The 144,179-nt window shown below is 40.6% G+C and overlaps 2 protein-coding genes across 2 annotated transcripts in view; both read right to left on the bottom strand.

Moving 5' to 3' along the window:
• Positions 1 to 14,744: 14,744 nt before the first annotated feature.
• LOC128686573 (lactosylceramide 4-alpha-galactosyltransferase-like) lies at positions 14,745 to 63,861 on the bottom strand. Its single transcript, XM_070084363.1, has 8 exons — positions 63,773 to 63,861; positions 62,016 to 62,212; positions 52,419 to 52,642; positions 50,739 to 50,891; positions 50,306 to 50,483; positions 22,128 to 22,417; positions 15,614 to 15,673; positions 14,745 to 15,300 (listed from the first exon to the last, which is right to left on the bottom strand). Exons 1-8 carry the CDS (start codon positions 63,832 to 63,834, stop codon positions 15,148 to 15,150), a joined length of 1,317 nt encoding a protein of 438 aa, XP_069940464.1. The 5' UTR covers positions 63,835 to 63,861; the 3' UTR covers positions 14,745 to 15,147.
• A 63,808-nt stretch (positions 63,862 to 127,669) lies between these two features.
• Positions 127,670 to 144,179, bottom strand: part of LOC128686574 (lactosylceramide 4-alpha-galactosyltransferase-like) — a 21,938-nt gene continuing 5,428 nt past the window's right edge. Inside the window, exons 3-4 of the mRNA XM_070084364.1 lie at positions 130,009 to 130,212; positions 127,670 to 127,830 (exon numbers count right to left, since the gene is read on the bottom strand). Of these exons, the coding sequence (XP_069940465.1) occupies positions 127,678 to 127,830; positions 130,009 to 130,212 (357 nt within the window). The 3' untranslated portion in view covers positions 127,670 to 127,677. The remainder of the gene's footprint in view (positions 127,831 to 130,008; positions 130,213 to 144,179) is intronic.

Genomic DNA, 144,179 nt, shown 5'->3' on the forward strand with positions numbered 1-144,179 from the left:
GAAGTTGAGTAATTGGTGACCAAGTTGGTTGTTACTGGTGTGATGAAAGACGGTGTGTTTGGCATTCATGTCAGCTAGTAGGTATGTTGGTGTGTTGGTGTAGTTGAAGACTAAGGAAAGGTCGTGTATGTTGAGAATAGTGTTTGGGCGAGCATAGGTGGTGAAAAAGATAAAGGGGCCAAGGTGGGTGTGTATTCTGACTGTAAGACAGTGTTGGTGAATAAAAGGGATTGGGAGAGATTCGTGTTTTATGTTGGATTTGACAAGGATGGCAACCCCATCGTGGGGATCATAGGGGGACTGTAGTGCAGTATAACCATAATGGCGGATACGTTGAGGGGCTTTGAGGCAGGTACTGTTTAGCAAAACAATATCTGGTCTCTCTTCTTCAAGGAGCTCGGCCAGGTGTCTAATTGTGAAGTAAGAACGTACGTTGAACTGAATCACTTTAAACATGATTTAATGGTTTCGTCATAGCAAAATTAATGTCGGAGGAGTTTGGATTAAAACCCGTGATAGTGGTGCCATCAGTGGATGCGAGTTTGTAGGTGTTACGGACCCGTTTCCTGGAGGGGGAGGAAGAGATGGATCTGTTTTTATGTTCTTTTGTATGTCTGTCAGAAGTTGGGGCAGGTTTGGGTTTGAGTGGATTTTGTCTGGAGGAGGTGGAGTTGGACCTGGATGAAGTTTTGGTTGTGGTGGAGGAGTGGGCGAAGGTAGATGCAGAGGAAGTGGAAGCTTTGGTAGGGGATGAGGAAGTGGAAGCTGTGGTACTGGGTAAGGAAGCGGAAGCTTTGGTTGGGGATGAGGAAGTGGGTAAGGAGGTCGGGGGAGGTGTGGTCGTAGCAGTAGCAGTAGGGGTGTTGGTGGGATGGGTGGAAGTAGTGAAGAGGGGTAGGGGCAGAGGAGAGCTGGTGGGTGTAGGAAGTGGGGGGTGGGAGAGAGGGAGGAGGTAGAGGCTGTAGGGGGCTTAGAAGAGAAGCAGGAAGGAGGGATAATTAAAGAAGGAAGATTGTTAGCAGACAAGATTAGGTTAAGGACATGTGAGTAGTCTGATTGGTAGCCTTGAGAGATTACCATCGCAGAGTGGGCAGCAGTGGCGAGTTGGCAATTAGTTTTGTAGTCTAGTGTGGGTGTAGGTGTAGAAGGAGAGGTGATTGTAGTCTGTGTGTTGGTGTTTGAAGTGTGTAGAGTAGGAGGGGTAGACCAAGTGCGTGGGGTAACCCAGGCATTAGGGGTAGGGGTGGAAGGTATTATAGGAGGGGGAGGTGCAGGGAAGGGGTTGGGGAGGGAGGGAGGTTGGCTTTCTCTGAGGGTGGAGAGAATGTCTTTTCTAGTAGGGCAGGAATTTGCAACTGCAGTGTGTGACCCACCGCAGTTAGAACATTTAAGGGGGAGGTTGCAAGTGTTCCAGAAGTGGCCAGTTGCTGAACATCTGGAGCAGGTTTGTGTGGAAGTGCATGAGATTTTGTCGTGGCCGAATTTGTAGCATTTCAGACATTGTGTGATGGGGTGAAAGTTTGGAGTGAAGAGGGTGTTTGGAGGAATGCGGATGGTCTTGGCAAGGATTCCTTGATTGAAGAGTGTAGAGGCGTCAGAAGGAGTTGAACAGCGTATTTTGAGGATGGTAGAGTTTTCAGGTCTATAAATATCGTCAACAGAGACTTTGTTCTTAGTACTAATGTCTTTAATTAAGTCTTCTTTGTCTGTGTCATGGGCAGTCAGGAGAGAATAGTCTACGTGTTTTGCGATCACTGTGCATTTGACGCGGTGCTCAGGAGTCCAAATAATAGTGAAGCCTGCATTGAGAAGTTTTTGTCTGGTCTCGTTTGAGGTGTACGTTTCGTAAGAATGTCTGTCAAGAAGTAGTTTGAATCCAGAGTTGGTTTTAAAGACTTTATGCTGAGGAGCGCCAGTGATCTGGTACAGTAAATTTTCTGGACAGATAGTGGCATGATCAGATTTAGAGTATTTGAGGTTAAGCGAGAAAGAATTGGGCTTGGAAGAGGTGGGGGCAGGGTAGGCCTTAGAAGCAGGAGTAGACAGAGTAGAGGCAGGTGTTGGCAGTAGAGGAGTGGTAAGGGGGAAAGGAGGTGGAAGGCATTGCAGGCATTGTAAATTAGATGTGGGGATCAATCCTGTGAGAAAAATTGGCTAGGCAAGTACGTGTGAAGTAGACACACGTACTTGCCTGGTTATAACTTTAAAGTTTCTTGTGGAGTCCGTCTCTGGAGGCACAGGACACTGAGGAGGTGAGCTGTAGCTTGGAGCACTGTATGCCCTGAGCAAAGACAAGAAGACTGGCGGTTATATAGGCGTCAGTGGATAGGGACGGGCAGCAGACGAGGGCAAAGTCACTGGTAGGCGGGATTCCCCAGTGGAAGTAAGTCCTTCCCAAAGAGATGGGTTAGTTGCAGTCAAACACTGCAACATCATGGAATCTTGGTTCAGAGGACATCTACAAGACCTTCTTCACGGCTGCTGCAACTAACCCATCTCTTTGGGAAGGACCTACTTCCACTGGGGAATCCCGCCTACCAGTGACTTTGCCCTCGTCTGCTGCCCGTCCCTATCCACTGACGCCTATATAACCGCCAGTCTTCTTGTCTTTGCTCCAGATTCTCCTCCACCACGATGCTGTGAACACTAACTCCAAGGCCGAGGGACTGATTACCTCATATTTTGTATATAGTTCTACTGTCTTCCTATTATGTCCTGAATCTGTATTCATAAAGCCACTGGATGGCGAAACGTCTACAATAAAGATATCCAGATGTTGCACATGTGTCTTAACTTTCATATTGTCGGTATTTTATACCTTTCTTGCACAACTTGTCAGACACTGCAACATCATGGAATCTTGGTTCAGAGGACATCTACAAGACCTTCTTCACGGCTGCTGCAACTAACCCATCTCTTTGGGAAGGACCTACTTCCACTGGGGATTCCCGCCTACCAGTGACTTTCTCCTCGTCTGCTGCCCGTCCCTATCCACTGACGCCTATATAACCGCCAGTCTTCTTGTCTTTGCTCCAGATTCTCCTCCACCACGATGCTGTGAACACTAACTCCAAGGCCGAGGGACTGATTACCTCATCTTTTGTATATAGTTCTACTGTCTTCCTAGTATGTCCTAGAATCTGTATTGATAAAGCCACTGGATGGCGAAACGTCTACAATAAAGATATCCAGATGTTGCACATGTGTCTTAACTTTCAGATCATCAGATGCAGCATTCTCCACCTGACCTCAACATTCTGAACATGACTATAAATACTCCCGTACCTTCCACCCCAGGTAGATCTGTGTGTGACTTGAAAAAGCCCACTGTGTGGGTGAAACGTTGTCAATAAAGGATCACATTAAACTGCAAATGTGTTCATATTTCAATATGGTATAAACCTTGGTAATAAATACCGACAAGTTGTTAGGTAAGACACATATGCAACAGTTAGGTATCTTTATTTCGAAACGTTTCGCCTACACAGTAGGCTTCTTCAGTCGAGTACAGAAAAGTTGATAGGAGCAGAAGAGACTTGAAGACGATGTAATCAGTCCATCACCCTTAAAGTTTTGAGGTGGACTGATTACATCGTCTTCAAGTCTCTTCTGCTCCTATCAACTTTTCTGTACTCGACTGAAGAAGCCTACTGTGTAGGCGAAACGTTTCGAAATAAAGATACCTAACTGTTGCATATGTGTCTTACCTAACAACCTGTCGGTATTTTATACCATTTTAATGTTCAAATACCGACAAGTTGGTTTAGAAAGACACGTAAGCAAACACTATGACATATTTATTAGAAAACATTTCGGTCCTGGGACCTTGATCACTTCTAGAAGTGATCAAGGTCCCAGGACCGAAACGTTTTCTAATAAATATGTCATAGTGTTTGCTTTCGTGTCTTTCTAAGCCATATTTCAATATATCCATACTCATTATTTATCATTTCTAAACCCATACCTCTAACTAATCCTAGTTTAAAGTCCTAACAACCCCCTCAACTGAGTTAGCAAGAAAACCCACACTTGCCCTGGATATGTGAACCCCATCCCTGGCATACATGTCATTTCGGCCATAGAAGTTGTCCCAGTTGTCAATGAATGGTACTGCATTATCCTTACAGTGTTTATCCAGCCAACAATTAATACCAATTGCTCTGGACAACCATTCATTACCAACACCTCTTCTTGGCAAAATGCCACATATAACAGGGTGCCCCCCCTTCTTCCTAATTATGTCTATAGCTGTCCTGAACTTTCTAACTAAATCCTCACTTCTGCACTTGCCTACATCATTGCCTCCAGCACTGAGGCAAATAATAGGATTGATCCCATTACTGTTCATGATGCTGTCAAGCCAGCTAACAATGTCCTCCATCCCAGCCCCAGGAAAGCAAACCCTCTGTCTCCTACTCCTGTCCTTCAAGCAGAATGCCCTATCCATGTATCTAACCTGGCTATCCCCAACAACTACAATATTCTTACCTTCCTTGTCGTTCGTCGTGACGATCCCAGTAGTCGACTCACATTCGTCGGGTAGCACCGAGAATGCGTTGGAGGTTTCCACAAGAGTTTCTACAGCAGTCTCTTTCTTCTTCATCGTTTCTGGCTTTCCATTCGTCTTCTTGATCGTCAACTTCGTCCCCTGCTGTCCAGCCACTGACCACGATCCCTTCTTGACCTGAGGACTCGAAACAGGAGGACTACTTCGAATCCTCTTGTTCTCCTCGGTCAATCGCCGTATCTCCATCTTCGCTACCGTCAATTCTTCCTTAAGCTGCTGGTAAAGTTGCTCGATGGAGGGCATCTTGGTTCAGTCCACTGGAGCACACAAGACACTTCTTCACAGAGTTAAGTACAGGTCACCACTGAGTTAAGTACAGGTCACCACTGAGTTAAGTACAGGTCACCACAGTTAAGTACAGGTCACCACTGATCTGTAACAAGTGGCGTACCACAGGGATCAGTTTTAGGCCCGTTGTTGTTTATAATATATATCAATGACCTTGATGAGGGTATTACCAGTGACATGAGTAAATTCGCCGATGACACAAAGATAGGTAGGATAATTGATTTAAACGTAGATGTTAGGGAACTCCAGGATGATTTAGACAAACTCTATTCTTGGTCAGAAAAGTGGCAGATGCAGTTCAATGTTCTTATGTTCTTATGAGTGGAATAGTCTACCTGTTGGGTTATTGAGGCTAGGACTTTGGGTAGTTTCAAATTTAGGTTGGATAAATATATTAGTGAGAGGGGTTGGATTTGAGTGGGACTTGCATATGAGCGGATAGAGTTATCAGAGCTTATTTATTGGGTATTATTGAAAATTGGGTTGGGCAAATGTTTTGTTAGTCGATGGATTGTGAAGGACCTGCCTAGTATGGGCCAACAGGCCTGCTGCAGCGTTCCTCCTTTCTTATGTTCTTATTGTAGATCAATGATTTTTTTTTTTTTTTTTATTCGCCGGTATTCTCCCGGCCCGGGTCTTTTCCAAGTAGTGGTGACCCGGCTTTGGCTCCCTATCTGGGGAGTGTCTCGAGACTTAAGTCTTCCATGAGAGGAGGTACAATTACCTCCTCATCTTTGGGACTAAGTGTCCCCAGGCCTAGCCACATTCCCCGCCCTCACGGGGCTCGTAGGGAGAAGCTAGGCCTCTGGTCTGCCATCTGCCCCGCCCCAAAGGGGCTCGTGGGGATGGCAGTCTTATGGTTCAGAGAACCGACACATTGATAAATTAGACACATGTGCAACTCTTGGGTATGAGAAGTAAAAGGACACAAGTTCAACTAATGTGACATTTTATTGTGGCAACGTATTGTCGGTAATTCTACCAACTTTATTACAACTTTTGTAGATGAATGGTTCAGAGAACCGACATGTTGATAAATTAGGCACATGTGCAACTCCTGGGTATCTTTATTGAGGAAAAGTTTCGCCACACAGTGGCTTCATCAGTCCATACAAAGTCAGATTGATAACAAATTCCCACTCCAGACAGCAAACTCCACCAATATTCAAAAGTCTAAAACTACTCACCGTAAAGAACATCCACACGTATTCTTGCGCCTACTACATACATAGAACACTATTGTAGACGAATGGTTCAAAGAACCGACACGTTGTTAAATTAGACACAAGGGCTGCACATGTGTCTAATTTAACATAGAACACTACACTCAAACATAAACCCTCCACTCAAACTTCTCATCAACCTTAACAGGACACACGACCATAGCACAAGACACGTATCACTTTCTGATGCACCCCGCATCCATATCACACTGTATAAGAACTAGATGCACATAAAGGGCCCCAAAATTTGGAATACATTACCAGTAAATACTAAAGTCACCCGGTCTGAACATCAATTTAAGACTCTTCTCAAAAACCACCTACTCACCCTAAACTAAATGCTTAATCCTTAACTTTACCAAAAAATCTCCCAATTACCTAAATATAAACACTTCAAAATTAGATACCCAAAGTTCATACATTACTTAATACTTACTACATTGTAGTATAAATACCTGCCCAAAACAAAACTACTTTACACCAGATTGAAGCATTCTCACACTGTAAACTGCTTTCAGCAACGTTCAGTGCTATTTTCCCTTAATATAATTTAAATATTTATTATTGATTTACACAGCCTACAAAATTCTTTCAACTTGTCCCAATGTAATATCCCCAGATTCAAATTTGAGTAAACTTACTGTCTGCTATAAATAAAAACAGATGTGTAAAGTAAAAGGACACAAGTGCAACTAATGTGACATTTATTGTGGCAACGTTTCGCTCTCCAGGAGCTTTATAAAGCTCCTGGAGAGCGAAACGTTGCCACAATAAATGTCACATTAGTTGCACTTGTGTCCTTTTACTTTACATATTGTCGGTAATTCTACCAACTTTATTACAAAAACAGATGTACAACTTTAAAAACCTATGATCAATTTCTCTAGTATTAAGTAGTCAGTAAGCCATTAAATTTAGTCTGCCCATAATGCCATGGAATGACAGTGGCTCTCTGTGCACTGCAACTCATTATTATAATTACATAACCTCAATGTAAACCTTCAAGGAAATAAAAATTTGTATTTGTATTTTGTATTTGTATACATGAGGCTGTATGTGTCTCACGGGTTTAAGACGGGGACGCGCCTGACGGGTGCAAGAGGGAGGGACATGCCTCACAGGTTCAAGGTACTTTCATCTCTGAGGAAATGGTATGGTGATACCGACAAGATGTGGAAAAAGACACTTATGTACAGTTCAGGACATTTATTAAAGGAAACGTTTCGCCACGAGTGGCTTCTTCAGAGAAAACTAAGAAAACATATATTTATATATATATATATATATATATATATATATATATATATATATATATATATATATATATTTATATATATATATGTCGTGCCGAATATGTAAAACTGGTCAATTAGCAAGAACTCATTTAAAATTAAGTCCTTTCTGAAATTTTCTCTTATAAGTTTAAAGATATATTTTTTTTCATTAATGTTAATGTAAAAATTTTTAATTTTGCACCAAAAGAATCTTAGAAAACTTACCTAACCTTATTATAACAAGAACAATTTATTTTAGCCTAACCCAACTAAATATATTTTAAATACGTTTACAATAATTTAGTACTAAACAAACACAATCAAATATATTTTTTTCGTTAGGTTCAGAATGATTTTGGCGAAATTATTGCATACACAAATTTTCACTAGTCCCATATGGCAAGATGAGCGTTGCTATTTAAGCCAAGATCGCAAATTCTGCCTATTCGGCACGACATATATATATATATATATATATATATATATATATATATATATATATATATATATATATATATATATATATATATATATATATATATATATATATATATAGTAGTAATGGAACTAAGGAGGTGAGGCAAGAGAGGGACCTGCTGGCATCAAGTAACACCAGTTCCCAGGATGGGTAATATCCTCTTGCTTAGTAATTTTGAAATACTGTAACTACCGGATTTTTTCTTTATTGTGTTACTGACAGAAATTTGTGCAGCTTCAATGCATTTTCTCCGTCTTAAGTCGTCTTCTTTAATAACTAGTTTAGCTTCGTTGAATTTCATGAGGTGTCCAACATCGTCTCTATGTTGAACACATGCGTTTTTGCGGTCATCATTTCTGCAAGCATTTTTGTGTTCTGCTATCCTAATGTCCAGAGTTCTGGCTGTTTCCCCTACATATTCTTTGTCACACCCCCCACATGGTATAGTGTAGATTCCTGCACTAAAGTCTACCGGAAGCCTACCTACAAGAACGATCTTCTACATTTCTTCTCTCACCATGACACAAGAACTAAAAGAAAGGTAGTTATTGGCTTCTTTCTGAGAGCCTACAGAATTTCCAGTCCGCAGTTCCTCGAAGAAGAATGTACATGGAATAAGCCTTGGTAATAAATACCGACAAGTTGATTTAGAAAGACACGTAAGCAAACACTATAACATATTATTATAAAAAGTTTCGGTCCTTGGACCTTGATCAAGGTCCCAGGACTGAAACGTTTTCTAATAAATATGTTATAGTGTTTGCTTACGTGTCTTTCTAAACCAAGAAGATGTAAATGAGATTCCAGTAATTAACAATTATTTAGTTCCTGATGAATTTAATTTAACTAATATTACTGTCACGAGGGACAAGGTTATTAAACAGATAGACAAACTGAAGCAAAATAAATCCCCGGGACCCGATGAGCTGTTTTCCAGGGTTCTTAAGGAATGCAAGATGGAGCTTAGTCAGCCTTTAACGAGTGTATTCAATGCGTCCATCCTTACCGGTGTTGTGCCAGAGTTGTGGAAGATGGCTAATGTGGTTCCTATATTCAAATCAGGGGATAAGTCCACTCCTTTAAATTACCGTCCAATAAGCCTGACATCTATAGTGGGCAAGTTATTAGAATCAATTATAGCTGACATTATCAGAAGTCACCTTGAAGAGCATAACTTGATAAATGAATCTCAGCATGGATTCACGAGAGGTCGTTCCTGCCTGACAAACTTACTGACGTTCTTCAATAGAACATTTGAGGCAGTTGACAGTGATAAGGAACATGATATTGTTTATTTGGATTTTAGTAAAGCCTTCGATAGAGTACCTCACAAGAGACTCTTAAGAAAAGTGGCAGCTCATGGTATAGGAGGTAAAGTTCTAGCATGGATTGAGGCATGGCTTACCAATAGAAAGCAGAGAGTTACCATTAATGGAGTGAAATCTGAATGGGGATTAGTCACTAGTGGCTTTCCACAAGGATCAGTTTTAGGCCCTCTCTTGTTCATAATTTACATTAATGACCTTGATGAAGGGATTACGAGTGACATGAGTAAGTTTGCTGATGATACAAAGACAGGCCGTATAGAAGTTAACACACATGTGCAACATCTAGATATCTTTATTGTAGACGTTTCGCCATCCAGTGGCTTTATCAATACAGATTCTAGGACATAATAGGAAGACAGTAGAACTATATACAAAAGATGAGGTAATCAGTCCCTCGGCCTTGGAGTTAGTGTTCACAGCATCGTGGTGGAGGAGAATATGGAGCAAAGACAAGAAGACTGGCGGTTATATATACCTCATCTTTTGTATATAGTTCTACTGTCTTCCTATTATGTCCTAGAATCTGTATTGATAAAGCCACTGGATGGCGAAACGTCTACAATAAAGATATCCAGATGTTGCACATGTGTCTTAACTTCCATATTGTCGGTATTTTATACCTTTCTTGCACAACTTGTCAGACACTGCAACATCATGGAATCTTGGGCCAAATGGAAGGTGTTCCAGGATTATCTTCATGACTGGTGGTCCACATACTCTCTATCTGAAGACTGTGATACGGCTGAACAGGAGCTAATCACTGTTCTCATCCAGGCAGCAGAGTGCGCAATTCCAAAGAAGTCCGCAGGACGCACTCACAAAAGAGACTGGTGGTTCTACAATGACGAGGTGCGGGAGCAGAACCACCGCATCAACTCTTTTAGGAAGCTATACAGGCGTAACCCTACGGCAGAGAACAGGAATACTCTGAGAGCCATTGTGCAGCATGCCCGCAGAGTCTCTCTCAGAGTAAAAACTGAGAAATGGCTGGAGTGGTGCTCAACATTCGGGCATCACACCACCTTATCTGAGATATGGGGCAAACTCAACATAGCAAATGGCAAAAGCAAGCCGAGGCCACCAGCACACCCGAACCCATCCCAGGAAGCTGAGAAACTAGTGGAGCTTTTCACTTCCAGGGGAGCATCCACTCAGCTCCCACAGGACATCCGGAATATACAGACGGATCTTCTGCCACAGCGCCAGCTAACGATACAAGCTGCATGTGAGTCGGAAGATGTGACTGATGAAGACCTCACGGACTTGGAACTCCGACGTGCCATTAAGAACACAGGTGACACTGCCCCGGGCATCGATGGTGTTACATACTCCATGATTGCACGGGCTGGGCAGAGTGGATGGGAGGCCATACTAGACATCATTAACAAGTCGTGGAGGGCCAGGACACTCCCAGCAGCTTGGAAGAAAGCTACCATCGTACCAATTCCAAAGCCCAAGGACCCAGGCAGCATGAGACCCATATCGCTGACCAGCTGCTTAGCCAAGACTGCTGAGAGGATGGTGTTAAACCGCCTCCTATGGAAACTTGGACCCTCTCATCATCACATATTTGGCTTCACCAAAGGAGTGGGTACAGCAGAGTGCATAACCACTCTACTAAGCCAGATTGCTGACAGTAACAAAAAACCTAGTATTGTCGTCTACCTCGACCTAGAAAAGGCATTTGAGCTAGCCAGCCCCACAGCAATTCTGGCAATACTAGCTCGGAAGGGAATCAAAGGACGCCTCCTGGCCTGGATAGAGTCCTACCTTAGGGGCAGGCAGGCCTGTGTCAGCTTTCAGGGACACTACTCTTCCTTTAAATCCCTGGAAAACGGTACACCACAAGGAGGTGTGCTCAGTCCTACCCTGTTTAACATCCTTATGCAGGAACTTGTGAGCCTTCCCTTTCATAGTGGTACACAGCTCCTCAGCTATGCTGATGATCTTGCACTCGTAGTGAATGGGAAAGGCAATTTAGAACGACAGGCTCAGAGAGCTTTGGACCTAATTACGCAGTCTTGCAAGGAACTAGGCCTCAAGATCTCGGCCGAGAAATCTCTTGCAATGATGTTCAAGGGACCAGATCCTGTGAATAGATTATGTATTCAGGATATAGAACTTGAGTGGACAGGTTCCTACCTGTACTTGGGAATCTACATTGATAAAAAGCTGACCTTTCAGAAACAGGCCGAGTATGTCAGGTCACGTGCTCTACTCAGACTCAACGCCATGAGAGCCATGACGAGGCACCATGCAGGGGCAAGCAAAGATGTACTTCGCTTGTACTATATACAAGCTATACGCTCGCTCATTGACTACGGTGCACCGGCGTTAGCTCATCTCTTCCCGCAGAGCAGGCAAAGAGTGGAGGTCGTACAAAATCAGGCGATAAGAACTATGCTTGGGGCCCCCATCTGGACCAACACAGTATGTCTCAGATCTGAGGCCCGGCTTCCTTCCTTGGCTGACAGAATAAGATACATAAACGCCTGCAAAGTGGCCACGATTCTGCACAGGCAGCAAGGTACCCCACTAAGGAGACGGATATTGACAACCATGGCACAAGATCCCACACTCTTCACGGACTACTCCTGGATTCGTTCGTTTTGTGCTGCTGGGCGAAAGCTGCTGCCTATGCAACTACTCCTTGAGAAGAGTTGTGACCTTCCTGTTGCTGGGTACCATCCACCACCTCCCTGGCGCCCAGATCCAGCCGATGTTTGCATCATGCAGCTACCCATCTCTAAGCGTCTCTGCAGTCAAAACACCCTCAGCAATCATGCTGAGACAAGCATGGCACTGGCAGAGGGAGGCACATGTGCAGTGTATTTCACAGATGGTTCTGTCGACCCTGACAGGAAGAGAGCAGCAGCTGGACTGTACCACAATGGTCACACACAAGGCTGGCGACTCCCTGACCACTGCACGATCCTTCAAGCTGAGCTGGTGGCGATTCAGCAGGCATTGTCACATGCCCTACGACATCGACTCCGACCTGTCATACATGTTGATTCCACCTCTGCAATCAATGCCCTCTCCCATCCTCAACCACAGGACAATGTTCACCTCATCACATCGATCCTGAGCATAATGACAGCCTTAGAAGTTCAGGGTAACAGATCGACATTGAACTGGATCCCCAGCCATGCTGGCATCCGGGGAAATGAGGCGGCAGATGATGCAGCCAAGGCAGCAACAGACTATCCACATGTTGGGATTACTGTCCCAATCAGCCTACGACAGACCAAACTGGTGGCTGCCAGAACCATGAAACTTATGGGGGAGGTCTTAGGTGATACCCCATCTCAACAGTGGTACCGAGCAGCGACTCAGGGAGAACCCCCTCCATATGATAGAAGCTGGTCCAGAGCGCAGTGTACCGCCATCCATCGGCTTCGTTTGGGCTTTCCCACAGCCAAGATGATGGTAGACAAGGCTGAGGAAGAGATGTGCCAGTACTGTCAGCACGTTGTCCAGCGGCCCCTAACACACTATCTTCTGGAGTGCGAAGTTACTGAGACACTCCGCAGGCAACTAGGAGTGATATTCCCTCCCGAAGAGGAACCAGAGATGACTGCGGCCACACTAGTGTACCATGGAGTCAACGAACCAGACAAGCTGTTACCTGTGATAACGACATATCCTCCTCCTCGCTAGTGTCCATAGTTTAGGAGTACATACGGTGTTGTCGCTTATGAGATGCACCAGTTGAACTGACCAGAAGAGTGCTTGAACAGCATATGTCGCATCATTGTAGAAACCTTTCTCCCTCGGGAGCCAGAGACGGGTCATCGCAAGATTGAGACCCGTGCCAGGACTACGGTCTTGGCGAACATTATACATACACCTGTATTGTTTGTAATGGCTTGATAAAGCTCCTGGAGAGCGAAACGTTGCCACAATAAAAAATCACATTAGTTGCATTTGTGTCCTTTTACTTTACAAAGTATATGTGGGGGAAACAGCCAGAACTCTGGACATTAGGATAGCAGAACACAAAAATGCTTGCAGAAATGATGACCGCAAAAACGCATGTGTTCAACATAGAGACGATGTTGGACACCTCATGAAATTCAACGAAGCTAAACTAGTTATTAAAGAAGACGACTTAAGACGGAGAAAATGCATTGAAGCTGCACTAATTTCTGTCAGTAACACTATAAAGCAAAAATCCGGTAGTTACAGTATTTCAAAATTACTAATCAAGAGGATATTACCCATCCTGGGAACTGTGTTACTTGATGCCAGCAGGTCCCTCTCTAGCCTCACCTCTGCAAGAATGGTATATAATACCGACAAGATGAAATTAAGACACATGTGCAACATCTGGGTATCTTTATTGTAGACGTTTCGCCATCCAGTGGCTTTATCAATACAAATTCTAGGACATAACTTGAAGACAGTAGAACTATGTACAGAAGATGAGGTAATCAGTCCCTCAACCTAGGAGTAGGTGCGAAGAGCACCATAGTCGTGGAGATTCTGAAATCTCCACGACTATGGTGCTCTTCGCACCTACTCCTAGGTTGAGGGACTGATTACCTCATCTTCTGTACATAGTTCTACTGTCTTCAAGTTATGTCCTAGAATTTGTATTGATAAAGCCACTGGATGGCGAAACGTCTACAATAAAGATACCCAGATGTTGCACATGTGTCTTAATTTCACCTAGCCTCACCTCCTTAGTTCCATTACTAATACTACCACCTCTACCCATGCGTCACCTCACCTGACTCCTGCCACTACATATATATATATATATATATATATATATATATATATATATATATATATATATATATATATATATATATATATATATATATATATATATATATATATATATATATATATATATATATATATATATATATATATATATATATATATATATATATATTTATATATGTTGTTAGGTAAGACACATATGCAACAGTTAGGTATCTTTATTTCGAAACGTTTCGAAAAGTTGATAGAAGCAGAAGAGACTTGAAGACTTGGGACTTAAAGTTTTGAGGTGGTCAGTCCCTCAGTCTGGAGAAGAGCATTGTTTCATAGTCTGAAACAATATATGTTTTCTTAGAATTCTTTGTATTAGGACTGAAGAAGCCACTCGTGGCGAAACGTTTCCTTTAATAAATGTCCTGAACTGTACATAAGTGTCTTTTTCCACACTTTCATCTCTCTTGAACGAGTGGCAGTCGTTCATTAGTTTTTTTTTCTAAAACATTGACATGGCTCGTGTGAAGCTACAGCTATATCTATTCTATCAGACTGTTGGTTGCGAGACAATATCGATGGAGAGCTAAAAAGACTGTTGCTAGCTTAGTACAAATTGGTAAAGCATCGGAATTACCTGGTAATAACTCAGTACAGGATAGTACAAATTCACTACAGGCTGATAAAAGCTCATTACAAGCTAGTGTTAGCTCAGAACAAATAGGTTAAGGTAAGACACTTGTGCAACATCTAGTTATCTTTATTGTAGACGTTTCGCCATCCAGTGGCTTCATCAATACAGATTCTTGGACATAATAAGAAAACAGAAGAACTATATACAGAAGATGAGGTAATCAGTCCCTCAGCCTTGGAGGTGGTGTTTACAGCACCGTGGTTGTAGAGATTCTCTACAACCATGTCCAAGAATCTGTATTGATAAAGCTACTGGATGGCGAAACGTCTACAATAAAGATATCCAGATGTTGCACATGTGTCTTAACTTTCATCTTGTCGGTATTGTATACCTGTCTTTCACAAACGGGTTAAGGCTCAGTACAGTCTGGTGTGAGCTTAGATCGGGCTGGTGTAAGCTAAGTACAGATATCTAAAGTCTCTGAACAATACTGACTACTGAAGGTTCATGACAGGCAGGTAAACTTTACAGGCTATCTGAGGCTCAGTGCGGGCTTGTGAAAGCTCAGTAAAGAATGGTGCAGCTGAAGGCTCAAAACAGGCTGGTGGAGGCTTAGTATTGGGTTGTGCATGTTTAGTACAGGCTGGAGTGCGCAGTAGCGACGGCTCTGGTGACTGGACAGAAGGTTTTGGCTGCGACGTCGTAGATGCTCCCCGACTCCTTGAAGACTGGCTCCAGGTGACTCAGCTTATTCCACATGTGAATCATGTAAGAATCTGAGAAAACCTGTAACAGGAGGTGATTATAACAATGTTAACGAACTGCAAGAAATAATCTAATACAAGAAAATCTCTGGATGCATATACTATGTCATTCATAAAAAGAAAGACATATCTCGGACACCCACTGTAGATATTTTCAAGTTGCAGATATATGACATCATATTAACTACATGTGACGTTACGTTCCCCTGCATCCTAACCGAACCTGACAGTACAGAGGCTGAATCTAGAGAAGTTGCCTTCTGATACATCTCTCCAACTAGACTACAATCTGCCTAGGACTCGTATGTGAGTGGAATGACTAGAAATGTACTGACACTGCCTTTACTAGTGCTGACGCAGTTGTATTCGTCATCCAACTCGGTGTACTGAGAGATCTGTTACACGTAAGGGAAATTTAGTTACAGTTTGTTACAATTTATCATCTTACTGGGACATTTTTTCATGTTTCGGTTCTGATTTTTCCTCATACTTTATTAAAATGTTGCAAATGCTAAGAAGAAACCTTTGAACCTCTCACTATGCAAATTGTCGAAGGCAGATCTTCCCTTAAAAGGACCAAGATAGTGTTTACACAGGATCCTTGAAAGATAAGGCCGAGGTAACATATATCTTTGAAGATCATAACGTAATTCAGCTCTCAGGGCTTGTAAATAGTCATGAATTATTAAATGTATTTCTTATCACACGGACTCTGAGATCTCTCCAATACTTAAGGTTTAAATAAAAATAAACTCTAATATCAATATATTAAATATGTTTATCTAAAGTTTTATTCTAAATAAACAAGTTAGTCATCTAATACTATGACATCATCGGACATATAATGGGACACATGGAACATCGAAATTGTGGGGCACAAAGGAGTTATTGATACATATTACTTAACAAACCACATATCTGATCCCTTGGCTTTGTGGGGTATGAGAATAGATATACCAAGAGAGCTGCTGTGTTGGAGTGGGATGATACCTGGCAGACTGTGGCAGCTAGTACAACCACGTGACAGAAATGCTGGTCGTAAAAATCAGCCGAATGTAAACTCTGTGACTGGTGCAGCGTAGGGCCTGATACACGAATGGACCACGGTTCGAGTCCCCGTCCATTCTTCCGCTTATTCATCGACAGTTGTTTATTATGATTTTTCTATGGCCTGAGAGGTAGAAGAAAAGATGTACCAGGAAAGTTCTGGAGGGGGGAGAGGGGGGCTTGTAAGATGAGATGGTGGTAGCTGGTACAGTCATGTCACAGACGCTGTAATGTAATGACTGTCAACGAATAAAGGGAAGAATGTTCGGGGACACGCATGGACCAGGGTTGGAGTCCCCATTCATTCTTCTGTTGATTCACAGACAGTCGTTCATGACGACCTATTTGGGGTTTATAAATTTATTTATTTGTAAGGACATATTAATAAAGAGAAAATGTATTTTACGGAAAATATAACATTTTGCGCATCCTACTCCGACTGTTCCTCGTGCAGTCACAAGTCATGGCATTAATCAGTATTTTGTTTATAAGGAACGAGAGAGCTGCTGGGAAACAGGAACAGGACAGGGTGTCCTGTTTCTGTGTTTGCGAAAATAGGAATGTTGGTTGCTCATTTTCATACGTTAGTTCTGCTAGGAGATCATATGATGACTTTTCCCATGGAAGCTGATCTCTAGCCAGAAGTTATAGGGAAGGGGGATATGGAGGCCTTTATAAGCTCAGGGAAAGTAGCTCAAAGAGGACATTGAGAAAAGTTTTGGTCAGATTCAGAGCTGGGACTCTATGTGAGGATTCGGTGGCCAGACTCTCTTAGGAAGATAGTTGAGGCCCCTGTGTGAGGTCTTAGGACCTGTGGCTAGCAGCTTTGGTCTCCTGGGAGTGATCTACTAAGAATGCTATTTTGCTCTGTAAGTGTATTTTTAATTTCGTCAGTTTATTATATTCTCTTATTTCAATTATCAAATCCTTCCTCTTTCTCCAAGTGCATTGTTGTAATAAATAATTAAGTATTAATATATTATAATTGAACGTAATAATGTATTCACTTTCCCATCTTTAATTACATATTCTGAATAAATACTGATTTGTGTGTTTAGTTAAGTGGGAGTAAGGAGTCTAGAATAGTATGTAGTGAGGTGAGATGGTGTCTACCTGGAGTCTATCTGGAGGGCATTCCGGGGATCAACGCCCCCAGCGGCCCGGTCCACGACCAGGCCTCCCGGTGGATCAGGGCCTGATCAACGAGGCTGTTACTGTTGGCCGCAAGTAGTCCAACGTACGGTGTTGGATCAGCTCGGCGGATCCGGCACCGACTTTAGGTATCTGTCCAGCTCCCTCTTGAAGACAACCAGGGGACTATTGGTAATGCCCCTTATAGCTGGTGGGAGGCTGTTGAAGAGTCTTGGGCCCCGGGCACTTACTGTGTTTTCTCTTAGTGTACTAGTGGCGCCACTACTTTTCACTGGGGGTATGTTGCATCGCCTACCAAGTCTTTTGCTTTCGTAGGGAGTGATTTCTGTGTGCAGATTAGGAACCAGTCCTTCCAGAATTTTCCAGGTGTAGATTATATCTCTCTCGCCTGCGCTCCAGTGAGTACAAGTGAAGTGCTTCCAGGCGCTCCCAGTAGTTAAGGTGTTTGATGGAACTTATACGTGCAGTAAAGGTTCTCTGTACATTCTCCAGATCTGCAATTTCACCTGCCTTGAATGGGGATGTTAATGTACAGCAGTATTCCATCCTGGATAGTACAAGTGATTTAAAAAGGATCATCGTTGGCTTAGCATCTCTTGTCTTGAATGTTCTCATTATTCATCCTATCAGTTTCCTCGCAGATGTGATAGTGGCATTGTTGTGGTGTTTGAAGGTGAGATCTTCGGACATTACCACACCCAGGTCCTTCGCATTACTTTTCCGCTCTTTTGTGTAATTAGAGTTTGTAGTATACTCAGTCCTAGCCAGGGCCGGATTACCGCATAGGCAAACTAGGCATTTGCCTAGGGCCCCGCGCATTTGGGGGCCCCACGGTCCAAGGGGTTCAGGGGCTCATCCAAGACTGCGCACATGGTGCAAGTGCAAAGGGGTCCCTACCTAAAAAGTTCAAGTGTTTGGAGAGTAAAATTGATTTTTAAAAATTAATCAAAACAAAAATAAATAATGAAATAAAATAAAATAAAAATAAATAAACCTAACCATAGATGGCAACACTCAACACGCCTTTGTTTACATCAGAACAGCTGTGTTTTCCCGCTAATGGGTGAGTATGGGAGATTCCTCTCCAATTTTCTGTAGTAATTACACGTTATCTAGACTTGTACTGTGACAAATTAACTGAAGTGTTGTTGATAGACATTGATGTGTATGGATAAATGTTTGTTTTCGCCTCTAAATGTTAAGGGAGGTACCTGATAGGGTTACTTGACCAGTAAAGATGCATGGACCAGTAAAGACGCATTTTTGGTAAAAATACTATAAAGAAAAACCTAAAAACGCAAACTGACTTCCGTTTGTAGGTTTTAAAAGCACTTTGTCCTGCCTTTAAGTCTTTATCATTTCAATAACAGATCTCAATTGATTGATGTTCTACATCACTTCCGTCGCAAATGCTTAGTTTTCAAGTTGCGACGGAAGTGATGTAGAACATCAATTAATTTACTACATATTTCCCCAGAAACACATAAGCCACATCAGAAAATCGTTGGTTGGGTGAAACTGAAAATTGTCCCTGCATTCTTTAATTCTCATGTCCTTATCTATGGTGGTAGGCCATATATCATGCAAAACATAATGATTAGTTTAGTTATGAAAATGGTAATATAAATACCATTGTGCATTGTTCTTGGACTCAGTATGATTTCTGTTTAAGTAAATTGGAGATCAAGGAGGATGAATTAGTAAAATATTCGTAGCCCAAATCACTAACCTAATCTATGGTAAAAGTTCTGTATATGACTCCTTTCTGGTAACGTTTTGAATTTTTAGATGCGCAGCCAGAGGAAAGGGGGCTACAAGGGCCATATCCCCCAATTGACAGAAAAAAAAATTAATAATAATTAAAAAATTAATAATAATTGATAATGAAAAATTTGTATTTGCATGATTACAGACAGTGATACATCCTCATTATGGCATCTCGTGAACGTGATGTTGGACGTTCTTATGCGAGTGGGTCACAGAAAAGAAAGAAGAAAATTCAAGAAGAAGAACAGAAAAAGAAAGATGTAGGAAGCTGCAGAAAGATCACAGACATGCTCACGAAAACAGTTTCTGATGTTACCAGTACAGTTGAATCTGCAGATACGTCAAATCATACAGGAAGCCCTCCCTCCATTATTTCTCAGCCAGCATCTACTTCTTTTGTGTCTCCTCTCAATGTCTCAACGGACATTTCATCCACAGGATTTGTCTTAAAAGATCCTGCCTCATGGCCAAATGTAATCCCAGATTCTCTACGTAATGCTTTCATTGCAGAAAACTTCAGTCAAACTCTGAACATTGACTTTAGGAAATCAGCAAGGATTTATGATGATGGAAGTCGTCGTTGTTTAAAGTCATCTATGATTGCCGTGGCCAGAGCTACGACAATGCAAGTAACATGTCGGGTAAATATAATGGATTGCAAGCCCGTATCAAGCAAATCAACCCACTTGCTGAATATGTGCCCTGCTCAGCACATTCTCTTAATCTTGTTGGGTCATGTGCTGCGGAGTGTTGTGTCGCTGAAGTTTCATTTTTTGGACTTTTACAAGCACTCTTTAACTTTTTCTCTGCTTCAACGCATCGGTGGAGTATACTCAAGTTAACCATTCATGGAGATGTCATCAAATCATTATCAACAACAAGGTGGTCAGCGCAGCATGATGCAACACATGCTTTGAAAGACAGCTTTGCTGAAATACGTTCTGCTTTGATCCAAATAGCAGAGGATGAAGACCAGACAGCAACTACAAGAAGCGAAGCAGCCAGCTTAGCATCAAAATTGGAAGATTTTGAATTGGCCTTACTCTGTGTGCTTTGGGACTGTATACTGGAACGGTTAAATGCCACGAACAAGACACTTCAGAAAATTGAAATTGAAATGGCTACTTGTGCTAACCTCTATGCAGGCTTAGTGGAATTTGTAAGCTCACTTCGCAGTGATGAAGCTTTTGAAATGTTTGAAGAGAAAGCTAAACTGCTGGTGAAAGACTACAGTTACCGGGCTGATCATCAGCGGTCAAGGAAGAGGGAACGCAATTTTGCAGAGCCAGACAATGAAATTGTGTTGCTACCAAGGCAGAAATGTAAGACAGCTACATACTTCGTCATTCTGGATTCACTGATTGCAGAATTGGTGAAAAGAAAAGAAATCTACCAGAATCTCAATGACAAGTTTGGATTTCTGTTCAAAATTACTACTATGCCAGATGCAGAATTGAGAGAAGCTGCATTAAAGTTGCAACAACACCTTTCAGCAGATGTTCAGGACACATTGTTCAAGAAATAGTTCATTTTTCTGGGTATATGAATCAGATTAAAGCTCCACATGAAAAATGTGCGCCCTCAGCTGCTTTGAAACATTTAATAAATGCAGGTATCTCAGAAACCTTCCCTAATGTTGACATAGTGTATCGCCTTTACCTAACACTTCCAGCTACTAACTGTGAAGGAGAACGTTCATTTTCTGTTTTGAAAAGAGTGAAAAACCAGCTCCGTTCAACAATGAGCCAAGACAAATTGTGTAACCTAGCCTTGTTGACCATTGAGTCTGATCTAACAAGAAATATTGATTTTCAGAATATAATTGATGATTTTGCCAATATGAAATCCAGAAAAAAGTTTATTTAAGAAGTGCCTGTGAATATAAACAATTCTTTACTTTCTTGAGTTTATATGATTTGATAGTCTTATGCATGATGCAATGATAACAATAATGGTCAGTGATTTATAAAGGGAATAATAGTGCTGTATTGGTTATGCTGAATATAATAGGTACATGATGTCACTACTTTAATAGCCTAATCTAGTAATACTATGCTGTCTTGAGTTTATTCTCTTTAAAATGCATGATTTAACAAGATAGTTATAATGGCTGTTGGTAAATGGTTTTGGTTGTCTTGATGTACTTTCCCTATTAAATTTAATCTAAATAGCCAGAATGTATTTAATTAGACCTTAAACAGGCTCCCACCGAACCCCCCCCCCCACCCCCAAGCTGGAAGGGGTCGCTTCGCTTACCCGTAACTCAAAGGGGCCCCGCCAATCTGAATAGCCTAGGGCCCGGAGACTTCTTAATCCGGCCCTGGTCCTAGCTATAATTTCCTCCAGTTTTCCGTAACGGAGTAGTTGGAATTTGTCTTCATTGAACATCATATTGGTGTCTGTTGCCCATTGGAAAACTTGGTTTATATCTTCTCGGAGATTTGTCGTGTCCTCAATGGATGACACTCTCATGCAGATCCTAGTATCGTCTGCTAAGGATGATACAGTGCTATGGTTTACATCTCTGTCTTTGTCTGATATGAGAATGAGGAACGGGATAGGGGCGAGTACTGTGCCTTGTGGAACAGAGCCCTTCACTGTGGCAGCTTCCGATTTAACTCTGTTTACCACTACTCTGTGTGTACGATTGGTTAGAAAGTTGAAGATCCATCTGCCTACTTTGCCAGTTATCCCTTTAGCACGCGTTTTGTGCTCACGATCTCATTACTCATACCTCACATCTACTATGCTATGTTGAATGGCATGAAGAAAGTGACCTTTCCCGCCTGTGTTATGACAACTGGATATGAACCATCCCTCTCCCCCCTTTTTCAGTGCACATCAACCACTGGATCCCACAAGAGCAAGAAAGGGGTCACACACCGATAAAACAGGCCTAGTGTCTAATCGACATGTGCCTGGGACTAAATGGTAACTAACACTCACCTCGGTAAAGTTGATTGATCTCTTGGAAGGTAGGAACGCAAATTCCCATTTTCTGTATGGTATTGGATAAAAGGCCTTCGGGGAAAGAAGGCTCACCCCTCCACAGTGGTCTCCTGGAGTCAGACTGGGCTTCCCACACACCTCTTTCATCACTTGTGTGAACAACATAGGGCCATTCTTACCCCAGACATTGCCCTGGTCCAGGTGAAGTAAGCAAGTATCACACACTGTAATAAGCTCCAGGAAAGAGTGAAACAATGCGCCATTTTGAATAAAAATCATAGAGGAAAATGGAAGTTACAATGTGAATAACCCTTGAAAGATGTGACAGGCTCGTGATCAACGGAACTGGAGCTACTAACATAACTTGAACCTGATTACCTCCCCAAGGACTGAATGCCTTCAGTGAATTTAATGAAGTCATCACTTCCTCATAAAGATAATAACAATAATGTTATGCGACTGCAATGCTTACACTTTATTTAATAAGAAATACATAAAAAATTAGCAGAACTTCTAATACAAAATTGAAACGAGTACTGAAGGGAAATGCTAATGTGATCATACAATTTACAGCCAGTTCTACAAGTCGCACATATTTATATAGCAGGACAAAAATTCCAAAGTGCTTCATCCCTCTGAGACCAATTGTTATTAGTTTTGTGAGATCAGCATATGTAGAGTTTCAAAAAGATTAGTTAAGATATTGATGCCTACAGATCGGAAGATATATATTTTTATTCATATCAAGAAAATGTTGATGATACAGAAAAATTATAAGCCTTAAACATTGGTTTAGCACTTCAACCTCATTAAAAGCATTAAATATTGACAATTTCAGATTTTCAACGATGATGCAACTCTCTTGTTTACTAAACTACGTTACTGGAAATCAAATGTCCTGGGCCTCTACCCGGAGTGCTTCTACACTCTTTTTTACATTTTCCCTTTGTTTAAATATATATAAATAAATAAATATATATATATATATATATATATATATATATATATATATATATATATATATATATATATACATATATATATATATATATATATATATATATATATATATATATATATATATATATATATATATATATATATATATATATATATATGTCGTGCCGAATAGGCAGAACTTGCGATTTTGGCTTACATAGCAACGCTCATCTTGCCATATATATATATATATATATATATATATATATATATATATATATATATATATATATATATATATATATATGTCGTGCCGAATAGGCAGAACTTGCGATCTAGGCTTAAAAAGCAACGCTCATCTTGCCATATATATATATATATATATATATATATATATATATATATTACATATATATATATATATATATATATATATATATTTTTTTTATTTTTTTTTTATTATCACACCGGCCGATTCCCACCAAGGCAGGGTGGCCCGAAAAAGAAAAACTTTCACCATCATTCACTCCATCACTGTCTTGCCAGAAGGGTGCTTTACACTACAGTTTTTAAACTGCAACATTAACACCCCTCCTTCAGAGTGCAGGCACTGTACTTCCCATCTCCAGGACTCAAGTCCGGCCTGCCGGTTTCCCTGAATCCCTTCATAAATGTTACTTTGCTCACACTCCAACAGCACGTCAAGTATTAAAAACCATTTGTCTCCATTCACTCCTATCAAACACGCTCACGCATGCCTGCTGGAAGTCCAGGCCCCTCGCACACAAAACCTCCTTTACCCCCTCCCTCCAACCCTTCCTAGGCCGACCCCTACCCCGCCTTCCTTCCACTACAGACTGACACACTCTTGAAGTCATTCTGTTTCGCTCCATTCTCTCTACATGTCCGAACCACCTCAACAACCCTTCCTCAGCCCTCTGGACAACAGTTTTGGTAATCCCGCACCTCCTCCTAACTTCCAAACTACGAATTCTCTGCATTATATTCACACCACACATTGCCCTCAGACATGACATCTCCACTGCCTCCAGCCTTCTCCTCGCTGCAACATTCATCACCCACGCTTCACACCCATATAAGAGCGTTGGTAAAACTATACTCTCATACATTCCCCTCTTTGCCTCCAAGGACAAAGTTCTTTGTCTCCACAGACTCCTAAGTGCACCACTCACTCTTTTTCCCTCATCAATTCTATGATTCACCTCATCTTTCATAGACCCATCCGCTGACACGTCCACTCCCAAATATCTGAATACGTTCACCTCCTCCATACTCTCTCCCTCCAATCTGATATTCAATCTTTCATCACCTAATCTTTTTGTTATCCTCATAACCTTACTCTTTCCTGTATTCACCTTTAATTTTCTTCTTTTGCACACCCTACCAAATTCATCCACCAATCTCTGCAACTTCTCTTCAGAATCTCCCAAGAGCACAGTGTCATCAGCAAAGAGCAGCTGTGACAACTCCCACTTTGTGTGTGATTCTTTATCTTTTAACTCCACGCCTCTTGCCAAGACCCTCGCATTTACTTCTCTTACAACCCCATCTATAAATATATTAAACAACCATGGTGACATCACACATCCTTGTCTAAGGCCTACTTTTACTGGGAAAAAATTTCCCTCTTTCCTACATACTCTAACTTGAGCCTCACTATCCTCGTAAAAACTCTTCACTGCTTTCAGTAACCTACCTCCTACACCATACACTTGCAACATCTGCCACATTGCCCCCCCTATCCACCCTGTCATACGCCTTTTCCAAATCCATAAATGCCACAAAGACCTCTTTAGCCTTATCTAAATACTGTTCACTTATATGTTTCACTGTAAACACCTGGTCCACACACCCCCTACCTTTCCTAAAGCCTCCTTGTTCATCTGCTATCCTATTCTCTGTCTTACTCTTAATTCTTTCAATTATAACTCTACCATACACTTTACCAGGTACACTCAACAGACTTATCCCCCTATAATTTTTGCACTCTCTTTTATCCCCTTTGCCTTTATACAAAGGAACTATGCATGCTCTCTGCCAATCCCTAGGTACCTTACCCTCTTCCATACATTTATTAAATAATTGCACCAACCACTCCAAAACTATATCCCCACCTGCTTTTAACATTTCTATCTTTATCCCATCAATCCCGGCTGCCTTACCCCCTTTCATTTTACCTACTGCCTCACGAACTTCCCCCACACTCACAACTGGCTCTTCCTCACTCCGACAAGATGTTATTCTTCCTTGCCCTATACACGAAATCACAGATTCCCTATCTTCATCAACATTTAACAATTCCTCAAAATATTCCCTCCATCTTCCCAATACCTCTAACTCTCCATTTAATAACTCTCCTCTCCTATTTTTAACTGACAAATCCATTTGTTCTCTAGGCTTTCTTAACTTGTTAATCTCACTCCAAAACTTTTTCTTATTTTCAACAAAATTTGTTGATAACATCTCACCCACTCTCTCATTTGCTCTCTTTTTACATTGCTTCACCACTCTCTTAACCTCTCTCTTTTATTATATATATATATATATATATATATATATATATATATATATATATATATATATATATATATATATATATATATATATATATATATATATATATATATATATATATATATATATATATATATATATATATATATATATATATATATATATATATATATGTCGTAATATATAACTTGCGATCTTGGCTTATAGCAACGCTCATCTATATATATATATATATATATATATATATATATATATATATATATATATATATATATATATATATATATATGTCGTGCCGAATAGGCAGAACTTGCGATCTAGGCTTAAAAAGCAACGCTCATCTTGCCATATAAGACAAGTGAAAATTTGTGTATGCAATAATTTCGCCAAAATCATTCTGAACCTAACGAAAAAAATATATTTGATTGTGTTTGTTTAGTATTAAATTATTGTAAACAAATCTAAAATATATTTAGTTGGGTTAGGCTAAAATAAATTGCGCTTGTTATAATAAGGTTAGGTAAGTTTTCTAAGTTCCTTTTGGTGCAAAATTATAAAATTTTACATCAACATTAATGAAAAAAATATATCTTTAAGCGTATCAAAGAAAGTTTTAGAAAGGACTTAATTTTAAATGAGTTCTTGCTAATTGACCACTTTTACATATTCGGCACGACATATATATATATATATATATATATATATATATATATATATATATATATATATATATATATATATATATATATATATATATATATATATATATATATATATATATATATATATATACAACAAATCACATTCAACCATCAGTACGATCTTGGCGAATCAAGGAAGCTGTTGTAGCGAAAGGTTCAAGCATGTTTTCGAAACGGAGACCACAAATAGTATGTATATATATATACATATATATATATATATATATATATATAGATATATATATATATATATATATATATATATATATATATATATATATATATATATATATATATATATATATATATATATATATATATATATATATATATAAGTAGTGAAGTTTTCTACAGGGGGGTGTATCCGGTTTAGGGCCTTCCACTGAGCGAGGAATTTCCGGTTTAGGCCTTCCACTGGGCGGTGTATCCGGTCTAGGACCAGCGGCTGGAGGGTCACCTTTTCACACCTAGGTGTTACTTCCGGTTTTGACCATGACCTCGCCCTCGAGACTACCTCACCCTTGACCCCCCCAACCAATACCCCCGCCCACGACCCCCTTCGCGACCCCGCCGTCGCGCCGCGCGCCCACCCGCGCGCCCGCCCGCCGCCCGCCCGCGCGCCCGTCCGCGCGCCCCGCCCGCGCGCCTTCTGCTGCGCCTTCTGCAGCGTCGTCCGGATCGCCCCCGCGCCCCGATTTTTTTCCGATTTTTTTCGAATTTTTTTTGAATTTAATTTTCTTGTGCTCTCCATCTCCTCGGATCAAGTTTTTTTTTGGATTCCCCCCCCTATGGGAGGTTTCGAAATTTTTTTGATCTCCTTGGATTGCCCCTCCCACTTTCACCCCCAACCCCAAAAATTTCTCGAAATCAAAGTCTCCAATTCCTCGGATCAAACTCTTCTCGAAATCAAAGTCTCCATCTCCTTGGATCAAGGGTTTTGAATTTCTCCATCTCCTCGGATCAAATTTTTGAGGTTCCCCCTCTCACTTTCACCCCCATCCCAAAATTTCTCGAAATCAAAGTCTCCATCTCCTCGAATCAAGTTTTTTGGATCCTCCCTATGGGGTTTTCGAAATTCTCCATCTCCTTGGATCAAGGTTTTTTGGATTATCCCTCCTTCCACCCCACCCCCCAATCCCAAAAATTTCTCAATATTACCAAGTTTTTTGGATTCCCCCCTCTGGGGGTTTTTTCGAAATTCTCCATCTCCTTGGATCAAGGTTTTCTGGATTGTCCGTCCTTCCACCCCTCCCAACCCCAAAAATTTCTCAATATTACAAGTTTTTGCATTCCCCCCTATGGGGGTTTTCGAAATTCTCCATCTCCTTGGATCAAATTTTTAAGGTTCCCCCCTCCCACTTTCACCCCCCCCAACCCCAAAATTTCTCGATAATACAAGTTTTGGATTCCCCCCTATGGGGGTTTCGAAATTCTTATGATCTCCTCGGATCAAGTTTTTCTCGAAATCAAAGTCTCCATCTCCTTGGATCAAATTTTTGGATTACCCCTCTCACTTTCACTCCCACCCCAAAATTTCTCGATAATACCAAGACTCCATCTCCTTGGATCAAGGTTTTTTGGATTCCCCCCTCTGGGGGTAAGCATTCAAATGAACTCCTCCTATGGGGCATGGTGCTCTCTCTTACTACAGGTCTAAACAAGTGTGACGTCATTATTCCTCTCATTAATGTGTTTACTCGACGGTCAGTGACGTCACGCGATGACCCCCACACACACAGGCTGAATCTTGTCGACCCTTTTAGTTCAATAAAGTTAATAAGGGGACATAGTAGTGACGTCACACACACAGGTTGAATCATGACGACCCTTTTAGTTCATTAAAGTTAATAAGGGGATATAGTACCTACATCATAGGGAAAACATTTTCACTCTTAACCCAGGTTAATCCAAATAATTTCACATTTTTTTTCGTTAATACCCACAACAATCCAACAATTTCTTTACAACACAAGTCTAGACATTTTTCTCGTTTAACTATTTCATCTCAGGTCACTCCCCCACGAAGTAACCTCCTCCCCACCCTCCCGAACCCTCACACTCCAACCAACACCTCACAATTTTCACTCATAACCCCCAATTTTTCTCGTTTTAACCCTTTTAGTTCATTAAAGTTAATAAGGGGACACAGTACATCAGAAAGTCACCACAACACTTATAACCACTTTTCGATAAATTCACTAGTCACAATTTTACATATTACGAAGTTAATACGCACACACACCTCACTTTGAACACCTTCAAAACACTCTCATAAATCATTTGAATACTCACAAAAATACCTTTATACATTTCCAAACAACACTGAAATACTCCAAAAACATCATTCGAACACCCCCAAATCACCTCTGAATACTCCCAGAACACCTTCATAAGTACTCTTGCACATCATTTGAACACCTTCATAAGTACTCTCATAATCATTTGTACACCTTCAAAAAACACCTTTGAATACTCACATAAACACCCTTGAACACCTTCAAAACACCTTCAAAGCACTCTCATAATCATTTGAACACACTCAAAACACCTTTGAATAACCTCAAAACACCTTTGAACACCTTCAAAACACCCTTGAACACCTTCAAAAAAAACAACATTTGAACACACTCAAAACACCTTTGAACATTTTCAATCAACACCGAAACACTCTCATAAACATTTGAATGCACACATAAAACACCCTTGAACACCTTCAAAACACCTTTGAATATCTTTTTTAAACTAATTTCATCACAACCCACTTATATCATCTTTTTTCGGTAACTCTAATTCGACTACACTACCCTCATCAATTACCAACAAATTTTACTCGTTTTAACTAATGTCAGTCATCACTGTAACCAAGATTTTCACAAAAAAAAACTCTATGACACCTAACACACACGCACACACACACACCCCACAACACCCACAATTTTTCTCGTTTTAACTAATTTCATCAGAAAGTCACAACAACAACATCCACAACCCACAATTTTTTCTCGTTTTAACCCTTTTAGTTCATTAAAGTTAATAAGGGGACACAGTACATCAGAAAAAGTCCCAACAACAACCCACTTATAACATCTTTTTTCGGTATCTCTAGTTCGACAACAACACCCACAACCCACAACACCCACAACCCACAACACCCACATCCCACAACACCCACAACCCACAACACCCCCACAACACACAATTTTTCTCGTTTTAACTAATTTCATCAGAAAAAGTCACAACACCCACAACCCACTTCACCCACACCCCACAACACCCCACATCACCCACATCCCACAATTTTTTTTCTCGTTTTAACCCTTTTAGTTCATTAAAGTTAATAAGGGGACACACTACATCAGAAAAAGTCACAAAAACAACCCACTTATATCATCTTTTTCGGTATCTCTAATTCGACTACATTACCCACAACCCTCATCAATTACCAATTTATTCACATTTTTTTCCCCTTCTTTTTACTACTAAAATTCTAATAAAATCCTCTCCATACCCATCTCCTTGTATCCACATAAATTAATATTATACTCGCATCAACTACCCAACTATTGCGACATGTTTTCAACACCCCTCCATTCTTTTTCCAATATATCATAACTTTTCAATTCTATAATTTCTTTTTAAAATATTCACACATTACCTTTATATTCAGTAAAATCTTCCCCATATTTCTAATTACAACCCTCCCCATACCCCTCTCCATCTCACCCGCATTTCTTCACATCCACTCACCCATCTCTCAACACACCTCTTCTGAACACACACAAAAAAATCACATTTCACATCCACAAATGCATCTCAAATCCACTAAAATCACTGTAACCAAGATATTCACAAAACTCTATGACCACCTAACACACACACACACACACACACACACACACACACACACGCACCTAACCTAACCTAACCTAACCTAACCTAACCTAGCCTAACCTAACCGAACCTATCCTAACCTTACCTAACTTATCCTAACCTAACCTAACTTATCCTAACCTAGCCTAACCTAACCGAACCTATCCTAACCTTACCTAACTTATCCTAACCTAACCTAACTTATCCTAACCTAACCTAACCGAACCTAGCCTAACCTAACCCTACCTAACTTATCCTAACCTAACCTAACCTAACCTAGCTTAACCTAACCTAACTTAACCTAACCTAACCTAACCTAACCGAACCTACCCTAACCTAACATAACCTAACCTAGCCTAACCTAACCTAACCTAACTTAACCTAACCTAACCTAACCTAACCTAACATAGCCTAACCTAACTTAACCTAACCTAACCTAACCTACCCTAACCTAACTTATCCTAACCTAACCTAACCTATCTTAACCTAACCTAACCTAACCTAGCCGAACCTATCCTAACCGTTCCTAACTTAACTAACTTAACCTAACCTTTACCTAACCTTTACCTAACTTAACCTAACCTAACCTAACCTTTACCTAACCTTTACCTAACCTAATCTAACCTTGCCTAACCATTACCTAACCTAACCTAACCTATCTTAACCTAACCCAACCTAACCTAGCCGAACCTATCCTAACCTAACCTAAAATATATTGGAACACTTCCAAAATACATTAGAGTACTCCAGAATTACTTTGAACGACTCCATTTTTGGATATTTCCAAATTAGTTTTGAAAACTTTATCGTAAAATCGAACATTATTTTCTTGTTGGTAAACACACTCAATGGTAGAAATATTTACTCGATTTCCGAATAGAAACACTTTCCTCGCTCTGAGAGACTCATTGTGGGTCACCCCTTCCCCCCAACACCACTGGGTAATGCGGTTCACACCCAAGGTAGATTTAACACCTGCGTCAACTCAGGACAGACACGCCATGAAATGCGGGTAACATCCAAGGTAGAAAATCATCTCTTTCCAGACCAGACTGTCCATGAAATAACCTAACCTAACCTAATTCCTAACCTAACCTAACCTCACCTAACCGAACCTAACCTAACTCCATCAATCACCTCTATCCTAACCTAACCTAACCTAACCTAACCCAACCTAACTCCATCAAACACCTCTATCCTAACCTAACCTAACCTAACCTAACCTAACCTAACTCCATCAAACACCTCGAATACTACCTAACTTAACCTAACCTAACCTTACCTAACCTACCGAACCTAACCTAACCTAACCTAACCTATCCTAACCTGTCCTAACCTAACCTAACCTATCCTAACCTAACCTAACCTAACCTAACCTAACTTATCCTAAGCTAACCTAACCTAACTTATCCTAACCTAACCTAACCTAACTTATCCTAACCTAACCTAACCTAAAATAACGAACCTAACCTAACTTATCCTAATCTAATCTAACCTAACCTAACTTATCCTAACCTAACCTAACTTATCCTAACCTAACCTAACCTAACCTAAAATAACCTAACCTAACTTATCCTAACCTACTCACTTTACTTTGAACACCTTCAAAACACTCTCATACATCATTTGAGACCCCCTTTTCTCAATATCTCTCATCCACAACCTTTATCATCTCACTACAGAACAACCCCAAGATTACTTCGAACACTCTCATAAAGCATTTGAGTACTCACATAAACACTTTTGAACATTTCCAAACAACACTGAAGCACTTCCAAAATATCATTTTGATTACTCCCAAATAAGATTTGACAGCTCTAATTTATCTACACTTACACATTTCATTAAATTACATCTCATCCCCCCAAACTCCTCCCTCATTCTCCAGACTTTACAACATTAGCACAAAAAAAAAACTAACTCATACACTTATGGCATGAGACATTACCATATCTAACACACTGACTAACTTTGAACCAACTCTGAACACCACTGATCTTCTTCAAAAAATGCTCTGCACATCATTTGAACACCTTCAAAAAAACACCATCAAACACCTCCGAATACTCCCAAAAAACACTACTGATTACTACCAAATCACCACTGAATACTACCAATCACCGTCAAAATCACCAGAAACTAAGTTTAACATCACCATCTAACATCCTTTTTATAGAAATCCCCTCAAATCACTATAACCAAGAACTCCCTCCCCATTTGGCGCATAAAAAAAAAGCATGAACACAAACCTAATACGCAAACACTTAGTACATGATCACCATCAACTGAAAACATATCTTGTACACACACATAATATAAGACAATCACCAACTACAATCACCCATGTTCACTTACCTCAAAATCACTAATATCACAGAAAACAATCATTTTTATAAACATTTCACACACACAAAAAAAAAAAAAAAAAAAAAAAAAAAAAAAAAAAAAAAAAATTTGACAATATCTAAGCGCACTCACCTCACTACCACCAACACACGATGTCTCACCTCACAGGACCGACGAGCTCACCTCCAGTGACGTCACACTCCCATTGTGTTACTTGGTGGTTGGTAACATCACACCTAACCCCCCCCCCCCCTTGTTTCAACCTGTTGTACCCTACATTATCTAAGAACACTATATCCAAGACGATTACCAGATTTTATGATCCCCAACACCAAGATCACAGAAAACACACATTTTTATAATTATTCACACAAAAATCACGATCACCAATTCCATATCATGTTTACCGTCATCTATCAACACTAATCACCAAGATCACCAAAAAATCTAAGATCATGCATCTCAAAACTACTATGATCACTGAAAACACTTATTTTTTAAACATTCGCACAAAAATAAGACATACACAAAAATACCACAACACTTCCACCAACATCTATAACATAACATGAGCACTATAACATATCACTATCACAAAAAAAAAAATAATACACAGACACCCACATATTATACATTTCAATTGCAAATTTAAGACATGAGACATACACACCAAATCTAAGACATTCACCTCCAACTAAGACATACACATCACCCCTAAAACTTCCTTCCTTATTCATTCCGTATATCTCCTAGAGCTGTTTTAACCCCGACGGATCCATCACGACGTAGGAGCCAGAGTGTAGTAGGTGGTGTTGGAGTGGTGATGGTTCCTCTGGCTCCTACGTCGTGATGGATCCGTCGGGGTTAAAACAGCTCTAGGAGATATACGGAATGAATAAGGAAGGAAGTTTTAGGGGTGATGTGTATGTCTTAGTTGGAGGTGAATGTCTTAGATTTGGTGTGTATGTCTCATGTCTTAAATTTGCAATTGAAATGTATAATATGTGGGTGTCTGTGTATTATTTTTTTTTTTGTGATAGTGATATGTTATAGTGCTCATGTTATGTTATAGATGTTGGTGGAAGTGTTGTGGTATTTTTGTGTATGTCTTATTTTTGTGCGAATGTTTAAAAAATAAGTGTTTTCAGTGATCATAGTAGTTTTGAGATGCATGATCTTAGATTTTTTGGTGATCTTGGTGATTAGTGTTGATAGATGACGGTAAACATGATATGGAATTGGTGATCGTGATTTTTGTGTGAATAATTATAAAAATGTGTGTTTTCTGTGATCTTGGTGTTGGGGATCATAAAATCTGGTAATCGTCTTGGATATAGTGTTCTTAGATAATGTAGGGTACAACAGGTTGAAACAAGGGGGGGGGGGGTTAGGTGTGATGTTACCAACCACCAAGTAACACAATGGGAGTGTGACGTCACTGGAGGTGAGCTCGTCGGTCCTGTGAGGTGAGACATCGTGTGTTGGTGGTAGTGAGGTGAGTGCGCTTAGATATTGTCAAATATGATTTTTTTTTTTTTTTTTTTTGTGTGAAATGTTTATAAAAATGATTGTTTTCTGTGATATTAGTGATTTTGAGGTAAGTGAACATGGGTGATTGTAGTTGGTGATTGTCTTATATTATGTGTGTGTACAAGATATGTTTTCAGTTGATGGTGATCATGTACTAAGTGTTTGCGTATTAGGTTTGTGTTCATGCTTTTTTTTTATGCGCCAAATGGGGAGGGAGTTCTTGGTTATAGTGATTTGAGGGGATTTCTATAAAAAGGATGTTAGATGGTGATGTTAAACTTAGTTTCTGGTGATTTTGACGGTGATTGGTAGTATTCAGTGGTGATTTGGTAGTAATCAGTATTGTTTTTTGGGAGTATTCGGAGGTGTTTGATGGTGTTTTTTTGAAGGTGTTCAAATGATGTGCAGAGCATTTTTTGAAGAAGATCAGTGGTGTTCAGAGTTGGTTCAAAGTTAGTCAGTGTGTTAGATATGGTAATGTCTCATGCCATAAGTGTATGAGTTAGTTTTTTTTTTTGTGCTAATGTTGTAAAGTCTGGAGAATGAGGGAGGAGTTGGGGGGGATGAGATGTAATTTAATGAAATGTGTAAGTGTAGATAAATTAGAGCTGTCAAATCTTATTTGGGAGTAATCAAAATGATATTTTGGAAGTGCTTCAGTGTTGTTTGGAAATGTTCAAAAGTGTTTATGTGAGTACTCAAATGCTTTATGAGAGTGTTCGAAGTAATCTTGGGGTTGTTCTGTAGTGAGATGATAAAGGTTGTGGATGAGAGATATTGAGAAAAGGGGGTCTCAAATGATGTATGAGAGTGTTTTGAAGGTGTTCAAAGTAAAGTGAGTAGGTTAGGATAAGTTAGGTTAGGTTATTTTAGGTTAGGTTAGGTTAGGTTAGGATAAGTTAGGTTAGGTTAGGATAAGTTAGGTTAGGTTAGATTAGATTAGGATAAGTTAGGTTAGGTTCGTTATTTTAGGTTAGGTTAGGTTAGGTTAGGATAAGTTAGGTTAGGTTAGGTTAGGATAAGTTAGGTTAGGTTAGCTTAGGATAAGTTAGGTTAGGTTAGGTTAGGTTAGGTTAGGATAGGTTAGGTTAGGTTAGGACAGGTTAGGATAGGTTAGGTTAGGTTAGGTTAGGTTCGGTAGGTTAGGTAAGGTTAGGTTAGGTTAAGTTAGGTAGTATTCGAGGTGTTTGATGGAGTTAGGTTAGGTTAGGTTAGGTTAGGTTAGGTTAGGATAGAGGTGTTTGATGGAGTTAGGTTGGGTTAGGTTAGGTTAGGATAGAGGTGATTGATGGAGTTAGGTTAGGTTCGGTTAGGTGAGGTTAGGTTAGGTTAGGAATTAGGTTAGGTTACCCGCATTTCATGGCGTCTGTCTGTCCTGAGTTGACGCAGGTGTTCATGATTATCTTAAATCTACCTTGGGTGTGAACCGCATTACCCAGTGGTGTTGGGGGGAAGGGGTGACCCACAATGAGTCTCTCAGAGCGAGGAAAGTGTTTCTATTCGGAAATCGAGTAAATATTTCTACCATTGATTGTGTTTACCAACAAGAAAATAATGTTCGATTTTACGATAAAGTTTTCAAAACTAATTTGGAAATATCCAAAAATGGAGTCGTTCAAAGTAATTCTGGAGTACTCTAATGTATTTTGGAAGTGTTCCAATATATTTTAGGTTAGGTTAGGATAGGTTCGGCTAGGTTAGGTTGGGTTAGGTTAAGATAGGTTAGGTTAGGTTAGGTAATGGTTAGGCAAGGTTAGATTAGGTTAGGTAAAGGTTAGGTAAAGGTTAGGTTAGGTTAGGTTAAGTTAGGTAAAGGTTAGGTAAAGGTTAGGTTAAGTTAGTTAAGTTAGGAACGGTTAGGATAGGTTCGGCTAGGTTAGGTTAGGTTAGGTTAAGATAGGTTAGGTTAGGTTAGGATAAGTTAGGTTAGGGTAGGTTAGGTTAGGTTAGGTTAGGTTAGGTTAAGTTAGGTTAGGCTATGTTAGGTTAGGTTAGGTTAGGTTAGGTTAAGTTAGGTTAGGTTAGGTTAGGCTAGGTTAGGTTATGTTAGGTTAGGGTAGGTTCGGTTAGGTTAGGTTAGGTTAGGTTAAGTTAGGTTAGGTTAAGCTAGGTTAGGTTAGGTTAGGTTAGGATAAGTTAGGTAGGGTTAGGTTAGGCTAGGTTCGGTTAGGTTAGGTTAGGATAAGTTAGGTTAGGTTAGGATAAGTTAGGTAAGGTTAGGATAGGTTCGGTTAGGTTAGGCTAGGTTAGGATAAGTTAGGTTAGGTTAGGATAAGTTAGGTAAGGTTAGGATAGGTTCGGTTAGGTTAGGCTAGGTTAGGTTAGGTTAGGTTAGGTTAGGTTAGGTGCGTGTGTGTGTGTGTGTGTGTGTGTGTGTGTGTGTGTGTGTGTGTGTTAGGTGGTCATAGAGTTTTGTGAATATCTTGGTTACAGTGATTTTAGTGGATTTGAGATGCATTTGTGGATGTGAAATGTGATTTTTTTGTGTGTGTTCAGAAGAGGTGTGTTGGGAGATGGGTGAGTGGATGTGAAGAAATGCGGGTGAGATGGAGAGGGGTATGGGGAGGGTTGTAATTAGAAATATGGGGAAGATTTTACTGAATATAAAGGTAATGTGTGAATATTTTAAAAAGAAATTATAGAATTGAAAAGTTATGATATATTGGAAAAAGAATGGAGGGGTGTTGAAAACATGTCGCAATAGTTGGGTAGTTGATGCGAGTATAATATTAATATATGTGGATACAATGAGATGGGTATGGAGAGGATTTTATTAGAATTTTAGTAGTAAAAAGAAGGGGAAAAAAATGTGAATAAATTGGTAATTGATGAGGGTTGTGGGTAATGTAGTCGAATTAGAGATACCGAAAAAGATGATATAAGTGGGTTGTTTTTGTGACTTTTTCTGATGTAGTGTGTCCCCTTATTAACTTTAATGAACTAAAAGGGTTAAAACGAGAAAAAAAATTGTGGGATGTGGGTGATGTGGGGTGTTGTGGGGTGTGGGTGAAGTGGGTTGTGGGTGTTGTGACTTTTTCTGATGAAATTAGTTAAAACGAGAAAAATTGTGTGTTGTGGGGGTGTTGTGGGTTGTGGGTGTTGTGGGATGTGGGTGTTGTGGGTTGTGGGTGTTGTGGGTTGTGGGTGTTGTTGTCGAACTAGAGATACCGAAAAAAGATGTTATAAGTGGGTTGTTGTTGGGACTTTTTCTGATGTACTGTGTCCCCTTATTAACTTTAATGAACTAAAAGGGTTAAAACGAGAAAAAATTGTGGGTTGTGGATGTTGTTGTTGTGACTTTCTGATGAAATTAGTTAAAACGAGAAAAATTGTGGGTGTTGTGGGGTGTGTGTGTGTGCGTGTGTGTTAGGTGTCATAGAGTTTTTTTTTTGTGAAAATCTTGGTTACAGTGATGACTGACATTAGTTAAAACGAGTAAAATTTGTTGGTAATTGATGAGGGTAGTGTAGTCGAATTAGAGTTACCGAAAAAAGATGATATAAGTGGGTTGTGATGAAATTAGTTTAAAAAAGATATTCAAAGGTGTTTTGAAGGTGTTCAAGGGTGTTTTATGTGTGTATTCAAATGTTTATGAGAGTGTTTCGGTGTTGATTGAAAATGTTCAAAGGTGTTTTGAGTGTGTTCAAATGTTGTTTTTTTTGAAGGTGTTCAAGGGTGTTTTGAAGGTGTTCAAAGGTGTTTTGAGGTTATTCAAAGGTGTTTTGAGTGTGTTCAAATGATTATGAGAGTGCTTTGAAGGTGTTTTGAAGGTGTTCAAGGGTGTTTATGTGAGTATTCAAAGGTGTTTTTTGAAGGTGTACAAATGATTATGAGAGTACTTATGAAGGTGTTCAAATGATGTGCAAGAGTACTTATGAAGGTGTTCTGGGAGTATTCAGAGGTGATTTGGGGGTGTTCGAATGATGTTTTTGGAGTATTTCAGTGTTGTTTGGAAATGTATAAAGGTATTTTTGTGAGTATTCAAATGATTTATGAGAGTGTTTTGAAGGTGTTCAAAGTGAGGTGTGTGTGCGTATTAACTTCGTAATATGTAAAATTGTGACTAGTGAATTTATCGAAAAGTGGTTATAAGTGTTGTGGTGACTTTCTGATGTACTGTGTCCCCTTATTAACTTTAATGAACTAAAAGGGTTAAAACAAGAAAAATTGGGGGTTATGAGTGAAAATTGTGAGGTGTTGGTTGGAGTGTGAGGGTTCGGGAGGGTGGGGAGGAGGTTACTTCGTGGGGGAGTGACCTGAGATGAAATAGTTAAACGAGAAAAATGTCTAGACTTGTGTTGTAAAGAAATTGTTGGATTGTTGTGGGTATTAACGAAAAAAAATGTGAAATTATTTGGATTAACCTGGGTTAAGAGTGAAAATGTTTTCCCTATGATGTAGGTACTATATCCCCTTATTAACTTTAATGAACTAAAAGGGTCGTCATGATTCAACCTGTGTGTGTGACGTCACTACTATGTCCCCTTATTAACTTTATTGAACTAAAAGGGTCGACAAGATTCAGCCTGTGTGTGTGGGGGTCATCGCGTGACGTCACTGACCGTCGAGTAAACACATTAATGAGAGGAATAATGACGTCACACTTGTTTAGACCTGTAGTAAGAGAGAGCACCATGCCCCATAGGAGGAGTTCATTTGAATGCTTACCCCCAGAGGGGGGAATCCAAAAAACCTTGATCCAAGGAGATGGAGTCTTGGTATTATCGAGAAATTTTGGGGTGGGAGTGAAAGTGAGAGGGGTAATCCAAAAATTTGATCCAAGGAGATGGAGACTTTGATTTCGAGAAAAACTTGATCCGAGGAGATCATAAGAATTTCGAAACCCCCATAGGGGGGAATCCAAAACTTGTATTATCGAGAAATTTTGGGGTTAGGGGGGGGGGGGTGAAAGTGGGAGGGGGGGAACCTTAAAAATTTGATCCAAGGAGATGGAGAATTTCGAAAACCCCCATAGGGGGGAATGCAAAAACTTGTAATATTGAGAAATTTTTGGGGTTGGGGGGGTGGAAGGAGGGACAATCCAAAAAACCTTGATCCAAGGAGATGGAGAATTTCGAAAAAAACCCCAGAGGGGGGAATCCAAAAAACTTGGTAATATTGAGAAATTTTTGGGATTGGGGGGTGGGGTGGAAGGAGGGATAATCCAAAAAACCTTGATCCAAGGAGATGGAGAATTTCGAAAACCCCATAGGGGGGATCCAAAAAACTTGATTCGAGGAGATGGAGACTTTGATTTCGAGAAATTTTGGGATGGGGGTGAAAGTGAGAGGGGGAACCTCAAAAATTTGATCCGAGGAGATGGAGAAATTCAAAACCCTTGATCCAAGGAGATGGAGACTTTGATTTCGAGAAAAATTTGATCCGAGGAATTGGAGACTTTGATTTCGAGAAATTTTTGGGGTTGGGGGTGAAAGTGGGAGGGGCAATCCAAGGAGATCATAAGAATTTCGAAACCTCCCATAGGGGGGGGAATCCAAAAAAAAACTTGATCCGAGGAGATGGAGAGCACAAGAAAATTAAATTAAAAAAAAAATCGAAAAAAATCGGAAAAAAATCGGGGCGCGGGGGCGATCCGGACGACGCTGCAGAAGGCGCAGCAGAAGGCGCGGGCGGGGGTCGCGAAGGGCGCGCGGGCGGGCGGCGGGCGGGCGCGCGGGTGGGTGCGCGGCGCGACGGCGGGGTCGCGAAGGGGGTCGTGGGCGGGGGTATTGGTTGGGGGGGGTCAAGGGTGAGGTAGTCTCGAGGGCGAGGTCATGGTCAAAACCGGAAGTAACACCTAGGTGTGAAAAGGTGACCCTCCAGCCGCTGGTCCTAGACCGGATACACCGCCCAGTGGAAGGCCTAAACCGGAAATTCCTCGCTCAGTGGAAGGCCCTAAACCGGATACACCGCCCTGTAGAAAACTTCACTACTTATATATATATATATATATATATATATGTATATATATATATATATATATATATATATATATATATATATATATATATATATATATATATATATATATATGTATATATATATTCTTTCTTTCAACACGCCGGCAGGGTGGCCCCAAAAGAAAAACGAAAGTTTCTCTTTTAAATTTAGTAATTTATACGGGAGAAGGGATTACTAGCCCCTTGCTCCCGGCATTTTAGTCGCCTCTTACAACACGCATGGCTTACGGAGGAAGAATTCTGCTCTGTTCCACTTCCCCATGGAGATAAGAGGAAATAAACAAGAACTAGAACTAGAAAGAAAATAGGATACCCAGAGGGGTGTGTATATATATGCTTGTAAATGTATGTGTAGTGTGACCTTAGTGCAAGTAGAAGTAGCAAGACATACCTGAAATCTTGCATGTTTATGAGACAGACAAAAGACACCAGCAATCCTACCATCATGTAAAACAATTACAGGTTTCAATTTTACACTCACTTGGCAGGACGGTAGTACCTCCCTCGGCGGTTGCTATTTACCAACCTACTACCTAGGATATATATATATATGTATATATATATATATATATATACAGTATATATAAAATATATATATACATATATATATATATTTATATATATATATATATATATATATATATATATATATATATATATACATATATATATATATATATATATATATATATATATATATATATATATATATATATATATATATATATATATATATATATATATATATATATATATATATATATATATATATATATATATATATATATATATATATATATATATATATATATATATATATATATATATATATATGTATATATATGTATATATATATATATATATATATATATATATATATATATATATATATATATATATATATATATATATATATATATATGTATATATATATATATATATATATATATATATATATATATATATATATATATATATGTATATATATATATATATATATATATATATATATGTATATATATATATATATATATATATATATATATATATATATATATATATATATATATATATATATATATATATATATATATATATATATTGAGTCTGCCCAGGTTGACATATTTCCTAAGATGTGCACCTTCATATGATAACCCTATACTGCACGAATATGACAGTATTCTGAGGCAGATTTTTACGAAAGTACTTAACCTTACTCTAGAAGACGGGCAGTGGAACCAAGCTACACTTCCAGTCAGACTAGGAGGCATTGGTGTCCGCAAGTCATCACAGATTGCGTTACCTGCTTTTCTGTCCTCGTGTATTGCATCCAGAGAGCTTGTAGCAGCGATTCTCCCTGAACATCTTAGGGACAAGATAGGAGTCCAGGACCAAAAATTCATTGACGGAGCAATGATCTGGGATAATCTAACGGGCTCTGGAGCCAGACCTACTCCCCCCAACAACTACAAACAATCGCACTGGGATGGTCCAATAGTGGAAAATATAGTCTCAAAAATGCTTCAGAGTGTGTCAGGGAAGGATAGAGCCCGCCTCCTGGCAGTGAGAGCCCCTCATGCTGGGGACTTTCTGTTGGCTGTTCCCAACTCCAGCCTTGGCACACGTCTCGACCCACAGACCATCCGCATCGGTGTTGCCCTTCGACTTGCCGCCCCTATTCTCGCCGAACACAGGTGTATTTGTGGCAGTGAAGCAGCAGACCGATTCGGGTACCATGGTCTTGTGTGCCGTAAATCCGAGGGAAAGATTGCAAGACATGAGGACGTTAATAACATTATCAAGAGGAGCCTCACAACAGCTGGATGCCCAGCAGTAAGGGAGCCACCCCAACTATGCAGATCTGATGGCAGCCAGAAGCGGCCAGATGGTATCACCCTTCAAGCCTGGACAGATGGGAAGCAGGTGGTGTGGGACTATACATGTGCATCTACCTTGGCTGATACCTATCTCCAATACACCAGGGAGGAAGGAGGGGCAGCTGCCAGCTTCAGGGAGTCCCAAAAGTCTAGAAAATATGGAGAACTTGCCCATCATTATATGTTTGTTCCCATAGGCTCAGAGACCCTTGGCTCATGGGGAAAGAGTGCATCTAAATTCCTTAAGGAGCTGGGAAAAAGACTCATCAGGGTAACTAGGGATCCCAGGGCAGCTAGTTTTCTGTTCCAGCGGCTCAGTGCGGCTGTTCAAAGGGGTAATGCCTGCTGTATTTTGGGCACACGCCCCAGCTCTGAGGAGCTGGATGAGATTTTCGCCTTATAATCGGTGATACACATGTAACAACATGTACCGTATATGCCACCTTTATATCAATAATGTATCTCTTAAATCTTCTGTACCATATTATGTAATAAAATATTCCTATTAGTAAAAATAAATAAATATGAAAAGATGGGGTGGTAGGGGAAGTGGAATATTCAAACGGCTTCAGGAAGAAATCCAAATATTTTTCCTTGAAGCCTTTTTATCCACTTCTCCGAGGCTATGGGTCCCACAATTTACACCAGAGGTAGACCCCATCTTATATGTATATATATATATATACACAGTCGACCCTCAACTAACCGCGGCATTAAGCAACGGCAATTTCGTCTAATAGCACTTTTTGCCGTAGAAAAAATACCTTAACCAACGGCGATAAACTTAATCAACGACGTTTGTCCAGAACGTGTTGATGTGCCCGGAGCATGGCCTGAGCGGGCCTAGCCACTCCAAGAGTCAGTGTGCAGTTGCTCACAAGTTGTTGCAGTCGGTTTCCACGTGTGCCTCCCATATATTTTGGATTATTCCACAATTTCTAGTGCTTGTAACCGCTAAATAAGCTACTATGGGTCCCAAGAAAGCTTCTAGTGTCAAGCCTGTGCTAAAAAGGGTGAGAATTACGATGGAAATGAAGAAGGAGATCATTGACAAATACGAGAATGGAGTGCGTATGGCTGAGTTGGAAAGGCAATACAACAAATCGCATTCAACCATCAGTACTATCTTGGCGAACAGACAGGCAATCAAGGAAGCTGTTGTAGCGAAAGGTTCAAGTATGTTTTCAAAACAGAGACCACAAATAATTGAAGAGGTAGAGAGACAGTTATTGGTATGGATAAACGAAAAACAATTGTCAGGTGATAGTGTTTCTCAATCTATAATTTGTGAAAAGGCAAGGAAGTTGCACGATGATCTCATTAAGAAAATGCCTCAAAATAGTGCTGCTGCTGATGATTTAAGGCCAGCAAAGGCTGGTTTGAGAGATTTAAGATTCGTAGTGTTATACACAGTGTGGTAAGGCATGGTGAGGCAGCCAGTTCAGACAAAAATGCGGCTGAAAAATATGTGAAGGACTTTAAGGAATACATAGAGACTGAAAACCTAAAACTTGAACAAGTGTTTAATTGTGACGAAACAGGTCTGTTTTGGAAGAAAATGCCAAACAGGACCTACATTACTCAGGAGGAAAAGGCACTCCCTGGACATAAGCCTATGAAAGATAGGCTGACATTAATGTTGTGTAGTAATGCTAGTTGTGATTGCAAAGTGAAGCCTTTATTGGTGTATCACTCTGAAACTCCCAGAGTGTTCAGGAAAAATAATATCGTCAAGGATAATTTGTGTGTGCTGTGGAGATCAAACAGTAAGGCATGGGCCACTAGGGAATTTTTCTTGGCCTGGTTTTATGGTGTGTTTGGCTCCACTGTGACAAAATACCTCCAGGAAAAGAAACTGCCACTTAAGTGCCTCCTGGTAATGGACAATGCTCCTGCTCATCCTCACGACTTTCAAGAGGAAATTGCAGGGGAGTTTGGTTTCGTTAAGTTGAAGTTTTTGCCTCCTAATACAACTCCTCTCCTCCAGCCCATGGACCAGCAGGTCATTTCAAACTTCAAAAAACTACACAAAAGCAGTGTTTCAAAAGTGCTTTGAAGTGACCTCAGACACTCAATTGACCCTAAGAGGGTTTTGGAAAGATCACTTCAATATCCTCAGTTGTGTAAACCTTATATGTAAGGCTTGGGAGGGAGTGACTAAGAGGACCTCGAATTCTGCTTGGAGGAAACTGTGGCCAGAATGTGTAGAACAGAGGGATGTTGAAGGGTTTGGGGCTAACTCTCAGGAGGCTATGCCAGTAGTGGAAGCTGTTGTGTCACTGGGGAAGTGCTTGGGGTTGGAGGTTAGTGACGAGGATGTGGAAGAGTTGGTGCAGAACGACGAGGAAGAACTAACCACTGCAGACCTGCAAGAGCTTCATGAGCAACAGCAACAGATCACATCTCAGGAATGTTCTTCAGAGCAAGATGAAGAGAGACAGAGTAAGATGACTTCATCAAGGATTAGGGAAATGTGTTCAATGTTTACAAAGGTGCAAGCATTTATCGAAGAATTTTATCCTGTCACCGAAGTTGCAAGCCGCACTGGCAGCATGTACAATGACACTCTTGTGTCCCATTTTAGGGAAATCCTAAGGGCACGTGAGAAACAGAGCTCTCTGGATAGCCATTTTGTGCGACAAGGGTCCAGTGACTTTCAAGCTGGTCTTAGTGGCATTAAAAACAAAGGAGGGAGGTAACCCCACCAAAGGACTTGGTACCTGAAGTCCTTCTGGAAGGGGATTCTCCTTCCAGGCAATAGACAATTCTGAATTTCCCCTGCTGCTGGCATATCACTCATCAACAACTCCACAATAAAGGTAAGTGGCATTTAATTATTGTTTATTTTGCATGTCCTATTCCTTTCCCTATAAGGAAATGTGTATGAGGTGTCAGGAACGGATTAATTCTATTTCCATTATTTCTTAGGGGGAAAATTAACTCTACCAACAGCAATTTCGACCAACAGCAAGCCCTCTGGAACAGATTAATGCCGTTGATTGAAGATCCACTGTATGTATATGTATGTATATATACATACATATATATATATATATATATATATATATATATATATATATATATATATATATATATATATATATATATATATATATATATATATATATATATATATATATATATATATATATATATATATATATATATATATGTATATATATATATATATATATATATATATATATATATATATATATATATATATATATATATATATATATATATATATATATATATATATATGTGTATATATATATATATATATATATATATATATATATATATATATATATATATATATATATATATATATATATATATATATATATATATATATATATATATATGCAATAATTTCACAGTAAACAGGTGATATCAGAATATGCAAAACAACCACTATGAAAGAATAGTGAAATTCCAAGCACTTTCGTGGCTTCTCACATTATCAAGGAACTGTAAAAAAAATCAAAGAAAGGCATATAAAGGGTCAAGACTACACCTCACCATCACATCCCACAATAAAGCAACACCTCACACACCCGACTCTGTGAAACACACCTAATACTCTACCTAAGAATTAATGTTTATTGCTTGTTTAATGTGTCATTAAATTCTTCCCAAATCTGATCAATTATAAATGAATCCAATTTATATAAACCAAAGGAAATATTCATATTATTTTCAAAACTGCTTTTCATGAAGCATGATTCAATTACATTCCTGTCGACCATGGACTTGCTTGATACAACTTTCTCAGCCTTTTGAAAATCAATTGGATAGTTAAAATTTCTCACATGAATAAATAAAGCATAAGAATCTTGTCCAGTTCTAATGCTATATTTATGTTATTTTAATCTTAGTTCGAGACTTTTACCAGTTTGACCATAAAAAACTTTATTGAAAATTTTACATGTAATCTTATAGACAAATCCGCCATCATTTTGGGGGGAATTCTTCATCAAAAGTTTTTTTTTACTATATCAAGATTTTTAAATACAACTTTGATATTAAAAGTCTTAAGAAAAGAAGGCATATCAACCAAGTTTTCATGGTAAGGGAGAACCAATACATTTTTAGCTGAATAAGGTTGGTTGTCCCTTTTTTGCTGGAGGGAGTAATGCAGGCAAGCGTTGAAGTGAGGATTTAGTTAGAAGGTACAGGACAGCAAGAGACATAATTAGGAAGAAGGGGGTCGCCCTGTTATATGTGGCATTTTGCCAAGAAGAAGTGTTGGAAATGAATGGTTGTCCTGAGCAATTGGTATCAATTGTTGGCTGGATAAACACTGTAAGGATAATGAAGTACCATTCATTGACAACTGGGACCACTTCTATGGCCGAAATGACATGTATGCCAGGGATGGGGTTCACTTATCCAGGGCAGGTGTGGGTTTTCTTGCTAGCTTAGTTGAAGGTGTTGTTAAGACTTTAAACTAGAGTTAGTTAGAGGTATGGATTTAGATATGGAAAATAATGAGTGTCGAAATATGGATTTAGGCTTTGATATCATAAATCTAAACAATAGCAAGGACAGTAATAGGTATAGTGGAAAAACAGAAAGGAGCAGGAAGGGTAAAGAGAGAGGAAGGTCTTTAAATATACATTAAACAAATTGTCGTAGTGTTAGAAATAAGATGGACGAGTTGAAGTTAGTTCCTAGTGCAGTTAACATTGATATATTTGCCATAACTGAGACGTAGTTCAATACGAAAAATCGGGACATGCCTGCTGAATATCACATATAGGGTTTTAAATTGTTCGAAGTAGACAGTAGTATCAGGAAGGGGGGTGGGGTGGCACTGTATGTCCGAGATAGCTTTATCCTGTATAAAGAAATTAGATCGAAAACAAATGACCCAAAATGGACGAATAACAGGCTCAAATATCTTTTACGGCAGAAGAAAGGAATTTATAGCGTATCAAAAGAGGTGAGGGTCATCTTATGAATCAGCATATTGACATTAAGAGGGACGTTAAAAAGGGATAAGAAAAGCTAAACGGGACTACGAAATTAAAGTTACAAGGGATTCGAAAACTAACCCAAAAAGTTTTTTCCAGGCATATAGAACAAAAGAGCAATGGCTTGATCAATTGGGACATTGGTGAATAAGGCAGTCACGTCGAAACTTGCAAGCTTCTTATCACTCATGTCGAGATCCCTAATACGGTTAGGGAGGTCACCCGAATTCTTCAGGTGAGCCTGACTAATCGTACCCAGGAATTTAGATAAATATTTCACCAAACCTCCTGCCAGGCTGTGTGAGGCACTGCCGATTCCAAATGTAAACTCCTGGGTACAATTAGTCAGGCTCACCTGAAGCATTCGGGTAACCTCCTTAACCGTGTCAGGGATCTCAACATGAGTGATAAGAAGGTTGCAAGTTTCGACGTGACTGCCTTAGCCACCAATGTCCCAGTTAATCAAGCCATTGATCTTTTGAAGGTAATTTGAAGATAACGACTTGTCTCCTGCTTTAAAAATAGGAACCACATTAGCCATCTTCCACATATCAGACACTACACTTGCTTGAAGAGATAAATTAAAAATATTTGTCAATGGTTCTCAGAGCTCCGTTTTGCATTCCTTAAGAACCCTTGAAAAAAGCTCATCAGGACCCGGCGATTTATTTTGTTTCAGTCGGTCTATTTGTTTTTATAACCATTTCACTAGTGATTGTGACGTTACATAATTTATCTTCTTCAGGCCCACTATAAAATTAATTACTGGGATATTGTTAGTGTGTTCCTGTGTAAAAACCGAGAGAAAATATTTTTTAAAATCGAGCACATTTCGTTCTCTTTGTCAGTAAGATGCCTGTAGTTATTGTTAAGGGGCTCTGTCTTATCTCTACTTTTGTTCTATACACCTGAAAAAAACTTTTTGGGTTAGTTTTTGAATCCCTAGCAACTTTAATTTCATAATTCCTTTTAGCTTTACTTATTCCCTTTTTAACGTCCCTCTTAATGTCAATATACTGATTCATAAGATGACCCTCAACTCTTTTGATAAGTCTAGAAATTCCTTTCTTCTGCCCTGAAAGATATTTGAGCCTATTATTCATCCATTTTGGGCCATTTTTATTCGATCTAATTTCTTTATATGGAATAAATGTTCTTTGGGCAGCATGTATAGTGTTTAGTAAGCTGTCATATTGATAGCTCTCTTCGTTACCCCAGTCAACAGATGATAAGTGTTCTCTAAGCCCATTGTAATCTGCTAAGTGAAAATATGGGACCATTACTGAATTAGCCCTACTGTCATACTTCCATTCTATGCTAAAGGTAATTGATTTGTGATCGCTTGTGCCGAGTTCCTCTGTAATTTCTAAATTATTAACAAGGGTTTCCTTGTTTGCCAGAACCAAGTCAATCAGGTTATTTCCCCTTGTAGGTTCTGTCACAAACTGCTTCAAAAAACAGTCCTGAACTACTTCTAAGTAGTCATTTGATTCTAAATTCCCAGTCAAGAAATTCCAATTAATCTGACTAAAGCTAAAGTCCCTGAGAATTACTACATTATCATGCGTTGTGGACTTAATAATTTCCTCCCATAGTAATCTCCCTTGGTCCCTATTTAAGTTTGGGGGACGGTATATCACTCCTAGAATAAATTTTTCATGCCCTTCTGAAAATTCTCTCCAGACAGACTCTGTATGTGTTACTTATGACTTAATACCCGTTTTTATGGAACAGTTCAAGCGATCACGGACATTCAGTGCTACCCCACCCCACTTCCCGATACTTTTATCTACTTGGATCAATTTAAAACCCTGAATGTGACATTCCGCAGGCATGTCCCGACTTTTGGAATTAAGCCATGTCTCAGTGATGGCAAATACATCGATGTTACCTGCACTAGCAACTAATCTCAACTCATCCATCTTATTCCTAGCACTACAGCTATTAGCATAATATATTTTTAAAGACCCCCCTTTCTCTTTACCCTTCCTGCTCATTTTCGTTTTTCCACTAAACCTATTACTGTCCTTGTCACCTAGTGTCACTGACTTTCCAATATCCACCTAATTTTGCCTATTACTAGTTTCCCTAGAATTCATAATCTTACTACACTGGGACTTCATTGTATTCCTGCCAAAACCCATACCACTAACTATTCCTAGTTTAAATCCCTAACAGCTCCCTGCACTGCAGTTGCCAGTGCCCCCACCCCAGACCTAGATAAGTGAACCCCATCCCTGGCATACATGTCATTTCTGCCGTGGAAGAGGTCCCAGTTGTAAATGAATGTTACAGTATTTTCCTTACAGTATTTGTCCAGTCAGCAATTGATACTAATTGCCCTGGACAACCATTCGTTTCCAATTCCTCTCCTTGGCAAAATACCACATATGACAGGATTCCCACCCTTCTTCCTAATTATTTCTATTGATGAACTATACCTGCTAATTAGGTGCTCAATGTAGATAAATGGAAGTTTCTAAATCTTGGGAGTGTCCATAGCCCTCTCTGTATGTTGTTCAATTAGTCTATATCCTTCCTGTAGTAAGGAGACCAAAACTGAGCAGCATAATCTAAATGAGTGATGTAAAGAGCTGTAAAATAACTTTTGGACTTCTGTTACTTATACATCTTGAGATAAATCCTAGTAATCTGTTAGCCTTGTTGTGCACACTTAGGCACTGCTGTCTTGGCTTTAGATTTCTACTTGTAGCTGAATGGTTCAGAGAATCGACAAGTTGATAAATTAGACACATGTGCAACACTTGGGTATCTTTATTGAGGAAACGTTTCGCCACACAGTGGCTTCATCAGTCCACACAAAGGAGAACAGGGAAGAACAGGAGGAGTTTGAGTTAATCAGTCCCTCAGCCTTGAGTCGATGTGGTCAGTCCATCAGCCTTGAAAAGAATACCTCAATAAAGATAACCAAGTGTTGCACATGTGTCTAATTTATTAGATTTCTGCTTACCATGACTCCCAAGTCTTTTTCACATTCTGTATGATCAAGCTCTACTTCACCTAGTTTATAGCTTCGAGGGTTATTTTCATTACCAAGGACTAGTACCTTACACTTATCCACATTGAACTTCATCTGCCATTTTTCAGACCATTTTTCCAAATCCTCCTGGAGTTCATTACTATCCTCCTCAGAATCAATCGTACGGCCTATATTTGAATCATCAGCAAATTTGCTCATGTCACTCATAATCCCTTCATCAAGGTCATTAATGCAAATTATGAACAAGAGAGGGCCTAAAACTGATCCTTGTGGAACGCCACTAGTGGCTAATCCCCATTCAGATTTGACCCCATTAATCGAAACTCTCTGCTTTCTATTGGTAAGCCATGCCTCTATTCATGATAGAACGTTACCTCCTATACCATGAGCTTCCACTTTTCTTAAGAGTCTCTTGTGAGGTACTCTATCGAAGGCTTTACTAAAATCCAGATAAACAATATCATATTCTTTATCACTGTCTACTGCCTCAAATGTTCTATTGAAGAACGTCAGTGAATTTGTCAGGCAGAAACGACCTCTCGTGAACCCATGCTGAGATTCATTAATCAAATTATGCTCTTCATGGTGGCTTCTAATAATGTCATATATAATTGATTCTAATAACTTGCCCATTTTAGATGTCAGGCTTATTGGACGGTAATTTGAAGGAGTGGACTTATCCCCTGATTTGAATATAGGAACCACATTAGCCAGCTTCCACAACTCTGGCACAACACCAGTAAGGATGGACGCATTAAACACACTCGTTAATGGCTGACTAAGTTCCATCTTGCATTCCTTAAGTACCCTGGAAAACAACTCGTCGGGCCCCTGGGACTTATTTTGCTTTAGTTTGTTTATCTGTTTGATAACCATATCCCTCGTGACAGCAATATTAGCTAAGTTGAATTCATCAGGAACTGAATAATTGTTAATTTCTGGAATCTCATTTGTGTCTGCCTGTGTAAAAACTGACGAGAAATAGTCATTAAATAAGGAACACATTTCCAGTTCGTTATCCATCAGATGTCCATTCCCAATTTTCAGAGGTTCTACTTTTTCCTTCACCTTAGTCCTATACAATTGAAAGAACCCCCTTGGATTTGTCAGAACCTTTTTCGATTGGTCGAGAACCCTTTTGGATTGGTCAGAACCCCTATTTCCAAACCAATACTTTCCTATATCCTTTCTAAATCTAAATTTGTCTAATTTGACTCCATTATTGTGGGTTCTCTCTTGCAGAGATATCCTCAAGACCTTATTTATATCCTCTTTATTAATAATACCCATCTTCCACTTATACACTTCGAACATGTCTCCCCTCATTCTTCGTGTAATAAGTGAATGTAATTTAAGAGTCTTCAATCTTTCTTCATAAGGAAGATTTCTAATGCTATGTATTAATTTAGTCATTCTACGCTGAATGTTTTCTAACGAATTTATGTCCATTCTGTTTCCATATCGGCAATGGGAACGCGCCTCGACCCTAAGACCCTCCGTGTTGCAGTGGCTCTGCGCCTTGCTGCCCCAGTTCACACGGAATATACGTGTATTTGCGGCGATGCGCAAGCTGACCAATATGGTCTACATGGTCTTAACTGTTTCAAAACCAAGGGCTGGCATGCAAGACACAATGAGGTCAACGACATCATAAAGAGAACCCTTGCTACAGCTGGATGCCCAGCTGAGAGTGAGCCTCAGTCACTAGCAGCCAACAATACCCACAACCCAGCAAACTGCCCCAAAGGGATCACCATCTATCCTTGGAAGAATGGTAAGCTCTTAGTATGGAACTATACCTGTGTCCTCTCTGGGCGACAGAGAGGAGCTGCTGACCACAGGGAGGAGTACATGATCGGCAAGTACAAGACATAATCCAACAATGTCAATTTGTCCCAGTGGGATCAGAGACCTTGGGATCATGGGAAAAACATGCCACACGTTTCCTTAAAGAACTGGGTTCCAGACTCATCGACACAACCAGGGACCCAAGGGCAGCCACTTTCATGTTCCAGCGCCTCAGCATGGCCATCCAGAAGGAAAATTCATGCTGCATACTTGGCTCGCGTCCAGCTTCATAAAAGCTGGAGGAGATTCATAACCTTTGATATATTGTAACAATGTATTCATGTTTGAGTTTTCTATCAATGTATTCTGTCTATTAATAAAGTTCTCATGTAGCTTTAAAATATAGGGGGTGGTAGGAGAAGAAAATATTCAAGCAGCTCCTGGGAGAACCTTGAGTGTTTCCTGAGGTACGTTTATTGTCTTCTCTGAGGATGAGCGTCCCCAGTCCAGTTCTAGAGATATGTGTGTGTGTGTGTATATATATATATATATATATATATATATATATATATATATATATATATATATATATATATATATATATATATATATATATATATATATATATGTATATATATACATTTTCCGATCTGCAGCCAGGCGAGATTAGATCCAGTGACACTATGTATATATACTTACTTCAAAACCTTGAATGAAGTGAGTCATCATGAGTTTCATGAGATCATGGTGACGGTCGAAGTGGAACACTGCATTGTTGATCTCGTTCTTTAACTGGAAGCCCACCACGTTCCTGAGGGTGGCCAGAGAGGAGATGCACACAACGTCGGTGTCGCTGTAGAAGCCCCCGACCCTCCACACCAAAGCCAATCTCACCATATTACTTAGGTTGACCGCCGGCCATTCTGATACAGAAAAAATATTATCCATCACTACCCACACAAGGCATCACCCGCAACGCCACCATCAATGTTAGTTACATGTTTCGTCACTCTCACTCTCCAGCACCTTACCAACACCACACACAGTATAATCAGTGTAATTTCCAAAATTCTGGAGAGGACGCTGTACTGTCAAGTAGTTAAGTATATTAATGACAACAACATTCTTTATAGTTGCCAATCAGGCTTTGGGAGCTCTTACTCAACCGACACCTCCCTAATTAAGCTGATGAATTATATGAGAAATGAAATGTCGATAGGGAACCTCATAGGAATAGTAACCTCAGACTTGCAAAAGGCCTTCGATACTGTCAACCAAAATATATTACGTAAGAAACTTCAAGCTATCAGCATAGGTTCCAAGCAATAGGAAACAAATTGTCAAAATCAACAAAATAGAATCAGAACCCCTACCGACAGCATATGGAGTTCCCAAAGGTAGTATTCTGGGTCCCTTATTATTTCTAAGTTATGTAAATGACATGCCCTTCAGTGCCAAGTGCAAACTCCTACTGTATGCGGATGACAGTGCTCTGTTAGTATTAGGTAAAGACCCACAAGATATAGCTAATGTAATAAGAACATGGCGTGTCTTGTGTGCTCTCTGTGAATCTGAACAAGATGCCCTCTCTTGAGCAACTCTACCAGCAGCTAAAGGAAGAACTGAGGATGGCTAAGCTTGAGACACAGCTACTGACTGAGGAAAACAAGAAGATTCGTAGTAATCCTCCTGTTGAGAATCCTCAAGCCAAGAAAGGAACCTGGACGGTGGATGGAAAGTATGGAACAAAGCTAAGGATCAAGAGGATGGATGGAGAGGTAGAATCAACGAAGATCCAGAAAACTGTTGTGGAAACATCGAACCCATTTTACGTGCTACCTGATGAATGTGAGTCAACTACTGGGAACATCACGACAAACGACGCCAGTGAAGGTAAAAACATTGTTGTTGTTGGGGATAGCCAGGTTAGGTACATGGATAGGGCCTTCTACTTGAAGGATAGGAGTAGGAGGCAGAGGGTGTGTTTTTCTGGGGCTGGGATGAAAGATATTGTTAGCTGTCTGGATGACATTATGAGAGGTAATGGGAACAATCCTATTATCTGTCTCAGTGCTGGAGGCAGCGATGTTGGCAGATGTAGGAGTGAGGACCTGATTAGCAGGTATAGGTCAGCAATAGAGATAATTAGGAGGAAGGGTGGGAACCCTGTCATATGTGGTATTTTGCCAAGGAGAGGAGTTGGAAATGAATGGTTGTCCAGGGCAATTGGTGTCAATTGCTGGCTGGACAAATACTTTAAGGAAAAAGCAGTAACATTCATTGACAACTAGGACCTCTTCAATGGCAGAAATGACCTGTATGCCAGGGATGGGATTCACTTATCCAGGTCTGGGGTGGGGGCACTTGTAACTGCGGTGGAGGGAGCTGTTAGGGCTTTAAACTAGGAATAGTTATTGGTATGGGTTTTGGCATGAAAACAATGAAGTCCCAGTGTAGTAACATTATGAGTTCTAGGTGAACTAGTAATAGGCAGAATGAGGTGGATATTGGAAAGCCAGTGGCACTAGGTGACAAGGACAGTAATAGGTTTAATGGAAAAACAGAAATGAGCAAGAAGGGTAAAGAAAAAGGAAGGTCTTTAAATATATACATTATGATAATAGCCGTAGTGCTAGGAATAAGATGGAAGAGTTGAGATTAGTTGCTAGTGTAGGTAACATTGATGTATTTGCCATAAATGAGACATGGTTTAATTCAAAAAGTCGGGACACCCCTTCATCAAGGTCATTAATGTAAATTATGAACATGAGAGGGCCTAAAACTGATCTTTGTGGAGCACCACTAGTGACTAATCCCCATTCAGATTTGACCCCATTAATGGAAACTCTGCTTTCTGTTGGTAAGCCATGCCTCTATCCATGTTAGAACTTTACCTCCTATACCATGAGCTGCCACCTTTCTTAAGAGTCTCTTGTGAGGTACTCTATCGAAGGCTTTACTAAAATCCAGATGAACAATATCATATTCTTTATCACTGTCTACCGCCTCAAATGTTCTATTGAAGAACGTCAGTAAATTTGTCAGGCAGGAACGACCTCTTGTGAACTTATGCTGAGATTCATTAATCAAATTATGCTCTTCAAGGTGACTTCTAATAATGTCAGCTATAATTGATTCTAATAACTTTCCCACTATAGATGTCAGGCTTATTGGATGATAATTGGAAGGAGTGGACTTATCCCCTGATTTGAATATAGGAACCACATTAGCCATCTTCCACAACTCTGGCACAACACTAGTAAGGATGGATGCATTAAACACACTCGTTAATGGTTGATTAAGTTCCATCTTGCATTCCTTAAGTACCCTGGAAAACAACTCGTCGGACCCTGGGGACTTATTTTGCTTCAATTTGTCTGTTTGTTTGATAATCATGTCTTTCGTGACAGTAATATTAGTTAATTTGAATTCATCAGGAACTGAAAAATTGTTAATTTCTAGAATCTCATTTGTGTCTTCCTGTGTAAAAACCGACAAAAAATAGTCATTAAATAAGGAACACATTTCCAGTTCGTTATCCGTCAGCTGTCTATTCCCAATTTTCAGAGGTCCTACTTTTTTCTTCAACTTCGTCCTATACACTTTAAAGAACCGTTTTGGATTGGTATTTGATTCATTAGCAACCCTAAGTTCATAGTCACGTTTAGCCTTTTTAATCCCATTTTTTACTTCTCTTTTAAGCTGAACATATTGGTCAGTAAGGTTAACCTCTCCTCTTCTGATGCGCCTATAAATTCCCCCTTTTCTCCCCAAATAGATGCTTTAACCTCCTGTTAACCTATTTGGGATCGTTATTATTAGACCTAATTTCTCTTTGGGGAATGTATATACTCTGAGCACGGTGTACATTATTAAGAAAAAAATCATAAGCATGATCATCGTCAATAAAATCATTAGCTAGATAACCCCAATCGAGATTAGACAGGTGTTCCCTAAGTCCATTGTAATCGGCAGAACGAAAATCAATTATTTTTACCGTATTATCATTATTCTTGCATTCCCAGTTAATGCTAAAAGTGATGGATTTGTGATCACTTGCGCCAAGCTCTTCAGTGATCTCCAGATTATTTACGAGTGTTTCCTTATTTGACAAGACTAGGTCTAGCAAATTATTATCCCCTGTAGGCTCTGTTACACACTGCTTCAGAAAACAGTCCTGAACTGTTTCCATAAAATCACTGGACTCCAGATTACCGGTAAGAGAATTCCAGTCAATTTGACTAAAGTTAAAATCTCCTACTATTACTACGTTATTGTGTCTAGAAGCACTAACAACTTCGTCCCAAAGAAGTCTCCCTCTATCGTGATCCAAGCCTGGAGGTCGGTATATTACACCTAGAATTAGTTTTTCTTGACCCTCTACAAACTCTACCCAAACAGATTCTGTTACTATTCCATCTATTTTTATACCTGTTTTTATGCAACAATTAATATTTTCTCGAACATTTAATGCAACTCCTCTCTCCTTCCCATTACATATATCCGCTTGAAACTACTTAAACCCTTTAATATTACACTCAGCAATCATATCGCGACTCTTTAAATCATACCACGTTTCACTTAATGCAATGACATCAAAGTTCCCAGCACATGCTACCAAACGTAGTTCATTAATTTTATTTCTTGCACTTCGACTGTTAGCATAAAATACCATCATATGCTTTTTCTTCTGCACATTTTTCTTATCTACCTTTACTTTCACACATTTACTGAAATTATCATTACCCAGCGTTATTTCATGACAGTTATTATTAAGATTCATAATATCAACGCCTAAATCAATATATCCATACCTTGCATTTATCTACATTGAATTGCATCTGTCACTTTTCTGTCCAGTAATTGAGTTTGTCTAAATCCTCCTGAAGTTCCGTGACATCTTCGTTTGAATCAATTATCCTACCTATCTTTGTGTCATCGGAGAATTTGCTCATGTCACTAGTAATTCCCTCATCAAGATCAGTGATATATATTATAAACAACAACGGGACTAAGACTGATCCCTGTGGAACGCCACTTGTTAAAGATCCCCACTTGGATTTAACCCCATTTAAGCATACTCTCTGCTTCCTATTTGTGAGCCATGACTCGATCCATGACAGCACTTTTCCCCCAGTGCCACGAGCTGCCACTTTCTTTAACAGTCTCTTGTGTGGTACTCTATCAAAAGCCTTACTAAAATCTAAATAAACAATATCGAATTCTTTATCATGATAACGGCCTCAAAAGCTTTACAGAAGAAGGTTAATAAATTAGTTAGGCAAGAACGGCCCATCGTGGATCCATGCTGAGTATCACTAATCAAGTTATGCTTATCCAGACGGCTTCTTATGATATCGGCTATTATAGACACTAGTAATTTGCCTACAAATGAGGTCAGGCTTATTGGGCGGTAATTTGACGGTAGCGACTTGTCCCCTGTTTTAAAAATAGGAATTACATTAGCCATCTTCCGCATATCAGACACTACACCTGTTTGAAAAGAAATATTAAAAATATTAGTCAATGGTTCACAAATTTCCATCTTGCACTCTTTAAGAACCCTTGAAAAAAGTTCATCATGGCCCAGGGATTTATCTTGCTTCAATCGGTCTATCTGTTTGATAACCATATTGCTAGTGACTGATATTGCATAATTTATCGTCTTCAGGTCCACTATAAAAATTAATTACTGGGATATTGTCAATGTCTTCCTGAGTGAAAACCGAGGGAAAGTAAATGTTAAAAATAGAGCACATTTCATCCTCCTTGTCAGTGAGATGCCCATAGTTATTTTTAAGGGGACCTATCTTATCTCTAACTTTTGTTCTATAAACCTGGAAAAAACTTTTTGGGTTAGTTTTCGAATCCCTGGCAACTTTAATTTCATAGTCCCTTTTAGCTTTTCTTATCCCCTTTTTAACGTCCCTCTTAATGTCAATATACTGATTCATAAGATGACCCTCACCTCTTTTGATACGCCTATAAATTCCTTTTTTTTCTGTCCTAAAAGATATTCGAGCCTATTTTTCATCCATTTTGGGTCATTTCTATTCGATCTAATTTCTTTATACAGGATAAATGTTCTTTGGGCAGCATGTATTGCGTTAAGAAAGCTGTTATACTGATAGCTCTCTTTGTTAACTCAGTCCAAAGATGATAAGTGTTCTCTAAGCCCATTGTAATCTGCTAAGCAAAAATCTGGAGCTGTTGCTGAGTTATCCCTACTATCATACTTCCATTCAATGCTGAAGGTAATTGATTTGTGATCGCTTGTGCCGAGTTCCTCTGCAATTTCTAAATTATTAACAAGGGTTTCTTTGTTTGCCAGAACCAAGTTAAGCAGGTTATTTCCCCTTGTAGGTTCTGTCAAACTGCTTCAGAAAACAAACCTGAACTACTTCTAAGAAGTCATTAGATTCTAAATTCCCAGTCAAGAAATTCCAATCAACCTGACTAAAGTTTAAGTCTCCTAGAATTACTACGTTATCGTGCCTTGTGGCCTTAACAATTTCCTCCAGTAGTAGTCTCCCTTCGTCCTTATCTAATTTTAAGGGACGGTACATCACTCCAAGAATAAATTTTTCATACCACTCTGAAAATTCAGTCCAGAAAGACTCTGTGTTACTTCAGACTTAATACCCATTTTTATGCAACAGTTCAAGCGATCTCGGACATACAGTGTCACCCAACCCCCCTTCCCGATACTTCTATATACTTGGAACAATTTAAAACCCTGAATGTGATATTCCGCAGGCATGTCCCATCTTTTCAAATTAAACCACGTCTCAGTTATGGCAAATACATCAATGTTACCTGAACTAGCACCTAATCTCAACTCGTCCATCTTATTCCTAGCACTACGACTATTTGTGGAATATATGTTTAAGGACCCTCCTTTCTCTTTACTTTTCCTGCTCCTTTCTGTTATTCCACTATACCTATTACTGTCCTTGTTATTGTTAAGATTTATGATTTGAAAGCCTAAATCTATATTTCGGCACTCATTATTTTCCCTTTCTAAACCCATACCTCTAACCATTTCTAGTTTAAAGTCCTAACAACACCCTCAACTGAGCTAGCAAGAAAACCCACACCTGCCTTGGATAAGTGAACCCATTCCCTGGCATACATGTCATTTCGGACATAGAAGTGGTCCCAGTTGTCAATGAATGGTACTACATTTTCCTTACAGTGTTTGTCCAGCCAGCAATTAATACCAATTGCTCTTGACAACCATTAATTTCCAACACCTGTTCTTGGCAAAATGCCATATATAACAGGGAGGCCACCACTTCTTCCTAATTATGTCTATTGCTGTCCTGTACCTTCTAACTAAATCCTCACTTCTGCGCTTGCCTACATCATTGTCTCCAGCACTGAGGCAGATAATAGGATTGATCCCATTACCATTCATGATGTTGTCAAGCCAGCTAACAATATCCTCCATCTTAGCCCCAGGAAAGCAAACCCACTGTCTCCTACTCCTATCCTTCAAGCAGAAGGCCCTATCCATGTACCTAACCTGGCTATCCCCAAGAACAACAATGTTTATACTTTCCTTGGCATCGTTCGTCGTGATGTTCCCAGTAGTCGACTCACATTCATCGAGTAGCACGGAGAATGGGTTCGATGTTTCCACAACAGTTTCTATGATCTTCGTTGATTCTACCTCTTCGTCCGTCCTCTTGATCCTTAACTTTGTCCCATGCTTTCCAACCACTATCAAGGTTCCTTTCTTGGCTTGAGGATTCTTAACAGGAGGATTACTACGAATCTTCTTGTTTTCCTCAGTCAGTCGCTGTATCTCAAGATTAACCACCCTCAGTTCTTCCTTTAGCTGCTGGTAAAGTTGCTCAAGAGTGGACATCTTGTTCAGATTCACAGAGAGCACAAAAGACAGGTCTTCACATAGTTAAGTACAGGTCACCACTGAGTTAAGTACAGATCACCACTCAAGTACAGGTCACCACTGAGTTAAGTACGGGTCACCACTCAAGTACAGGTCACTACTGAGTTAAGTACAGGTCACCACTGAGAGATTCATTTTTGATCACCTCCATCTGAGGCCTCATATGTGAGCAGGTTTTTGGCTTGTTGACTGATCCACTTCCCTCTCTCCCTCCCTCCCTCCCTCTCTCTCTCTCTCTCTCTCTCTCTCTCTCTCTCTCTCTCTCTCTCTCTCTCTCTCTCTCTCTCGTTGTCTTCTTCATGTGTTAGAACATGGAGTTCTCAAGCACTCCCTTACATGGACTTCAGTACCTCTGATGTAACGGCCAATAACAATCACAAATATCTCAATAAGGAAAGAAGTTAGGCCCAAAAATATCCTGTGTGATATATATTCTTCCTTCACCAAATCGCTATGTACTATATTCACAAATGTATGAATTTTTTAACACAAGTCAACTCAGTAAAGAATGAACATAAAATATCACAAAGAACCAGAAGTTACACTAATTTGTGTACCATCTAGCAGCCCAAGACTTATTGGCTGAACGAATATCACTGAAAAAGTAATCAGTATCTACCTGCAAACTAATGCCTGACAAATCAGAATGCTACAGCACCTTAACAGTCATCAGTCACTATAGAGTTGTATACCACCACTCATTCCTTACAGGTGGTAAAGGTGACTGCAAGAACGGAGTTAGTCTTGTGCTCGTTATGTGAATACATACCTACTCAGTGCATTAAATGTTCCCCCATCAGTCTGAAACGAGTCAGGTTTCCCATGTGGGTCTCATTACTCCCAGTTTATGTTCCTTTGGTCAAGTGTTCCATAATCAATGATTTCCCTTTTGCCCTGTAGGCTCGTTGCCTTATCTTCTATAGTGACTACTATGTCTCTATTGCCTTCTTTCTATTGCGGTCTTAATCTTCTGCTATTAGGCGGATGATTGTCGACTGCATTCACAACTACAGTGGGTCTTTCCAGTAATAATGATGTCGACATGTGGTTATTGTCCTCACTGTTTGTATCGCTGATGTAGTCTTGGAACTCCACGAGAAAAGCTGGTAGACGGATCTATAACTTCCTAACAAATAGAACACAAAGGCTAATAGTAAACAGTAAAGTCTGAGGCAGCCACAGTGAGAAGTTCTGTTCCGTAAGGCACAGTACTCGTCCCCATCCTGTTCTTTATCCTCATATCTGACATAGACAGAGACGTAAGCCACAACACTGTGTCTTACTTATACTTTGAGGACGACACCCGAATTTGCTTGAGAGTGTCATCCATCGAAGACACGGAAAGACTCCAAGCGGACATCAACCAAATCTTTACGTGAGCAGCGGAAAACAATATAAAGTTCAATGAAGAGAAATTTCAATTACTCCGATAAGGAAAACTAGAAGAAATTAAAAGTGTATCGGAGTATAAAATAAATTCCAGTCACACAATAGAGCGAAAAACTAATGTGAAGGACCTCAGAGTAATAATGTCAGAGGATCTCACTTTCAAAGATCACAACAATATATCTACAACATCTGCTAGGAAAATGATGGGATGGATAATGAGAACCTTCAAAACTAGGAATGCCAAGCACATGATGATTCTCCTCAAATCCCTTGTTCTCTCTAGGCTGAAATATTGCTGTACACTAACGGTCCCCTTCAAAGCAGGAGGTATTGCAGACCTGGAGAATGTACAGAGAACTTTCACGGCACGTATAAGTATGATAAAGCATCTAAATTACTGTTGAAGTAACTTGATTTGCACTCCCTAGAACACAGACGAGAAAGGTACATGATAATATACACTTGAAAAATCCTAGAGGGACTAGTCCCAAATCATTCCCTACGAGAGCAAAAAACTGGGCAGGAGATGCAGCATTGCCCCCAATGAAAAGCAGAGGCGCCACGAGCACGCTAAGACACAACACAGTAAGTGTCAGGGGCGCAAGACTGTTCAACTGCCTCCCAGGATACATAAGGGAGATTACGAATAGACCCCTGGCTGTCTTCAAGAAGGCGCTGGATAGGCACCTAAAGTCAGTACCTGACCAACCTGGCTGTGGTTTGCATGTCAGTTTACGTGTGACCAGCAGTAATAAACTCGCTGATCAAGGTTTCGGGGCGTTGATCCCCGAAGCCATCTCCAGGTATACTCCAGGTATTGGCACCATACTGATAGCATTGTATCAGATATTTTCTCTATATTAGTTTTGTCTTTGTGATAGCTGCAACGGCATTCTCTCTCTTATTTTACTACTATTGTTGTCATCAAAACCCACTTATATTGTTATTTATGCCACCAATATTCTCTCCATTTGCTCTTGTTGGTGCGAACGTACTGGTGTTGATGTTCCAGGCCCCGGAGGTGTAAAGAGGCATGAGAGGGGTGTTGTTAAAGATCCTCCACAAGTCGGTGGTGACCACCCGCAGGTTGGTGTACTGTTGTAGCAGACGAGGAGGCAGGCCATCCCTCGCCTCCACTGCTGGTGCAGTCATCACGTACCACACCTTCGCTTCTGGATTCTGCTGCGCCATGCTGGAAGGAGAGAGGTGAGACAACTGACAAATTAAAGAAAGATACACTACAGGATGCTATGGGAAGTAATCTGTCTTAGGTGAGCAAACAAGAAAGAAAAATTAAGATAGGGGGAATTCACGGGAGGTTTTTGCAGCTAGCTTAAAGTACTTATCTTCCAAACCAGAAAACAGAAATAAAAAAAACATTCAATATTCAAGAAAATAACGCAGAAAGGACAAGATAACTACTGATAAATTAGACACATGTGCAACTCTTGGGTATCTTTATGGAGGAAACGTTTCGCCACACAGTGGCTTCATCAGTCCATACCAAGGAGAATCGTGAAGAACAGAAGAATGAGGTAATCAGTCCCTTAACCTTGAGTCGATGTGGTCAGTCAGTTCTATTCTAGATTGATGTACTGACCACATCGACTCAAGGTTGAGGGACTGATTACCTCATTCTTCTCCTGTTCTTCACGATTCTCCTTTGTATGGACTGATGAAGCCACTGTGTGGCGAAACGTTTCCTCAATAAAGATACCCAAGAGTTGCACATGTGTCTAATTTATCAACGTGTCGGTTTTCTGAGCCATTCATCTATAAAATAACTACTATTGAATGAAGAATAAACAATCAAACAAAAATCACCATTAGTCGTCCTGAAATGTATCACACAGTTTGCATTCATTCCCACAGCTTCATCACTCTCCCACCCCAACTTTCTCCCGAACCAGGCCCGTGGCCTGGTGGCAAAAGCTCTCGCTTCACACAGTGAAGGTCCGGGTTCGATTCCCGGCAAAATCCTGAACAAATGACACTTGGCGTGTTTCCTTACACCTGTCGTCCATGTTCACCTATTAGTAATAATGGGTACCTGGGTGTTAGTCGACTGGTGTGGGTCACATCCCGGGACAAAAGTGACCCAATTTGCCCGAAATGCTCAGTATAACAAGCGACTTTCTATATATATAGTGTGTCATTGACGTCAGCCAGGCCTGTGTACCTTGCACAAGTACTTGTAGGAATAAAGACATTATTATAAATTACTCCCACCCTAACTCCCACTCCCTTCCAACTCACGCCAACCCCCAGCTAACTCATAACCCTCTCCAACTCACTCTCAAAACCCTACAACTCACATCAGCTCCCAAGTCACTCCAACTCCCAAGTCACTCCCACCCTAACTCATTCAATCTCCTAATTCAATCACACACCAACTCCCAAACTTCTCAAACACGCTTCCACATTTAACTCCCAGATCTCTTCCACTTCCACACCCGTCCACAATTCTCCAACTGCCTCTTTCCCCAAATAACTCCAACAACCCTTCAACTCGCTTCCAAACCCCTCCAACTCTCAACCATACTCCCACACCGTTCCAACTCACTCCCACACTCAACTCAATTGTTTCTTTCGTGAGATACGCAGGGATGGGGGCCAGAGATCACTGGGGAGAGTATGGTTAAATTTCCCGAGTACGAAGTCAACCGATACATATATAATAATTATCATTATTATTATAAAAAAGTATTTGTTTTGAAAATAAATAGTGTGGAGGCAGCCACCTCCTGCTCACCTCTCAACAGCACACCAGGCACGGTAGGTTGGTCGGGACTTACAAGAAGTCTCTACCAGCATAATGTTCCTCGCGTCCTTCCACTCACCTTCCAGGCTGACAAGAACAAACCAATAATGTTAATAATGTTTACTGCAACATGATCGTAATTTCATTAGCAAAATCCTAAAGAAATTCTTGAAAAAAAGTGAAATTGTTGCCAAAAATATCTATAAAATAGCAAATGAGAAGTTGTCCATGGAAATAATACACATAGTATACGTAGTTGTGGAGTAATGTAACTGAGAGAAACATAAAGTTATGAACAAAAACTTACAAAAGTTACCACGAATATATATATATATATATATATATATATTCAACAAGTCGGCCGTCTCCCACTGAGGCAGGGTGACTCAAAAAGAAAGAAAATCCCCAAAAAGAAAATACTTTCGTCATCATTCAACTCATTCACCTCACTCATACATAATCACCGTTTTTGCAGAGGCGCCCAGATACAACAGTTTAGAAGCATATACTATAAAAATATATGACATCCCTCCAAACTGCCAATATCCCAAACCCCTCCTTTAAAGTGCAGACATTGTACTTCCCATTTCCAGTTCTCAAGTCCGGCTATATAAAAATAACCAGTTTCCCAGAATCCCTTCACTAAATATTACCCTGCTCACACTCCAACAGCTCGTCAGGTCCCAAAAACCATTCGTCTCCATTCACTCCTATCTAACACGCTCATGCATGCTTGCTGGAAGTCCAAGCCCCTCGCCCACAAAACCTCCTTTACCCCTTCCCTCCAACCTTTTCTAGGATGACCCCTACCCTGCCTTCCTTCTCCTACAGATTTATACGCTCTCCATGTCATTCTACTTTGATCCATTCTCTCTAAATGACCAAACCAGCTCAACAACCCCTCTTCAGCCCTCTGACTATACTTTTATTAACTCCACACCTTCTCCTAATATCCACACTCCGAATTTTCTGCATAATATTTACACCACACATTACCCTTAGACAGGACATCACTGCCTCCAACCTCCTCCTCGCTACAGCATTTACAACCCAAGTTTCACACCCATACAAGAGTGTTAGTACCACTATACTTTCATACATTCCATTCTTTGCTTCCATAGATAACGTTTTTTGTCTCCACATATACCTCAATGCACCACTCACCTTTTTTCCTTCATCAATTCTATGGTTAACCTCATCCTTCATAAACCCATCCACTGACACGTCATCTCCCAAATATCTAAAAACATTTATTTCTCCTGTACTCCCTCTCTCCAATGTGATATCCAATTTTTCTTTATTTAAACCATTTGATACCCTCATTATCTTACTCTTATCTATGTTCACTTTCAACTTTCTACCTTTACACACCCTCCCAAACTTGTCCACTAACCTTTGCAACTTTTTTTTAGAATCTCCCATAAGCACAGTATCATCAGCAAAAAGTAACTGTGTCAACTCCCATTTTGTATTTGATTCTCCATAATTTAATCCCACCCCTCTCCCCAACACCCTAGCAATTACTTCTTTTACAACCCCTTCTATAAATATATTAAACAACCATGGTGACATTATACATCTCTGTCTAAGACAGAGATATATAACGAGGAAGGGTTGTTGAGGTGGTTCGGACATGTAGAGAGAATGGAGCGAAACAGAATGACTTCAAGAGTGTATCAGTCTGTAGTGGAAGGAAGGCGGGGTAGGGGTCGGCCTAGGAAAGGTTGGAGGGAGGGGGTAAAGGAGGTTTTGTGTGCGAGGGGCTTGGACTTCCAGCAGGCATGCGTGAGCGTGTTTGATAGGAGTGAATGGAGACAAATGGTTTTTAATACTTGACGTGCTGTTGGAGTGTGAGTAAAGTAACATTTATGAAGGGGTTCAGGGAAACCGGCAGGCCGGACTTGAGTCCTGGAGATGGGAAGTACAGTGCCTGCACTCTGAAGGAGGGGTGTTAATGTATATAGGAATATTTTATTACATAATATGGTGCAGAAGATTTAAGAGATACATTGTTGATATAAAGGTGGCATATAAGGTACATGTTGTTACGTGTGTATCACCGATTATAAGACGAAAATCTCATCCAGCTCCTCAGAGCTGGGGCGTGTGCCCAAAATACAGCAGGCATTACCCCTTTGAACAGCCGCACTGAGCCGCTGGAACAGAAAACTAGCTGCCCTGGGATCCCTAGTTACCCTGATGAGTCTTTTTCCCAGCTCCTTAAGGAATTTAGATGCACTCTTTCCCCATGAGCCAAGGGTCTCTGAGCCTATGGGAACAAACATATAATGATGGGCAAGTTCTCCATATTTTCTAGGCTTTTGGGACTTCCTGAAGCTGGCAGCTGCCCCTCCTTCCTCCCTGGTGTATTGGAGATAGGTATCAGCCAAGGTAGATGCACATGTATAGTCCCACACCACCTGCTTCCCATCTGTCCAGGCTTGAAGGGTGATACCATCTGGACGCTTCTGGCTGCCATCAGATCTGCATAGTTGGGGTGGCTCCCTTACTGCTGGGCATCCAGCTGTTGTGAGGCTCCTCTTGATAATGTTATTAACCTCCTCATGTCTTGCAATCTTTCCCTCGGATTTACGGCACACAAGACCACGGTACACGAATCGGTCTGCTGCTTCACTGCCACAAATACACCTGTGTTTGGCCAGCGAGAATAGGGGCAGCAAGTCGAAGGGCAACACCGATGGGGATGGTCTGTGGGTCGAGGCGTGTTCCAAGACTGGAGGTGGTAACAGCCAACAGAAAGTCCCCAGCATGAGGGGCTCTCGCTGCCAGGAGGCAGGCTCTATCCTTCCCTGATACACTCTGAAGCATTGTTGAGGCTATATTTTCCACTATTGGACCATCCCAGTGCGTTTGTTTGTAGTTGTTGGGGGGAGCAGGTCTGGTTTCAGAGCCCGTTAGATTATCCCAGATCATTGCTCCGTCAATGAATTTTTGGTTCTGGACTCCAATCTTGTCCCTAAGATGTTCAGGGAGAATCGCTGCTACAAGCTCTCTGGGTGCAATACACGAGGACAGAAAAGCAGGTAATGCAATGCCTCCTAGTCTGACTGGAAGTGTAGCTTGGTTCCACTGTTCGTCTTCTAGAGTAAGGTTAAGTACTTTCGTAAAAATCTGCCTCAGAATACTGTCATATTCGTGCAGTATAGGGTTATCATATGAAGGTGCACATCTTAGGAAATATGTCAACCTGGGCAGACTCAAGCACTTTGTGAGAAGGTACAAGGCATCGTGGGTGTTCCATTCTCCTTAACTCTTTCAATTTCTTCCTGAGAATTGTGTCAATGGCATTGCTTCCCAGAGGTGCTCCTAGCAAGACACTGTTTGTGGGGGCAATGACTGCTACTCCTGGTAGATATATATATATATATATATATATATATATATATATATATATATATATATATATATATATATATATATATATAATATATATATATAAAGAACACCTACCAGGATTATTATCAACAGGCTGGTGTGTGAATATCTGCTGCTCGTGTTGGAAAGGGCCGGAAGACTCTGCGTTTCGTCTCTTCCTTCAGAATCGATACGATACGATAGATTCTAGGTAAGACCCCAAGAAGGGGTGAGCGGGGAAGACTGGACAGACGAAGAGTAGGTCTTGAGAGGAGTGTCCTTAGTCTTAGAGAAAGAGCCAGTGCTTGACCCAGCAGCAGAGCTCAACGGGAAGGAATTTGCAGGAGCGAGCTTGAGAGTCAGGATACACAGGCAAGCTTGATAGGTAACACGGGAGCACGGCTATGTCCATCTCATCAGCGCGAGGTGTTGACTGGCTTGTGATTGGTGGAGACTGGCGAGAGGCGAGAGGCAGGCAGGAGACGGCAGCTAGTGATCACGTGACTTATTTGCGATCATGCCATGGAGTGATTGATCCGTTTATAATTCTTCTATATGCTGATTTTGAGAGCATGACAGGTTTTAGAATGCGCATGTTGTCAATGCGTAGGTCTTCTAGTATGGCGTTGGTGGTCTGTGGGTCGGTTCCTGGTGCTACAGTGTACTTGATGCTGCCATTTCCTATGCTGTATATAGCTTAGCCTGCATGCACGGTGTTGAATTCCGGACTGCATGTGTACAGGGTGATAGGTGCTATATTTTGGGTGTTTCGGTCTTCTCTCGTTGTTTCTAGTGGGTGTGTAGTTTCTTGTGGACGACTCACAGGTGGATGTAATTTAGCTTTCTTTGCAATTGGTGACTGAGATGGAGATTCGAGGTGAAGGTCGACAGAGGTTGCGGCGGTCTCGGGTAGATCAGGTATGGCTGCTGATTGGTCGGTGGCTGCGGTGGAGCTTGTTGTTGTTGTTGATGTATCTTGCGTTGTATCTTGTGTTGTGGTTATTGGAGTGGTAATGTTTACTGGTGCTTGGGTGAGCTTGATTATGTCAGCAGAAGGTGGAGAGTCTGGGAAGGTGAATGCCGGCATGTTATTTAGTTTGAAGAGTTCGTTGATGGTAGTGTTGAAGGAGCCTGGTGCTGTTATGTTGTGCATGTGAGCATACAGTAAGCAGTACTGTATTTTTGTTGAGTCACATGCTGGAGTGGAGATACTGGTGGTGGAGAGCTGGGATGATTTCAGGAGTTTGGTGGTGTCGGCCTGCAGTTTTGTGATAGCTGCATACGTGGGTGATCTTAATGGAGACTTCTTCTGATCTGCTTCTATGTTCTTTTTGATGATATCACGACGGGTAGGACATTTTGCTGCGAGAGTGTGGTGGTTATTCTTGCAGTTTAGACACTTGAGAGTAGCAGTGGAAGAGCATGTCCTAGAGTCGTGACCCTCATTACCACAGGTGGAACAGAATTTCTTGTCTTTTGTAGGGCAGTCTTTTGTTGAGTGGAGGTAAGAGAAACAGGTCCAGCATTGAGAGACGTGGTGGTAACGTTCAGCTTCAATGTTACAGGCGTTGATAAAATAATAGTAGATGGCTAGTCCCTCAGCCATGGCTTGGGAAGCCATTGTGACGTCAGTAAAGGTGATCTTGAGCATTGAAGAGGCCGTGGGAATCTTGTTAATGTTTTCCACGGTGGCCCAAGGGTTCTGGTCTTCGACAGATTGTTTGAGGTCTTCGATGGTCTGAGAAGTGATCAGCTTGTCCAGGCGCTTCAGAAAGACATGATTCTGTAACCACGTTCTTATAGTGTTGTCAGGGCATTACCAGTCAGTAGTTTCTCGGCCTCTACATCGTCCTCACAGACGATGATGAAGGATTCTTGGAGGGAAAGGATCGCGTTGACCTTGATGTTCAAGCCCCTGACAGTTACAGCAAGGGCAAGCTTGGTGGAGTCGTTGATCAAACCACTTGTAGGTTTAATCTTGACTCTGTTGGAGTAACTCATCTTGAGATCTTGATGTGGGTAATCGGCGAGGTAGAGGTTCCCCTCCCCAACGGGGATCGCAGGGACACTACTTGAGGAGCGACTGTGACTTGCCAGTAGCAAGGCCAGCAGTGCAATGTGTCAGAATCAAGAAAGGTGTTGTGTATGTGAATTCAGTGAGGGAACATAACGGTCACCATGGGTAGGTGAGGTCAGTGAGGGAAGGCCTAATGGAGGAGGAGGAGGAGGCGGCGGAGGTTGAGGGGTAAAACTGTGTCTTCCCCTTCCCCAAACAGGCGCGCATACACCATGTGCTCGTGTTACAACAATGAAGTGTTTGTTCACCGTGTGTATAGTGTATATAGTGTATAGTGCGTAGTATGAGCATGGTATGCGCATAGCACGTGTAGTGTATAGCGGCGTGTCGTTTATAGTGGGGGCTGTGCACAGAGCATAGTGGTGTATAGTAACAGGTGCACAGAGCATAGTAGCATATAGTAACAGGTGCACAGAGCATTGTGGTGTATAGTGACTTGTCCTGGGAGGGAGGGAGTGCCCTACTCCGCCTCATCACACATCTTCCACTCCTCCCTTTCCTCCACCGCCCACCACAAGGAGGGGAGACCCCTCTCCTCCCCCTACCACCACCATGAACTACATGCGGTATGTGCCATGCGCCATTTTCCCTTCAGCCTGGGCTTACCACACAGTTTGAGGTATGGCAGATGATGAAGCCAGCCAGCCACAAAGCCAGGGAAACAGTGCACCCAACAATGAAAGAAGAGGCACATGTCAGGTGTGCGGAGAGTTTCGAGCACGCAACAGGGATGGTCGCATTCGTGCACACAATGGGTGTGCGGGATCACATATGCCCCCAGCAGAGAGCAGCCCACAGCCTCCACAGGCAGATGACAATTCCAATGGCAACCTCCTCACTTGTGATAACCTTCTGTTGGCATTCATATCCACTGCTAACAGTACCCTATCCCACATCCCTAAAGCGGCTCGCCCATATGCAGCAGGGAAATTCACAGACCTTCTTAAGCAGGTGAATGGAAGTTCCACCAACTTAGAAGCCAGAGGCACCATCCAAGCATGGTGCAACCTGCTACTGTTCTGCAATGTCTGTCTTGCAGTTTCTGAGAGACGAGGAAAACTGCTAACCACGTCAGTTATCAAGGCAGTGCGCAACTACCCAAGAATGGATAATTGTGTCCCTCTGCCCCATCATCGCAGGAATCACAAAGGTAGACCCAAGAAAAGTCCCATTGAAAACGAGAAAATTTGCAAACAGGTTAGCAAAAAAACTGAAGAAGGTAACACAGTGGGAGCAATCGGAATAATTACAAGTGACGACACTGTAGCCCCCAAAGATGAGACCACAGCCCAAGCACTAAGAGACAAGCATCCAACCAGGGACACCATAGCCATCAACAACAACCCTGAGGAAGACCCCATCACTGAACAATTAATTTTGCCTGAATCGGAAGTCTATAAGGCGATTTGTCATTTCCTGCAGGATCTGCAGGAGGTTACACTGGAATTCGACCTCAGTACCTCAAGGAGATGGTAAATCCAGTACTCGGTGCATCTGCATCACTTCTTCTCACCGAGTTAACAACTTTCGTCAACAACTGCCTGGCTGGGCGAATCCTAGAAGAAATTAAACCTTTCTTTTTTGGAGCTTCACTGTGTGCGTTGAAGAAGGATGGGGGAATCAGACCCATTGCGGTTGGAAACACTCTTCGCCGTCTCGTTGCCAAAGCAGCAGTAAGAAACATTTGCCTAGAAGCTGCCAGTTTACTCCAGCCACACCAACTGGGCTTTGGGGTCCCTCAAGGCAGTGAAGTTGCAGCTCATGCGGCAAGGGCCTACATCAGGGACCTACCAGAAGACAAGGCCATAATCAAACTTGATTTTAGAAATGCCTTTAATATGGTAAAGAGAGATGCTGTCTTGACAGCTGTTCGGGATCGCTTCCCCAGTCTTTTTCCCTTCACTTCAGCCGGCTACAGGAAACCCTCAATTCTTTTGTTTGGAGAACGTGAAATTCTCTCATCAGAAGGTGTTCAGCAGGGTGACCCACTAGCTCCACTTCTCTTCTGCTTGGCAGTAAGAGAACTAACTTCCAGCCTATGCAGCGAGCTCAACATCTGGTACCTGGATGATGGCACTCTGGCAGGTACTGAAGAGTCCCTGGTAGGGGACCTACAACTGGTGAAAACACAGGGAGAAGACTTGGGACTCATCCTCAATCCCTCCAAGTGTGAAATCATCACAGCGAACCAGGAAATAATCAATGCTGTTCAAAGAATCCTCCCAGAAGTCTCTACTACCACTCTGTCCAACAATACCCTCTTGGGAGCACCGCTGGGTCACCAGGCAATCGACACAGTCCTCAAGGACAAATTGAATGACCTGATGAGAATGGAGGAGAGAATAAGCAATCTTGATGCCCATGATGCTCTGTATCTCCTCACAAGGTGCCTTACTATTCCAAGACTCACTTACTTCCTGAGGTGTGCACCCTCTTTTGACAACCCAACACTCGACGAATATGACGCACACCTGAGGTCAACCCTTAAGAAGACACTGAACCTGTCACTAGAGGATCAGCAATGGGATCAGGCAACCCTCCCAGTCCAACTGGGAGGTATAGGTGTGCGCAAAGAAACGCATGTTGCTTTACCTGCTTTTCTGTCTTCGTGTTTGGCTTCCAGTGTATTAGTCAAGAAGATTGTTCCCGAACGCTTGAGAGACGTGGTAGGAGCTCAAGACCCCAGGTTTACTGAAGTAGAGATTCGGAGGGACACCCTTACAGATTCCTCCAGTAGACCAGCTCCTCCCAAAGAACACAAACAGTCCCACTGAGACAAACCGATCATGGAAAAAATCGCCAACACAATGCTCTCCAATGCCTCAGGACAAAGCTCGTCTCCTGGCAGTGAAGGCACCACACTCAGGAGATTTCCTGTTAGCTGTTCCCAATTCCTCCTTGGGCACTTGACTAGACCCACAGGCCATTCGGATTGGTGTTGCTCTTCACCTAGCCGCCCCCATCCTCACCGAACATAGGTGTATTTGCGGCAGGGTGACAGCTGATCAATTCGGACTTCATGGTCTCATGTGTCACACAGCAGAAGGGAAGTATGCCAGGCATGAGGAGGTCAATGACATCATAAAGAGAAGCCTCGCCACAGCCCGTTGCCCAGCTCAACGGGAACCCCAAGTGCAGAGGTCTGATGGAAGTCAAAAGCATCCTTATGGAGCCACTATGCTACCTTGGAAGGATGGAAAGTAGATTGCCTGGGACTACACATATGCTGCCACATTGGCAGACACCTACTTGCCATACTCCATAGAGGAAGGGGGTGGAGCTGCCAGCCACAGGGAGACCCAGAAGATCTGCAAATATGAAGACCTTCCCCTTGCTATAACTTCATCCCAATAGGGTCGGAGACCCTTGGAGCATGGGGCAAGTGTGCTCTAAAGTTCCTAATAGAGCTGGGTGAAAAGCTCATCATAGAAACCAAGGACCACAGGGCGACCAGCTTCCTCTTTCAGAGACTCAGTGTTGCGATCCAGAGAGGAAATGCCTGCAGCATTCTGGGCATGTGGCCCACTGCCGGGGAGCTGGACGAAGTATTCGAGATGTAGCTCTGAGTCACCTATGTTGTTTTACTTTCTATCGTATTTTTGTGAATGTTTTGTCAATGTATTTTGTCTTTAAATAAAATATATATAAAATATAGGGGGTGGTAGGAGAAAATTCTTAAACAGCTTCAGGGAGAACCTTGAGTTTTCCCTGAAGCAAGTTTATTCTTTTCTCTGAGGATGAGGGTCCCTATAACAGTTCTAGAGGTGGTACCTCCCTATTTAAATATATATATATATATATATATATATATATATATATATATATATATATATATATATATATATATATATATATATATATATATATATATATATATATATATATATATATATATATATATATATATATATATATATATATATATATATATACCATCGCTACCAAGGACGTCAGCACGGTGTAAGCTCTGAAGGACAAACATCCACCTAGGGCTCCCAGTACCAATATTGATCTCCCTGGCATTGCAGCAGGCGAAGAACATCTAATCTTACAGGATGCTGATGTGTATAAAGCTGCTGTGTCATTTCCACAGGGCTCAGCAGGAGGTTTCACCGGTTTAAGGCCTCAATACTTAAAACAAATACTCAATCCAGCACTTGGTGAGGTTTCAGAGAGGCTGCTGTCTGAACTCACCAAATTTTCCAACCTGTGCCTGGCTGGCAGTGTCCCAGAGGCCATCAGACCCCTTTTCTTTGGTGCCTCATTGTGTGCCCTCTGGAAAAAGAATGGCGGAATCAGGCCCATTGCAGTGGGTAACACCCTTCGGCGCCTAGTCGCCAAGGCTGCGGTAAGAAGGGTGAGTCAAGAGGCTGCTGCAATGCTGAAACCAACTCAGCTCGGTTTCGGCATTCAACAGGACTGTGAAGCAGCTGCCCATGCAGCACGAGTATATATCAAAAACATGTCCGATGAAAAAGCCTTGGTCAAATTTGACTTTGCCAATACTTTTAACTCAGTCAGAAGGGATGCTCCTCTCCAAGCAGTTTATATAAACTTCCCTTCCTTTTATCCCTTCATAGAATCGTGTTATAGTGTGATTTCCAAATTATTGTTTGGGGACCATGAAATTGACTCATGTGAGGGCGTGCAACAGGGGGACCCTCTCGCCCCCTTTCTATTCTGTTTGGTCAGCAAGGAAGCCACAGAAGCACTCTCCAGCAAGCTCAATATCTGGTTCCTGGATGATGGTACCCTAGCTGGCACAACAGAATCTCTCCTAGAGGACATCAGTAAAATTGAAGACATGGGAGAAAGCCTGGGCCTTCCTTTAAACCCCACCAAATGTGAAATAGTTTCTACCAATCAACAGATGATCCAGAATATTAGTGCTGTTTTACCAGGAGCATGAGCCATTGATCCAGCCAATAGCACTCTCCTTGGTGCTCCTCTTGGGTCCAATGCCATCGATCTGATCCTAGAAAAACAAGTCTCAGACCTCCGGACGATGGAAAGCAGGATGAAAGACATTGACACACATGATGCCTTCTACCTATTCACCAGGTGCCTGTCAATCCCAAAACTTACCTACTTTCTGAGATGCTCCCTAGCCTTCAGCAGTCCAATACTCAAGGAATATGACTCTCTCCTAAAGACCATGCTAGAGAGTGTATTGAATCTTTCCCTTGAAGATGGACAGTGGTTGCAAGCCTCACTTCCTGTCAGGCTTGGGGGGCTAGGAGTATGCATATCCTCCCAGATCACTCTACCAGCTTTCCTATCCTTTTCTATACATGGTCTTAACTGTTCCAAAACCAAGGGCTGGCATGCAAGACACAATGAGGTCAATGACAGCTGAATGCCCAGCCGAGAGGGAGCCCCGATCACTAGCAGCCAATAATACTCACAACCCAGCAAACCGCCCCGACGGGATCACCATCTATCCTTGGAAGAATGGTAAGCTCTTAGCATGGGACTATACCTGTGTGTCCACACTGGCTGACACCTACATCCATCACAGTGTTGGGTGACAGGGAGGAGCTGCTGACCACAGGGAGGAGCACAAGATCAGCAAGTACAGGGTCATAAACCAACAGTATCAATTTGTCCCAGTGGGATCAGACACCTTGGGAACATGGGGAAAAAATGCCACATGTTTCCTCAAAGAATTGGGTTCCAGACTCATCGACACCACCAGGGGCCCAAGGGCAGCCACTTTCATGTTCCAGCGCCTCAGCATAGCCATCCAGAGGGGAAATGCTTGCTGCATACTTGGCTCGTGTCCGGCTTCGGAGGAGCTGGAGGAAATTCATGATCTTTAATACATTGTACTATTGTATTCATGTTTGTGTTTTTCTGCACATGTATTCTGTTTATCAATAAATGTTCACATAGAATATAAAATATATAGGGGGTGGTAGGAGAAGAAAATATTCAAACAGCTCCGGGGAGAACCTTGAGTTTACCCTGAGGTACGTTTATTGTCTTCTCTGAGGATGAGGGTCCCCATTCCAGCTATAGAGGTGGTACCTCCCTATTTATATATATATATATATATATATATATATATATATATATATATATATATATATATATATATATATATATATATATATATATAATATATATATATATATATATATATATATATATATATATATATATATATATATATATATATATATATATATATATATATATATATATATATATATATATATATGGTGTTGACCAATAACAACATTTCGCTAGCCAAGGATTCGAACCCATGTTGTACTGGCGTGCCATTGCGATTGCGAGCAAGAACCACATGATGCCTTAACCCACAGGACTACCTAATCCTACAAGGGTTAAGGCGTCATGTGGTTCTCACTCATAATGGTGAGCCAGTACAACATGGGTTGGAATCCTTGGCTAGCGAGAGGCAATGATGAAGATGAGCAGGACCCAGACACAGGAGGAAGGGCAAACACACCCCGCAGAAACTCCCGCAAAAGGACTCCAACCTCGACAATCCCAACACAACTGAGCAATCTAACCCAGAGCCCACACACTGTTCCCTCTGCCACCAAACCCCACATCACAAACCTCACCCCAACAGCTGCCCCCTATGGGCATTCTGACCCCATCCCCTCATCACAAACCCCACCCACACCACAGCCCCTCATAGGCCCCTACCAAGGCTCTCACTCCCCCAACCCGATATTCTCCAAGGACCACAGTGATAGAAAAGAACCTGAAGGTTTGGTACACAAACGCAGATGGAATAACGAATAAATATGAGGAGTGGCACGAAAGAATAAGCGAGAAATCCTCAAACATCATAGTAGTCACAGAAACGAAACTCACTGAGACAATAACAGATGCAGTCTTCCCACCGGGATATCAGATCCTGAGGAATGATAGGAGTAGAGGGGGAGCAGGGGCTGCACTGCTCATATAAAACCGATGGGGATTTGAGGAAATGGAAGGAATGGACATGATTGGACAAAGGGACTACATAGTAGGTACAATTCAGTCTGGAGAACATAAAGTAGTCAGTGGAGTGATGTATAACCCACCACAGAACTGTAGGAGGCCAAGAGAGGAGTACGAAGAAAACAACAGAGTGATGGTGGACACACTGGCTGAGGTGGCAAGAAGAGCTCACTCGAGCAGAGCAAAGTTACTGGTAATGGGCGATTTCAACCACAGGGAGATCGAGTGGGAAAACCTGGAGCCACATGGGGGTCCCAAAACATGGAGAGCCAAGATGATGGATGTGGTACTTGAAAACCTCATGCATCAACATGTCAGGGGTACTACCAGAGAGAGAGGGGAGGATGAGCCAGCAAGACTGGATCTTGTGTTCACCCTGAGCGTTTCAGACATTGAGGACATAACTTAAAAGAGGCCCCTTGGAGCTAGCGATCACGTGGTTCTGAGTTTTGATTATATAGTAGGGTTACAAGTGGAGAAGGTAACAGGAAATGAATGGGAAAAGCCAAATTATAAAAGGGGGGACTACACAGGTAAGAGGAACGTCCTGCAGGAGGTTCAGTGGGACAGAGAACTGGCAGGAAAATCAGTAAACGAGATGATGGAATATGTAACAACAAAGTGCAAGGAGGCAGAGGAAAGGTTTGTTCCCAAGGGAAATAGAAATAATAGGAAGACCAAAACGAGTCCTTGGTTTACCCGAAAGTGCAGGGAGGCAAGAACTAAGTGCACCAGTGAATGGAAAAGGTACAGGAGGCAAAGGACCCACGAAAATAAGGAGATTAGTAGAAACGAGTATGCACAGATAAGGAGAGAGGCCCAGCGACAGTATGAAAACGACATAGCATCGAAAGTCAAGTCTGACCCGAAACTGCTGTATAGCCACATTAGGAGGAAGACAACAGTCAAAGACCAGGTTAAGGCTGAGGAAAGAAGGTGGGGAACTCACAAGAAACGATCAAGAAGTATGTGAGGAGCTCAATATGAGATTTAAGGAAGTATTTACAGTGGAGACAGGAAGGCTTCTGGGGGGACAGAACAGAGGGGAACATCAGATAGGAATATACCAACAAGTGGTGGATGACATACATACAAATGAGGAGGAGGTGAAGAAGCTGGTAAGGGATATCGATACCTCAAAGGCAATGGGACCGGACAACATCTCCCCATGGGCCCTTAGAGAGGGAGTGGATATGCTGTGTGTGCTACTTACCACAATCGTCAACACTTCCCTGGAAACTGGGCAACTACTTGAGGTATGGAAGATGGCAAATGTAGTTCCCATTTTTAAAAAGAGGAGACAGAAAAGAGGCACTAAACTATAGACCTGTGTCACTGACGTGTATAGTATGCAAAGTTATGGAGAAGATTATCAGGAGAAGAGTGGTGGAGCACCTGGAACGGAACAAGAGTATAAACGCCAACCAGCACGGATTCATGGAAAACAAATCCTGTGTCACAAAACTTCTGGAGTTTTATGATAAAGTAACAGAAGTAAGACATGAGAGAGAGGGGCGGGTTGATTGCATCTTCTTGGACTGCAAGAAGGTCTTTGACACAGTTCCTCACAAGAGATTAGTGCAGAAGCTAGAGGATCAGGCACATATAACAGGAAGGGCACTGCAATGGATCAGAGAATACCTGACGCGGAGGCACCTGTGGTGAGCAGGGTCCCACAGGGGTCGGTCCTAGGACCAGTGCTATTTTTGGTATATGTGAATGACATGATGGAAGGGTTAGACTCAGAAGTGTTCCTGTTCGCAGATAATGAGAAGTTAATGAGGAGAATTAAATCAGATGAGGATCAGGCAGGACTTCAAAGAGACCTAGACAGACTGTACACCTGGTCCAGCAACTGGCTTCTGAAATTTAACCCCGCCAAATGCAAAGTAATGAAGATCGAGGAAGGGCACAGAAGACCGCAGACGGAGCATAGGCTAGGTGGCCAAAGACTGCAAACCTGGCTCAAGGAGAAAGATCTTGGGGTGAGTATAACGCCGAGCATGTCTCCAGAAGCACATGTCAACCAGATAACTGCTGCAGCATATGGGCGCCTGGCAAACCTGAGAACAGCATTCCGATACCTTAGTAAGGAATCGTTCAAGACACTGTACACCGTATACGTCAGGCTCATACTGGAGTATGCAGCACCTGTTTGGAACCCGCACTGGATCAAGAACATCAAGAAATTAGAGAAAGTGCAGAGGTTTGCGACTAGGTTAGTTCCAGAGCTAAGTTGAATGTCCTCTGAAGAAAGGTTAAGGGAAATCGGCCTGACGACACTGAAGGACAGAAGGGTCAGGGGAGGCATGATAACGACATATAAAATACTGCGCGGAATAGATAAGGTGGACAAAGACAGGATGTTCCAGGGAGGGGACACAGAAACAAGAGGTCACAATTGGAAGTTGAAGACTCAGATGAGTCAATGAGCTGTTAGGAAGCATTTCTTCAGTCATAGAGTTGTCAGGCAGTGGAATAGACTAGAAAGTGTCGTAGTGGAGGCGGGAACCATACATAGTTTTAAGACGAGGTTTGATGAAGCTCATGGAGCGGGGAGAGAGAGGACCCAGTGGCAACCAGTGAAGAGGCGGAGCCAGGAGCTAAGACTCGACCGCTGCAGCCACAAATATGTGAGTACAAATAGGTGAGTACGCACATACACACACGCATACACACACACACACACACACACACACACACACACACACACACACACACACACACACACACACACACACACACACACACACACACACACACACACACAGTACAGAAGGCAGAGAACACACGAAAATAGGGAGATCAGTCGCAGAGCCAAGAACGAGTAAGCACAGGTAAGGAGGGAGGCCCAGCGAAAGTATGAAAATAACATAGCATCGAAAATCAAGACTGACCCGAAACTGTTGTATAACCACATCAGGAGGAAGACAACAGTCAAAGATCAGGTGATCAGATTGAGGACAAAAGGTGAACTCACAAGAAATGATCAGGAGGTATGTGAGGAAGTAAACAGGAGATTTAAAGAAGTTTTCATAGTAGAGACAGGAAGGGCTGTGGGAAGACAGCACAGAAGGGAACATCAAAAGGGAATATACCAACAAGTGTTGGAGGACATACGAACTACTGAGGAGGAGGTGCAGAAGCTGCTAAGTGACCTTGATACCTCAAAGGCGATGGGACCGGACAACATCTCCCCATGGGTCCTAAGAGAAGGAGCAGAGATGCTGTGCGTGCCCCTAACCACGATCTTCAACACATCCCTTGAAACTGGGCAACTACCTGAAAAATGGAAGACAGCAAATGTAGTCCCCATATTTAAGAAAGGAAACAGAAATGAGGCACTAAACTACAGACCTGTGTCTCTGACATGTATTGTATGCAAAGTCATGGAGAAGATTATCAGGAGGAGAGTGGTGGGACACCTGGAACGGAACAAGATTATAAATGAAAACCAGCATGGGTTCATGGAAGGCAAATCCTGTGTCACAAACCTCCTGGAGTTTTATGACAAGGTAACAGAAGTAAGACACGAGAGAGAGGGGTGGGTTGATTGCGTTTTCCTAGACTGCAGGAAGGCCTTTGACACAGTTCCCCACAAGAGATTAGTGCAGAAGCTGGAGGATCAGGCGCATATAACAGGGAGGGCACTGCAATGGATAAGGGAATACCTTACAGGGAGGCAGCAACGAGTCATGGTACGTGAAGAGATATCACAGTGGGCGCCTGTGACGAGCAGGGTCCCACAGGGGTCAGTTCTAGGACCAGTGCTATTTTTGATATATGCGAACGACATGATGGAAGGAATAGACTCTGAAGTGTCCCTATTCGCAGATGATGTGAAGTTGATAAGAAGAATTAAATCGGAAGAGGATGAGGCAGGACTGCAAAGAGACCTGGACAGGCTGAACATGTGGTCCAGAAACTGGCTTCTCGAATTCAATCCTGCCAAATGCAAAGTCATGAAGATTGCGGGGGCAAAGAAGACCGCAGACAGAGTATAGGCTAGGTGGACAAAGACTACAGACATCACTCAGGGAGAAAGACCTTGGGGTGACCATAACACCGAACACGTCACCGGAGGCACACATCAACCAAATAACTGCTGCAGCATACGGGCGCCTGGCAAACCTGAGAATAGCGTTCCGATACCTTAATAAGGAGTCGTTCAAGACACTGTACACATACTGGAGTATGCAGCACCAGTTTGGAACCCACACCTGGTCAAACACGTCAAGAAGTTAGAGAAAGTACAAAGGTTTGTAACAAAGCTAGTCCCAGAGCTCAGGGGAATGTCGTAGGAGGAAAGGTTGAGGGAAATCGGACTGACGACAGTGGAGGACAGAATGGTCAGGGGAGACATGATAACGACATACAAGATACTGCGGGGAATAGACAAGATATAGGATGTTTCAGAGAGGGGACACAGAAACAAGGGGTCACAACTGGAAGCTGAAGATTCAGACGAGTCACTGGGACGTTAGGAAGTATTTCTTCAGTCATAGAGTCGTCAGGAAGTGGAATAGCCTAGCAAGTGAAGTAGTGGAGGCAGGAACCATACATAGTCTTAAGAAGAGGTATGACAAAGCTCAGGAAGCAGAGAGGGAGAGGACCTAGCAGCGATCAGTGAAGAGGCGGGGCCAGGAGCTGAGTCTCGAACCCTGCAACCACAGTTAGGTGAGTACAATTAGGTGAGTACACACACACACAAACACACACACACACACACACACACACACACACACACACACACACACACACACACACACACACACACACACACACACACACACACACACACATATAACTGCTGCAGCATACGGGCGCCTGGCAAACCTACGGATAGCGTTCCGATACCTCAGTAAGGATTCGTTTAAGACTCTGTACACCATCTACGTCAGGCCCATACTGGAGTATGCAGCACCAGTTTGGAATCCACACCTAGTCAAGCACGTCAAGAAATTAGAGAAAGTGCAAAGGTTTGCAACAAGACTAGTCCCAGAGCTACGGGGATTGTCCTATGAAGAAAGGTTGAGGGAAATCGGCCTGACGACACTGGAGGCCAGGAGGGTCAGGGGAGACATGATAACGACATATAAAATACTGCGCGGAATAGACGAGGTGGACAAAGACGGGATGTTCCAGAGATGGGACACAGACACAAGAGGTCACAATTGGAAGTTGAAGACTCAGATGAATCAAAGGGATGTTAGGAAGTATTTCTTCAGTCATAGAGTAGTCAGGCCATGGAATAGCCTAGAAAGTGATGTGGTGGAGGCAGGAACCATACATAGTTTTAAGGCGAGGTATGATAGAGCTCATGGGGCAGGGAGAGAGAGGACCTAGTAGCAATCAGCGAAGAGGCGGGGCCAGGAGCTGTGACTCGACCCCTGCAACCACAAATAGGTGAGTACAAATAGGTGAGTACACACACACACACACACATATATATATATATATATATATATATATATATATATATATATATATATATATATATATATATATATATATATATATATATATATATATATATATACATATATATATATATATATATATATATATATATATATATATATATATATATATATATATATATATATATATATGTATATATATTAAATGAAATATGATCACAGTAAACAGGTGATATCAAAATATGCAAAACAACTACTGTGAAAGAATAGTGAAATTCCAAGTGCTTTCGTGACTTCTCACATTATCAAGGAACTATAAAAACAATACATCAATGGAAGGCATATAAAGGGTCGAGACCACACCTCACCATCACATCCCACAACAAAGCAACACCTAGCAAGCGACGACACCCGACTCATAAGAAAAGAAGAACACTGCAGCAGGCCTGTTGGCCCAACTAGGCAGGTTCTTCACGACATCCCACTGACATAATAATTGCTCAACCGTAGTACTCTACCCAAGAATTAAGATTTATTATTTGTCCAAAGTATTATCAAATTCTTCCCAAATTTTATTAATTATAAATGAGTCTAATTTATATAAACCATAGGAAATATATATTCATATTATTTTCAAAACTGCTTTTTATGAAACATGTTTCATAAAAAGTGGAATTTATAAAGCCTAATAACAACACAAACTTTCGTTTATAGCAGCGAGTCCTAAACTTTTTTTCAGGCTACCGCCCCCTTGGTTCCAAGGCCACATCCTTGATGAATATGAAAGTTCAGACATATATGCAATATCTGATTATCTTTATTTAGACGTTTCGCCATCCAGTGGCTTTATCAATTCAGATTCTAGGTCATAATTAGAAGACGGTAGAACTATATACAAAAGATGAGGTAATCAGTCCCTCAGCCTTGGAGGTGGTGTTGAGAGCACCATGGTGGTAGAGATTCTGGAGCAAAGGCAAGGAGACTGGCGTTTATATAGGTGTCAGTGGTTAGGGACGTGTAGCAGAAGTGGGCATAGTCACTGGTAGGCGGGATTCCCCAGTAGAAGTAGATCCTACCCAAAGGGATGAGTTAGTTGTAGTAGCTGGCGACTTTCCCCCTATACACATCTCTTTCTTGGTATTAGTCTTACTGCAAATTCATAACAAGAACTAATCTAACACTACAAACAAGCGCATTTATTTCACAAATAAAAATTAGCATAGTAAACGAATTTATTTAACAATATGAAAGGGTAAATTTACATCTCACCTGTAACCAAACTGCCTTCACAATTTTAATGAGATGGATGTGCTTTGGGCAGGGACAGCAGCCTCTCAGCATTAGGCCTAAAGGTACTATGAAGAAGCCTTAGATCACAGCGTTCAGTAATTTTCAGTCTGTTTCTTTACTTGGATAGCTTGGCGACTCTGCTGAAGCCTCGCTCTACTAAATATAATGATGGGAAGGTAATAACTACATCTTGACTTTATTCCACAGTACAGGGTAACTGTCAGAAATGTCTTTTTGTAACTAAAAATCTCGATATATTTTTTTTTTATTTTGTCCTCAGCTCACTGTCATTTTGGAGTGAAATCAATCCTTCCTCTACCATCCCTATTTCCGCATGTCTCTATGCAGCTCATTCAGGTGTGCACAATACACTTGAAGGTCATCGTCTGGTATGCGCTTCTTCTCCAGTTCAGCGAGGCTCGGTAGCTGGATGAGCTCACGATGGGCTGTGTTACGTTTGAATAACTGTAAACTGGACGAAAAAGTGGAAAGGGCTGATTTGACTTTGATAAGATTAACCTCATTTCTTTGCAATTTCAAATTAACTTAGTTGAACTTTGAGAATACATCTGACAAATAAACAATGTCATGCTTGATGTTTATTAGTTCATCACAGAGAACAGAACTGAAGTCTTGGAAGAATTCAATAACTGTTAATAGAAACATCTCAGGAAGTTTGCCTTTGACAGCCATCTATCTTCTGTGAGCAACAACAAAAGTTGAAAATCATTATCATTCTCAGCGCAGAACTGTCGAAACAGTCGAGAATTGAGAGAATGTTGCTTGATTTCATTTACTGCTGTGATAACAGTGCTTACTGATTTGTGGAGTCAACCACTTAGGTTTTTTTTTTTTCAATCAGATGTTGCCTGTGGATTACACCCTAAACACACCAGGTACAGCTTTTTCCAAGAAACTGACGAAACAACAATGACAACCTGTCATCAATGATGACCGATCTGTTGCACAGACAAGAATGTTGGTTAGCAAGATGTCTTTCTCCGAAACAATTCTCAGTAACACGAAGTACTGACTTCCTTTTGTATCTGTTTCTAGTTGTCTTGAATTTTCATCTCTGACGAAACAAATATATGCAAGAAGCAAAAATTCATTGCCTAACAGAGTGGACTCATTTAATTATAAGTCAAATTCTGTTGTCTTAAACATGTTGCACAATATGTCTTCGATGTTTTCAGCCATTTTATCCACTCTTCTTGGAGCATAGTTTTAACAGAGAGGAATAACTTCAATAATTTGTTCAGATGACGTGTGTACAACTGTGCGCAGCCTCACAGCTGGCAGAATAAGCTCTTCCCCAACTGTATGAGACTTATCAGATCTAGCAATCATAAGTGAGATATTGTGTGACACGCACACCATCATTGGATTATTGTGATGGCTTTCCGTTTCTGTAAGTTATCTCGAAGTGACTGAAAATATACTAAGTTTTCGTCTGTTTTATCAGGTGGTATTTTCTTCAAATGTTCAAGAAGCCTGGAAGGTTTCGTGGCTTCTTTTTTAAAGACTCTTTCACACAGTAGACACATTGATTGCTACTAGGTATCTTTATTTCGAAACGTTTCGCCTACACAGTAGGCTTCTTCAGTCGAATACAGAAAAGTTGATAGAAGCAGAAGAGACGTGAAGACGATGTAATCAGTCCGAGGACACTCGTGGCAGTACCCTTGCCACGAGTGTCCTCGGATCACGAGAAAAACATATAGCTCAGCTGCATGCGTGATTCTTGCAGTATCGCTGGCTCAAGTGGCAAGGCGATGTTTACATTGTGCTGTCTCTGGAGGCGGTATAAGGTTCGTAGGGTCGAGTCCTGGCCTGCCGCAGTTTGGTAAATGATTTAAAATCACTTGTTTCGTGATCTCATTGCGATAGCTTATATATACTATATAACATGTATATGTGCACTCATAAAATAACAATACATCATGTGCCATTACAGAGAACGACAAAACAAAACATTTCTAGAAAAACACAAATGTAAAAATCATGCAAATAACAGCAAACCAGCAGGAAAACAAAGAAATATTGTGTGCTCCTCCAACAAGTCTGGGGACGACTGGTAATGTCTGGTTTTGTATCAGGGACAACAACAAAACAAACCATTTTTTAGCAAATAAGAACCTATGTAAAAATCATGCAAACCACAACAAAATGTATCAGAAAACCATCAGATGCTGTGGGGGGGGGGGAGGTAGGGGGGTGCTGCTTTATTAGCAAAGTGAATGTTACAGTTAAAAACAAAGATAGTTCAAATAACAGCCTTAAGACAGCAATACTTCCACACACCTTGGTGTCCCTCCATCAAAACTACTCAGTCATATCTTTATTATATTATACTTTAATATATATATTACAAGACTGAAGATAACTTGTAGTGCATACAAATCTAGAAACTTGGTCCTTGCAGACGTGTCTGATCCGGCTGGCGTGTGGTGCGTCCAAACAAACGTGTGGACTTTTAACTCGAACTTCGGATCACAAAATAAGTAAAACTATGCTCTCCTGTATAACTTTATGTTAATTTTATTCTTCGTAAAGCATCTGTGTTATTTGAGTTTTTGTGACTTAAATTTTCTCATATAGATTTTGTAATATAAACGTTAGCTTGGTCCTGATGCCACCCTGCCGCCCCCTTTTTCCTCCCCTCTCCCCCTCCTCCCCGTATCTTTCAACCATCCTCTTTGGGAATCACTCATTTAACGCAGTATACACCATCACTGAAAATTTTAATAATTTGTATTTTCTTAAACTAATCAAGACAAATCAGAACGACTGCAAACATTTTTTTTCCTGGGATGCGAGGGGACGGGTCGTACAAATCATTTATACAAACACTAACACTCCTTCGGATGCTAGTGATGGACCATGTAATTAAAACCCACGTCAGGACTTTGTCCTGAAGAATACATAAATATAACGTAAAGCAATGTATTGACCTATTTCAAGGTTCAAGTATAACAAGCGTCTAATCCGCTTATTTTAAGTACAGTCTTGGTTTAGAAAGACACGTAAGCAAACACTATAACATATTTATTAGAAAACGTTTCGGTCCTGGGACTTTGATCACTTCTAACATACAGAGGTAGAAAGACATTATATATATAGGCGGAGAGTGAGATGTGACGCACGTGACCTAAGGAATGTCATAAGAACATAAGAATGGAGGAACACTGTAGAAGGCCTGCTGGCCCATGCGAGGCAGGTCCTTATGAAAACAACCTCTACCTATGAGGAGGACGGGTAGACGATGAAATCATGTGACTCCTGTGTTGTTGGGTTGGTGCTGCTTAAGTTATAGTGTTTGCTTACGTGTCTTTCTAAACCAACTTGTCGGTATTTATTACCAAGGTTTATACCAAGTACAGTCTTCAGTTGTGCTCTGCAGTTTGAGATAATTATTTATTGAAGATGTCCTTCTCGAAAGTTGAAGGACAAGCATTTCTTGCTATACAGTTAGGAATATTAAACTACGTCTGGGAGACTTGGCTCAGATTCTGAAAGATGTAAGAATCTAAAAATCAACTTCCATAGCTGTCTCCTGCATTATGAAATGTGTTAAGTAAAAGGACACAAATATAACTAATGTGGCATTTTAGTGTGGCAACGTTTCACTCTCCAAGAGCTTTGTAAAGCCGTTACAAACAATACATGTGTATGTATGTATAATGATCGCCAAGGCCGGAGTCCTGGCACGCGTAACAATTTTGTGATGACCCGTCTCAGGCAGGAGAAAGGATGCTGCAATGTTGCAACGTATGCTGCTCAAACACTGTTCTGGTCAGTTCATCTGGTGCGTCTCATAAGTGACAACACCGCATGTACTCCTAATTGTGGACACTAACGAGGAGGAGGATATATCGTTATCACGGGCAACAGCTTGTGTTGTTCGTTGACTCCATGGTAAGCTAGTGCAGCCGCAATCGTCTCTGGGTCTTCTTCGGGAGGGGACATCGTGCTAGTTGCCTGCGGAGTGTCTCAGTATCTTGGCACTCCAGGAGATAGTGTGTTAGGGGGCGCTGGGCAACTTGTTGGCAGTGCTGGCACATCTCCTCTGCCTTGTCTACCATCATCTTGGCTGTGGTAAAGCCCAAACGAAGCCGATGGATGGCGGTACACTGCGCTCTGGACCAGCTTCTACCATATGGAGGGGGCTCTCCCTGAGTCGCTGCCCGGTACCACTGTTGAGATGGGGTATCACCTAGGACCTCCCCCACTAGTTTCATTGCTCTGGCGGCTATCAGTTTGATCTGGCGTAGGCTGATGGGGACAATAATCCCAACATATGGATAGTCTTTTGCTGCCTTGGCTGCATCATCTGCCGCCTCATTTCCTCGGATACCAGCATGGCTGGGGATCCAGTTCAATGTCGATCTGTTACCCTGAACTTCTAAGGCTGTCATTATGCTCATAATTGATGTGATGAGATAAACATTGTTCTGTGGCTGGGGATGGGAAAGGGCATTGATTGCAGAGGTGGAATCAACATGTATGACATGTCGGAGTCGATGTCGTAGGGCATGTGACAATGCCTGCTGAATCGCCACTAGCTCAGCTTGAAGGATCGTGCAGTGGTAAGGGAGTCGCCAACCTTATGTGTGACCATTGTGGTACAGTCCAGATGTTGCTCTCTTCCTGTCAGGGTCGACAGAATCATCTGTGAAATACACTGCACATGTGTGTCCCTCTGCCAGTGCCATGCTCGTCTCAGCATGATTGCTGAGGGTATCTTGACTGCAGAGACGCTTAGAAGTAGGTAGTTGAATGACGCAAACATCGGTCGGATTTGGGCGCCAGGGAGGTGGCGGATGATACCCAGCAACAGGAAGGTCACAACTCTTCTCAAGGAGTAGTTGTATAGGCAGTAGCTTCCGCCCAGCAGCACAAAGCGAACGAATCCAGTAGTCCGTGAACAGAGTTGGAACTTGTGTCATGGTTGCCAATATCCGTCTTCTCGTTGTGTACGAATGGTGTATAATACCGACAAGATGAGAGTAAGACACATGTGCAACATCTGGGTATCTTTATTGTAGACGTTTCGCCATCCAGTGGCTTTATCAATACAAATTCTAGGACATAACTTGAAGACAGTAGAACTATGTACAGAAGATGAGGTAATCAGTCCCTCAACCTAGGAGTAGGTGCGAACAGCACCATAGTCGTGGAGATTCAGAATCTCCACGACTATGGTGCTGTTCGCACCTACTCCTAGGTTGAGGGACTGATTACCTCATCTTCTGTACATAGTTCTACTGTCTTCAAGTTATGTCCTAGAATTTGTATTGATAAAGCCACTGGATGGCGAAACGTCTACAATGAAGATACCCAGATGTTGCACATGTGTCTTACTCTCATCCGTCTTCTCAGTGGGGTACCTTGCTGCCGGTGCAGAATCGTGGCTACTTTGCAGGCGTTTATATATCTTACTCTGTCAGCCAGGGAAGGAAGCCGGGCCTCAGATTTGAGACATACTGTGTTGGTCCAGATGGGGGCCCCAAGCATAGTTCTTATCGCCTGGTTTTGTACGACCTCCACCCTTTGCTTGCTCTGCGGAAAGAAGAGCCAACGCCGGTGCACCCGTAGTCAATGAGTGAGCGCACAGCTTGCATATAGTACAAGCGAAGTACTTCTTTGCTTGCCCCTGCACGGTGCCTCGTCATGGCTTTCATGGCGCTGAGTCTGAGTAGAGCACGTGACCTGACATACTAGGCCTGTTTCTGAAAGGTAAGCTTTTTATCACCGTAGATTCCCAAGTATAGGAAGGAGCCTGTCCACTTAAGTTCTATATCCTCAATACGTAATCTATTCACAGGATCTGCTCCCTTGAACATCACTGCAAGAGATTTCTCGGAGGAGATCTTGAAGCCTAGTTCCTTGTAAGACTGCGTTATTAGGTCCAAAGCTCTCTGAGCCTGTCGCACTAAATTGACTTTTCCATTCACTACGAGTGCAAGATCATCAGCATAGCTGAGGAGCTGCGTACCACTATGAAAGGGAAGGCTCACAAGTTCCTGCAAAAGGACGTTAAGCAGGGTAGGACTGAGCACAACTCCTTGTGGTGTGCCGTTTTCCATTGTTTTAAAAGAAGAGTAGTGTCCCTGAAAGCTGACACAGGCCTGCCTGTCCCTAAGGTAGGACTCTATCCAGGCCAGGAGGCGTCCTTTGATCCCCTTCCAAGCTAGTATTGCTAGAATTGCTGTGTGGCTGGCTAGCTCAAATGAATTCTCGAGGTCTAGGTAGACGACGATCCTAGGTTTCTTGTTACTATCAGTAATCTGGTTTAGCAGGGCGGTTATGCATTCTGCTGTACCACAATACATGGACACAGACGGTATATATAGGCTATGAGTGAGGTGTAATAAAAGTAACCTACATTTTGCCCAACCTATTTTTTTATGCTACCCAAGCCATAGCTTTAGTAACCTTTCATTCTCATGTACCAGCTGAGTTTTCCATCACATGAATAACTACTACTACTACCTCTCCTTGTATTATACGTTACTCATAGCCTATATTTACCCTCACTGTCCATGTATTGTTTGTAACGGCTTGACAAAGCTCCTGGAAAGCCAAAAGTTGCCACAATAAAATGTCACATTAGTTGCATTTGTGTCCTTTTACTTTACATATTCTCGGTAATTCTGCCAATATTAATACATTATGAAATGTGGAAAAAGCTTTGGGGAAGGAACTGGCAATTTCCAGATACTGTGAGTTTACTTTAAACTGCTTTGAAATTAAATTATTCTTGATAAAAACTGATATTATTGTCTAGGTCCTCAACCTTCCTACACAAATAGGCCACATTTGTTGGTCAAATGTGTGATGAGGGTCGCACTTTGAAACACAGGCTGAATCAACGTAGCAACTAATATAACCCACGTTTTAATAACAATAATAATTATTACCTTCAGGATAAACCGGCACTGACCATAAGTGAAAAGTAGTTGTTACAGATGGCGTTAAGGTTTTGGTATAAAAATGGCTTTAAATATTTTGTAATTGTTGACACTGTCCAGTGCGGAGCCTACATAAAAGTGAATTCATAATTTCATGTGAGGCCCGCATCCATTTCCTAGAAGGGCCACATGCGGTCCACGGGCAGCAGGATGGGACTCCTTGTCTACTTAGATAGCTTAATGGTCAGTAGGTTGTGTATATACACCGAGAACTGAGCATCTTTGCTACTTTACCGACAGTTTTGTACGTTTTAGTACATAGTACATGCAATGAGAGATGTGCAGTCGATAGACCTTAAACTTAACTTGTGATGTTTTAGACCTTTAAGATACATTTATTTTAGAGACAAGTTTAACATGTTATAAATAAGTTCTTCAATATAGAGAAAGATCGCAGTCAGCAGGATTCGAACTCACTACAGGGAAACTGGCAAGGTTCCCTAAGCGACCCTCTACACCACAATGCCACAAATGCCTCAAAAGCTGGGCAGCCTGGCTTACAAGCCCTGTTTCTTTCCAGCCTGGGAAGAAACATGACTTATAAACCAGCGTCATTTGGGGAACCATGCCAGTCTCCATGTAGTGGGTTCAAATCCTGCTAACTGCGATCTTTCTCCGTATATACCTGCCTACTTCAGCATTGTGCATTGGTACTTCAATATATTAGGCGTCATAAAAGAATGTCAATGTACGTTTGGGAGACGGAAGTGTTTTTCCTCATATTACGCCAGCAGAAAGCGGAAAGACTGCACTCAAAATTACCGACAGAATTTCGCCCCCCCCCCAAAAAAAAAAAACGTTCTTACTTGAGAATTCAGTGCATAAATCCAAGACATTAAACTATGAAGAGTAATGGAATAAGTATAGATTTTAACTAGATAGATGTAGTGACGGATTTTCGTAACGACAGCATATGGACGAGGATCTCTGACTTTGTATTCACATGCACCCCGGTTAGTACCTGAAGAAATGAGGGAGTGTGAGGAAGGAGTCGTTCTGAGGCGACACTGGACGAGGACACACCAGGGTCGTTCTGTTCAATATGCCGCCACTCTTGATGTAATAGTGCTCTCCTTTTGTGCTGTTGTTGTAGGCTTCGGGCGGGAAGAGGGTGAGTGAGCTTGGTCTTCGCAGGTTTTTGTTGCCGTCAGAGTCTTCGGTAGGCGCTGATGTGACAAGAAGCAAATATCAGCACTAGCAAGAGCCACTAATACTCACCTCTGCTTCTGCTTTTACTGCGACTCATATATAACATACACATCTCATGTCAGGTTACATAGAGATATTATGAGAGGAGTGAGACACAGGTTAGGGTATATAGGCAGGAGGAAGGGAAAAAAATCGAGTAACAAGTGAGCATTAGTCAGGTATGTGTGGTATCGCCATGGTTGTTGAAACACTGGCCTGTGAAAGAAGAGGAAAGGGGTGTGTGAGTTTAGAAGCCGATGAATCTGGAAGCTGGTGGGGAGATTTGGAAAGATGTGTAAAACAAATTAAAAGTGAACACGCAGAATAGCAAAGTTACAAGAGAAGTTGTCAACTACATCCCTCACTATAATTTTATTTTCGATGTATGCTCACAAATTCACAAAGGACAACTATTAAGCGTTGATGCAGTTTTTATGATGCTTTTAATGAGCGACTGAGAGAATTTTCATACGATTAAGGGCCACATGACTGATTGTCACTAACAAACAGCTCCATGCCAACGAACACGTTGGTAATCTGGCCCTCTGCTGCCTTCCTCTGCATGTGGCACCGTACTGAGAGGTTAGCTGTTAGCTGTCTCTTACTGGTCCCCTGCTGACTTTGTCTGCCTGGGAGCTTCAGGGTTCTGGCTCACATCTTCTCTATGCTGCACTGTACCTGGGAACTGATTGGCTTTCTCTAGCTTCCTGCCACCTTCCCCTGACCAATGCATCATGCGACACTACCTTATGATTACTCTTTAAAATTTTCAGTAATAACAACCTGTTTCGAAAGACATAGTGATAATTCTTAATTTTAATGCCCGGTATAATGGGGAACCCATCACTTCAGTCTCTTGGGAATCCCCTTGGACCCATGCATGTCAGGAGAATTGATAGGGAACAGTGTAGTAAAGAAAGCGAATGCCAGACTGAAGTTCTTCTACAGACAAGCACATTGTCCGCCTACTGAGGCTCGCAGGACCCTATGTCTAGCCCTTATACAATATCATATGTACTACTCTTACTCTTCATGGTACTCTGCTTTGACAACAACAAAAAAAATGAAAGATAAACTGCAAATCACCCAGAACAAAATGGTAAGATTCATCCTGGACCTGGATCCAAGAGAACATGTAGGCAAGGTGGCCTGGATGAATTACAACAACTGGATATGCTGAATGTTGAAGACAGAGTAAAACAACTGAAGTTAAATCAAGTTTATAAAATTGCTCACAGTGTCCAGAATATTTTGCTGCCAATTTTGTCAAGGTTGGGAGCCAAAGCAATCATAGCACTAGGGGGAGAGAGCACAACTTTGTAGTACCCACAGTCAGTGGCCAGGCTTCCAACACCTTTTATTGTACAGCAATAAAGAAATGGAACAGACTGCCCGCACATGTCAAAGCCAGTCATAGCATGAACCAGTTCAAGAAGAGTGCCAAAAGGTGTCTGATGAATGTAGCTACAGAAAGAAAGGAGAATGATTTTTTATTTTATTTTAGCGAACACACACATGTAAAGACAAATAACTCATTTTACCTTATTCCTAGGATATCTCCTTTATAGTATAATAAGATATTATTTCATTTATAGTATAATAATAAGGCATTAAAAGGACCCCAATGGAAATAAGTCACGCTGTCTGACTTTTCTGGGTTATCCCAGGTTCTCTACACATGCTGCTATATATGATAATCTATGTAATTGTATTTGTGTATACCTGAATAAACTTACTTATTCTGTTCCTTTAGGCCTCTCATGGAAGGTGCCTTGATGCCGGTGAGGCACTCTTGATCCAAGGAACTGGACCTGCCCTTCCATTCCTTGGATCGACCCAATTGCTTCCCATAACCCCTGGTGCTATATGACCTCTATGGGTTTAGTTCTTCACAATGAATATACAATCAAAATAATTCACGTGTGAGATATAGGCAATGTTAGATACCAAACCAGGTATCAGTAGGTGGAGGGCCAGGTAACATAAAGTGCTGAACCTAGTACCAGTAGGTGGAGAATCAAGTACCATTAGGTGGATAATCAGGATAATCAGGTTATCCTAGGAAATTTATACATATGTTACTATGTGTGATAACTGTAATTATGTGGACCTGTACCTAAATAAACTTACTAAGCTGGGTGCCAAATATTAGTAGGTATAAGCCAGGTACCAGTAAGTGCAGTGGGTGAGTGCTAAGCACCACAAGACATGGAAAGGAACACTTAACACTTCAAGGAAGGTTGGGTAAATTAATGCTTGCAAAGGGCTCTTGAATCAAGGAATTAAAACCCTCCTATTCCGAATCTAATTGTCTCTCATTCCGCCTTAGCTCTGCATGGCTCTCTACAGGTTCAGCACTGCCTATGAATGCAATAATATCAGTCACTTACCGTCAGGAAGTGAGTTACGGAAGAACAACACTAGCAGGACACCAGCGATGACCCAACACATCCGTACCAAATTTATCATTCTTCCTCGGCTCCTCTAGTCTAAATATCTACCAACCTGGACGCTAGCACAAATTCTTTCGATCACTTTTCAAACAACATATATATTATGTTGATTTGCAATATGAATTTGGGCTTCTTATATTGTCCAACTCTTGTGATACGTATTAAATGTAGTCAGAGAGGGAGAAAAATCTTCTAGAACCAAGATTCCCTGATCAAGACGGAGGACCTGACAGGTTGAGCTCTTCCTGTATACTAAACTCACGCAGGCGCCTGCCGGCACCATTACTTATCCACGCAATCATTCTCAGATCTCACTTTGCATTGTATGAACATTATTTTTACGCACTTACCGCAAAAATTGCCTCGGTACACCAACTACCGAAGATATGAACTCTGCATGGCGTTAGTCATATATCCTGTTACCGTGCTTGCTTGTGCTGTATTACAGTGCTGGTATATAAGTACTCAGGTGCTGGAATATAAGTACTCAAGTGCTGGAATATAAATACTGGGGTGCTGGTATACAAGTACTCAGGTGCTGGTATATAAGTACTCAGGTGCTGGTATATAAGTACTCAGGTGCTGGTATACAGATACTCAGGTGCTGGTATATAAGTGCTCATGTGCTGGTATATAAGTACTCAGGTGCTGGAATATAAGTACTCAGGTGCTGGAACGTAAGTACTCAAGTGCTGGAATATAAATACTGGGGTGCTGGCATACAAGTACTCAGGTGCTGGTATATAAGTACTCAGGTGCTGGTATATAAGTACTCAGGTGCTGGTATATAAGTACTCAGGTGCTGGTATATAAGTACTCAGGTGCTGGTATATAAGTACTCAGGTGCTGGTATATAAGTACTCAGGTGCTGGTATATAAGTACTCAGGTGCTGGTATATAAGTACTCAGGTGCTGGTATATAAGTACTCAGGTGTTGGTATACAAGTACTCAGGTGCTGGTATACAGATACTCAGGTGCTGGTATATAAGTGCTCATGTGCTGGTATATAAGTACTCAGGTGCTGGTATATAAGTACTCAGGTGCTGGTATATAAGTACTAAGGTGCTGGTATACAAGTACTCAGGTGCTGGTATATAAGTACTCAGGTGTTGGTATACAAGTACTCAGGTGCTGGTGTACAGATACTTAGGTGCTGGTATGTAAGTACTCAGGTGTTTGTATACAAGTACTCAGGTGCTGGTATGTAAGTGCTCAGGTCCTGGTATATAAGTACTCAGGTGCTGGTACATAAGTACTCAGGTGCTGGTATACAAGTACTCAGGTGCTCGTATATAAGTACTCAGGTGCTGGTATGCAAGTATTTAGGTGCTCGTTATAAGTACTCAGGTGTTGGTATACAGTACTCAGGTGCTGGTATACAGATACTCAGGTGCTGGTATATAAGTACTCAGGTGCTGGTATATAAGTACTCAAGCACTGGTATATAAGTACTCAGGTACTGGTATATAAGTTAATATATAAAACTGGCTGGCTAAACAGAGTACAGGTAATAAGGAGAAGGTTGAAGAGGTATGAGGTAAATTCAAGCATTCAGTGTTAGAGTGTCCAGAAGAAGTTTATAGGTATAAGAGGTTGAGTGAAGGTGGGAAGAGGAGCGAGTGATGGAATGAAAAGATAACGGGGGCAGTAAAGGAAAAAAAAATAGCATACGCGAGGTTTTTACAACGTAGAAGTGAAATGTGGAGAGCAGAGAATATGGAGAGAGAGAAAAAATAGTTAAAAGAGTGATGAGGAAGTACAAAAGAAGTTGCTAAATGATGAAGAAATAAGAGGCACTGATTTCATGCATTGGGCAGGGAAGTATAATATCTCATAGGAGTGAGGGAGAGTTAGATGTGAACATAGGAGTAGTGCGTGAGGAAGTGTGTAGAATTATAAAGGGGTAAAGCAGCTGGAATAAGTGAGATTAAAGGCAGAAATGTGAAAAGCAGGTGGAGTGGCTATGTGTTTGTTCATTATATGTATGAAAGAAAGTAAGGTTCCTGAAGACTGTCAAAGATTATGTATAATTCCTTTGTATAAGGGATAAGGGGGTAAGAATGAGAGTAATAATTATAGGAAAAAACCGTTAAGTATACTGGGTAAGTTGTATGGCAGAATCGTTATTGAAAAAATAGGGGTAAGACAGAGGGTAGGATTGCTGAGGAACAAATTTGATTCAGGATGGGTGGGAGATGTGTAGACCAACTGTTTACACTGAAGTATGTAAAGGAACAGTACTTAGATAAAGGTAATGAAATTTTTCTTGTTTTTATGGATTTAGAAAAGGCATGTGACAGTGTGGATGAGAGAGTAATGTGGCAGATGTTGCAAGTGTATGGAATAAGTGGTAGCTTACTAAACGTAAGGGTTTTTATGCGGATAGAGAGGCTCGGGTTAGAGTATGTATGAAGACGATAATTTTCCAGTAAATTTAGGCCTCAGACAGGAATGTCTTATGTCATCATTCGTTGCTTAACGTATGTATATAGATGGGCTATAAAAGAAGTGAATATTAATGTTTTGGACCAGGCGAGGGATTAACATATAGTGAATTAGATGGCTCCTGGGTGTCGGACACTACGCCGACGGACATTTCACCAACGGACATTTCAATGAATGGACATACTGCCGAACTTTCCTTCACTTTAACCTAACCCAACCTAATTATCCGTTTGGCTAAATAGCTGTCCTTTCAGCCAATTTTCCTTCCGTCAAATGTCTGTCGGCTAAGTGTCCGTCAGTCATCTGTCCGGCCATGGAATTAGATGCTAAGCGGCAATTGTTATGGTTGCTCTTTGCAGATAACTCAGTTCTTTTTGGAAAATGCAAAGAGAAATTGCAAAAGTTGGTGGAGGAATGTGGGAGGGTATGTAAAAGAAGGAAATTAAAAGTGACTATTGGTAAGATAATCATGCAGTTTTCTTTTCATTTAGTGAAAGATAGTCATGCAGTTTTCTGGCATTTAGAGTAAAATAATTATTGCAGTTCTCTTTTCGCATGTTTTTCTTGTATTATGTCAAAATACATTTATTAGGTTCAAAATATACCACTTTTAAAATTAACGTTTAATAAACATTATACATAATTTGATACATAAATTTATATGAACATAATTCTCCTCATGACTATACGGTATAATGATTTTATTACGTAAATGGTCTATCGTTATATTAAAAGGTAAAATGCATTGAAATTAAAGAGGGTTTGTATGAGGTAGTTAAACATCATACATAGAAAGATAAACACAGAGAAACAGGATGACAGAAAAAGGGAGAATGAAGGTGACACAACAATGATAGAAGCAAGGACACATACAGAAAGAAACGAAAAAAGTGACAAAGAAAAACAATGGCGGAGTAAAATGAAAAAGATAAGGATCATACAAATATTGACGTTAAGAAAACAAATAGTGGAAATGCATTTGTGTGAGATCAGATATATATCTGTACACGTGTACCACCAACTGTGTGTGTGCTCGTTGCCAGACTGATAATAATTGGTGTGCACTCACTGCCAGTCTTGTCGCTGGTGTGTGTGTGTGTGTACTTGTTGCCAGACTGATAATAATTGGTGTGCACTCACTGCCAGTCTGGTCGCTACCTGGAGTCTACCTGGAGGGAATTCCGGGGATCAACGTCCCCGCGGCCCGGTCCACGACCAGGCCTCCCGGTGGATCAGGGCCTGATCAACGAGGCTGTTACTGCTGGCCGCACCTAATCCAACGTACGAAACACAGCCCGGCTGATCCGGCACCGTCTTTAGGTAGCTGTCCAGCTCCCTCTTGAAGACAACCAGGGGTCTTCCCGTAATGCCCCTTATTGCTGGTGGGAGACTGTTGAACAGTCTTGGGCCCCGGACTCTTATTTCGTTTTCTCTTAGTGTACCAGTGACGCCCCTACTTTTCACTGGGGGTATGTTGCATCGCCTGCCAAGTCTTTTGCTTTCGTATGGAGTGATTGCTGTGTGCATATTAGGGACCAGTCCCTCCAGAATCTTCCAGGTGTAGATTATGATATATCTCTCTCGCCTGCGCTCTAGTGAGTACAAGTCAAGTGCTTCCAGGCGCTCCCAGTAATTAAGGTGTTTGATGGAACTTATAGGTGCAGTAAAGGTTCTCTGTACATTCTCTAGCTCTGCAATTTCACCTGCCTTGAATGGGGATGTTAATGTACAGCAGTATTCCAGCCTAGAAACAATAAGTGATTTAAAAAAGGATCATCATTGGCTTAGCATCTCTTGTCTTGAATGTTCTCATTATCCATCCTATCAGTTTCCTAGCAGATGTGATAGTGGCATTGTTGTGATCCTTGAAGGTGAGATCCTCTGACATTACCACTCCCAGGTCTCTCACATTATTTTTCCTCTCTATTGTGTGATTGGAGTTTGTAGTATACTCAGTTCTAGTTATTATTTCCTCCAGTTTTCCATAACGGAGTAGTTGGAATTTGTCTTCATTGAACATCATATTGTTCTCCGTTGCCCATTGGAAAACTTGGTTTATATCTTCTTGGAGGTTAACAGTGTCCTCAATGGATGACACTCTCATGCAGATCCTAGTATCGTCTGCAAAAGATGATACAGCTCTGTAGTTTACATCTCTGTCTATGACTGATATGAGAATAAGGAACAGGATAGGTGCGAGTACTGTGCCTTGTGGGACAGAGCTCTTCACTATGGCAGCATCTGATTTAACTCTGTTTACCACTACTCTTTGTGTGCGATTGGTTAGAAAGTTGAAGATCCATCTGCCTACTTTGCCGGTTATCCCTTTAGCACGCATTTTGTGTGCTATTTCACCATTATCGCACTTGTCAAAGGCTTTTGCAAAGTCTGTGTATACTACATCCGCATTCTGTTTGTTTTCCAGTGCACCTAGGACCATATCATCGTGGTCAAGCAGTTGCGAAAGGCAGGAGCGACCTGCTCTGAAACCATGTTGCCCTGGGTTGTGCAATTTTTGGGAGTCCAGGTGGTTTGCTATCCTGCTTCTTAGAACTCTTTCAAAGATTTTTATGATGTTGGATGTTAAAGCTATTGGTCTATAGTTCTTAGCTACTGCTTTGCTGCCACTTTTATGGAGTGGGGCTATATCTGTTGTTTTTAGTGACTGTGGAATCTCGCCTGTGTCTAAGCTCCTTCTCCATAGCATACTTAGGGCCCGTGAGAGGGGTTTCTTGCAGTTTTTAATGAACACCGAGTTCCACGAGTCTGGGCCTGGGGCTGAGTGCATGGGCATGTCGTCGATGGCTTTCTCAAAGTCTAGTGGAGTTAGAGTTATGTCATAAATCTGGCCTACATTGGCAGGGTTTTGAGGCTCATTCATAAAAAATTATTTGGATCATCTATCTTTAAACTGGTTAGTGGCTCACTGAACACTGAGTCATACTGCAATTTCAGTATCTCGCTCATTTCTTTGTTGTCGTCAGTGTAGGATCCATCTTGTCTGAGCAGGGACCCTATACTAGAAGTGGTTTTTGACTTGTTTTTGGCATATGAAAAGAAATATTTCGAATTTCTTTCAATTTCATTAATCGCTTTTAGCTCCTCTTGTCTCTCCTGGATCCTGTATGAGTCCTTTAACTTCAGCTCAATATTTTCCACTTCCCTGGTTAGCACTACCTTCCGTGTATCAGATAATCTGGCATTCTTGAGGAGCTCAGTGATTCTTCGTCTTCTCCTGTAGAGGGAGCGTCTTTCTCTCTCCAGTTTACTTCTTCTTTTCTTTTGTCTTATAGGAATATACCTTGAACATACTTCAGCTACCAGGAGGGTGATCTTTTCGAGGCATTGGTTCGGGTCTATGTAATTTAAGATATCCTCCCAGCATGTTTCATTTAGGGCATAGTTTACCTGATCCCAGATGATGTTCTTGTTGTTGAAGTTGAATTTGGTAAAGGTACCCTCATAACTGAATGCATTGTGCTGGTATGTCCTCACTGACAGCTTAGTTTGTGACTCCTTTAGAGGTCTCTTTGTGCATAGAACTTGACGAGAACGTAGGCAGAGTCCTTGTTAGTGTTCCCGAAGACCCTCTTGATTACCATGTTCCTTTCCAGGAAGTATCCCCCGATGTCGTTGCCAATGTTAACTTCGTGGGAATAAACTACGACCATCTGAAGAATTAACAAAGTCTGCTAAATATTATCCAGTTAATGAATTTTAACACCGAAGATTTTCACAAAGTTCACAAAAGAAAAAGTTGGTTTACGTCTAACTTAACGTCTGAGTAACACTAGGCCTATGCTGAGAGACAGACCTTTAAAATATATCGATTGGGCACAATGGGCACATTGCCGAGGGCGCACCCCCGCCCCCCTCCCCTGGTGGACCCCTACCCCTAACGGCCAATGGGGATGCCAAATTTACAATTTTTCGAGAATGCTACCAAATTTTTTTTTTTTCGAATTTTGAGCTACCCCTTAAAATTTCTCTCAAGAATAAGTACTGCCATCCCTGTGCAATCTCCTTGGATCATGTTTTTTTTTACATCCCCTTTATTTATTCCTGTCTTCCACTTATAAACCTCAATCATATCCCCCCTAATTCTACGTCTTTCTAGAGAGTGCAGTTTCAGGGCCCTTAGTCTATCCTCATAGGGAAGGTTTCTGATACATGGGATCATCTTTGTCATCCTCCTATGTACATTTTCCAGAGAATTTATATCCATTCTGTAATACGGTGACCAAAACTGTGCAGCATAATCTAAATGAGGCCTAACCAAGGATGTATAGAGTTGAAGAACAACCTGAGGACTCCTATTATTTATGCTTCTTGATATGAAGCCAAGGATTCTATTAGCTTTATTGCGAACACTTATGCACTGTTGTCTTGGTTTCAGATTACGAATTTGGATTACCCCTAGAAATTTTCGACCTTTGCTGATATTTTTTTTGAGTCACTCTTTACTTAATCAGATCAGAGATTTGTTAAAAATTCTACACATTTCCTTATCACTGTCAGTGAGCTGACCCGAGGAACTTTTGAGTGGGCCTATCTTGTCCCTGATCTTACTTCTGCTCACTCCTCCCTATGGGGCAAGAGGTATAGTAAAGGACCCCCCTATGGGGACCCCTTAAAATTTCTCTCAAGAATAAGTACTTCGGAAATAAATGGTATAAAATACCGACACAATGGAAATATAGACACAAATGCAGTATAATGTGATCCTTTATTGACAACGTTTCACCCACACAGGGTGTGGGTGAAACGTTGTCAATAAAGGATCACATTATACTGCATTTGTGTTTATATTTCCAATAAGTACTTCCATCCCTGCTCAATCTCCTTGGATCATGTTTATCGAATTTTGAGTTACCCCTTGAAATTTTTGAACTTTACTGAGAATTTTTTGAGTCACCCTTCACTTCTTCGGATAAAAGATTTACTTCGAATTTTCGTTTTTTTTTTTTTGAGTTTACTCTCCATTTCCTCAGATCAAAGACTTTCAAATTTCTTCTCTCCGCCTCCCTATGGGGCAAGAAGTATGGTAAAGGACCCCCATGTGGGGGCCCTTTAAATTTTCTCTCAAGAAGTAGTCACAATTGGTAATGTCCCCCCTATGGGGGTAAGAGATATGATAAAGATTCCCCCTATGAGGGCAAGTGGTAAACATGCAATTGGTAGACACTCAAATGGGATAATAACCTAGGATAACTCAATTATTTTTTGCTGGTAAACACCTACTCGTGTTAAATGGTAACATACAATTGGTAGACACTCAAATGGTGTATGAATTCAGGATTAACATTTTTTAGAGAAGGTAATACAAATGGTGACATTCTACCTCGAATTATTCGCAACATCTCAAACATTGTGGTAGACTCTCAGATGGTAGACACAATATTTTCTCGTTTTCAGTAATTACTCAAAAAGATTAAGGTCCCCCCTATGAGGGAAAGTAGTGTGGTGAAGGTAACTCCATAGGTATAACAAGATGAATCCAGATAGGTGGGGTGTGACGTCACTATCCGTCAAGTAAAGACAGGTGTGTGTGACATCACGGGGCGACCACCAAACACACGTGTCACCTTCCATGGGTTTCACATTAGCAACTCTTCATTCATCAATTTTTTTCTATATTTTTTTATTTTTTTATTTTATTTATTAACAATTTGAGCATACATACAGAGGTACAAAAAAATACAGATAAGAGCAGCATGCCAAAGCCACTTATACTATGAAATATATTAAAATATTCTCACTATACCTTTATTTTCAGTAAAACTCCAATTAATTGCACTAAAATTCTATTAAAATCCTCTCCATACCCCATTTCCTTGAATCCACATAGAAATTATTATTATTTTTGTTATTATTATTATAATCCTGGGGGAACGCTATACTCATAACCCAGAGTTTTTCTAAATATCTGTTAACCTCCAACAATATACCCCAACAACACACTACAAGTCATAATTTTCACAATGATTTCTCGTTTCACAGCACCAGGTTGTACAAGTCCCTCAACATCTCACAACACCCCAACAAGTCACAATTTTCACTTGTCTCATCCATTCACTTACGTTTGTTTTCCTCTCATAACCCACAAAGACAATTTTTTCACGTTTTCGGGTAATAGAACAAAAAACATAATACTCATAACAGAGTTATCTGTTAAGAACCTCCAAGGTATTTGGGGGTTCGTCCACCATGTGCTTTAACACCCAAGGTACATTTCCAACCTCAGAATCGAAACGACGCCAAGTTAGGAACACCTGGGACGGTGACATGACAGACGGCGCCAAGCAAGGTGTGAGGTCACTCTGTGACCTTGCCTAACCTAACCAAACACACTCACATATATACAAGTATCTCAACCCACAATTTTTCACGTTTTCACTGATAATACAATTTTTTCTGAAGTATATAATGACACTAATACACAATTTTTGTTTCACTCATAACCCACATATCTCTGCACCTCACCCCACATCTCCCCTACACCTCACCTCTTCACATCCAAACACCCATCTCCCAGCACCTCACTCATAACCCACAACCATCACTTATCATTTCCGTCACACTATCCATACTCAATTCCACATTTCTCAAATAATACCCACAACATCGACAATTCAAAAAGATATAAGAAATGCACACTTTGAGGGTTGCCTGTGGTACATTCCAGACCTCAGATAAAGATGTCAGGTAAGTAAGTAAGTAAGTAAGTTTATTCAGGTATACACAAATACAGTTACATAGAATTATCATACATAGCAGCATATGTGTAGAGAACCTAGGATAACCCAAAAAAGTCAGACAGAGTGACTTATTTCCATTGGGGTCCTTTTACCTTATTATTATAATATAAAGGTTAAAATACTTTCTTATTATTCTACAATGAAGATAACATCTTATTATCATACTAAAAAGACTATCTACTACACGAGGGTCATTAAGACTATCTACAATACGAGGGTCATTACTAGGAATAAGGTAAAATTTACACGTATGTTAGCTAAAAAAATAGAAAATCATTCCCCTCCCTTTCTGTAGCTACATTCATCAGACACCTTTTGGCAGTCTTCTTGAACTGGTTCATGCTATGACTGGCTTTGACATGTGCAGGCAGTCTGTTCCATTCCTTTATTGTTGTACAATAAAAAGTGTTTGAAGCCTGGCCAATGACTGTGGGTACTACAAAGTTGTGCTCCCTCCCCCTAGTACTATGATTGCTTTGGTTCCCAACCTTGACAAAATTGACAGCAAGATATTCTGGACACTGTTTGTGAGCAATTTTATAAACATGATTTAGCTTCGTTGTTTTACTCTGTCTTCAACATTCAGCATATCCAACTGCTGTAATTCATCCTGGCCTACATGTTCTCTTGGTCCCAGCCCCAGGATGAATCTTACGATTTTGTTCTGGGTGATTTGCAGTCTATCTTTCAGCTTTTTGTCATCCCAATGAAGCGCCTGAGGCCATGACGTGCTCTCTCTCTATTACCTCACCACTACTATTCTACCAATGCTACCGCTTCCTCATCTCAATTTAGCCATAGCACTGGCATAGAGAGAATTAATGTCTTGATATAAATATGTATACTCAAGCCATTCTTTAAAATATTTACCCTCGATCTTTATTATCATTAAAATTCACACAAAAACCCTCATTATTTTGCTGAGCAAATTTGAGATAAATTCTTGAGACTTAATAACCATACCTCATCCCAGGGGAAGCCCTGAGACCGGTAACTGTCATCACATTTCCTCAGAGCCCAAAATCATCTTCACCAATCCCATATTGCCTGGTGGCTAAAGCGAGGGCCTGGGTTCGATTCCCCGCCAGGGTAGAAACATTGGGCGTTTCTTTACACCTGTTGTCTATGTTCCCCATCAGTAAAATGGGTTCCTGGATGTCAGTGGACTGGTGTGGGACACTGACCTAATTTGCCCGAAATGCTCAGCATAATAAAGGCTTTCTATATAGTAGTATGTCATTGATGTTAGCTAGGCCTCTATACCTTGTACATGTACTTGTGGTAAATAATTATATTAATATTAAAATTAATTAATTATTAATACCATGCTTACCAACATCTAAGAGCACTTAGGACAGATCACTAAGATCATTATAACTTTAATCACCCTCAAAACACTTTATCCAAGATCACCACATTACCAAACTTAATAAAAATCTAAGATTATTATTAATAAGATTATATTTCAAAAAAATCATGTTCACCAACTTCATATCAATGATTACCATTATTTAAGAACACTTAGGACAGGACACTAAGATCACTAAAAACACACACACACACACACACACACACATTTTTATACACATTCCCTCAAATCACTATAACCAAGATCACTATTACTACGATCACAGATCACTCTCATTTTTATAAACATTTCAAAATCATCACTCTCAGTTTTTCTGCTGATAAATCTTCAATCTCATTACCTTACTTGCAGGAACTCACAACACCATCTTTTAAAGTAGGTTTTGGGATAACATTTGAACACTTTCAAATTACATTGGAACACTTCTTAACAACATTGGAACACTTGCAAACAACATTGGAACACCTCCAAATAATATTTGAATACCTCCAGATTACTTTGAGCACCTCCAAAATATCATCTGAATACTCACGCATAACATTCGACATCTCTAACTCATCCACCAAATTACACTCTCATTCACACATTTCGTTAACTGAAAATTACATCTCATCCACCAAGCTACACACACTCACACACGCATAGTAAAAGTTTACTCACTCATTCTCCAGACTTTACAACGTAAATACAAAAAACTAAGACATACACTTACGAGCATACGATCACCACCAACTAATCCATATCATGTACACACACACACACACACACACACACACACACACACACACACACACACACACACACACACACACACACACACACACACACACACTGACGACATTGGAGGCCAGGAGGGTCAGGGGAGACATGATAACGACATATAAAATACTGCGCGGAATAGACGAGGTGGACAAAGACGGGATGTTCCAGAGATGGGACACAGACACAAGAGGTCACAATTGGAAGTTGAAGACTCAGATGAATCAAAGGGATGTTAGGAAGTATTTCTTCAGTCATAGAGTAGTCAGGCCATGGAATAGCCTAGAAAGTGATGTGGTGGAGGCAGGAACCATACATAGTTTTAAGGCGAGGTATGATAGAGCTCATGGGGCAGGGAGAGAGAGGACCTAGTAGCAATCAGCGAAGAGGCGGGGCCAGGAGCTGTGACTCGACCCCTGCAACCACAAATAGGTGAGTACAAATAGGTGAGTACACACACACACACAAATCAAAGACAATCACCAACTAAGACATATATACAAAAAGCTAAGACATACACTTATGACATGAGCACAAAAAAAAATTAAGACATGAGACATGATCACCACCAACTAAAGCATATCTTGTACATACAACAAATCTAAGACAACCACCAACTAAGACATAACACGAACACCAAAAACTAAGACATGGCTACTTTGATAACCCCAAAAACTAAGACATTCACTTATAACATGAGAACAAAAACATGAACACAAACCTATCACACAAACACTTAGAACATGATCGCCACCAACTAAAACATATCATGTACACAAAAAAATCTAAGACAACTGAGACATAACATGACTAAGACACAGACACCTCCAACTAAGACATGACATGATCACCGAAAATCTAAGACATGAAGACCAAAAACTAAAACTAAAACTTGGACATGACGATCACCAACTAAGACATAACATGAGCACAAACCAAACACACAGTCACTTGGACATGATGATCACCAACTAAGACATAACATGAACACCAAACTAACACATGATCACAAAAAATTAATCATGATCACTTAAAACATATGAAGATATAAACCTATACACACAAAAAAAACATGATGTGTAAAAACCTGACAAGAACACTGAACACTCGATCACAATAAATTTAAAATATGAGACATACCCATCAAAACTAAGAAACATACACCTCCAACTAAGACATAACTTGATCACCGAAAATCTAAGATTTAACCATTATCTAGACATGAACACTTAAGATATGAACACAAAAAAAAATAAGACATAATTCATAACATGTACACTAAAACATGACAATCATTACATGACATGAACACAAAAATCTAAGACATGAAACATACACACCAAAACTAAGACTCATACACCTTCAACTAAGACATGACATGATAACCAAAAAATCTAAGACATAACCAAATATCTAAGACATGTAATAAAGTTGATAGAATTACCGACAACATGTAAAGTAAAAGGACACAAATGCAACTAATATGACATTTTATTGTGGCAACGTTTCGCTCTCCAGGAGCTTTATCAAGCCATTACAAACAATACATGGACACAGGGTATATAAAGGCTCAGAGTGAGGTGCAATACTAGTGAGGTACCATTTCGATGTTCACTAGTGGTAGTAGTAGTAGTAGTAGTAGTAGCAGGAGTGACAAAAGTAATACAATATGGTAGAGCAATTAATTCGTACATGAGTAAAAGGATATAAAAGCTATTACTTGGGTAACATAAAAATAGGTTGGACAAATATAGACTGGAAAGAGGCAGCTTGTTTCAGTGTTCACTCTCTGTAATGTGCTTTGTGTAGTATAACAGGAGAGACTATGTGATGGCAGGGTTTACTGTTTTCAGGAGGATTCTTGCTAAGACTTCGGAGATTGTGAAACTGCCGTTGTTTTGTTTAATTGTATTCGAAACAGCGATCAGTGCTGATTCGAGGCACTTGCGTCAGCGGAAATTAGTTTCTTTGATCACTAATTGGGCGTCTCTGAATTTCATGAGATGATTGGTGGAATTTCGGTGTTGTACACAGGCGTTGTTCAAGTTATAGTTCCTACATGCGTAAATGTGTTCAATGAGGTGGGTGTCGAGGTTTCTTGCTGTTTCACCTACGTAAATCTTGTCACAGCCTCCACAGGGTATAGTGTAAACTCCTGCATTGACTGATTCATGGTGCTTGGATTTTGTCCTGGTTAGATCCTTGATTGAAGTGCTAGAAGCGATGGCGACTCTGGTGTTAGCTTGTGAAAGTACTTTTGAGACGTTCAATGCAACCTGGCTATTGGGAAGAATTATAACTTTGTTGGGAGTGGTGTTGATGCATGGAGAATTAATGATCTGAAGAGCTCTTTTCTTGCAGTCTTTGATGAAAAAAGAAGGAAAATGTAACTCAGTGAATGTTTGGTGAATGTATGTACATTCCTCGTCAAGAAACTCAGGACTACAAATTCGGTATGCTCTTAGGAAAAACCCGATGATGATGCCTCTTTTGGTCTTGGTATCTTGACTGGAATAGAAGTGTGTGAGATCATTTTTATTGGTAGGTTGCCCATAAACTTGAAATCTTAGGTTGTTGTCTACTTTGTGAATGAGGACGTCGAGGAAAGGTAGCTTGTCATTGGACTCTTCTTCTAGTGTAAACTGGATCGCCGGTTCAACTGCGTTGAGCCTTGCCTGAAGATCCCGTACATCAAAACGTTTGGGAGTTATTACGAGGACGTCGTCCACGTAACGTAACCAAGTGACGCTTGAAGGGATGATGTTGGCGAAGTGTTCGAACTCTAGGTGTTCCATGTATAAGTTGGCTAGGACGGCACTGATGGGGGACCCCATTCCCATGCCGTAGGTTTGTTTGTAGAGCTTGTTATTGAAAGAAAAACAGTTGAAATTAACACAGAGTTCAATCAAGTCAACAAAATCTCCGGGAGGTAGAGGAAGATTAAGGTCCTGATTGACTTTACGTCGTAGAACCTCGATGGCTTTTTTGGTAGGTACTTTTGTGAAGAGGGAAGTCACATCCAAACTGCTTAGTTTCTTGTTACGGATGGAGAGGTTACGGAAGCGGTTGAGAAGGTCGCCTGAGTGTTTAAGATGAGCGGGGCTGATGGTCCCCAGAAGGCAGGAAAGATGTTTGGCAAGAACTCCGGCTAGTTTGTGTGGAGCACTGCCTATTCCTGACGTGATTGGTCTGAGAGGAATATTGTGTTTATGGGTCTTGGGTAAACCATACATGTGTGCTGGTTTAGGGTTGCTTGGTAACAAGTGCAGAAGTTTCTTCCCTTCTCTAGTGTGTTTGAATATTTGTCTGGTTTTGTATAGAAAATCTTTGGTGAGCGTCTCCCACTGTTGAGTGCTGATGGGTTCGTATTTAGATTGATCATTCAAAAGGTCCATCATTTTAGTGTTGTAGTCACTGGTGTTGAGTATAACCACTCCACCTCCTTTGTCGGCGGTGGTGACGATAATGTTGGGGTCGTTGGCGAGGTTCTTAAGGGAAGTGATGTATCGTCTAGGAAGATTAGAAGAAGAAGGTTCACATAAAGCTGCAGTGAGAAGGCCCTGTATATAACCCTTCTGGAAGTTGCTGTCACTGTGTCTATGGTTCATGGTAACTAGATTGAGTTGATAGTTAGGTTTGCGTATGTTGGTAATAAATTTGAGTCCCAGACTCAGTGCTTGTTTCTCGTAGTCGGTTAAGGTGCGTGACGATAAGTTGTTTATCAGGGATTTGCGTCCCATTTCCTTCCATCGACTGTTAGTGCAGAGGTACTGAAGTTTGCGATTGAGTTTGATCTTCTGTTGGAGGTTAGCTGTGGTGACTGTGCTGAGAATATGCTCAGCAGTGTGTTGGTCAATCTGAAGATTGGCCCTCATATTCCTTGCAGTTTCAAAGGTTTCCTTAGCGATGTTAGAAAGTTCTTCGGCACATTCAGTTAAGTAAGCTTGGGTAGCTGGAGAGAAGGGGTGCTTGGAGTTGGAGAGTTGTGCAGGAGTAGACTTAGGGATGACCTTCTCTGCCAGGCAATCTTGTAGGAAGTTGTGTCTGTTGCGATAGCTGTGAGCACGAAGAAGGGTGTCCAAATAACGTCTGCATGAAATGTCCATTATGTTGCGGTGTCCGACAGATTGTAATAAAGTTGGTAGAATTACCGACAATATGTAAAGTAAAAGGACACAAATTCAACTAATGTGACATTTTATTGTGGCAATGTTTCGCTCTCTAGGAGCTTTATCAAGCCATTACAAACAATACATGGACACAGGGTATATAAAGGCTCAGAGTGAGGTGCAATACTAGTGAGGTACCATTTCGATGTTCACTAGTGGTAGTAGTAGTAGTAGCAGTGACAAAAGTAATACAATATGGTAGAGAAATTAATTCGTACATGAGTAAAAGGATATAAAAGCTATTACTTGGGTAACATAAAAATAGGTTGGACAAATATAGACTGGAAAGAGGCAGCTTGTTTCAGTGTTCACTCTCTGTAATGTGCTTTGTGTAGTATAACAGGAGAGACTATGTGATGGCAGGGTTTACTGTTTTCAGGAGGATTCTTGCTAAGACTTCGGAGATTGTGAAACTGCCGTTGTTTTGTTTAATTGTATTCGAAACAGCGATCAGTGCTGATTCGAGGCACTTGCGTCTGCGGAAATTAGTTTCTTTGATCACTAATTGGGCGTCTCTGAATTTCATGAGATGATTGGTGGAATTTCGGTGTTGTACACAGGCGTTGTTCAAGTTATCGTTCCTACATGCGTAAATGTGTTCATTGAGGCGGGTGTCGAGGTTTCTTGCTGTTTCACCTACGTAAATCTTGTCACAGCCTCCACAGGGTATAGTGTAAACTCCTGCATTGACTGATTCGTGGTGCTTGGATTTTGTCCTGGTTAGATCCTTGATTGAAGTGCTAGAAGCGATGGCGACTCTGGTGTTAGCTTGTGAAAGTACTTTTGAGACGTTCAATGCAACCTGGCTATTGGGAAGAATTATAACTTTGTTGGGAGTGGTGTTGATGCATGGAGAATTAATGATCTGAAGAGCTCTTTTCTTGCAGTCTTTGATGAAAAAAGAAGGAAAAAGAAACTCAGTGAATGTTTGGTGAATGTATGTACATTCCTCGTCAAGAAACTCAGGACTACAAATTCGGTATGCTCTTAGGAAAAACCCGATGATGATGCCTCTTTTGGTCTTGGTGTCTTGACTGGAATAGACGTGTGTGAGATAATTTTTATTGGTGGGTTTCCGATAAACTTGAAATCTTAGGTTGTTGTCTACTTTGTGAATGAAGACGTCGAGGAAAGGTAGCTTGTCATTGGACTCTTCTTCTAGTGTAAACTGGATCGCCGGTTCAACTGCGTTGAGCCTTGCCTGAAGATCCCGTACATCAAAACGTTTGGGAGTTATTACGAGGACGTCGTCCACGTAACGTAACCAAGTGACGCTTGAAGGGATGATGTTGGCGAAGTGTTCGGACTCTAGGTGTTCCATGTATTAGTTGGCTAGGACGGCACTGATGGGGAACCCCATTCCCATGCCGTCACTCTGTGACCTTGCCTAACCTAACCAAACACACTCACATATATACAAGTATCTCAAGCCACAATTTTTCACGTTTTCACTGATAATACAATTTTTTCTGAAGTATATAATGACACTAATACACAATTTTTGTTTCACTCATAACCCACATATCTCTGCACCTCACCCCACATCTCCCTTACACCTCACCTCTTCACATCCAAACACCCATCTCCCAGCACCTCACTCATAACCCACAACCATCACTTATCATTTCCGTCACACTATCCATACTCAATTCCACATTTCTCAAATAATACCCACAACATCGACAATTCAAAAAGATATAAGAAATGCACACTTTGAGGGTTGCCTGTGGTACATTCCCGACCTCAGATAAAGATGTCAGGTAAGTAAGTAAGTAAGTTTATTCAGGTATACACAAATACAGTTACATAGAATTATCATACATAGCAGCATATGTGTAGAGAACCTAGGATAACCCAAAAAAGTCAGACAGAGTGACTTATTTCCATTGGGGTCCTTTTACCTTATTATAATATAAAGGTTATAATATTTTCTTATTATTCTATAATGAAGATAACATCTTATTATCATACTAAAAAGACTATCTACTACACGAGGGTCATTAAGACTATCTACAATACGAGGGTCATTACTAGGAATAAGGTAAAATTTACACGTATGTTAGATAAAAAATAGAAAATCATTCCCCTCCCTTTCTGTAGCTACATTCATCAGACACCTTTTGGCACTCTTCTTGAACTGGTTCATGCTATGACTGGCTTTGACATGTGCGGGTAGTCTGTTCCATTTCTTTATTGCTGTACAATAAAAGGTGTTTGAAGCCTGGCCAATGACTGTGGGTACTACAAAGTTGTGCTCTCTCCCCCTAGTACTATGATTGCTTTGGTTCCCAACCTTGACAAAATTGACAGCAAGATATTCTGGACACTGTTTGTGAGCAATTATATAAACATGATTTAGCTTCAGTTGTTTTACTCTGTCTTCAACATTCAGCATATCCAACTGCTGTAATTCATCCTGGCCTACATGTTCTCTTGGTCCCAGCCCCAGGATGAATCTTACGATTTTGTTCTGGGTGATTTGCAGTCTATCTTTCAGTTTTTTTGTCAAGGCAGAGTACCAAGAAGAGCAAGCGTAATCCATATGGCATTGTATAAGGGCTAGACATAGGGTCCTGCGAGCCTCAGTAGGTAGACACTGTGCTTGTCTATACAGGAACTTCAGTCTGGCATTCGCTTTCTTTACTACACTGTTCCCTATCAATTCTCCTGACATGCATGGGTCAAAGGGGATTCCCAAATATTTTACTGATGAAACCAAAGTGATGGGCTCCCCATTACATTGAACATTAAAGTTATTTACCCTTCTCAGTTTATGTTTCGTGCCAAAGAGAATGGCTTCAGTTTTCCCTAGGTGTAATGATAGTTTGTTGTCTACTAACCATTTGCTGCAGGACTCCAGTTCCAGTGTTAAAACATTAGCAATATCTTGTGGGTCTTTACCTGACACTAACAGAGCACTGTCATCTGCATACAGTAGGAGTTTGCACTTGACACTGATAGGCATATCATTGACATAACATAAGAATAATAAGGGACCCAGAATACTACCTTGGGGAACTCCACATGTTATCGGCAGGGGTTCTGATTCTGTTTTGTTGATTTTGACTATTTGTCTCCTGTTGCTAAGGTAGGACTTAAACCAGTCTACAGAACCTATACCGATAGCTTGAAGTTTATTACATAATATATTGTGGTTGACAGTATCGAAGGCCTTTTGCAGGTCTAAGGTTACCATACCTATGAGGTTCCCCTTTGACATTTCAGTTCTCAGGTAATCCATCAGATTAATAAGGGAGGTGTCGGTTGAGTAGGATCTTCTAAAGCCCGATTGATAGCTATGGAGAATGTTGTTGTCATTAAGGTACTTAACTACTTGAGAATACACCGCCCTCTCTAGAATTTTAGATATTATACTGAGTATACTAACAGGCCTATAGTTGCTTACATCAGACCTACTATTTTTCTTGAAGATAGGAGTAACTCTGGCCTCCTTGAACCCCTCCGGTACGGTATTAGTGGTGATTGATAGATTTATTATGTGAGCAATAGGGATTGACAGTTCAGAAGCACCATCTTTTAGGAACTTAGACGGGATGTTATCAGGGCCTGTGCTCTTAGTTGGGTTTAACCTGCTTAGTTCTTTTTGAATAAAGTCATGAGATACACTTAATAGTTGACATCTGTTTGGGGTTACCCCTTTATTGGTATAGTATGTTTGAAACTTATCAGAGTCTGTGTTAAAGGTATTTGATGCAGCTGGTAGTTTACTTACTAGTGTTGATGCAACAGATGTGTAGTATGAATTAAAGCAATTTGCCACCTTAGATGTTTCGTGGCATGCCTCATTATCGATAGTGAGTACTATGTTAGACCTATCTACTGGTTTATGGCTATACCCTAACTGTTTTAGTTGTTGCCAGAGCTTTCTGAGGTTATGCTTATACTCTTCAATTTTTGAGCAGTAGTGCTTTGCCTTTGCTCCTTTTATAAGTCTCTGTACTCTGTTCCTCACCCTTTGGAATTCATTTAGTGCTGCAATAGCCTGTCTGTTTGCTTTAAATTTTTATAGCAGCTGGTCTCTGAATTTCATATTATCTAATATCTCAGTATTCATCCAGGGTTCAGTTCTTCGTTTAATCCTAACCGCTTTAACTGGTGCAATATTATCAAGGATGGTAGTGAACATTGTTTTGAATTTTTCCCAGGCATCGTTTACGTTCGTGCAACTTGTTATCTCTGTCCAGTCACAATTGTGTAGCCTATTTACCAGTGTTTCTTTACTGTAGTTTCTAGTTGACCTCATTTTTATTGTCCTGTGTAGGCCTATCCTATCCCTAGTGATTTTCCTGGTGCAGTAAATGATGAAATGATCACTAAGACCTGTGGTAATGACGCCTGACTGACTAATGTTCTCAGAGCGGTTACAAAGTATGTGGTCAATTAGGGTGGCTGAGAACTGTGTGATCCGGGTTGGAGTATTAATTAGTTGAGTGTAACTATTTAATCCTAGAATTTGCTTATACCTTTTGCATATCCCGTTATTTTGCTGCTGAAAACAGATATTGAAGTCGCCCAGTATTATTGTCTCGCAATTGTTTTCAACTCCGGACAAGACTCTGGAAAAGTCTTCTAAGAACTGGTCCTGGGTAGGAGGGCGGTAACTAGTTCCTACTAAGATGGGTTTGGTCTTAGGAAGCAGCACTTCAAACCATAGAATCTCCAGTTTATTGTTATTTAAATCAGGTCTTGGGTTGTAAGCTAAGTCATTTCTAATGTAGACACATACTCCACCACCCTTTCTGTTTCTATCTAAGCGTTTTACATTGTAACCATCTATTTTGACCTCGTCGTCAGTCACCGTATCATCCAACCAAGATTCAGAGATGGTTATAACTGCCACCCTAATTTTGTTAGCTAGAATCCTAATCTCTGCCAATTTAGGAAGAAGTGATCTTGCATTGACATGAATAAAGTGAAGGCCTGTTTTCATAACACAATCATAATCATCAATATATGGCAATGGGTCATTTGTATTAAATTTAGGTAAATCAATGTCATCACTGCTAAAGGGTAACTGTGCCAAAGTGCATTTGTTACACACAAAATGAATTCTGGCACCGTTGTTATAATTGTACATACATCCATCATGCACCCACCCCTTACACATTTTACATAAGGTGCCTTTTCTGTTTTTCATGCGTACTTTAGTACAGTGTATGCACCTGTTTGGTAGTGTTTGAGATAATAATGGCTGTATTGTCTCACATTGACCTATGTATGCATTACATATGGAGTTAAGGTTATCATTCCTAGCTACTAGACCGTCATTATCGCCGTCATTTATCTGTCTGTTTTGCCTCTGCACAATAGTTTGAGGTCCTGGATTAATTTGGATATCACCACTTAAGAGCACTACAATAAGAGCTGTGTGCCACTGTTTTTGTTTGGGTATGCAGTGTTGCCATACCTTGCGGCGATAGTGACATTTACTTTTCTGGTAGGATGGCAACTGTTGGGCTTTTACTGTCCAGGGCGCTGTTACTCCATTCACCTTTTCCAACCCCCATGACTGATTTCTTTCTTCATGGAATTGAAGAAGAAATATAAATATAATTATGGCAGCCTGTACCCCCCTAATGCCTGCCATTTTCACTCTTCGCTCTTTTACTCATATACAATAATATTTATTTCTCTTTTCCAGTCCCTAGTACACTTAGTATCTGCTTTAGCAATCACCACTGAATTACTAGTAAAATTTCCTCTTCAAAACCCTCTTCACTGCTCACTTTTCCCTTAACTTCACAAAACCCTTACAGTTAACCCCTTATTACACACTCTCCTTCCCATCTCACTTCACAGTCTGGTTTCCTCAATTAACTTCTAACTCCTTTCCATTCTGGTAGATCAGAAAGGTTTAATCCATGGTTTTATCCTTCCAAATCCCCCTCAATTCCATTTATCGGGGGTTGTGTGGTGTTGTTGTCTCCTGACCTGTTCTGCTGACTCAGCCATTTTTAAAACACTGAGGGGAGTAACGCCACCTACAACCTGACTTTCCTTGAGTTTATAGATATATTTGGCGTTTTCTGCTATGATTCTCTCACTGTACACTGGTCAGCTGAATATAGGTCAGCTACTAAAACATTAACCTTGACTGATTAACTATTCACTTCTTTCTCACGACTGGCACTGAGGGATATCCGACCTATAACCTTGGAGTTTTGTACTGTTGATTTGACGATGTCTCCTGTGTTTCCCTCTCGTTAGCACTGGTACAGGTGATATGATGGTGGTACAGATATGATGCTACTGTCAACAGATGAACGTCAGTAAAGATGAGAATTTCACTTCGCTAGTTGTACGTCTGGCAGTAGCGGCTGTTTGGATGCCGGTCAGCCATGTTTAAATGCTCAATTCATTCCCTCGTTTGGCACTGAAGAAAAAAGTCCTACAGACCTGTCATTTCCTTGGAGATTTAGTATTCAGGTATACACAAATACAGTTGCATAGATTATCATACATAGCCTTGATAACAAATATTTTGGGATTTGTGAGACTAAGGGCAAGATATTTTCCGACATGTCAAAAGCCCGGTGGCCTGGTGGCTAAAGCTCCCGCTTCACACACGGAGGGCCCGGGTTCGATTCCCGGCGGGTGGAAACATTTCGACACGTTTCCTTACACCTGTTGTCCTGTTCACCTAGCAGCAAATAGGTACCTGGGTGTTAGTCGACTGGTGTGGGTCGCATCCTGGGGTACAAGATTAAGGACCCCAATGGAAATAAGTTAGACAGTCCTCGATGACGCACTGACTTTCTTGGGTTATCCTGGGTGGCTAACCCTCCGGGGTTAAAAATCCGAACGAAATCTTATCTTAGATACTATATTTTTTGTAGAATAAAGATAAGATATTAGCAGGTTCTGGAATTGCAGGAATATCGCATTAGGGTGAGCAATAGGAATTGACAATTCAGAAGCACCATCTTTTAGGAACTTAGACGGGATGTTATCAAGGCCAGTGCTTTTAGTTGGGTTTGACCTGCTTAGTTCTTTTTGAATAAAGTCATGAGATACACTTACTAGTTGACAACTGTTTGGGGAAACCCCTTTATTGGTACAGTATGTTTGAAACTTAACAGAGTCTGTGTTAAAGGTATTTGATGCAGGTCACTTTCAATATAACGCTAATATCAACTCTATGGCTTATTTATCTATCAGAATTGATCTAATAGGACATAATAAACACTATAAATGACATAGAAACATGGTATATACTGTAGAATGAATGAAATAGGCTATAATTTCGCGAGTGTCTACCAGCCATATCGCATATAAAATCATTTCCCCTCCTTCCTATATCGTATTCTTTGGCTTTTGATAAGAGAAAACGGAGCTTAAGTGAGGCTAACTGCAGTAAACCACTAGTTTCATAAGAAAAAAACCGCGAGTTTCTCGGAAAAAAAGACTTTCCCAGCCAATCAGTCAGCTGGCTGGCGTTTTCGGTGAACATCTTGGAAGTAAGTTATTGACTTATCTGATGTAAGTACGCCTTTATTTTTGAAGTAATTTAAATTATTTTAACAGAAATCATAAATCAATGACTGTTCTACATTTTCCTTTATGCATCACGGAAATATTCCAAATATTTTGGGATTTGTGTGAGACTAAGGGCAAGATATTTTCCAACATGTCAAAAGCCTAGATACTATATTTTTTTTGTAGAATAAAGATAAGATATTAGCAGGTTCTGCAATTGCAGGAATATCGCATTAGGATGCGTTTTTCAGTACCAAGTCCCCAAAACCACCTTTCGTATTGCCTTTAGAAGCATTTAACTTCATTTAATGTCAGTAATTAATTTTTTTTCAGTTGTTTTTTGGGCTATCTTACTGAAACTTACATACAATAGGAAGAAGGAACAATACTTCACGTACACCAAAAATGAAAGAAATCTGACGAGAGAAAAAATCATAGGTCGAAATTGGCAATGCCTCCCCTTCTTGAAATCCCCCAGGAGCAAGATGTTGGGTGCAGGAGCTGGAATATTTTCCGGACAGTGATCAGTTTTCAAAAACTGTTCCTGGAATTGTTGGGAAGTTGCATCCGGAGGCTTGTATACAATCACTATGACCAGGTTTTGGTTCTCGATCTTTACTGCCAAAACTTCAACTGCATCATTTGAGGCATTTAGTAGTTCCGAGCATGTAAGTGACTCTGATGTACAGGCCAACTGCCCTCCTTTTGCCTGTTCACTCTGTCGCATTGGTATAGGTTGTAACCCGGGATACATATATCATCGTCAAATTGACCCTTTATGTGGGTCTCTGTGAAAACTGCGAACATTGTGCTTGAATCTGTAAGCAGTCCATGGAAGTAAGGATTTTGTTGTTCGTTGCTGGCTTTAGGCCCTGTATATTTGCAAAGACGAATGTCATCGGATTGGTGATGTTGGTGGTGTGGGGGTCTTTTTTTCCTGTCATATCCTGCCAACTTTTTTTCCTTCCTAGCACTAAAAGACCTCTCTCTCTCTCTCTCTCTGGAGTGGTTATGGCAACCCAGGTTTTTCCATGGTCTGGATTTCTGTATCTTCTTGTCCTCTTTAGGTGGTGTGCCTGGCAATATAAGTTATAACACTGTATTTCCTGAACCGAAGTGTGACACATTTCAAGGTGGAAAAGCTTACAGGATGGAAGGTTGCACTCTTCTGTTGTCATATGGGCATGGCATTTCCTGGGAGTCAAAGCTACACATCCCATTTGTTTTTCCAGATATTCCATGCCTGCAGATACCTAATGCATGGAATTTGCATAGGCCTAGTTTCTGTTTGCCTCTTTTTGTTGTGACTGTATTCCTTACTGGTGGGTGTTTTCCTGTCTCATTACTATCTTCAGCAATAATACTAACAATGGTGCCTTCAACAGTTATTTCAGGTATTTTATCTTCACTATTTCTAGGGGCATCCCCTTATTTACTATATCCTGTGGTATTGCTAGTTTGTAACATTGGTTTTTGCATATCCTTGTCTACACCTGTATCCCCACTAGTACTCCTGTCTCCCTTCGGGCCACTAACTTTCATTTCTCCATTCTTACAGTTACTGTCTACCAGGACACCATCTGCATCAGGGGCAATAGCACCATCTTGCCCAGCATACATAAGAGGGATTACAAATAGACCGCTGGCTGTCTTCAAGCAGTCACTGGACATGCGCCTAATGTCAGTACCTGACCAGCCAGGCTGTGGTTCATACGTCGGGTTGTGTGTGGCCAACAGTAACAGCCTGGTTGATCCAACCCTGATCCATCATGAGCCCTGGTCACAGACCAGGCCGTGGGGGCATTGACCCTGGGAACTCTCTCCAGGTATACTGCAGGTTTCCAGTCCTTTTATTTTCCCATCTGTTATAGAATGCTGTTAGGTTCTCTATGAAGGCTGTTCTGATGTTTTTATCTTTTAATACCAACGTGATTTTATTCCACAGCTGGATCTCCTTTGGGAATTCCCAAAAACATTTCCCTTGTTTAATATCTCTTGTAGATGATTCTTGAATATTTGCACAAGGTGCATCGGCCCAATTCCCACAGAAGTTGCACATAATCCATGCTGTGGCCTGTTTGGTTGTAGGCTACTCAGGATTTCATAATGTGGTTTTTTTTGGTTGTTGCACTGTATATTCTACTAATAGCCTCCTTAAAGTGTAGATTTGTTTATTTGTGTGTCTGTATTTGTACATGTATGTGTTTGAGACAATCTTACTGCTGCTAGCAGTAACTGTTTTTGTTTATAAGGCGCCTAAAAAAAGCCTCGTCAGCTTATGAATCCAGTCAGAGGATACCTTATTTTTCAATGAATCTGTTTGGGTGTTAAAACATCTAGAAACTGTTTCAGCTTTTGATTCCGATCATTGATTCACTTATTTCTTAGGTGAATTCAGACGAATCCGATCAGTAAATCACTTATTTTGAACGAATCCGGTCTGATTTTTGACTATCTTGTGAAAGGACTCCTGGAATATTATTTAACAGAGTAATAAACATTCTGGTTATCGTATTTCTACAAAACTGTTCACTTTTTTGAACTTCCTCAAGATTGTGCACCTTTCGTATTTCAATAGGAAGTTTTTACATAGTTTTATATTATTTATTATTCTATCACACATTCCCATAGTCATACATTTCATACAGATGATCATATTGTAGACAAAGAAGAGAATAGGCTATAATCATAAGCATAATTTTTAAAGACGTGGACCAGAATGCCAGTGGAAGGCCATGAATAGCTAATCCAAATCTCCAGCTGTTGGTCATCATATGACTAAGATCAGCATCAGGAAACTTCCTTTTTCCTGACAAATATTATACACATCCAGATGATCACAGGATATATGGATATTGTAGAAAACACTGTATATTTTCCAAAAATACAGTGTATTTTGTGTGTAAATTGATGGCATATATTGTTGGTAATAAAAATTAATTTGTAAATAAATAAAGAACCAGCGATGGGTAAGCGTTGCTGGTTCATTGTTTTGAACGGGGCAGAAGGCATGCAAGTAAAATGTGCATAAATCTCGTTGCTCTGAAAGTTAAATTGTGGTTGAAACTTCCTAAATAGGAGCCGAAATTGTTGGATTTGCAGTCCTGCATAATGTGAGCATTAAGCAGATGGACAGGACAGCTTTGGAACCCCAGCTAAGTTGTCTATTTATGTTGAAATTCTGGCCAGTATTTTCTTCATAATTTAGGCAGGGGGGTTTTGAGTATGACACACCGTAATCTCCAGACTAATTGCTGAGTCTTATTATTATTATAAATTCTCCTTCAATGAATATGTATTCACATTTTAAATTTAATATACAGCCCACATATTGATATTAATGTATTTACCAGAATTCCTGATGTATATTTCATTTGAAATTAATATAGGTCCAGAGTGACTTGTAGAGAGATAGATTATCATAGGTATCGAAGGAGGACATTTTTTCGACCTAAGTGTCCTAAAATTCCTACTTGTCTCTGTAACCTTGATAAAGAATAATTATCTTTGTTACCATTTACTGGTATGTATCTTATGAGTTACATCCAGGTAAATTTAATTTTCCACAATAGTTGCCCGTTGGTCCTTGATCGAACTGGATGTAATTAGTGAAGTCATTAATTAGTGAATTAATTACTTAATAAGTATATGTGAAATGACAGAAGGAGGTGGATGTTAGGTCCACAAATTTACTTAATGTGTAGTGGATTATAATTATTACAATACTAAATTTGCTAAGCCAAAGTCTGGGTAGGATTCATATTAATTTATTTGTATAACAATAATTTTGCTAAGCCAAGTCTGGCTAAGATTTATATTAATGTGTATATTTAAAGTATATTATGATTTCCTTACATGTAATTGCTAAGCTCAAGTAGCTAGGATTTATTCAAGGGAAGTTGTAATATTTACCTTTATAAAGTGCATAATTAAGAACATAATCAGTGTTATTAATTAAGTTGAATTTAATACATTACATCATGGGTGAAAATGAGGAAATTAATGTAGAGGACAAACACATGGAATTTAGAGCAAAAAAAGAATCATCATTGCAGGCTAGAAAGGGTCATGTAACAAAGGCATACAATAAATGTTTGGAATTAATGAATCAAGAAACTGTGAATACTGATGATTTAAAAATGTATTTAGATGCTTTTGGGAATAGATATGATTCATACAAATTATATTATAAAAAATATGAAGAAGATTTGTTAGTAAATTGTGTAGATGAGACAGAAGTGGATCTTATGATTAACCAGTATTATGAATTAGAAGAAAAAATTCTTGCAAAAGTCAGGCTTTGAAGAAATTAAAGGGTGTATACCAGGCAGTTAATAAATCTATTCCAACAAATACGTCTTTGCCAAAACTCCCAGAATTATGTTTACCTGTATTTAATCCTGGAGAAAATTGGGAGGAGTTTTGGTCAATTTCTAAAACAGCTGTACATGATAGGAGTGACCTAGCCTGTGTTACTAAATTATTTTACCTCAAAGGACAGATAAAAAGAGATGCTCACATACTCACACAAGCCTTTCCCAATGTAGATGACTCTTACAAGGAAGCAGTTGACTTGTTGAAGGTCACTTATGGTAATATAGAACAAAGTAGGTTGGATCTAGTGAATATCATTGTTAATTTAAAAACTCCAGCTCACACTTACAGAGGTTTACAGCAATTTAGAGTTAAACTGGAGAGCACTCTCAAAATTTTAAGTAATAAATATAATCTGAAGGAATCAGACTGGTTATTGAGTGCCATTGTACAGAATAAATTAAGCTGTAAAACATTTGAATGACTCTCGAACAAGTATCACAAAGGTTATTTTGCTCTGGAGAAAATAAGATTGGTCTGCAAGAATTAATTGTTCAGTTGGTAAAATATAAAAAAAAAAAATTGTTCAGTTGGAGACCAGCCAACCAACTCATTTTAAAGATACAACACATAATAACTCTTAGGTATCTGTCAAGTTTCACAAATGGAAAAATTATCCCAATGTTAATAATCAGAATTCATCTACTAATAAGAGCTGCATAGGTACATATCAAGTAGCAGAAATCAGAAATAATGATTCTCCACAAGGTAAGAAGAATAAGTACCCTCATAAGAGTAGCCCAGTTAATAAGAAACCAGTCAAAGAAAAGAGAGATTGTCTTTTCTGCAAGGGTACTCATTTTTCTAAGAACTACAATGCTTACAATTCATGGAATGATAAAGTTGAAAGATTGGAGGAACTTGACAGATGTATCAGATGTCTAGGTATTCACAATGTAAAGGATTGTTATGACAAATTAAACAACTGTTATCAATGTCACAAAGGAAGACACCATATAGTCATGTGTAAGGGTCTATGATAATGTTGATAATAATGATAATGTTGACAATCCTGACGCAACAGTGGCTGATGTAAAAATTGTTGCTAATGTTAATAATGATGGGTTTGCTGAAGTAGCCTTACCTGTCTTACAGGTAAAAATTGATGATAAAAGGCATAAATCAAAAATTGTAACTGCATTATTAGAGCAGGGATCACAACGTACTTTCATGAAACGTAAATGTTTTAATGGAATGAAAGTACAGATGGGAGATGCCACAACTCTAAAATTATCTGGTTTTCTCTCAGATAAAAGGGCTCAATTATATGACACTGTTTATGTAACTGTCAGTTTGGGCAATGAGAAAAAACGTGTTAATGCAGCAATTGTAGATAGACTCCCAGAGAAAATATCTACAGTAGGGCTTAGTAAAGCTACAGAAAGACTTTCACATAATGTAAATTTAGCACCTTCTGGTGTAAGTGATGATTCTGTAGGCCCAATAAATATTTTGATAGGTAGTGACTATTATGCCTCCTTTGTAAAGGGTATGGTAAAGAAATGTGGTGTCACCCTTTTAAAGACTGCAGGAGGCCATGTAATGTATGGTAGGATTCCTTGTAATAATAATGCATGACTAGAGGAAACTATAAATACTATCACTGTGTGTCTTACTCATGAAATCGTGCCCCAATATTATTCTTCCATAGAGGATGGTGTTGAGCCAGTGCATAAATCGTGGGAATTAAACAGCCTTGGAATAAATGTAAATGAAGAAAGTCCAGACGATTCTTTTATTCAGGAACAGTACCTGAGAGATGTAAAATTTGAATCTGGACAATACTGGGTATGACTTCCGTGGAGACTGAACCATCCAGAATTACCCACTAATTTCAGAATGGCATATGGACAGTTAAAGGCTCAGCTCCGCAAACTGAGAAAGACACCAGAATTGTTTACTGCCTATAATGATATAATTACTGAACAATTAATTAATAATTTTATAGAAGAGATACCTCCTGAGCAAGCCAAAGTTTATGGTCACTATTTGCCACATCACGGAGTGAAGAAAGATTCTAAGACCACTCCTCTGAGGATTGTGTTTAATTGTAGTGCCAGGAGTAACAAAAATGTACCTAGTTTAAATGACTGTTTGATGACAGGTCCATCGTTGATGGAAAAATTAGGAGATATCTTATTAAATTTCAGGGTAAAGAATTATGCCTTTACGGCTGACATAAGTAAAGCTTTCCTAAGAGTGGGTTTACAAGAGGTTGACTGGAATTGTACCCGCTTCTTATGGCCTGAGAATCCTAGTGATCCAGTTAGCCCTCAAAAGCCTTTTGCTTTAGGAGTGTATTATTTGGTGCTACATCCAGTCTGTTCCTACTTCAAGCGACAATAAATGCGCACCTTAAACGTACGGGAAGTCCATTGAGTAAAGTAATGAGCAAACAATTTTATGTGGACAATTTCCTGGGTGTGACGTCAACTGAAGAGGAACTGTTAATGACTTATGGAGAGGCTAATAAAGTAATGCAAAGTGCAAATATACCGCTGAGGGAATGGAATAGTAATTCGTCCAAATTAAAGGCCAAAACAAGTAAAGATTACCCTGGAGATGAAGTACCAAAATGTAGTAATGTATTGGGATTAACTTGGGATACTGAGAGAGATTTGTTAATGTTAAAACCTAATAATTACAGTATGCCCAGTAAATTAACTAAGAGAGTTTTGCTTGCTGAAGTTTCCAAATGTTTTGATCCACTAGGTTTAGTGTCACCCCTTACTATAAGAGGGAAATTATTAATACAAGAAGCATGGAAGCTTAAATGTGCTTGGGATGAAACTCAACCTGAGGAATTCATTAACAGTTGGGATGAATTAATTGGTGATTATGAAAAAATTCCAATGTTGGAGTTCCCATGCTAGGTGGCCAATCCAGATGGGAAAAATATACTCCACATTTTTTGTGATGCTTCAAAATTGGCATATGGAGCAGTTGCTTACCTTCAATGTAATAATGTTGTTTCTCTTGTTATGTCTAAGGCTAAAGTGTCTCCAATTAAATCATGTACCTTACCTCAGTTCGAATTAACAGCTATTTACATAGGTGTCAAATTAGCTAATTATATAAGAAATAAGTTGCAGGAGATATATATTAGCGACACTGTAATTTGGTCTGATAATGAGGTATCCTTACAATGGATTTGTAATGGAAACAGTAAAATTGTGTATGTACAAAACAGAGTTGCTGAAATTAATCAGATGCAAGAGAAGTATAATAGTTTGGGTCAGCATATGTTAACATTAATCATATACCTGGTGAGGAGAATCCAGCTGATTTCTTGTCTCGAGGTTTACCTTATGCTAAATTTGTAAAAGCTGTATCATGGTTTGAAGGACCGAGCTGGTTGGTAAATAAAGCTAATTGGCCTGTACAAAAGGTGTATATTGCTCCTGTTGAAATTACTGTGACCACTGCTCCAATAGTTTGTCCTTCCTTAGCCATTGATATAAATAGGTATTCTTCTTTACCCAAACTAATCAATGTAACTAAGCTGGTGTTTAAATTTCTAAACAAGATGAATATCTCATACAAGTTTTCACATCCTCTTGAATAATGGATAAAGAGGGTACAGGAAGAAAACTATGAAAATGAGATTAAAATGATGATGGAAAGAAAAATTGTGAAAGGTTCCATAATAGAGAAATTGGGGCTGTATTTAGAGAACAACATAATTAGGTGCAGAGGTAGGTTGCAAAATGCTGAATTGTGTGATTATGCTAAACACCCTATCTTACTGCCCAAAACTCATCATCCAACAAATTTAATTGTTTTAAATGCCCATAAAAATGTAATACATGGTGGGGTACAAGATACCTTAAATTGTATTAGGAAAACTTTCTGGATTCCACAAGGATGGCAAAATGTGAAAAGGGTGACTAAATCTTGTGTAATATGTCACCGTGTGGATGCCAGATTCTATATGTACCCAGGTCCTCCACCATTGCCAAGGGAGTGTGTACAATTAGTGAAACCATTTGATGTAACAGGTGTAGACTATAGTGGTCCAATCATTTTAACAGGTACTTCAGATTGTGTTCCACTGAAAGTGTATGTATGCTTGTTCACTTGTACTGCTACTAGGGCAATTCATTTAGAAGTGGCTCAGGATTTGTCTGCAGAACAGTTTATACAGCTGTTTCGAAAATTTGCAGCTAGGAGATCCTGTCCGAGATTGATGATTTCGGATAATGCCATAAATTTTGTAGAGGGTGCTCAACACTTGATAGAATTAAATAAGAGTAACGACGTTTAATCTCTCTTAACCCAACGAGGGTGTACCTGGAAATTTATTACTCCTAGAGCCCCTTGATAGGGGTGGCTGTATGAAAGACTGATAGGCACGGTGAAGAGGTGTCTCCGTAAAGTACCACACAGAAAGAAAATTAATTTGGAGGAATTTTGTGTGGTGTTGGTGGAGGCGGAGAATCGGATAAATAATAGGCCTCTCTCGTACATGAGTGATACACCTGATACAGATGTATTAACACCTTCTCACCTAATATGTGGAAGGAAATTCGAAGCTGCCCCTGTCTATAGAGATAATCCTGAAGAAAGTGATGAAGATTACAATGATGTGGCAGTGTTGTGTGATAAATCAAAAAAATGTTAAATAAAGTAATTGATCATTTGTCTAATGTGTGGCATAAGAAATATCTTCTTACACTACATGAACTCTTTTATGGTGTGACAGAGGCAGTAAATCGACAGAACATTCAACAAAGTGACATTGTGTTAATTGATACTGAACAACATCGAACATTGTGGCCTCGGGAAAAGTATTGACATTGTACCCAGATGCACAAGGTGTTGTCCAGAATGTCAAAGTATTGTTTCGTGGCCAGGAAATTTAACACACAATTAATAAATTGATTCCCTTGGAATTAAATGGTATTCAATCAAATGTAAATGAAAATCTAAGGGAAAGTGACATGAGTGATTCTGAAGGTAATGTTGACCAAGTGATGCAGGAAAATGAAATTGTTGTAAGACCTACTAGGAGAACAGCCACTCAAGCCAGAACTGGCTGGAATCATCTCCTAAAGGAAGGAGTAATTTGAGTCGTTTAGGAACGAACTCCGCCCGGCCGTAGTGTAGAAAATACTGTATATTTTCCAAAAATACAGTGTATTTTGTATGTAAATTGATGGCATATATTGTAGGTAATGAAAATTATTTTGTAAATAAATAAAGAACCAGTAATGGGTGAGCGTCGATGGGGAAGAGATGCCATTGTTTTGAACAGGGCTGAAGGCACGCGAGTGAAATGTGCATAAATATCGTTGCTTTGGAAGTTAAATTGTGGTTGAAACTTCCGAAATAGGAGCCGAAATTGTTGGATTTGCAGTCCTGCATAACAGGAGCATTAAGCAGATGGACAGGACAGCTTTGGAACCCCAGCTAAGTTGTCTATTTATGTTGAAATTCTGGCCAGTATTTTCTTCATAATTTAGGCAGGGGGGTTTTGAGTATGACACACAGCAATCTCCAGACTAATTGGTGAATCTTATTATTATAAATTCTCCTTCAATGCATATCCATTCACATTTTAAATTTAATATACAGTCCACATATTTATATTAATGTTTTTAACAAAATTCCTGGTGATGTATATTTCATTTGAAATTAATATAGGTCCAGAGTGACTTGTAGAGAGATAGATTATCATATCGAAGGAGGACATTTTTTGCGACCTAAGTGTCCTAAAATTCCTACTTGTCTCTGTAACCTTGATAAAGAATAATTACCTTTGTTACCATTTACTGGTATGTATCTCATGAGTTACATCCAGGTAAATTTAATTTTCCACAGATATATGCACAGAAAGGTGATACATGGATATACAGATATATAAATATATACGCAGAGTGGTGTAGATCAATAACAACACTGCGACTAGCCAAGGACTCGAACCCATGCTGCTTTGGCCTGCCTCATGGTGGGCGAAAACTCATGACGCCTTAATCTGCTGGACCACGGAGTTCTTAATAGCGCACCCAGCAGAACTGAGTGTTGTACTTACTACCCAAGGACATTACACCCCTGTTTGGTGTAATGAGTTTTCGCCCACCATGAGGCAGGCCAAAGCAGCATGGGTTCGAGTCCTTGGCTAGTCGCAGTGTTGTTATTGATCAATACCACTCGTTCGTGGGCAGAATAATATAAAATACTTCTCGTTGTACTAGTACACCAAACAGGGACTAGAATGAAATTAGCCTAGAGTCATCCACACCAACGTATGTCCTTGGGTAGCGAGTACAGCATTCAGTTCCGCTAGGTGCACTACTCTTAAGGATTGTGTGGTCCAGTGGATTAAGGCATCATGAGTTTTCACCCACCATGAGGCAGGCCAAAGCAGCATGGGCTCGAGTCCTTGGCTAGTCGCATTGTTGTTATTGATCAATATCACTTGTTCGTGGGCACAATAATACAGAGATGTGTATTTCTCGCGGCGTACATATGCTGAGACTTTAATTTTCACGTTAAGGATTAAAGTAAAGAGGTCATTAAGGCTGGACGTAAAAACATTACGTTCAGCCTTAATGACCCTAGAGTAGTTAATAGACTTTAATGTTTTAGGACAGTCCATTGCAAGCTGGGTACAGGCTGGTGCAGGCCCAATATAAGTTATTATAAGCTGAGTATAGGATGGTGCAGGCTACATAGAGGCTGGTGAAAATTTGTTCAGACTCAGTACAGACAGGTACAAGCTGGTACAGGTTCAGTACAAGCTGGTCCAGTCTTCATACCGGCTGAAGTAAACTCAGTACAGGCTGGAGTGTGCAGTAGCGACGGCTCTGGTGACTGGACAGAAGGATTTGGCTGCGACATCGTAGATGCTCCCCGAATCCTTGAAGATTGGCTGGAGGTGACTCATCTTATTCCACATGTGAATTACGTAAGAATCTGGGAAAACCTGTAAGAAAATGCGATCATAACACTGTATATGAACTAGCCACAGAAAGTCTAAATATACAAGTATGTCATTCACACCAGAGGAGAATGTGGGATAGTCAATATTAACCAACATAATGGGTATTCGTTATTCACTTACTAATGTGGCCATCAGAAATTAATCAAACTATGGGCAATTCATTAAAAATAATATTCATTACTTATTAACCAAAATAATTTTAATTCTTTCGCCAAAGTGTGTCAGTTCAATTAATTTTCTTTATAAATTTATGAATAGTTGATATCCACTACGACATCTGTCATAGTGGATATCAATTATTTACTAAACAGTTTCTTATGAACCTGGACGTCACTACTTCCTCAAACTGTCCATTATTCATTCATTAAACTGGCCATTAACCTAGGCGTCTAAAGCCTAGAAACCCCTAAGGTTATCATTTATAAGTCATTAACAATCGTCTATATTTATGAGGCAAAACTAAGAGTAAACCTTTAACTGTTACATAAAGTTTAGCTGTATAACTTTACTATGCACCTCATGTCCATCCTGTGGGAGGTAGTCGAAAGGCGAGATATATATGTAACAATTAAGCATCTTTATTCCGTAATGTTTCCTACATACAATAGATTTCTTAAGTCAGAGACAGAGGTGATAAATTTATTAGCCTGAAGAAGCCTACTATGTAGGCGAAACGTTTCGGACTAAAGATACTTGACTGTTTTAAATGTTTCTTATGTGTTTGTCAGTATTGCATGTCATTATTACAGTGGTAGATTAGAGGCGCAGAATGGGTCCAGGGGCAGGACTGGGCCACACCATATAATTAGGTTCATTATTTTCATCGGAAACTTTTGGGGATTTGAAAGACCTATGCGTTTTTGGAAAGGTCATGACATAAGATATTTAGAAATCAATGTTTACATTTGCGCACGGTGCCAATGGCCGCCATATTGGATTTTCAAACTGGCTGCTACATTTTACATTAATATTGACATATGAGCTTCTAATCACTTATATATTTATATAAATAGTGCATTTCTATGTATCTTGGTCATTAAAATTCAGTTTTTGTATCTGCAGATTTATAATATCAATCTTAACTTCTTTTCCAGGTAGTAATGTTACGGCTGTGACTGTCACTCTTGTACGGCAGCTACACCAATGTGTTATTTACAGGAACTGTGACTAATGTTCTTGTGGCTGCTTACTTAATGATGGTGCTTTCTGTACTGGTTACCATCTGTGGTTATTTCTTTTCAGGAAATCTAGAACTTTCTACCATGAGCACTGAACTGAATTCCAGCAAGAAAAGAGAATGAAAAAGGAGAATTCCCTGTCCAGAGGACAGCACAAGCAAAGGTACTCCTGTGCTTAATACAAGGCCAGAATCATATCAAACGCTGATGGATGCTGAGAAAGATAGAGAGCCAGCCTACAAGATGGAGAATACATTGACATTCAAAAGCGCTTCAAGGAATGCGCAAACGAAAACATGATTAAAAGAAAATAATGCGTCATCGAACTTGTTATTCAGAAGCCATAAGTGAAAAACACAGAGAACGAGCCAGAGAGAGAGAGAGAGAGAGAGAGAGAGAGAGAGAGAGAGAGAGAGACAGAGAGACAGAGAGACAGAGAGACAGAGAGAGAGAGAGAGAGAGAGAGAGAGAGAGAGAGAGAGAGAGAGAGAGAGAGAGAGAGAGAGAGAGAGAGAGAGAGAGAGAGAGATATATATATATATAGATATATATATATATAAATATATATATATATATATATATATATATATATATATATATATATATATATATATATATATATATATAGAGAGAGAGAGAGAGAGAGAGAGAGAGAGAATGCAATATGCAGTTTAACAGGCAGGCACACTGAAAAAGCGTGGACATTATGGAAGCAGCCATTTTGAAATTTCAACATGGCGGCCTTGTATGTATCTGCGTCAGTGTAAACATTGGTTTCCCGAATCCTTACATCATAACGTTTCCAAAAATCTATAAGCTTGCTAATTACCAATATTTTCCAAAATATTCAATAAAGAGAAAGGGTTGTATAATTAAACTACACAACTATTTATTCAACAAATTGCTCATTATCTCAACCATTCACACACTAAACAAAAATCAATTCACTATACTTGACACTACATGGTTAAGAAAGGGATCTAACACTCACCTCTGTAAAATTGATTGTTCCCTTTCTGGGAAGGAATGGAAATCGCCACTTCCCAGGCGGCACTGGGTAAAAGGCTTTCCAGGAGAGGAGATGCACACCATGACACTGATCTCCTGGTGCCAGCTTTGGCCTTTCACACGCCTCTTTCAGTGTTCGCGTTAACAGCACAGGGCCGTTATTACCCCAGTCATTGGCCTGGTTCAGTTGAGGCAATAAATAAACATCAGACAATGTAGAATGCTTCAGAAATGGACGAAACGAAGTGTAAGATCGTCCAGGAAAACGAAATGTTAAAGTTTACAGAGCGCTTTGACAAGAAGTCATTCAGAGCTCTTTCTCACATGTTGAGCTGACCTAAAACACACACGCTAAAACTATCTAAAAGATAAAAATAATAAAGGAACAATTTCACGATAAAACTATAAACACTCACAATAGGTTAAATATCTGGCATTAACTATATAAGCATATCAAACGGTTAACATTAAAAAAAGAGATCTAAAATTTCTCCGAAGTCCCAACAGGTACATGTCACTGTTAAAAGTCCAAAATAAAACAAAACGGCCGAGGCTGCTGGCAGATCAAAAACGCCACACGAAAAGGTTCTCCATTATGGCAGAGATGTGAATGATAACAGGAAGGCCATAATAAGGCTGTGAAAATATTGGCCCATTACTGCAGGCATCTTTGGATTATGTTGTCATAAAAAACAGTTGCATATTGCACGCAATCAGGGAATTTGAAGCCATTATGTAAGCAGTAGCGTGTGAGTCAGGTACAGCATGACCGTTAGGTGCTTGGCACTTCCTCTGAGTATAATAACAGTAAACGAGTGTGACTGGAAACACTCATGGAAACTAGATTCCACACACAGAGAAAGGAATATAGATTATGATATTTATTATTGTCCTCTTCGCTTCCGGGCGGAGTGGACCTACTGCGCAGGCGCTCCTCAGTTGCCTGGCTGCAGTGGTGTTGGGTGGTGCTGTCACGCCTCTGCTGTCAAACCAGAAGAACTACTATTAGTCAACATGGCTTTCATAGATGCAGGATCAATACTGTTGGCATAGAGCTTATCCAAGGGGCAATAACGACAGTTTCAGCGCAGGTATTACTACCTAAGATCATCAGAGAGACGTATGGAATTCAGGATGGAGAGTTATATGGGGTAGCCTTAAATAGAGCACATAGAATTTTTGTGAAAGTGCTCACACCAAATGTCTATGAATCGTTGGTCACCCGTTTTCAGGACGTAAGTCTTGATGCAACACCAGCTGTTTGTGTGAGGATGATCGACATATCCAGGCATTACACATGGATTAAACTATGTAATGTCCCCTTTGAGGCTGATGAGACAGACATCAGAAGAGTTTTTGAGAAATATGGTACTGTTCATTTGGCCCAGCATGGTACATGGGTGACGGGTACCTATGAAGGTCTGCCGAAAGGCTCTTTTAACCTAAAAATTACATTATGACATCCCATACCGTCCTACGTGTACCTTCAGGAATTCAGGACACAGGTCATGGTTTTGTATGCCGGGCGAAGATGTACATGCAGACTATGTGGGGAATATGATCACATAGCGGCAACGAGCTCCTGGCCCAGAGGCAGAGGCTTCCGCTGCTACAACAGAGGAAGCAGGTGGGGATCAGTGATGCGAAGGAGGGCGTGGTCGTCTATGGAGCAAGATAGTGGATGAGGCGCATAAGGCTGGGGGGGAGGGTGAGGCCCTCGACCAGTTAACTGGCCCAGAGACGCTTTCAGAGGCTAGTGACGAGCGGAAAGTACAGGAGGAAGTGTTGGAAATTGAGGAGGAATTAGATGAGGTGCTGAAGTCTTTGTCACCACCTGAGGAGGCGGCCGCACCTGGGAAGGTGGTGGATGACGAGTTGACAGCTGAGGTGTGTCAACGACTGGTGAACTACCCGGATGACGGGAGTGACAGTGTGGCAGAGGTGTCACTGGAATCATTTAAACAAGTGTAACCAAGGAAAGGATTAGGAAATATTATGTGAGGGAGGGTAAACGTATAAATAATTTAAAACATGGACTTTCAAATTATTTAGAGGACAGGTTAAAGGGTTGTTATGGGCAGGGGGCTGTGGGGGGGCAACTATCCTATGGATGAAATTGACGAGGTCAAGGGGAGACTGAGGGAGTTGCAAAACGAGAGGTTTCAGGTGGTAAGGGTGCAGGCAGGGGTAGAGGAGGTGCTTTGGGGAGACAAGCCATCGGCGTGTATGTTGTGTCGTCAAAAGCAAAGGCAGCAGGTTACGGCCATTCCAAGGTTAGAGGTACATGAGATGGCGGGAGGTTATAGGGTAGGTCAGGAGATACGGGCTACGAAAGGAATGTGTGCGTATGCGGATAAATGGTATGAAAGGTATTGGACAAGTGGGGGGGTGGGGGATGTGGCTTTAGAGAAGGTGAGTGAGTATGTGACATGTAATTTAGGGAATAGTGATAGGAAGGCTTTAGGAGGGGTAATAATGGAAGAGGAAATAGAGCTGGCTTTAAAGGGAATGAGTAAGGGCAAAGCACTGGGAATAGACGGTCCCCCCGCTGAATTTTATCTACAACATTGGGAAGTAATAAGGGGTTTCATGGTTAGGTTATTAAATCAGATGAAGGAGAAGGGTGTGATGGGGGACAAACAAGCAACAGCAGTTGTAGTGTTGGTCCCGAAGGGTAAGGGCCAGCACACCCTCAAGGAGTACCATGCCATATCGTTGTTATGTGCAGACTATAAGTTGTTTGCTAAAGTCTTGGGTAATCGGTTTAAATGTGTGGTAGGGAGAGTGGTTTCGAAAATGCAGTATGAATTGCCTGGAAGGTCGATGATTGAAGGTCATGGGATACTGAGAAGTTTTGTGGAGTCAAAAGGGGGGGTGGGGGGCGGCGTTGTTGGCTTTAGACTGGCAGGGGGGCTATGAGACAGTGGAAAGGGGAGCATTGGGAGCTATACTTAGGAGACAGGGTTATGGGGAAGAAATAGTTAATTGGGTAACCACGTTGTACACAGGAGCTAAGATGAGGGTACAGATTAATGGATGGTTGGGCGAGGAGATTGTCATGGGTAGGGGACTTAGGCAGGGCTGTCCCATGTCACAAATATTGTTTGCATGCATTCAGGACCCCTTCTATAGAATGGTTGAACGTAGTGTATGTAACAAGAGTCGGGGTGGGGATGAGGTAGGGAAAGTGTGGCCTGGAATAATTGGATATGTAGATGGCACAACAGTCCTGGTTTGGGAAGGGATGGCATTGGGGGTTTTGGATGTTATTGTGCAATTGTTTGGAAGTGCAACAGGGATGCAGGTAAATAGTGAGAAGTCAATGGTCATGGGGTTGGGTGATTGGGTAGAGGGGGGCGGGAGATGTAACGTTGTGAGGAAACAAACGGTGTCTTTAAAAATTTGTGGTATCATCTATAGGGATGACTTGAACGCTGCTCGAGAGGAAAACTCAAATAGGTTGTTAGAAAGGATCCTGGGGCTTCTGGGTGCATTGAGACCTCAGCATCTGACCCTCGTGCAAAGAGCGATTGTAATAAATGTACTATTGTATAGTAAGGTTTGGCATGTAGCAGCCATGTTCCCAATAACAGGGACGGTGACTGTGGGGATTCAGAGACGGGTGTTTAAATTTTTGTGGGGTCCGAGTTGCGATTGGCTGAGGAGGGAGGTTGTAATGTTACCTGTGCACCAGGGTGGGTTGGGGTTGATGGATCTGAGGTTTAAATGTGTGCTTATTAAATGGGAGGTTTTGCACGAGGGAGTGAGGGGGGGAGCTGAAAAAAAGTACATGATAGGTTGGGTAAGTTGTATGGTGGTATGGAAATGAGGGAATGTGAAAATGTTTTGAGGGCTTTGATGTTGGTTAGAGAACCGAGGAAAATTCGAACAGGGGTTTTGTGTAGGTTGCTTGCAGGGAGGATTGTTGTACCAGTTGAGGGATTGTTCCCCATGTATGCATGGAGGAGTATTTGGTATAGGTTTAACAAGCTTAAGTTAAATCCTAGGGTGCGGGAGATAACGTATCGTTTTCTGCATGGCATACTACCCTCGGGAGAGGTACTAAGAACCAGAAGGGTAATTTTGGGTGGGAGGTGCGGAATCTGTGGGGATTTTGAGACAGCGTTCCATGCAGTATATTTTTGTGAGGAGCTGGAGGTTGTTAGGATTGGTTAAGTAGGGTTGTACAGAGGGTGGGGGGCCGAGGGGTGTCGGTTCTGCGTGCACTAAGCCTAGATGTGGGAAGGTTTGACGAGTGTCACAAGAGCTTTGGATTATATAATGGTGTTTTATATATATATATCGTGGGTGATGAGGGGGAGGGGGGTTTGTGAGTTGCGGAGGCGGGTACTTGCGGTTACGTTTTATCATACGATGTGTCGTAACAGGGAACTGTATGGGAGGAGGTGGACGCAGGATTTTTCGGAAGGTTATAGAATGTTAACGGTAGGGTTTCTCATGAATCTGCAACTTGGGCTGAGTGAGTAAGGGGTGGGGGTTTGGGGATTACATATAAGAAGAGGAAAGTCAGGGGGTCCCGGCGGGGTCGCCTCCTGGGGGGGGTTGAGAGTGAGGTGTATGTGGGTATAGAAGGTGTAGATGTGTGGCATAAGTGTATGTAGCATGCATGTGGGTACAGACAGCAAAGGTGATGAAGTCAAGTAATTATGTAGTAACGTATGGAGAATTCTGTGATTGATGTGTCAGGGTCGTCATGACCTTCTTAATATATTAAGTGTGAATGGTGTTAAGATTATAGGTGTAAGACCTTGCAGGAGCTTTTTGGGTCTATGTAGAATGTACATATACAGCCTTTATTGTGCATGTTTCATGTGCGATATTGGTATCGCAATTAGAGGTTAATTTTTTTTTGTTGTGTATTTATGTATTGTGTGATGGAGTTGCATGCTATGATATTCTTCTTTAAGGTCTGTTTGGTATACTGTGTCCTTTCTTTCCCGCCTGGACCTGATTAAGGGAGTTTGTAGTGAGTGTACTGACTTTATTTTAGTATTATATAATGTGCTTATTCTGTAGATGAAGGCGGAAGGCTAATGACTTCCATAAATTTTGTAATGACTCATTAAAGTTTTGTAGTGGGAAACGTATGTATGTTTCAGAGAATTTTTCCTGTATCGGGGGTTAGTTGGGAGAGAGTATGTACTTGTGTTAACGGATTTATGATGTAGATCACTCGTTTATATGACTAATGTGTAGGTTGTGCTTAATGGATGTATTTTATAGTGAACATTCTTTCTATTGAACTGAACCTTTGTTATAGTAATATTATATAAACTACACCTGTAAGGCTGGGTTCCAATGGATGTTTATATACTTTTTTTTTTGACCCTGGTACTGAGTGTTATCTGTACGTTATGTCATTGTTAGGTTTATTGTGAAATAGGGTCAAGTTTACCCATTCTTTTTAAATGTTATTTTGTTTTGAGATGCGCATCGCGTTTTGAGGTGTTAATTTGTTGTTATTTATGAAATGTGTTATGGTTGTTTATGTTAGGATATACACCTTTTTTGTTTTGTTTGGTACATTGTGCTTGTCCATCATGCATTACCCTGACAAATGGTGTTTGTCTCTTTTTACTTTATATAATGTGCTCACCCTGTGGAAGAGGGTGTTTAATATTTATTAAGTATAAGTGAATGTTTAAGATTTTGTTTTAATAAGAGTATGATGTAGGTCATTCCTTTTATTGTCAGTTAAATTGTCTTGTTATAATTTTGTCAGTGTATGTTCTGTAGGATTGACGATCATACTGTACTCTTTTTAAATTTTTATTTTATGTTAAGCTGTAATGTTTTTTAAATAAAACAAAATGATATTTATGTAGCGTTGCTAACAGTGGTAAACCTGACAGTTTTGGTACCTAAGGCGAGATTATGCAAAGGTCTTTCACCTCTCCGTCTATGGCACATCCTCTCTTCCCTCTCCCGGTGAGGGTATTGTGCTGTTGACGGAGGTAAAACACCTTGTAAAACAAAATAAACACGATCCATAAATAAATACACCAAAAAATATATTTAAAAACTGCATTCAATGTAGTTTAACGAAGATATAAGATGACAGAGGCATGACTCACGAAAACGTAATGACACGATTGCAAACAAACCATACCACGGGTTGAGTTAGAACCCGCGATCAGAGTCACAAAACTCCAGACAGTCGAGTTAGCCGCTGGGCCAGCTAGCTACAATATGATTCATCTAACTAAGTATATTTCTACACCATAGGAAGGTTAGCATAGGCACCAACTGTGACCACAAATGCAAGTTTTGACAGACGAATCTCCCGCCAGCATGGCCGTGACGAACTCAAAGCAATCGTATCGTTATGATTTCGTGAGTCATGTTGACGGTGGACTGGGAGAGGGACTTGAGCTAAAGTTCGTCACGGCCATGCTAGCGGGAGATTCGTCTGTAAAAACTTGCATTTGTGGTCACAGTGGTGCCTGTGCTAACCTTCCTATGGTGTAGAAATATACCTGATTGGATGAATCTTATTGTAGCTAACTGGTCCAGTAGCTGACACGATGGTTTGGAGTTTTGTGACTCTCTGATCGCGGGTTCTAACCCCACCCGTGGTATGGTTTACGCCAGAGGCAAATCTATATTTTAAATCTGGTTTGCAAGTTTTTAGATCTAGTAGTTTTTCTATTAAAACCTTATCCTCTTGGTCTTTATCGATGCAATCACTAATGATATCAACGAAACTACATGGTTAATGCTGATGACAGCAAGACCAATGAGACGACCATTTATCGTGGTGGACTCCTTGATGAGGGCTACCATGAGGCTGAGATAGACCACTGTGAGTTGCTTTTCATAGATGAACGTCAGCAGCTCATAGATGGCAGCTCAAGCAAATTCCCTAACCACTCTTCCAGCTCCTTACCATCTATCTGAATGTCCTTCACAGTTTGAGCTGTTGCTGGGATCTTGTCAGCTCCTCATTTTGTAAGTCTGAAAGTTCTCCAAACTTGTCTCACTTCTCCCGCGGTTTGCACTGCTTCCTGAGGTGATTAGATTGCAATATCTAACGCTATATAGAACAAGGCCACTTTCAAAATGTTCCGTGCATCACTGATGAGCTCATCGACGGACTCATAAAAAAAACTGCTAGAAAACGCCTCCACACTAATTAATGTCTTCGTAGATGTTCTACAAGTTCTACAAGCTACAAGCCTTTTGCCCCGCAAGTGCTGAAAGCACTTTCAATCTTCCTAAGGCGATTGAAGGTCACATTTAACTGCACTGAGAGAGAGATTGGTTCAGTTTGTTAACTTGCTGGATGTGGCTCTGGATGTCTTGCACCAGCACTGCACACACTGAGAACCAGTAAACCCTCCCTTCTTTGTGAAAGTTAAGGCACATGTGCAACATCTGGATATCTTTATTGTAGACGTTTCGCCATCCAGTGGCTTTATCACTACAGATTCCAGGACATAATTAGAAGATAGTAGAACTTGCACAACCTCCCTTCTTTGCTAAAGTCTGGGTCTATATATTTACCATAGGGTCCGTGGCTTTACGTCTAATAAGAACATAAGAACTTCTATGGCCGAAATGGCATGTATGCCAGGGATGGGGTTCACTTATCCAGGGCAGGTGTGGGTTTCCTCGCTAGCTCAGTTGAGGATGTTGTTAGGGCTTTAAACTAGGGTTAGTTAGAGGTATGGGTTTAGGAATGGAAAATAATGAGTGTCGTAATATTGATTTAGGCTTTGATATTACAAATCTTAATAATAACAAGGAGAGTAATAGGTATAGTGGAAAAACAGAAATGAGCAGGAAGGGTAAAGAGAAAGGAGGGTCTTTAAACATATATTAGACTAATAGCCGTAGTGCTAGAAATAAGATGGATGAGTTGAGATTAGTTACTAGTGCAGGTAACATTAATGTATTTGTCAACTGAGACGTGGTTTAATTCGAATAATAGGGACATGCCTGCTGAAAGGTTTTAAACTGTTCCAAGTAGAGAGAAGTATCGGGAAGGGGGGTGACGTGGCACTATATGTCCGAGATAGCATGAACTGTTGCATAAAAATTGGTATAAAGTCTGAAATAACACATACAAAGTCTGTCTGGATAGAATTTTCAGAGGGGCATGAAAAATTAATTTTATGTGTGATATACCGTCCCCCAAACTTAGATAGGGACTAAGGGAGACTACTATGGGAGGAAATTGTTAAGGCCACAAGACTCGATAATATAGTAATTCTAGGAGACTTTAACTTTAGCCACATTAATTGGAATTTCTTGACTGGGAATTAAGAATCTAACGACGTCTTAGAAGTAGTTCAGGATTGTTTTCTGAAGCAGAACCTACAAGGGCAAATAACCTGCTTGACTTGGTTCTGGCAAACAAGGAAACCCTTGTTAATAATTTAGAAATTACAAAGGAACTCGGCACAAGCGACCACATACTCTTAGCATTGAATGGAAGTGTGATAGTAGGGATAACTTAGTAACGGTCCCAGATTTTTGCTTAGCGGATTACAATGGGCTTAGAGAACACTTATCATCTCTGGACTGAGATAACGAAGAGAGCTATCAATACGACAGCTTTCTTAACACTGTACGTGCTGCCCAAAGAACATTTATCCCTCATAAAGAAATTAGATCAAACAGAAACACCCCAAAATGGATGAATAAAAGTCTCAAATATATTTTAGGGCAGAAGACAGGAATTTATAGGCGCATCAGAAGAGGGTCATCTTATGAATCAGTATATTGACATTAAGAGGAACTTTAAAAAGGGAATAAGAAAAGATAAACGTGACTACGAAATTAAAGATGCTAGGGATTCGAAAACTAACCCAAAAGGATTTTTTCCAGATTTATAGAACAAAAGTTAGAGATAAGTCCTCTTAAAAATAACTCTGGGCATCTTACTGACAAGGAGAATAAAATGTGCTCAATTTTTAATAATTATTTTCTCTCGGTTTTCACTCAGGAAGACATTAACAATAATGCTTATGAAACAAATAGACCGATTAAAACAAAATAAATAGCCAGGTCATGATGAGCTTTTTTCAAGGGTTCTTAAAGAATGCAAGATGGAACTCTGTGAACCATTAACTAATATTTTTAATTTATCTCTTCAAACAGGTGTAATGTCTGATACATGGAAGATGGCTAATGTAATTCCTATTTTTAAAGCAGGGGACAAGTCGTTACCGTCAAATTACCGCCCAATAAGCTCAATTGTAGGCAAATTACTAGAGTCAATTATAACTGATAATATACGAAGCCATCTCGATAGGCATAATTTGATTAATGATACTCAGCATGGATTCATCAGGGGCCGTTCCTGCCTAACTAATTTATTAACTTTCTTCAGTGAGGCTTTTGAGGCTGTTGATCATGATAGAGAATTCGATATTGTTTATTTGGATTATAGTAAGGCTTTTGATAGAGTACCACATCAGAGACTGTTAAAGAAAGTGGCTGCTTATGGCATTTGGGTAAAAGTGCTGTCATGGGTTGAGTCATGGCTCAACAATAGGAAGCAGAGAGTGTGCTTAAATGGGGTTAAATCCGAGTGGGTATCTGTAACAAGTGGCGTACCACAGGGATCAGTCCTAGGCCCGTTGTTTATAATATACATGAATATCAATGACCTTGATGAGGGAATTACTAGTGATATGAGCAAATTCGCCGATGACACGAAGATAGGTAGAATAATTGATTCAAACGTAGATGTCACGGAACTTCAGGACGATTTAGACAAACTCAGTTCTTGGTCAGAAAAGTGGCAGATGCAGTTTAATGTAGATAAATGCAAGGTTCTGAAGCTTGAGAGTATCCATAACCTTAGCACTTATAAGTTAACGTAGAACTTAGCCATACGGATTGCAAAAAAGGACTTCGGGGTTAAGGTAAGCAGGAACTTTAAACCAAGATAGCAATGCCTAAGCGTAATTAAACAAATTACTGGGATTTATATCAAGAAGTATAAGCAACAGAAGTCCAGAGGTTATATTACAGCTTTATACATGATTAGTAAAGCCTCACCTAGATTATGCAGCTCAGTTCTGGTCTCCATATTACAGAATGGATATAAATTCGTTAGAAAACATTCGACGATTGCCCTTTAAATTATATTCACTTGTAAGACGAAGAATGAGGGGAGACATGATAGAAGTGTACAACGGAAGATGGGTATTAACAAAGGGGATAAAAATAATTTCTTGAGAAAATCTCCCCAAGAGAGAACCCGCAGTAATGCTGTTACATAATGTCAACATGTCCCTCTGTAGCCATCCGTCTCACCACCTTAGTTCCACCACTACTACTACAACTACCACCTCTATCCACGCGACACTTCACCTGACTCCTGCCACTATATATATACGCATTTTCTTTGTTTTCTTTGTATTAGGGCTGAAGAAGCCACTCGTGGCGAAACGTTTTCTTTAATAAATGTCCTGAATTGTACATAAGTGTCTTTTTCCACTATCACTAGTATTACACCTCACTCTAAGCTTATATATGCCCTCTGTGTCCATGTATTGTTTTTAGACGGGTCATCTCAAGATTAAGACCCGTGCCAGGACCCTGGTCTTGGCGAATATTATATATACATACATGTATTGTTTGTAACGGCTTGACAAACCTCGTGGAGAGCTAAACGTTGCCACAATAAAATGTCACATTAGTTGCACTTGTGTCTTTTTACTTTACTTTCTGCTTCCTATTACTGAGCCATAACTCGATACATGACAACACTTTTCCCCCAGTGCTGTGAGCTGCCACTTTCTTTAACAATCTCTGGTGCGGAACTCTATCAAAAGCCTTACTAAAATCTAAATAAACAATATTGAATTCTTTATCGTGATCAACAGCCTCAAAAGCTTTACTGAAGAAGGTTAACAAATTAGTTAGGCAGGAATGACCCCTCGTGAATCCATGCTTATCCAGATGGCATCTTATAATACCAGTTATAATTTATTCTAGTAATTTGCCTACAATTGAGGTCCCCTGCTTTAAAAATAGGAATAACATTAGCCATCTTCCACATATCAGACATTACACTTGTTTGAAGAGATAAATTAAAAATACTAGTTAATGGTTCACAGAGTTCCATTTTGCATTCCTTAAGAACCCTTGAAAAAACTCATCAGGACCCGGCGATTTATTTTGTTTCAGTCGGTCCATTTGTTTCATAACCATTTCGCTAGTGACTGTGATATTACATAATTTATCTTCTTCATGCCCACTATAAAAGTTAATTACTGGGATATTGTTAGTGTCCTCCTGTGTAAAAACAGAGAGAAAATATTATTAAAAATTGAGCACATTTCATTCTCCTTGTCAGTATGATGTCCAGAGTTATTTTTAAGGGAACTTATCTTATCTCTAACTTTTGTTTTATAAATCTGGAAAAAAACTTTTTGGTTAGTTTTCGAATCCATAGCAACTTTAATTTCGTGGTCCCGTTTAGTTTTTCTTATTCCCTTTTTAACGTCCCTCTTAATGTTAATATACTGATTCATAAGATGACCCTCACATCTTTTGATGCTTCTTTAAATTCCTTTCTTTTGCCCTGAAAGATATTTGAGCCTATTGCTCATGCATTTTGGGTCATTCCTTTTCGATCTAATTTCTTTACATGGGATAAACATTCTTTGGGCAGCATGTATAGTATTTAGAAAGCTGTCATGTTGATAGCTCTCTTCGTTACCCCAGTCAACAGATGATAAGTGTTAAGGCCATTGTAATCTGTTTAGCGAAAATCTGGGACTGTTACTGAGTTGTTCCTACTATCATACTTCTATTCAAATCAAAATCGAGAACAACGTCCAGTATTGGGCCCCTACTTAAACAAGATGGGTCCTACACAGATGACAACAAGGAAATGAGTGAGCTACTCAAGTCCCAATATGACTCAGTTTTTAGCAAGCCGCTAACCAGACTGAGAGTCGAAGATCAAAATGAATTTTTTATGAGAGAGTCACAAAATTTGATTAACACAAGCCTATCCGATGTTATCCTGACGCCAAATGACTTCGAACAGGCGATAAATGACATGCCCATGCACTCTGCCCCAGGGTCAGACTCATGGAACTCAGTGTTCATCAAGAACTGCAAGAAGCCCCTATCACGAGCCTTTTCCATCCTATGGAGAGGGAGCATGGACACGGGGGTCGTCCCACAGTTACTAAAAACAACAGACATAGCCCCACTCCACAAAGGGGGCAGTAAAGCAACAGCAAAGAACTACAGACCAATAGCACTAACATCCCATATCATAAAAATCTTTGAAAGGGTCCTAAGAAGCAAGATCACCACGCATCTAGAAACCCATCAGTTACACAACCCAGGGCAACATGGGTTTAGAACAGGTCGCTCCTGTCTGTCTCAACTATTGGACCACTACGACAAGGTCCTAAATGCACTAGAAGACAAAAAGAATGCAGATGTAATATATACAGACTTTGCAAAAGCCTTCGACAAGTGTGACCATGGCGTAATAGCGCACAAAATGCGTGCTAAAGGAATAACAGGAAAAGTCGGTCGATGGATCTATAATTTCCTCACTAACAGAACACAGAGAGTAGTCGTCAACAGAGTAAAGTCCGAGGCAGCTACGGTGAAAAGCTCTGTTCCACAAGGCACAGTACTCGCTCCCATCTTGTTCCTCATCCTTATATCCGACATAGACAAGGATGTCAGCCACAGCACCGTGTCTTCCTTTGCAGATGACACCCGAATCTGCATGACAGTGTCTTCCATTGCAGACACTGCAAAGCTCCAGGCAGACATCAACCAAATCTTTCAGTGGGCTGCAGAAAACAATATGAAGTTCAACGATGAGAAATTTCAATTACTCAGATATGGTAAACATGAGGAAATTAAATCTTCATCAGAGTACAAAACAAATTCTGGCCACAAAATAGAGCGAAACACCAACGTCAAAGACCTGGGAGTGATCATGTCGGAGGATCTCACCTTCAAGGACCATAACATTGTATCAATCGCATCTGCTAGAAAAATGACAGGATGGATAATGAGAACCTTCAAAACTAGGGAGGCCAAGCCCATGATGACACTCTTCAGGTCACTTGTTCTATCTAGGCTGGAATATTGCTGCACACTAACAGCACCTTTCAAGGCAGGTGAAATTGCCGACCTAGAAAATGTACAGAGAACTTTCACGGCGCGCATAACGGAGATAAAACACCTCAATTATTGGGAGCGCTTGAGGTTCCTAAACCTGTATTCCCTGGAACGCAGGAGGGAGAGATACATGATTATATACACCTGGAAAATCCTAGAGGGACTAGTACCGAACTTGCACACGAAAATCACCCACTACGAAAGCAAAAGACTTGGCAGACGATGCACCATCCCCCCAATGAAAAGCAGGGGTGTCACTAGCACGTTAAGAGACCATACAATAAGTGTCAGGGGCCCGAGACTGTTCAACTGCCTCCCAGCACACATAAGGGGGATTACCAACAGACCCCTGGCAGTCTTCAAGCTGGCACTGGACAAGCACCTAAAGTCAGTTCCGGATCAGCCGCGCTGTGGCTCGTATGTTGGTTTGCGTGCAGCCAGCAGCAACAGCCTGGTTGATCAGGCTCTGATCCACCAGGAGGCCTGGTCTCAGACCGGGCCGCGGGGGCGTTGACCCCCGGAACTCTCTCCAGGTAAACTCCAGGTAAATGCTAAAGGTAATCGATTTGTAGCTGTTTGCTCCGAGTTCCTCTGTAATTTCTAAATTATTAATAACGGTTTCCTTGTTTGCCAGAAACAAGTCAAGCAGGTTACTTCCCCTTGTAGGTTCTGTCACAAACTGCTTCAAAAAACAATTCTGAACTACTTCTAAAAAGTCGTTAGATTCTAAATTCCCAGTCAAAAAATTGCAATCAATCTGACTAAAGTTAAAGTCCCCTAGAATTAGTACGTTTTCGTGTCTTGTGGCCTTAACAATTTCCTCCCCAAGTAGTCTCCTTTGGTCCCTATCTACGTTTGGGAGACGGTATATCACGCCTAAAATCAATTTCTATTACATCTCTGAAAATTCTATCCAGACTCTGTATGTGTTATTTCAGGCTTTATACCTGTTTTTATGCAACAATTTAAACGATCTCAGACATAGAGTGCTACCCCACCCCCCTTACCGAT

This window comes from Cherax quadricarinatus, chromosome 12 (assembly GCF_038502225.1).
Source record: "Cherax quadricarinatus isolate ZL_2023a chromosome 12, ASM3850222v1, whole genome shotgun sequence".
NCBI lineage: Eukaryota > Metazoa > Arthropoda > Malacostraca > Decapoda > Parastacidae > Cherax > Cherax quadricarinatus.

What these genes read in the sequence shown, in the direction of transcription:
- LOC128686573 (XM_070084363.1), bottom strand. Translation starts at nt 63,834, where the DNA reads ATGCTGGTAGAGACTTCTTGTAAGTCCCGACCAACCTACCGTGCCTGG. An exon ending in GGCCTGGAACATCAACACCA is followed by an intron (nt 52,643 to 62,015) that starts GTACGTTCGCAC and finishes TTTCTGTATCAG; the next exon opens with AATGGCCGGCGGTCAACCTA. An exon ending in CCGACGAGTTGTTTTCCAGG is followed by an intron (nt 50,484 to 50,738) that starts GTACTTAAGGAA and finishes AATGAATCTCAG; the next exon opens with CATGGGTTCACGAGAGGTCG.